Source organism: Amblyomma maculatum, chromosome 4 (assembly GCF_055883805.1).
Source record: "Amblyomma maculatum isolate TAMU_Amacu chromosome 4, ASM5588380v1, whole genome shotgun sequence".
NCBI classification, from domain to species: Eukaryota; Metazoa; Arthropoda; class Arachnida; order Ixodida; family Ixodidae; genus Amblyomma; species Amblyomma maculatum.
Genome location: NC_139347.1, coordinates 29489180 through 29633358, shown reverse-complemented (window position 1 = coordinate 29633358; position 144179 = coordinate 29489180). Strand labels below are relative to the sequence as shown.

The window sequence follows — 144179 nt, the reverse complement described above, 5'->3', positions numbered from 1 at the left end:
AAAGTGAGTAATGAATTGCGCGTTTTTACGATGCGCGATAAGAGTATTGCAGATGTATGAACCCTTAGTAGATCATATATACTAATGAATTCAGCCGACTGCGCTCAGCTAATATTTTTCTGAATAAATGCTTTTAATATCGTTTGATCGTGAGACTAACCACTTCAGAGGCTGTCCGGTAACCTGTACTGGCAGGAAAACTCCGTTTATCCAAACCTAAGGGGCTAAGTATACAGCATTTAACCTGTGATCTTACTGTTTACATTTGTCTTATCATTTATTTTGTGGTTCATTTTCACGGTATGGTGTTTCTTTCTTTTGTGTGCTTTTTACGTCTGCTCATTTCGGTGTATAGCCGATGTTGCATCGATGAGCCCATGGCTAATACTTGGATCCAAACATTTTCACAATTTTCCTTACAGCGTGCAGGATGAGTGAAATACAAATCCTTTCAAAACGGCGGAGAGAATTTTTCGCATGTACCGCATTATGGAGACATTCTTGTTATGCATTGCACGCAATGGCATTGCTTTAACGCGCAGAGTACAGGAATGTTGGAAACGCGCAATCAAGTAAATGGCTCTAAGTGTAGCGGTCGGTGTAGGTGCCTGTGAGCTTCACTGTTTCGTCTAAGTTCGTTATAGGGAAATAGGCATGCTTGTGTAGATATAACGAGAATAATGCACCCCTTGTTTGGCTGCCACCAGGCGATATTAGGGGAGGGGGGCAGTATTTGGATCGATGGGTTCGCATCGCAGCACTGCACGTGGGACATATGCCACTGAAAGGTAGCGTCAGTGTTCAAGCGGCGCTAATGCCATTGTGTTTTCAACCTGTAAACTTGGGAAAATCCTTACGAACAGTAGCGTGAAGCATAAAATACTACTATACTGCAAAGAAACAGCGGTTTCATTTATGCTGGTCGCACAGACCTTTTTTTCCTCTTTATACGTTTATGTGTGATTAATGAAAGAAAAGTTATTGCTCATCGTGACGTTGATAGGCCATTTGATTACACGTATATAAAACTGAACTTTCTTTAGAAACGGTAAACAAAGTGAATGTCTGGACATGCGCCACCTAACCAACAACTTCTACATCCATTTCTTTTTACCTCAGCTGGAGTTTCATGCAACCTCTATAAGCGCTTCAAAGGCAATATGTGATCCTCGTCATGTACAACCACTATTCCCTTTCCGCTTAACGTAATTTCCTTCCCATGCATTAGGCAACCATTACTTGTTTCCTGATATGCTATGAAGGAAGTGCGTGAAACAGTTGGTATTGTCATTAAATTTACTTCTTTAACAGCATTTTAGATAGCGATTTCCACAAGATCTGACTCAAAAGCAGAATAAACTTTCCTCCGTAAGATGGAACTGAATGAAAAGCGTGCTGCGGCTGAGAATTGCATTCGCGTGTACATTTCGTCTTGTTGCAAGCATTGGGCGTGCGAGTCTGCACATCGAATGGATAACGACTAATATAAACTCTTGAAGGTCGCTGCCATATCTGAAATGAGCGGCGTTCGTATACCTTTCTTTTCCACTGTTTTCACACCTTGCTCGGTAATTTTGAGGAGGCGACTTGCTGTCATGGTGGTTGTGAAGAGAGTGACTAACCTTATACGTGTTTGTTCTGTAGTTTTTCAAAGTTCAGGAAGCAGCAGCTGCATCAAATAGGAGTTTTTGCACTGTGCATTTTTTCTTCCTGATTTACGGTCGTTTGTTTGTTGCTGTTCTGCCCCAACTTTAACTTATCCTTAACAAAGTGAACACACCGACATGTTATCGTGTGTGTAGGAGTGTTCATTTTTGCGTACTTGGCTCACGAAAGCTGTTGAATGTTAGTTTCACTGGCCTCACTCCTCCGTCGTGTTGTTTGCCTCAGTATAGTGTCAAAGTACAACACTCTGCGCACTCCTGCTCAATGCGAGCAACTGTTTGTGATACCACGCTGCCATCACTTTGTGTACATGGCTTATTTGAATGGACATCCGCATGTGTCTTTATATGGTACATAGAAGTATTATTTGAACGCGTAGTTCAATTGTATGCGTCCTCTATTTGTAGCTAGTGATGGTATTTTTAACGGAGATAACTTTGGTGAACTTCAGTAAAAGGCAAAGTTTGAGATGAGGGTTCTCGGAAAAATACGCGCCTGTAATCATGGTTTGCAAAAGCGGAGTGCGTACTCTATCTCCTTGCATTCAAGCAAGTGCAATAGATTTTGTTTTATTGTACTGCACGAACTGTTTCTTGTATTGGTGGGTAAAGAAAACGGAATAGTTTCTGCAATATAAGCGGCAGCAGTGAAGCGACTATGCACACGAACCGTGCGAGCTATGGAGAGGGATAGTATTTGGGGTTGAGTGCGAGAGAAACTTTAAAGGTTACTGTAAAGAAATTTGAGCTTCCATTTCAAGCGAACAGTTGACGTAGATTAGTTTAATTATAGCATTTAGGCGACAGTACAAAGTTGAGGCAGTTGTGTACCTTATGATCACTGCGTCCGAAGCACGCGTTTTCGCTTAGCATGAATTAATGGATTGCGTGAAGACTGAATGGCTCGCATATCTTGCCGTGCAAGACTTAGCGAATCAGTGCTGTGTCTTGAACGAAATACTTAGTTTTTTTGGTGCGCGTGTGATGCGTGTTTTCACCATTAGGACGTTGTGTGTGGTTTGTGTTAATAAGTGCGAGAGCTCATCATTCTAGAAGTTGCATCGATTGTATGAGCAGGATCGAATGGATGTTTGCATTGCGCTTTTGCGGAGGCTTGTGTGTCCATTGCGCATTCATCACTTCCCGCCAGAGGGCACGACATGATGCTTCAAGTACAGGACTGTGAGGTGTGCGCAAATGAGTGTAAACACTTGTCTGTATTGATTTTTATTTTTTTGTGCATACTTGCGTACCCGGTATAATGAGTGCTAATGTGACGAGTTATTTGCGAGTGTTGTACAGTAACAGTAAAGTTTTGAAACCAGAATGCACGCCTCGAGACCGTTTGTATACACAATAAAACTTTTACCCACAGTGCGTTTTTTTTTATTTTATTTAGCCTGGCGCATTGTGCGTCGCCTTTAAGAGGTTGCAATTTAATTTACACAGAATCAACATAAAAGGAGACCGCTATCCCTCTTCAAGTGGCGGTGGGACAAGTTGAGTGAAATATTGTCGTTGGAAAGAAACTCGCAAGATACGATCAAACACGATCTGGGAGTATCCGCATTCTCATTAAAACACTTCGAACAGGGAGCTGTATAAGTTGTACCGAGCGAGCGAGTTGTACCGTAAGCCTCGCAAAGGTTTGTGGGACTGAACCTGCATCTACATAACTATTAGGCGGGGGATCTTGCAACGTATGAGAGTCAGCGTTACCTCACACTGCCGTGACTGACAGACTGACATGAACAAACTTTTCATGAATACTTGACATGTTGATAGTCTGCAGTAGATAACAAGGGATCATTGCTTGAGGCGGCTATGTATTGATTCCAAAAATTGTTACGGATGGTACATAGAACAGGTAGATCAAGAGCTGATTTAACCAAGAAGTCTACTTCATCTTGGAAAATACCGCAGTGATCTGGAACCCAGATGAAGCGTATTTCTTTCACCCATACCGGTATGAAATACTGCAGTGAGCGGCTCAGAAAGAGCATCCAGTGCCGACTCCAATGACAACAAAAAAGACAGTATGATGGTGAAATTATTTTTGACTGATTGCAGAGAACTTTTAAACGTGCAAGCCCAATTGCCATAAACTCTGCTAATACGATCGGTGTGTAATCCGGGACACACAGCGAAAATCTTCAGGAAAGAGATTGAAAAAAATCCAATCGCTACCTTCTGTACGGACACAGACGCATCAGTGGCGATTGCAGTGTGATCCGGGAACATTTAAAGGCGATCAGATAAGAGACTGGATATTAGACTTGAAAGTCAGTGCTTTACATTAGATGGAATAAAGAACCCTAGGTGGTCGAAATTTCCGGAGCCCTCCACTACGGCGTCTCATAGCCCGAGTCACTTTGGGACGTCCCCACAAACCAACCAAACCAACCAAGAATCAAAACCAATATCCACAATGGACGTTGTGTAACCAATAGGACATGTAGAACCGAGGTGCATACCAATCATCGCTAAAATGCTCTGTGTGAAAACAACCTGAGGCATGCAGAGCCTCGGCACTCGTGAGTGGGAAAGAGGGCCGTGTGGGACGCAAAAATAGGTATAGCCACCCCGGGAGTAGACTCAGATGACCGCAAGAATAATTTAACAGTAGGCCGAAGCGAGAGTTAAGGTCCGGAATACGAGCCTCCAAGTACGAAACAGTGGTGGATACTGATTGGGGGAGACCTAGGCAAAGGCGCAGTGCACGTTGCTCTAAAAGCAGCAAGAAATGCAGCTTATAGTTCGGAGAACCAGAAAAGAGAATACAGTCAAAATTCCAGAAATGGTCTCACATAGGCTTGTACAGAATTAGAAGAGTGTCTCAGCGCATTCTAAATTTCTGGTTACTTATGTGTGTGAGCCTACCAAATGCACGCTCACCTTTTTGAACCTTATTGTTGACGTGAGGCCACCACTCTATACTAGCATCATACGTAATGCCCAAATACCAGATTCCACTTTAGATAAGATGTTTTAGCGGTAGTTTAACCGAAGCATATAAGGGAGTCTTGGTTTTAAAAACTAGCGCACAACTTTTGCACACATTTAAAGCTTAAGTAGTAAACAATACGAGTCTCCACTGGGGACCATATGGACAAGTTGGGCTAGGGCTACCACAATAATACCCATGAGGGCCCGCTTTAGTAATAAAGCGGGCAAGCCCAATTTGGGCTTGCCCGTGTGTTTCCCATTTGACCATCATATTGGCAAGGCTTAACTGAGCACATATTCCCCCATCTGGGCTTTAAGGGTCCCTCGTGGGGAGTTTTAGGTCAGTTGCAAAGCTATATAGGGCTTTACGTAGAAAAGCCTGGGCTAACCTAAATGGGGCTCTCCAATCAAAAGGCCAATAGGTCCCGCATGGGTCGTGACAGGGATAAAAACGGGCATGCCCGCATGTTGCCTACGTGGGTTCCTTGAGGGGTACTCGAGATATGGTCCGACGGAACTGTAGGCTTTATGCATAAAACTCCTGGGGTACCCCAAATGAGGCTGCCCACAAAAAACTCTATATATAGTTTCCGCATGGGCTGTGGCGAGGCTGGAAATGATCATACCCGCTTCTGCCCACATCGGTCTTTTGTAATTCATTTTAGAGCAGATGCGACGTAAATGCAGGACTAAAGCAGATAGAAGATGGGCTACCACTAACGAGGCTGCCCACTCAAAAGCCAAATAGGTCCCGCATGGATCGCGGCTGGGCTGGAAAGCGGGCATGCTCCATACTGCCCAGGCGGGCCTGTTTTAGAGTACTTGCGGACATATGCAAGATATGTTCAGATTGTATGCGGTAAAGATAAAATGAGCCCTATTGCGATTGCCCATGGAGGGCCGCAGTAGGCCCTAAATTGGCCGTAGCTGGGGTTAATGCTATGAAACTTCTCCATCCTATCTTTAAGGGTGACATTTTATTTATGTAATTCATATAATACGCGTCTGTAATTGCCTCTTCTCTAGGTTTCACATAAATTTTTTTAAGTATATATATGTAGTTAATGAAGCTTATGCCTTTTTCTTTTCTCGGGAAACTGTACGTGTCACTTATGAATTATTGACAGAACATATGCAGCAGTAACTGTTCCATTTTTCGGTCAATACATTCTTTTCTTCCCCACGTCTGACTTTTTCTGAACAGATATATATATATATATATATATATATATATACTGACATCAGTATGAGCCAGTATATCACACATCAACATATTAAAATCAAGTGGCGAGAGCACGGAACCCTGCTGAGGCACACCTATTGTCCTTTCCGTCCTTTAAAAACTTCACCGATCCGTGCATAAATGTAGAACGGTGGACGTAATGACGACAACTTGTTAAGCAGAATCGAATGCTCAATACTGTCTCAGGCCTTGGAAATATCGCGCGCTACTAATTCTGATACTTCGTTGTTGCCCATAGCAAGGCGAATACTGCTTTCTAAATCTACATTGAGCCTCGGTGGCAGATGCCAATCTAGGCCAAGCACAAAACATTGATCTCTGAAATATGCTTTGAGAGGCGGCCATGCACAATGTTTTCTATTAGTTTTACCAGGTTCGAAGTCAAAGCTATCGGCCGAATGTTTTCGACATAAAGTCCTTTCCCAGAGTCTTTCAAGAGTAATATAATTTTCCCCACCTTCCAGTTGGGCAGCCAAGCAGTTTCTAATGATTCATTGACCAGATCCAAGAGGTTCTGAGCGTGTGCTAATTTTTTTAGTATACCTACCGTAACCCCGTCCCAAACCGGAGCCGATAATTGCATGGAAGAAATTATAGTTAGGAGTTCTAACCTTTCAGCCTCAACATAGTTGGAGCAGGGAATGGGGGCGTGCAGAGAAACTCTGCACTGCTCCTGGAAAAGTGATGCTAGCCCTTGTGCAATGGTTTCCAACTCATATTTTGCCTCTTGTGGAGACAACACTGCCGAAATTAATAATTGAGAAACTTCTCAGTTCCTATTTTGTTCCATAAAATGATACAAAGCCTTCCTGTGTTTTGGGTTTGACAAATACGTATTTAAACTTTGGTTATGCTCGTCCATTGCCTAAGCTATAGCTTGTTTAAATGACGGCGAACAAAATTTGTAGTTCATCTAATTTACTGGGCTCTGGTTATATGAAAGGCTCCTCTATGCTGCTTTCCTGCGGCAGAAGGCTGTCTCACACGCATCATTCCACCATGGGGATGGCGATATATTGCTTACAGCAGACCGCACAGTGAACTGGGAATTCTTCGTAGCGTTCACAATTCAGGAAAAGACCGGCGGTGCTCTGTCGGTCCTACATGAAAAAACGATTAGATGTGAAGGAGGAGCGCAGCGATGCTGCATAGGTGGCATTATCTACTAGTTTTTGTTGAAGTTTAAGTTGAAAGTTTATTTTCGAATAAAAAACAACGTACAAGAATATACAGCGAGAGGTCCCATGGTACAAGACCGCAGGTGGGACCTCCCATGGTAATATATTTCGATAGGCAACATAAAGAATAATATTATTGTAAGAAAATTTATGAAGCAACACTGAAAATAAATAACGAAATATATAGTAAAGAGGGCATTGCCGACAGAGTTAGATACAAAAATAGAACACAGAAAAAAGTACAAAAACACTTACGAATTCCGCGGCACAAAATCTAAGTAAAGAAATCACAAATTAAGAAGAAAAGTTTTTAATTTCAACTTGAACAAAGAAAGTGTATTAGTTTGCTTAATGTTGAAATTCAAAGAATTCCAAAATGATATGGATGAAAATTGGCCTTGTTTCCCGTAGTTAGTACTGACCTTAGGTAGTAGAAAATTATTACGTAGAGCGAACAGTGTAACGCTGTTGTTTTTGATCGTGCCGAGAGGAAAAATGCTAAATGGGAGCTGATGGTGAAGAATATTAAAGAATAGAATACCGATATTATAAAGATATTATAAAGCTGGTATCACGTATTGGGCTCACCATGATTGTAAAGGTTATTGTAAAGTGGTCGCTCAATGTACTACAGTCTACTGTTGACCATTTTCCTATACCTATCCCTCCTACTGCCCGGGATAAATCGATGACAGATCGTGAATTTCCATGCATGGAGGTTACAGCCCGAGAATTGCAGCAGCGCACAGCATTTGCTGACATCCACGTCCAAACAGCTGTCCACATGAATCAGACTAGTGACCCCGAAGAGTATGGTGTGAGTTGAATTCTCCTGCAATGGTGACCGTATTAGAGTTTATAAGTAATCTATCGAAACAGTCTGTACTACGTTCACGTATACGGGGATGACGTTAGCGACTGTGACAGGGGCACACTTCGGCAAAGTGATATCTAAATCTAAGAGCTCACAGTCGGGATTCATTAATTTTTTGCTTATTTTTGCCCGGTGGCATAATTTTGAAGATATCAAAGTCAATAAGCCACCGCCCCTACAATTTATGCGATCCGCGCGGAAAACAGGATTCTTTTTTCAAGGTAAGTGACTATGGGGGGCGGGGGGGGGAGCCAAGTTTGTTGTAAAAGCACTACGCCTGGTTTATGTGCATGTGGTTTATGTGCAAGTTTCTTGTAAAAGCAGTATGTCTGGCTTATGTGTATGCGTTTTGTTGACAGCCTCTTTCGTGCTCACCTGTCCTTCTTCCTCTTCCTTTTCAAAAACGCCCTCTGTCATTTTTCCTCCGCATGGCGCAGGGGCGGATCGTCTTCCTTCCGAAGTCGAGTCGTTCCTCTTCCCTTTCTACCCTACTTCCTATGGGCCCATAGTAATGAACTCTATACTCGACAAATTGTTGCAACGCTTACACGACCATCGTTGTTATTTTATGCACTCCAGGCTTCATTTCGCTCAGTACCGTGCCAGCCTTCACCTCGCCGAGAGCGGCTTAGGAATATTTCCGCGCATCACGCATATCTGTAGTTTTTATTTCCCTTCATTTTAAGCGTATTCAATAGCGTTTAGCACCCGCTTGTCCTTCGTTACTTTCGCTGCCGTGGCCTCCAGTCCAACCTGTATTACCTCTTGCCTCCCTTCCTTTCACAGCGCACGGGGGGTCTACCGCACGCGCATGGGTAAAGAGGTGTCTGCCAACCCTACTCTTGATTGCCCTTTATTGGTCCCTGTTTCCAGTTTGTTGTGGAATGTTGTTAACGTCGACCTTCTCGGGCATCCAATGCCCCCTTGGCGTTTTGCTACAGGCATGTGCTGGTGACACCATATTATTGATACCGGCCCGAAAGCGCCACGATTTCGAGCAGTTGTGTGTGGATGCCCTTAAGAGAATCGCCAGCTGAGCTTCGTACTCCTGGGCCACCATCTCATGGGAGAAATATTTTGCATGCTGTTTTCGCAAGGCGTGTGTAGAATGCAAAGGCGGAACCCCACCGTACACTTTGCGGGCCGACCACTCAATATTAAACAGAAACGTATAATTTTAGGCGTTGTATTCGAACGACAGCTTTAATTTCTACCTCATGCTAACTTTCTGCGAGACAAGGCGGAGGCCTTTGCGTCGCGACTTGTTTCATTTCTTTCACTGCATCGCTCCATGCCCCATCTTCTCTCCGCAAGCTTTATTTCCAGGTCATACAATCTGCCGTTATTTTCGTCGCGCCCGCTTGGTGTTCTCGCTTCGTTCATTCCCGTCTTCGGGAGAGGGTCATTTCTGTGCAGCGCGTCCCTCTCCTCGCCGTTACGGGAGCATTCCGCACAATGCGCACAACGCGTATGCGGCTACGCTTCAGGTGCTCCTCCGGGTAACTCCACTCCCCTTGGAGCTCGACCACCACCCCGTCGCGTTTGGAGGTCACACCTATATACCGTCTGATATATTCTTCCCCGTTTTGATCCATGGTGGGACCATCCATCTCTAGTCTCCTCCTTCCTTTTCACCCGCCTTTTTCATTCAAATTTTCCCTTTTGAGTCCCCCCTTCTCGGCCTTCGTATCTCCACGGACGTTTTCTATACCTCGCGATCTGTGGGGGCCGCTTATGTTCCATTCAGGTCGGGATGCGTTGCGGAACGTAGCCCGGTTTTCTTCTATAGAAACAGCCATCAGCGCCTTCTGTGCAGAGGCAGTTGAGTTTCACGAAGCCTGTTGTTATGTTCACCGAGCCTCCCTCTCCTTTGCCTTTGCATTTATATACCCTGATTGCCTTTCCCCCCTTCAAGCTATTTCCACCATAGACATCAATGGTCAAGATAATAAGCCGACCATTTCCGCTATCTCGCTCCATCTTCCTGCATTCTTATATCATATGTACTTGCCCATTGTGGTGTCTGGGGCAACAAGCACTGCAGATAGGGATTCGACGCGCAGCCTCCTGCTGCCGTCGTGGCTGTCACCTTTGTCTGTGCGCACAACCATCAACCATGCGCACTACTGCCCTCAGGCTCTGGGCATGCATCTGGACCACGGGTCACTCTGACACCTTCTTGCCTGTTTTTGTCCTTTCCATTTCCCGCCCCCTCTCTTTTCCTCCACCCCGTTCTCTTGTTCCTCTCCTAACAGGTCACGGCAGCTTTCCCTCATACATCGTTTCGCACTTCGCTCTTCACCTTCCTGTCCATGCGGTGACGCTGTGGGGACGTCCTCCATTATCTAAGCACAGCTGTCCACTCATCTCAGACATTTCTATCCGAACTTTGTTTCCCCGCAAGACTTACCTCTTTACTATCTTCCCCTCGCTCTCCTGTCCTGGTTATTCGCATTGCTGTTCACGTTTCATCTTTAGTCCCACCTGCCATTCGCGTCCAATTCCGCCCCTATGGTTCGTACGCCTGCGTGCCACTCTGCTACATCTCTTATGTTTCGGGTGCACCAAATGACCGATCTTGGACGGCCGCGGCCCTGCCGTTTACGTGTCGACATGGAGCCTTGCTGTTTGCACGCCCTGCGTATAACCGAAGGTGTTTTCTTTTCATTCTTGTTCATAATATGATTGTTGCTAATGACTGTTAGATGGATAGCTTTCTTTCATTTTTTCTCTTTGATAGTTTTGCTTTTGTCATGATACCTTTCCTTTTTTGTTTTATTTCGTTTCACTTGTTACGCATCATTTCCCTTCTGTCTACCTGTTACTTTTCCTGATTTACTTTTCTTTGCGGCATGTTTTTTCCCTTTATCTTTCCCAGGTTTTTGTTTTTACTCCGCTGGTCTTCTTTTCTTGGCTCCTTTTCCTTCCTACAGTTCGCCGCACCTTCCCTCCTCCGGGCCACCTGCGAGCACGCCTGAAGCTTTTGGGCTCATTGGATTCGGCCGCGTATGTGTGCGTTTTTCTACTCTTTTCCTTCGTAGTGATTAACATTTTAGGGCCTTTCCGCCTAATTTCACCACTTTTCATTTCTGTCGTTTTTACATGGTTTTTCTTGCATTTTCTCCTGGCCACGCGTCTGTCCCTCTTCTTTAATTTTTAATTGGTTTTTGCTTGCAATAACCTCTGGTTCGGAGGCATGATTCCGCTCTCTCAACGATAGGGTCCTCTGAGCAGAGTACTTGGCGACAAATAGCAGAAATATCGTTGATATGAAGAAGAGCGTAATTAAGGCCCGCACTTCCTTTTGCTTCTGTGGCGTAATGGATTAACGCTGCGTTTTCGTACGTCGAAGCAGTGGTTCGATTTTATTTTGAGCGGCATTTTTTTCTGCACTTTTTAACATTTTTTTTTTTACAATTGACAAATTATACGTATTTCAAGGTTGTGTGTTCCCTTTTAGATTGCATTATGTGATGTTACAGATTATAAGTAGCCGTAAAACCAGCCGGGCACGAGCCGGGAGGCAAAATCAAACGCTGTGGTACCGCAACATTCAAACTTTAATTCCGCAATTATTCCAGTAATTATTTCCCGCCTTCAGCGAGTGCGTGTTACCTTTATGTTGCATTCAAAAATACTTCTGCGTGGGAATAGCCGTTTAACTCGCTGACATACAACCACTGCGGAGGAAGAAGAAGTTCCGGAACCGTGCCGCTGAGAAATCGGAATTACCCTTTCTGTGCCTCTGTGCCTTAAGGCGGATCAAACTTATGGAAATATTGAGATTATGCAAGGCCATGATTATTCTCTGTTTAGACTTTATTTTTTCGCTAATTGGCTGCTTTGCAACGCGCGGGAGCATAGAAAAGGGGGCCATTGCGCAAGGTAGCTAAAGATTTTGGTGACAGTACGTGGTAGAATTTGATTATTAGACGATTATTTTAACAAAATGTTTCACTTTTTATTTTAAGGGGCAACATTACATTGCGAAATTGAGGTCCGGTAACATATAAGTTGAGCCCCGTTGATATATTGTCTTAATCGCCAAGTCTGGTTAAAAGTATCGAATGTCAAAATATGCATTTGTAAGCTCGTTACTCAGAAAAATGCCACCGAAGTCATGTTGCCATCTTCAGCATTTTTTAATACAAAAACAGAGTCTATACTTGATGCATAAGAAACGCGATACACGCCATTTTATGAATATGCAATTCCAAGAAGACAACTTAATATTCTTTCAAATGCGCGTTGTTGACTTTCTATATTTCGAACCACATAGCGGATTAAAATGATAAAAACGAGGCTCACCTTTGATGTTGACGGCCTTGAACTTTGCAATATTATAGTGTCCTACACAGAAGCGCCGTGCTTCCTCGTGCCCGCCCGTCTAAACCTATAGTCCCCCAGGCGAAATTTAGGAAAAAAAAGCACCTTAAATTTTCCCCCAGGCTGATATCCTCAGGGAGGCGATTTCTGCCTCTTTAATTGGGCAATAACCATGGCAGCTATGAAAGTCTTACAATGGAATTGCCGCTCAGCACTATCTTTTCTATCTGATCTAAAACTACTTATTCGCAAATATAACCATGATATTGTACTTTAACAAGAAACGTGGTTATTACCCTGTAAATTATTTTCTAGTGGACATTTCGAAGTCTTCAGAGCAGATCGAAATATTGGCAGAGAAGGCGGACTGGTAATCATGCTATCTAAAAATATATGCCATCAGACACCAATATCTAAGAAAATTGCGCTCCCTGCCCCCTGCAAGCTTTTAGCGATTCATATTTCACTTCCGCAGTCTATTGATACAACAGTAGCCAATTTCTATTTTATTTTAGGTGTACAGAGCGCGGACTGTTTAGATAGCTAGTCGCTGGCGCAAGAAATACAGCAATCGTAGGAGCTTTCAACTCCCTCCATAGCGATTGGGCAAGCTGTACTTATGGCTGTCCTCGTGGCTGTCGGATGTATGCTGCTGTAATTCCAGAGAAATTACCTTCATGAGAGGAGTTGCTCGGTCAGTCATTGGCCTACCATTAGCAGCAACTGTTTGGTCTAAAGATGATTCACGCACATCTAGTCACCACTTCCCTATAATATTCACTGTCCGGTTGTCCCCGCTCAGAAATAGTGGTATAACCCATAATTTTGTTAACCGCATTGTTTATCAAAATTAATGTCCACCTAAATTCCCTCCATAGCAAGTACAAACCGGGATGTAAGGGCTAAGCAGAAAGTTTTCGTTTTACAAAATGCAGTAGGCTACTCAAAATTCACAGTGCGCGCAGCAGCCTCTAATAAACGGTCGTCTCTTTGGTGGACAAAAGAATGTGAGAAGGCCTATCGTCTCAGAAAAACTGCCTGAAGAGGCTATACTACAACCAGAGTTGAACTAATTGGTTAAATTACAAACTGTTTTCGGCAACCAAAATTTAAATACATATCTTTCAAATCCTTGTAATCGGAATGCTCTGTATAGATTGAAGGAGCGTAACAAGATTTCTGCAGTCTCCAGCCTCACTAAATTCAAAGTGTTATCGCCGCAAAAGGCTAAGGAAACTTTAGAGAGTATTGCTTAGTAATTCGCGTTACGTTTTCAGACACACAGAAATGTCCCTTTGCATACTGTCTCACATTGTTTGGATAATACCGAGTTTGACATATCAGAGCTCTTATCAGTCCTGGCAATGATACATCCTGCAGCTCCAGGTCAAGATGGTGTCACAGTTGGTTTGATTAAAATTTTTGCGCAGACTTTTGCAAATGGCATCTTAGATATTGTCAACACTTCATTAGAAAATGCATGGATACCTATCATTTGGAAAATCGCAAAATTATTTTATTGCTGACAGATTTAGGGAAGCGCTTAGATAATATTCAGCCAATTGCATTAACTTCAAATTTAGTGAATTGACGCTTCGGGAAGGCATCTATCTCGGCACTGCAGGCATTGCGATGCCACTGGATGTGCCCCACTGCTGCATGTGTCATCATTCTCGGCCAGAAAAAGCGCGCAGTTAACACGTGAAGGGCTGGAAGCAGTGGCAATTAATGTTTATGGGGAATCCTGCATCAGCACCGCTTCTGTGGCGCTCACCAAAAAAGAGATAAAGTTTCTAGGAGTTTTCAGTGCCCTAGTTTTTTGTTATTTCATCGCCGTTGTTTTTTCCACTTTTCTTCACGCTTTGGTTTCACCTATTCCACCATGACTCTTTGTGCTTCGTGTTAACGCCCCTCGCCTTTTCTTTTATATTAATTGCACCGTTTATTAAAGATCAGTTGTTAGTTCAACCTCGTGTCGTCTTGTCTTCTCTTATGTGCGTTTTTACATGTTAGGCTGCAGTTACACACTATCATTATCCAACTAGCTCAGGTTTAGATCATCCTGCCGCTTCTTCTCTCCTTCGATGCGAGTGCAAGATGATTTGCGTTGCCTCAAATCCGTCAATATTTACATAATTACATCACAGCTACGGACAGATTTCCTTGCTAAATGTATTCGAAATTTACAAGCTTCCAAAACCGTTGCTCCGTACTTTTTTTTTTTCCTTTCATTCAATTCTGTGATCTCAGATCCAATGTAACTGTTTAGTCGGTAATTGACTGATTACACGGATTTAGTATTTGTAGTACATTTGGCAGCCCACATTGCACCCTGGCCAATCCCCCTTCGTGTGTACGTGCCATTTTTCAAAGAAGTAGAAGCCCACAGAAGAAGCCCGCAAAAGAAGAAGAAGAAGAAGAATAAGAAGAACGTGCCAGCTTGCGAACGGAACTCCGCTGCTCTCGACAAGCTTTCTTCCAAGCGCTCGCAGCCATCCTCATCCCGCCGTCCGACCAGGCGCAACGCAGACCAGAGGGTGTATGACTCGAGAGGACTGCCGCCACAAGCGCGCACTTGCTCCCGGAGGCTACTGCTTCGCTATTCTCGGCGTATCCTTATCAACGCGAACCAGTGTCAGCGGGGACCCTGCGGGCTGCCCTCTGCCAGCCAGCTTCGCCTTTGGGGCCTGCTGCCGTGTACGTATGACACACAATGCCAACAGCTTGGTTGCTTATGCGTATTTTACCGCGACAGCGCCGTTAACCGAAACTCCGGCGTCGACGTTGGCGCTGTGAGCGAAAAAATAAAATTAGCTGTGGTTTAGCTTGTGGTTAAACCTGGAGTTACGCGAGAGTTATCTGCTTGGCTAAGCTTAGGTTCGGCTTGAAAGTAAAAACATGGCTTTTGCATATTGTAGTGCACTCTATAGTTTCAGCTTTATTTATGCCATAGGGGGCACTCTTAACCACTAAAGTGCGATGAGGCGAAAGCGTCTGTTGCACGGTGGTCCGAAGCCCTCCACTACGGCACCCCTTTCTGTTTTCACTTCCACCTTCGGGATGACGCGATAGCGTAAGCTCCCAGCCAACACATAAGGCCCTGCTTTAACTAAGCCCTATGAACGTGCCTACGTGGCCTAGGGATAACATGAATGCGAAGGTTTTGGCAGGCGGCTGATTGTGATATCACCCTCTCATATGGAAGGGGAGACCTGAGTTGTCAGCTCCTGCCCAACGTATTATCAGGAAGCCCTACGTCCAGTTAGTGCTCGGCCATGTCAGCTGCCAGCTACCGCCTCCCACGACCTATTCTTTTTCTTCTTCTAGCGGTTGCTAGGCCACGGCTCAATGTCAGTGTAACCACGCCAAGGTGCGACTACGACGAAAGTGTTACCATGGCGAAGAGGCGAAGTTGCTGGCGTAGTGTAGCTCTCGCTGCAAAATTACGAGCATAACGCTGGCAGGCGGTAGTTGGCAGCTGACATGGCTGAAGCACTGACTGGCCGCAGGGTTGTCTGACATTACGTTTGGCAGGAGCTGCCAGCTGGGGCTTCTCCCTTCATATGGGAGGGTGATATCAGAATCAGCCTGCCAGGGCTCTTGCATTCGCGTTAGCGGTCACACAGGCGCGTTCATACTGTTTGGATAAAACGGGGATTTAGATGTGCGCTGGTAGGCAACACTTTCGCGTCATACCCTAAAAAGGGAGAGCTTGTGTCCTCCGTAATATTTTTTTTTTCATTTTTGCGATTACCCACATCCTCTTATTGGAGTGCCGAAATGTTGATTTAATTAAACAGCGTTTCGCTGAAAGGAAAAAAACAAAGAAACAAACTATGCGAGTAAAAGAAAACGATAGCGTATTTTTTAAAGGAATTGATAACGACAATTTTCAGTGAGGTTAGCCGAGAAGACACAGAGGGGAAAAAAACGTTGCTGGTTGCGCGGAGAGTTAAGTGATAACAGTGCAGTAAATGGTGCATGCAATTAAACATTAACAAATGCAAATCAATGAGGGTATCTCGAACTAATGTAACAAGTCCTATGTATATGCTTAATAACGTCCCATTAGAATCTGTAAAGTCATACCGCTACCTTGGTGTAATCGTTACTAGTGATCTAACCTGGAAATTGCATGTCAACTCCATCATCGCTAAAGCCAATCGTACTCTCGGATACATTCGTCGTAATTTCTCCCTTGCACCATCATCATTAAAGCTATTAATGTATACGACATACATTCGTCCACAACTGGAATACGCCTCATCTGTTTGGGACCCCGGTCAAGCAACACTCATACACCCCGTTGAGGCAGTACAAAATCGCTCAGCCCGGTTCATCTTAAATAACTATCAAAGGACAGCCAGCGTTACTAATATGAAAGCATACTTACATCTCCCGCTGTTATCTACTCGAAGAAAACTATCCCGCCTCTCACTTTTTCACAAAATATACTACCATAACTCCACCTTGCGTTCCTCATGGGTTCAGCCACCATCCTACATTTCGTTTCGCCGTAACCATAGTCAAAAGGTAAACATTCCGCACACAAACACAGTTGCCTATTTTAACTCCTTTCTTCCCCGCACCTGTAATGATTGGAATAACCTCTCTGCATCACTAACAAGTATAACTGAAGAACAAAAATTTAAATCCGCGCTGCAATCTTTCTTTTTTGCCTAGTTTTAAAGCTTACTGTATGGTTATTTACATAACATCATTGTATACTGTTGCTTATTATATTTTTATATTGTTGTTTTTAACGCCTATGCCGTTTTCCTAAATTTCCTAAATTGCACATGTACCTTGTTCTTTTTTGTTTGCTTTGTTTTTCAGATTTGTACGCTTTTGTTAACCTTCTGTTTTATATATATATATCCTGTATGCGCCCCTCCCCTCTGTAACGTACAACTGTACCCTGAGGGTATTATAAATAAATAAATAAATAAATAAATAAATAAATAAATAAATAAATAAATAAATAAATAAATAAATAAATAAATAAATAAATAAATAAATAAATAAATAAATAAATAAACACGGGATTTACAGATCTACTAATGTAGCATATTCTTGACTTGCATGGCACGGAATATGGCATGTTGAAGATCAGTGTTCCCAGCCACCATTGAGTGAATAAATCAAATCAGGCCTGCCCCGAAAAGATGGTCTTGCACGCGAATATACAAGAAAGGGCTTTATTACCAGAGTTCATTTAATCAGTTTAATGAGGGGCGGTATCATGGTTGCACATGCTGCAAGCGTTTCTTAATTTCAATCGAAGATCAGATAGCAGCAAGATGCCCTTGCTGAACACTCTGCTTGGATAACAGTGGATCAGCGTAGATGGTACACATTAAGGGGGTTGCGTTTCGGGCACGTGGGGTCAACTCTGCATTGTATATTGACAAGTGCCATTACTACGCTAGTTACCGCTGAATTTTGCAAGGAATTTGGACATGTCTCCCTCAACCATGGTAGGTTGTGGAACAGAAGGGACCTAGTTCCTTTTTCTTGAAGGCTACCTGCATGGAATGTATGGCCTATAACATATGATGTACCGGAGATATCGGTCCGGCCAACACTTGATAAACCGGAACGTATTTCAGCTTCCCTCGCGGCGGGTACTTCTGAAGAGCCATTGTTCTTTCACCTCTCAAGACTTTAACAAATACTCACAGCAACAATATGAGAGTGGGAAAGTTTAAGGGGTATATCTTCGGAACAAGTAGAGAAGTAGAAATCTAGAAACCAAGTTGGAGTATTATGACCGCCTTGAGCATCATGATCGCCTGCATGGTCAAAGGACTATATATTAGTTGAAGTAGGACTTTCATTCTTGGCAGGGCTCAAGGTTTCTAAAAATAGGTGTAATATGTTTTTTCGTTGAACACGTACATGCACAGTACATATGACGTAGCAACGTTTGTATGCATTTACGGAGGCGCAAATAAATAGGAGGCCGGCGTCTAGAAAATGTTGGGGAAGCGTCAAGTGACGTTTTCTTTTGACCTATAATACAACGATGAGCTCGTTTCGTTTCTAAAGCAGAACTTGCTGTTAAAGTACTGTGGCTTGGATTCCTGCTCTAAATCAGAAAACGCACTGGCGGTTCACAACTTCTGCACCTTCATAGCAAGTGTCCGAGAAGTAGTGACATGCAGCGCCGACAGTGCTACCGACATGCAATCTTCTTTCAACTTGCACAGACAGCGCTTATCATCTCAGTACTGGATATGTACAATACTGATAAAAAGCTTTCAAGCCGCCTTTTACTGCGACAGGAACGGCCATATTGCGACTATGGCTTGCTTGTTTTGCGACGAGAATGAAGTCTAATAGGAACGTTGCCTTTACACTCGGATATTTTAACAGCAGTGCTGATGAAAACCTAGTGCTGCGTTGGTTTCGCCTGCCGCTTGTGTGTGGTGGAGACGGTGGCCGCATGGCGAACTTAAATGCAGTGGCCATTGATAACCTGCCCAGGGCTGAAGATAATGCTTCACAACTGTGACTCTTCTTCCAAAGCGCTGTCATATATAGAACTGTGAACTGGTCACGTTTACTTTTTTTAACACTTCTTTCTTATACTCGCGCGTTCTCATTCACTCTGGCTTGCATATACCTGATATATTTGTTTTGGCGACATAATTCTAAATTCTTGTTTTCACAGAAGAATGTACAAATAGTCTTATGAAATGCATGTGTGAAGTGTAACTCTCCTCAGTGAACCAAAGTTGTCTCCCTAGCATGAAAAACACCATTCATTTTTTTTTTTTCGCTTCCTAGTCAATCCCAAGCCATTGCGAGTAATTAAGCTTGGTGGTGGCACAGAAGTAGCCGAAGACTTCGTGGTAACACTTCCCTGCTTTCACATGCAGCCTGATTTTACCATATTGCGCCGCAAGCATGCAGTCTCCGGAACAAGTGGCCAGCAAAACAGCCTCGTCTTTTCTCAAGCTTCACTTCTTATTGTTGTATGGCTGTAAGTATATTCTATTCAATTATGTAGGGGGTCTAAGAATCCAGGTGTGCGGGGAAGGAAAGGTATGCATGCTTACATGTGACCTGTACCATACAAGATAGCCCGTTATACTTTGTGGCCCGGGCAGAGGCTCTTTATTTTTCTTTCCTTTTGCATGCCTCAGCATAATATGTACCATACAAGGTAGTGGCACGGGCAGAGGTTCTTTATTTTTCTTTACTTTTGCATGCCTCAGCATAGAATATATATGTACCATACAAGGGAACTCTGTTCGTCGCTGTACATAAAATATAACGAGAACAGAGGCACCAGATGTCCCAATAAACATGAAATTGTGGTTGCATGGATATGCTGCATTAGAAATTGAAAATAATAATAATTCTTGACAGGAATCACAAAATCTTGCCAAAATGACCTTATCAAGTCTTTTCACCTTACCGTGATCTATCATACTCCGTGGTTATTCACTAGTTCTGTTTCTGCTCATATAATAGCGAGTTAAACTGAAGTGCTCTCTCTTTTCTGCCGCCGGCAGCGTTTGGCAGCGCGAAGCCATTCCGAGGCCCGTTCGCCGTCTGGTTAGGAGCCTCACCGGCTGTGATCGGACTCGTCAGCTTCGTGTCGTGTGTGGTGACGCTGCCGCTCAAGGCCGCCATTTGCCTGCTTTCCGACGCGCGCCATAACATCTGCCTGCTCGTTGCACTGGCCGCCTTTACGGAAGGCTCTTCGAACCTCTACATGAGCTTCATGGTGCCAGCGGGCGGGCGCGAGACGGACGTCATGGAGTTGGCCACCAACTACTCGGAAGTCGTGGGCTCGCGCCTCGTCTGCTTTCCGCTCGAGATGGACATGAACGGTGGTGCCGTCGTCGAGATGACGTGTAGGTTGCGCTGCGGCTGCACGTACAACGATGCGACCGGGCACGCCAACATTGACAGCGCGCTCAATGGCACCTTCTTGGACGACCATCGCGGCCTGTGCGTTCCGTCGCGAGATTTTGACGAGATGCACAAGGACTACTTCTGCGAGGTGTCCGACGACTACGCCTGCAAGATGAGGTGCGGACCAGCGAGGCGGCTTATGGCCAGCACCACCTTCTGGAGCTACGCAGCGACGTACGGCGTCTCCAACGCAGCCATGTCGACGTTGGCGCCTCTCTCTGAGGCCGTGACGTTCATGGTACTGGACAAGACAGGCGCCGAACTGCCGGCGATCTACAGCGAGCACCGTCTCTGGGGTGCCGTAGGCTCGGGCGTAGTAGCCGCGTTAAGCGGCCTTGCGAATGACTGGGCCAGCGAGTCGATCAATTCAGTGGACTTCACGTCGGGTTTCTACATCAACGCTAGCCTGGCTACGCTGCTCATGGTCACCATACTGCACGTAATAATGCCGTCTAAATCTAGAAGGCCGTACTGTAGCCAGGCCATACAGGCAGTCGTCACTCCGCGCACCGCGCTCCTGCTAGTCACGCTGTTCGTGGTCGGCTTCCTCTCGTCCGCCTTCTCGCTGCTGGGATTCGTTCACCTAGAGGGCCTCGGTGCCAGCAAGATGCTGATGGGCATCGTGGTAGCAGCCCAGTGTCTCACAGGGCAGCTGGTGTCGCTGTCGGCGGCCGAGTACTTCTTCAAGCGGCTCACCCAAAGCGTCATTCTGAACCTGACCCTTGGCGCAAGCGCGATCCGCTGCCTCGTGTTCGCATTGGCCGAGAGCACGTGGCATGTCATCCCCGCCGAGCTGACGTACGGCTTTTGGTACGGCCTCTTCTGCGCCTACTACACGTCGTACGGCTGCAACAGGGCCCAGCTTGTCGCACAAGCCACGGTGCAGTGCATTCTGAGCGTGGCCTTCGAAGAGTTCGGTACGTTTTTCTCATTGCTTTGGCGATCCGATGAGATGGATAATGAGGCAGAAAATACGCAGAGAATCATGCCACAATTTTAAACATGGCGTCACTCGTAATATTCTAACTGCTGGCGATATAAAACAATGGCTATTGTTAGCAGGAAGGAAGGATTTATATACCTTAATTACTTGAGTATCAGAAGCTTGATTTATAATTTACAAATAGATGTTTGTTAGTCGAGACGAGATGTCTATCGGTGCAAGGAGCATATAACCTCTAACTAAGCAATTATAAATGATAGTTTAATAGAATAAATGCAAACTTTGTACTACTCCGAACCATATTTTCCATAATCTAAGACCAACTGTGGTTTAGACGTCTAGTCTGATATGCAGTCAACTATAACTGTGAGTGTCGTGAATAACAAACTCATGTTCTTTTTCAGTGCTTAGACGAAGAAGCTGAAAGAAAAATAAGTATTCGAGAAGAGCCGAATGGTGTGGTATGGTTATGAACTTCCTCCGGCTCGCAAAAAATTATATAGTTTTTCAGACAATAAAACCGTGTTTCTTTACTAGAGAGAACGGAATCTCACTGCAAGAAAGAAACAGTTATATTTACTGAAAACAAATACTAGCAAAAATTCTCCTCTGCGTCCCTTTATAACCACTAGTGCAAAACTACAATACTTATGATACTTCTTAAGTTGCCTGTTTCCTTTCCCGATGTTTCCAGGAGTAGGAGTTGGCAGCCTCGTCGGTGGATTGTGTTTCACGCACGTTGGACGGAGAGAGACCTATATATGCTTCCTCGCGATATCACTGCTATACACGGTCCTTCACATTCCGCTGGAGATGTACATCACCCTGCTCGAGAAGCGAAGTAAGGGACAGTGCTTTCTCCCGCGTACCAGTTACCAGGACAAATTGGCTCTTATCTGTAAGGGAAGCGATTTCACTGCTCGGTGATCAATCAGTGAGAGCATTCTATCATTGCTACGGTTTAATTAGGCAGAGTCGGAGCTTGTCAATAATACAATATAGGGAATCGCAGGTGAGTAAATGTAAAATTTGTGAAGATATTACTCACTCGGCTGTTGCGAAAGCGGCTATTTTCCGTTTTTAATGTCTTATACCACGTTTTGTTTGCGAACTGGCTGCATTAATCATAAAGCCAAATATGAACCGAAAATTAAACCTAACTTAAGTTTCGAAAGGCTTTCGAAAGCACTGCTAATGTTGAAATGGCACAAAATCTCTTTACAAAGCGGGGTTCCTATCTGCAGTTTAAAAGATCTGACTTCATCGATGTCTAATAAAACTTAAACTGAAATGCAGTAGGAACAAGTGAGCTCAGCAGTGTTCATTCCACTTGCTCAGGATCTCGTCCTTTGCCTATTCTATCGCGTACCCTCTTGCAGGCGGAGGCGACCCGACCTACGGGGCTTCGTGGAAGAAACGCATCAACGCGGTGCGCTCGGCGGCCGTACCGTACACGCCGGAGCGGCTCACGATGGAGCCTTCGGAGCTGTTGCGGCTGCGCGACCGGGCAGAAATCATGGATGATGAGTCGCTCACGCACTCGCCTGAGCGCCGGTTTCGCCACGAGGCCACGACGGGCACTAGCGGCGCCGGCATCAGCGTACCGAGCGTGCTAACTCTGCAGCACGCGCCCATATCAGTAGAGCCGGAAATGGACGCTAGACGCAAGGACTACATGCGGGACATGCTTGGGAGAAGCGACACCCCGCCCGAGCGGAAGGTCGACGAAGATGTCGCGCACAAGCCTTCTAGCGAGGAACACAAAGGCGAGCAGCAGCGCACGGAAGGTGAGCTTGCTATTTTTCTTTGCATAGAACAGACAACTGATCGAGTAAGTCAGATTTAGCATGGCGTTCTATCGCCCACCACGTGCCTTTTCCGAAAAGCGCTTGTTGCGAGTAGGCGTCAATCATGGCACATCAGGTGCGCATTCTTGCATGAACGCCCGCCCCGTGTGTGCCTTGTGTGTGCCACCCGGAAGTATGCTACCGAGCGCTCCACCTCAGCAGCTTGTGCTGGGTTACGCGCACACGATCAGTCTTCGACGTGACGCTACATAGGCGCGGCTATGCATATAACAGCCTATTTTTACCACATTGTGTAAGTAATTATAGTGGTAGCTCGCCCTTAGTCGTTTTCTGGACAGTGCTCTGACACTTGCGCGGACAATGGGGTTCTGATCAGACATGGCTATTGCATATATACCGCTTTGTCGTATGCTCTTTTCTAGATTATGGTAGCATAGTGTATATGTCAGCAATACCTTCCTATCTGAAACGATTGTACCCAGTACATAATCCAGGTTTGAGTATTTCAACCGGTGCCTACAAGGCATCATCTATAAACAGTCATTATGTAGAAACAAACGAGCCTTCTCTTGAAAATAGAAGAATCATGCTCATATGTTCCTACATTCTAAAGATACGTTCGCTGCCAAAACACCTCTGCCACCCATAGTTACAACGTGCACTTCCAGAACACTGTTTAACAACAAACCACTAGCTCCTCCGCTTTGAATAGAAATGCCAGGAATTAAATTAATACTGGGCACACTTCCCGATGTAGCACGAAGTCCTGTCCTGACCCATTGCCAGCTTCTATGATTTCCGTTGTGTATGCGACCTTATACTAACACCGTTTCACAAAAAGCAAACTCCACACGAACACATATTACAAGGGTTCATGGGCTTAGAAGAAAAACGTAAAGATTACGGATCAATTCACACCAATGGCTTCAAGAAAGCTTTTTATGTTGGTAGTAATATAGTAGAAAACAATCGGGAGAAAACATTTGGCTGCCCAAATATGCATCAGTGTTCACTGCCTAATCTTATACCATCACCTCAGGTGTAAAAAAAGAAAGACCATACTGAAAAAAAAAAAAAAAAAAAAAAAATATATATATATATATATATATATATATATATATATATATATAATCTAAACCCACTCCCTTAGCGTAATCGCTGCACTACACTTCAAAAATGCAACAGAACAATTGGTAGGAAATATAATACATTGTATACCAACAGCAGAAGCACGAGGGCATGAAACAAATTCTGCTGGCTACCTAGCCATGGTGGAATAAAATACAACGAGACAGCTGATGGCAGCTGCCCGAAATGCAAAATTAGAGGAAATAAATGTACATAAAGATGTCTTGGAATTAATACAAAGAAAACTAAAAAAAAAAAAAAAGGCACGTTTCGTGGCACGATGAAATAACTAACTGCACCCCGTAAAAGCAATCATCAAAGATTGGAAATCATGCAGTAATCAGAAACGCTTCATCGAAGTAGTCTTGGGCACACATTTGTTACGCACAATTCCTAATAACAAAGAAAGATAAACATTTATGTGAATTCTGGGGTGATGAGGTCACTGGAACTCTCATTTTAATCACATGTACAAAACTGGGAGACCCTAGGAAGAAAATATCTCACTTCATTTTACAGTCCCATTTTATCTAGCAGTGCTTTTAGGAGAATATGCAATTACCCATGTTTCACATGTTTTAACGTTTCACAAGAAAGGCAGTTTTTTATGCAAGCTATAATTATGTACACATCTAACCTTGTGTTTGGCGCATGATAGTCATAGTTGCTTATGCGCCATAAAACCCCATATAGTTAACTGGCACGCTGCGACGCGAACTCGCTCCTTTTTTGTATTTTGTAAATATTGTACAAATCTCCCATGTCCTTTCTAGCTATCGCTAGGATTCGCTTCCTTTGTCCTTCTCTTCGCTATCCTTTCTATGTTCCCTTTCTTTCCCGCCGACTGCAACTCGGGGGCCAGTTGCCGGCAACATCCCTTTCCTTTCTTTTTGAATATAATGTTTTTTAAATAATTACCACTATCGCCTCTGGAGTCCTTCTGCCAAGTGACCTGCCATGCCAGTATAGAGTACTAGAGTAGCACACTATAGTACCAGCTCACCCTGCGGTGCTCGCCTTTCCTGACTGCGCCAGTCCACGCCGGAGAGAGACCCCGTTACAGGAGTTCCACGCAGTTACGTGTAGTGATTGATGTCGCTTGGATGCCTCAACGTGCGCTCTTCCCTCGCCGGGACGTTTTGTGGCTATGCACTCAAAGCTACCGAGCCGAAACGCTTCAGCTTACCGCGTAGCAGAATATAGTCCATAAATATATCTCGGGTCGTGCTCTGGAATATTATACAATTGCGAAAGCATTTACGTTAAATTGTCTGAACATTGGACTCCGCCGCGCAAACTAGGGTACCTCGATGGCCAGCGCCGCTTCCTTAGTCCAAACTAGTAACTCTATAGTGATGCCGATGATGAGTTGTGGCTGCGTCCTTTGTATCGAGTGGTCTCAGTAACATGCCCTAGCCGGATGAGAATAGAGAAACTAAAAGAGAAAGAGAAATGGAAAAGGATAGGGTAGAACTGCAACGAGCACTATCAGCGTCTTCGTCGTGCGGATTAAACTCATCAAATCAAATTTCATGTATAGTGTACGTACGCAAGTTGCTTCTGCCGCATCTACACACCGGTTTCTGTACGCTTTCACAACGCGCTTGTTTAGGCAGCTACGTACAGTAGAATATTAAGAGCGAAGTTCATTTAGGCCTTCATTATATGAAAGAAACATATTTCTGAGTCGTTGGCGGCTAGAAAATTTCTAGTAAAGGAGCTACTTAAACCGCAACTGTAACTGAGGCCAGACAGGCCAATCTGCATGGTGGAGTGACACCATGACGAAAGCTTCACTCCCGCAGCATTGCATGGTCTCAAAAAGTTGTCCGATGTCGCTTCGCAGCCGCCGAAGAGGAGTGCTTTTAGAAAAGGGCGCATGGTGGGCGAAACTCGTGGCGCCGCAAGGACGAGGAAAGTCGCGCTTTCGGACGTCAAAAAAAACAAAAAACAAAAAAAAAAACAAAAAAAAAAAACAATGATACCGGTATTGCAAGCAGCCGACTGTAAATCTCCGATTGCATTCATGTACATAAAAGTAACAAAGTTAAGTAAAAGTTTTTTAGTACATTTGTTAACCTGTTTGGTAGTTTGCATAATTCACCTGTTTTCTGATTCCAGACAGCACTGGTGCTGCAGTGCCGGTGCAGTGTTCTCGTTACCTCAAAAAGCCTATGTTTAAAAAACCTGGTTCACTTTCGCTAAAAGACACGGTACAGCGTAAGATGCCCTCGCAGCATTTCTTTTATTCACAACGTTGGATTGGGCCCCAATGGTGTTTGGAATAAGTTGACTCTAGGAAGGCAGACACTATACTGCGAAGCAGACGTTTACTTCGTCATTGATAAAAGACTTGGGATATTTCAGTGAGTGTAGAGCGCTATAATGCTGGGCGTGAAAACTGCCTCTGAATTGCAGGGAAATAAGTTTATAGCTATGAGGGGCGCTGTTGTAGTAGATATGACTAGGAAATTTCGACCATATGCGGTTCCTTAACTTGCTCTGCCATCGTACACCACACGGGCGCCTTACTTTTCTCACTAACCACTCAGCGCCTTAACTACTCATCCACTGCGGCAGGGAATTATTGGCTCGCTGACCACCTGTACAATGAATTTATTTTCCGCACATCACTTGTGCTTTCCTAGAAAATATATCTCAGCTTCTGTGTCTTTAACAAATTACATTCATCAAAGAATTCTGTGTATACGGTTTACTGCCGTCTATACAGGTCGACAGACTGACGGAGCAGTGGCATCATGCTCAGCTTATACGAGCGAAGGCACCGCAGGCAGAGGAATCAAAAGCGAATTGAGTCCGGAAAGCCAAAGCGGTCACGCCAGGAACGCGGACACGATGCTCTCTGGTCCGGTCAGCGGCGCTGATGCCATGCCCGAAGACAGCGTGCAGGAGGGTCAAGCTCTCCAGGGTGGGGTGAGCCGAACCTCGGCCGGACACTCCAAGCGGAAGCGGTCGAAGAAACGCAGGCACGGAGGCGGTGCCGAGAAGAAGCGGCGCAAAAGCAAGCTCACAAACGAAGAGAGCCGCGTCACCGCCGTCCGTCAGCTGCCCCTCTCACCCTCAAAGGACGAGAGAAACAACAAAGACTAGCGCGCGGTGTTTTTCTTGTTTTCCTGTGATGTTAGTGCATATTTTAATTTGCGGCTATCGTTTTTTCGCCTGTTACTCAACTCTGTGAGTGACATTTTAGGGATATTTATATCGGCGCCTGGATCAACGTCTACTGCACTTCCACGCAAATGACTTTTGAATGTTTGTGGTGTCAGTGCTGCAATGAAGGACTATACCTTGTTGTGCTTAAGTATTACTATTAGTACGATGCAGAAAAAAAAAAAGCGAAGCCACTTTGAATCTGCTGACCTGTCCGTACGTATATATCAGCATGGACAGATGAAGGTTGTGTCACCCCGGACAGAGCAGTGCGCACTGTGAGACAAGGGATTTCATTCTTGTTCTTTGCTCGCTTTATATACGAGTCATATGTGACGCATGTGACTCTTCGTAGGATATTGAAAAAAACTAAGCGCTTTGATAGTGTCGGACGCTTTTAAAGTATTCGGAGCATATTTGTTCGAATGTGCAAAGGTCGTGTAAAGCTGAGCGAGAACATTTGAAAAAGGCTAACCATCTTCTTGGTAGCCTTAGGAACGACGAAGTTCTTCATTCCAGAAGTGAACAGAGCTACCATAAACGTAAAATTAAGTTTTCTTTGCTCCCAGATGCAGTTATTCAGTGCTGTTCACAGCTGTTCGCAGCTGTTTCTTCCGTTTAGACTGCAAATGTTTCCGAGTATTTTTGCCCCCAAAAAGATAGATTTAGACTAATATTACCAGGCTTAAATCCTTCATGCAACAATGTTAAACGTTTTCCGCATGTCAGAATAACACCCCCGAGTACCAACATGAATTCCAATACTCACAATATTAATCGTGCTAGCAGTGGTCCTCGCTTGAGTAATGTTCAGTAATTGAGGCTGGAATAAATGCCTATTAACGAAAGAAGGGGATTAGGGACGAGAAGGCCACGTTTGCAAGTCGACGATAGTCTCACGTGCAAACATCGGGAACCACAGTCCTTGCTTAAAGCATAACTAATAAAAAAATCGATTTATTTTACCTCGCTGTCGATGTGCGGCTTGAATGTTCCCTGCCAATTTTCAACTTGGAGTTTTCAGTCTTGTCTGTCTTGTATTACGTCGAACTCACCGCCATGTAATATACGGCATCAAGCAGGCTTGCCATAGAAGTATATCTGGAAATTCAGCCCATGAGACATGACGGGCAAAAGTGTATTTGAGGCACGCATTTTGAATTTAACCGTTCTCCTTTCAGACATCAACACTGATGGAGGAAGGCGTGCATAAAATCTGTATTACCTTTATTTCACAGATAAATCAGCAGGCCAGTAATGTTCCAGGGGATGACCTGCATTCGTTTTAATACGCTGATATGCATCAATAGGGGCTGGAGGCAGGCACATACTCTTGCAGGCGGACAGGAGGCAGCTTTTATCGATAATCCATAGACCAATATAGCCCTCATTTCATCGACGTGTGCCCAGTACTCTTGCAGGTAGTTGTAAGGTGTAAGACGTCAAGAAAGAACGAGTCAAGAACAGGAAAATAATTTACTGACATATAAAATAGTTTGGCATTGGTCACTCCGGATATCGCCAAAGCATATGACGATGTAGAACACTAATTTTTCTCTTTAATAAAAATAAATAGAAATAAAAGAATCGGGTCACATATTTAGAGTTTTGCAAGGTTGAAAGCATTATTAAATGTTAGGAAATTGTTCTGTACTAGATGTTTTTTTACTTCGTAAACTTATCAAACCAGATGTGTGCCTCAGGGATCGATGCTGTCTCCATTACTTTTAATTATATTAATACGGGATATTCCTGTTCGTCCTGATATAAAAGTGTACGCGTATGCGGATTATATTGCCTTTTTCGCTTAAAAGCCTGCCCTTGAAGTTTGGCTGGGTAAGGTAAAATTAATTCTTAACGTGAAAAATACCTGAGTACTCTGTTTCCCCTCGGCATACCTTCTTTAAAATGTCGCTCTTGTGTATTACAATTAACAGATCCCACAGGTTGAATCCTTAAAATATCTGTGCATAATATACCTTTCCAAATTAGACTGGTGACCTCATATAAAAAACATACCTGAAATGCGAGCGAGCCCTTGGCCGCCTCATCAGAATTTCGGTATGTACAGCGACACTCTTTTGTTTCTCTATAAAACTTGACCGTTCACTTGAGAAGAAATCTGCAGTTCGGTTGTGTTCTTTTCTATGGCAGTCCTATATATCTACAAACTACGACCTTTGTTGCTTTTGGAGAGATGAGAGTTGCGGCTATGTCTGGGTTTGCTAAAATCAGTTGCAAATGTAGCCCTCTATGTAGAGGTCCGTGTACGAGACTTGAGCACTCGGTTTGATCTTTTCACTTTAAGAAACTTTTTGCGAGAATTTCAGCCTCTGCCTGGAGTGACTGTTCCCATTTTTATGATGCATCAAGCTCTGTTTCTTGATAACGATTGGCCGCAGTATAAGCCGCCACAACTGAGTCCTTGCTGTCGAAATTTGCAGTTTCGCTAAAATGTGCTAGTAATGTTCAAGCTAGTTCTGCACTGTTTTTCTGTTACCACCTAGAGGAAAGCACCTGACAACTACTGTAATAAATGGCCACCTGGAAGATTACCCACTACAGTATCCACGACACGTAGACACGTAGTTATTTTTACAGATGCCTCCCAACGCGACGATAAAGCAGCACTATATATTTATTCGCAGGAACTCGATTGGAGTTTTTCTGTAGGGATCCCAGATGACAAACCAATATTTACTGCTGAATCGCTTGCAACCGGTTAAGCCCTTCAAAAAGTTCCCTGTAATATTACTCACGTAAACATATTCTCTGACTCCGTGTTAGTCTTAGCAGCGCTGGAAGGCCCGAAGATGCGTCTTTTAAAGCGAGCTCATGTTTTTTCTTCCCTTGAATTTACAGGCAGTGCGTTTTCAGGGGGTTCCCCGTTTCATGGGGTTCCGGGGCACTGCGACATTGCTTCCTATATAATGACCGATTTCTCAGCTAATTCATCTCTCCATAGGCCTGTTGCCCACGTTGTAACATTATTTTGCTAAATATATCACGTTTTGAGCTCCTGGAGCCATGAACAACACCTTGTGACTGCGGATTTGGAGCATTTAAATTTTCACTGGAATGTCCGATATTGCAACTTGAGGCAACGTGAGGTCTTCATGACACTCTCTCGTTCTTCACGGCAGCACGGATTCGTACGTGCGTTTTAATGCGAGAATTTGGCACCTCAGCGCTTGCTTCCCTGGATGGTTTTCAGCACCTAATGTTCCTTTGGAGGAGTGAAGCCTGGCGGTCTGACAAATTTAAGATTTCCTTCACGCGACCTTGTTGACCTGTTCCACAGCTAAACTTTTGCCTTTGCAGGCCTGGTTTTGCAACCTCTCCTTCGTGCCAATATTGTGCCAAAAAACAACAGAACATATTTTTCTATTTTGTCGCCGATACACATTGTTCAGGAGGAGGTAGAAGAATGCCATTGCATAAACTTTGTTTGCGCTTGTCTTCAGCGGTTATTCAGTCTCTTGGTGCTTCTATTCTGGAACGTACCAATGGGAATATTTGCTCTGTCATTCAAAATTTTCTTCTAGAATCAAAATGCTTTCGGTCATAACCGGTTCTTATAATTATTCGTGCATTATTTTTGATGTTCTCATTTTGTGATTTCTAGCTGTGTTTCCTTTTTTTTTTTGCTCTTTATTCTCAAAAATTGAAGAAGCCTTAGGACCACCCTCAACCACCTCTGTCACTGAACCTGATTTGCTCAAATTTATAGTAGCTCATTTGCACAGTATAGAATCTAAGAAACTGTAATCACCGCCTGGTCATGGCCAATCCCCCTTCTGGGTATACGCCATTTTTATGAGAACAAGAACAACAACAGCAACGTCCTTGCACTGTAGAATTCCTTGTCTCAATTTTTATATGTGTCATTCTGGATTCATGCCGTCGAATATTTGTGCGTTATGCCATGACGCGGACACCATAGATTATTACTATATCCTCTCCTGCCGGAGGTATGCTCCTCAGAGAAGAAATGATTTGGAATTCCTCTAGCTTGCTTAGGGCTGCCGTATCCTGTCCTCCTCCCTTTTGGTGCACCCATCAAATGGCATGTCCTCTAACCGGTGTATGAATTAATTCATAACTATATGATTGCGACTGGAAGATTTGTTTGTTAGCGCTACTCTGTCTGGATTATATTTACAAATTTTATTTTCATTTTTTAAATATCCTTTTATTGATTACTATTCCTATCGCATCAAAAGTTCTCCAAGGTATTTTAGCCACACTAATTCTAAGCCGATATCATATATTCACTTGTTACGCATGCACTGAACTTTGGTCTATTCTCCGCTGTAGGTATGTGCCATATGCACAGAGGCGAAAAAGAAGGAATAATCTCTGTGAATGTGAAGCGTGGCTTGTGATTTCTGTGCTCCTTTCGTCCCGGGATTCTTTAATATTGTGTTTGTCTGTTCTGGACCGTTTCTTTCAAAATGAAATAAAAGAGAGAAAAAATGTTATATGTCCTGAAGGGTAGCTTTGTTCAGGCTAGCTGCACTTTCAGAACATGCTCTTTCTCTTCCCGCACAAGAGTTATCAGCTTGCCCTCGTGCATGCGGCGCGGCACGTGCAGGAGCCAGCACGCTCACCCGCATCACGCTGTGCGCTGAAGACGAAGACAGCGATCGAGGCCGCAGTGCCGTTTCCTGAATCTTTGTCTTGATCGGAGCTGGAAACATCCCATCGCTTTTGCTGACAGGTGAGGGTAGCAAAAGCCGTCGTGGTCTGAGCAGAGCACAGTGCGTACGTACTACATGGTGGAGCGAGCAGCCTGGACAATTATCTGCGATGACCTCAGAAGAGAAGCCCACAGAACAGGTGAGCCAATTACACCTTGAGCGAGAAGTTAGGTGAAATTACGCTTGGTCGTAACAAGACGACAAAGGCAACTGAATCCACTAAGTCGGACTCGTGGAAAACCACTGAAAAAGAAGGTACATTGAGCGGACAAGCTCATGCCTGGTTTTCTACATAACCAAGGCCTAAGACGAAAGACATAAGCCGTAAGAAAGTGGAGTACCTGACTCGAAAGCAAGCAATGCTGGACGGCAAGGCGCGTTCTTTGAAACAGACCGATTTCGCTCGCCTGCAGTGATGCCGTCCCCATGGTTTCTCTGCGCGGGCTTTACAGTGCCTCTTAACAATGCCCTCAAGAGTCTCCGTAACTGCTATCTCCTTGAGGGACGCCAAGTTTCTTCGGGAAACTGATGCCTTCATATCGTAGTAATGTTTGAGATACTATAATTTCTTACAGCTGAAGATCTTTGTTAAGACTGTAACGTTTTCCACTTTTCTTTCCAGAGTGACAGCACAAGTGAGGTCGAAGTGTCTTCTCGACTGCAGTACAGGAAAATTCTACCTTTAAAGTGTCACATATTTATGTTATATGGGTGTAAGTACTCACTTCTTCAATCTTCAGGAGAGGCTTGAAGCCTGCCTTGTTTCGCCGAAATGGTAGTTATTGGAGATGTGCGAAATGTCAGCGGGACGTAATATCTGAGGATATGTCTGCCATATACGTGCTTGTTGACTTTGTAGAGAGGGTAGTCTCGAGATCGTGTAGGCTTGAACAAGAACGGGTGGCGTAACGTATATGACGCACGATGTTTCCGCATCTACTCTATTGGTAACATATCGTTTGTGGCTCTTCTGTTCCCCTTTGTGTGATATCTTACAATTCATAAGGCGATATATTGATTACCGGTACAACCTTAAAAAAAAGTCAGGATAGGTAAAAACAGTTTTTTTATTTCAATTCTGTTCTGTTTGATCTTCATTTGCTGAAGCGCAGCCATTCAGTTTTTATACCCAGATAGGCCAGTCTAGGCGATGTACGATAAGAATGAATCGAGATTTTCTAAAATAAATTACAATTTTTCACCGGCTCTTACTGCCTTTTCGCTTTATAACCGTTTCTTTCAATGCCTTGACTTCCTTTATTGCCTTTCTCGCGGCATGGCTGGTTTGGCTCGGTTTATGAAGTTTACCGTCCGAGAGCGACACAGGCTATGAGGAACACCGTAGGGAGGACTCCGGAATTTTAGACCACCTGGGGTTCTTTAATGTATACTAAAATCACAGATCACGGGCGCTTTGCTTCTTGTTTTCATCCAAAAGCATCCGCTGTGGCAGGGATTTGACTCCACTTCCTTGGGCACAGAAATCGAGTGCCATAACCACTGCACCACCGTGATGAAGCTTTCTCGCGACATGGTTACAAGAGCTCACTAAGTCTACCGTGTACCGCTTTTTTGGTTTGCTGCACGAGGCCACAGCAGATCAACCTAGATTCGAAACTGAGCTTAGGACTTAACTTTGTTTAAAGTGAGCCAGAGCAAACACCCAATCGGCCAGCTGCCTGTGATATGTCAAAATAGGGCGGTGAGACTCCCAAATATGCATTTGAGACGGCGCTACCAACCCTGACGGTTATGTGCTGAGCACAAGAGAAGGGGTGCAACTATCTCACCATCTCATTCAGAAAAACGCAAGCAGGCGCACAAGTACTGCGGCATAACGAGCTTTTGAGCATAGTATATTAAGGTGAGAACAGCGGTAAAAGTGGTTGTAATAAGGTCACTTACAATTATTACCGCTTTTTACAAGTAATTTAAATCCCCAGCCACCATTTATTTGCTCTGGCTGTCGACGTTGGCTGTCAAGCTAAGCTTTAGGGTCAGGTGAAGACCCGAAGCCAAGCACCCAGCGGGCTCCTCATGTGAGCGCCAATAAACACATAACAGCCCTTGCTACAAAACAAGAGAAAGGCACAGTGTTAGGGAAACACTGGTGAAAGGGGACGACCTTTGCATGCATTTACTACGCCCAGACCTGCTCTTGTACCTAGTGGCAGGTCTGCAGTGCGTAGGTTGGGTATGAGTCTGATACGCGCGGAAGCGGTAGTTACAATGGAAGTTGCTTTTGGGATTGATTTGATGGAACCACTGTATATATATCAGCGAGGCGCACGTGGCCTCTTGCCTCAGAACTGCGCATGTGTTGTTCGGCAGCGTTCGCCGCCGTGCTGCCCAACACGTCCGTAGAAGCTGACCAGCTGGGCATCGCCCCGCCGCTGGTGGGGGCCATGATGGCGGCGGTGCCGTTGAGCACCGTGCTTGCTGCGGCCTCGCTGCCCTACTTCCGGTCGCGTGTCACTACCATCAAGCGTGCCATGATCCTGGTAGCAGTAGGGCAGTCCACTTGCCATCTGCTGGCGCTGCGGGTCACGCGCGGACACCGCAGGTGAGTGTGGCTTGCACACAGGCTCTTATGGGTTATTTTTATTAGCACTTTTTACAATAGGATGCAGAACACTATAGCAATATAATCACATGGAAAACAAAAGATTACACAGAACACAATGATCACGGAAGCCAGGGGTGAAATATCCGAACACACTGAACAGAACAAGCAGCTCCGTTGGTTTATTGACATGACCCACTTTGTGCACTTCCACGCGCTTATACGCGCAAAACTTCGTGCTTTGTAGTCGGCCGTATGACGCTGCCATGTCACCGACGCCAAAGAAAGTGCATCTTTGAGGGCACAAAGTAAGTGACCGGTTTCTCCTCCAACAAAATAAGCAACAATAGATAGAGCCATCCTTATTGCAGAACAGCCTGCTGAGTGAATGCACCTTTAGCACGCACCTTCTCGCGTACCGCTCGTAGGATTTATTGCCTCGTATAGGCATGGATGGCTAGATAAATGGTAGGAAAGCCTTCACTAAAATCGATTGATCGCGAGCGCTTCAGGCTGAGTGTGTAAGGAGCGTCGGCGTACACAACGACGTTCGGCAGCTGTCCTTTACATGCTAGCTAAGGTATCGCCGAATTGCGCCGTGAAAGTGACGTTGCGACGGAGACAGTGTGAGAGACATATTACAACACGCAGATCGCGACAACTATTATGAATACAGTTTATTCTGTGTCGTAAATTGTCGCTATGCAAAAAGGAATTTCGACTTCTATGTACCACAGAGTATACGACAATGAAATACTAGTGTAAGTGGCTCCCATTGAAAAGAGGGACAGTATCTTCATCTTGCCATTAGCACAAGGAACGCTGTAGAAAAAATGACTGTGAAGCTTCTGAGCTAAGTGAAGTGTTTTTTTTTCTCGCCGGTGAGTGCTGGAAAATTCGGCTTACACTTAATCCAAGATGCGACAACATTAATGGCTCCGTTTGGTGGGTTTAGTTGCGGATCATTCTTCGCGTGCATGGACATTGCTACTTTCCTGGTTACTGATCACGTAATTTGTGCCTATGTTGTCTACAACATACTCTTTGCATTGATGTGTGTGTGAAACGCAACCCGACATGCTAAAAAAACTCCACTTAAGCATCAACTGCAACGAAAATTTTCAGCTGCTAAAGAAGACCATATTCCTTTTAGTATACATCAAGATGGAGTGCTCAAAATGAAATTTGAGAGTACTTTTGAAATGAGTAGGTAAGAATCTGGCTTCTAAAATCTTCGTTTTGGAAACTAAAAGTGGAAAATAGGAGGCCATTACAGGTCGCCAGAAGTGACGTAGAACCGGGCGTACTTGAGTAATGTTTGCCTAGGCCGTCGCTGTAGCGGTCGAGAACTCGCCGTGGTTAACTGCGTAGAGATCGTTTGGAGTCCTTTTTTTTGTGCTGTTGTAATGTGGCAAGCCTGTATTTTGTAGTGTTCCATGTGAGCTACGCGTTCGCCGATGTAATGCACCGCCCGAATAACAGAGATGAGGCGCATGTCGAGCGGGCTCGGCATTCGAATTCATATGGCGGGATCCCGTCCAACTGATATCTGGAATTATTCGAAGCAAAAAGAGCTGTGTGTGGCGATGAAAACAATGAAAACCGGGTGTACATCAACGCTAATAAGGGTATTTCACGGTTTGCTGCACTATACAAGGAAGTGTGACTTTCGAACGAAAATTGTTTTCCGTGAAGTGAAGGCACTTGGCTCCTGTCATACGGAATTTTTGCAGGAGCACGTAGGCCTAGCTGCTTTGTGCTTGTAGGGTATTATCTCATCGGCTAAGTGTGCTGGCAAAGGCGATGCATTTGACTACTAACATGCGGGCGGAGAGCGGTGTCTAAGGCTATTCGTCCAGTTCACCATTGACCATGCTTACTCATCTAGCTTCACTCATCGAAATGCACGTACTTACAGGAAGAAATCCAAAAGCTGTAGCTAAAGGCAGCGGGGCGGCCCTGCGTAAGCCTTTAAAGGCCTCTTAAACGGTACAAATGGCAGACTTGCGGCCATGTTCGAGTCGTGCATGAAGTCCTTGCTTTTGAATGAGCTGAACACAGTGTGCTGTGCTTCGTTGCCTTCCATTTAACGCGTTTCATTGTGAACACCCACTGCTTTCTTAGCCATGCTGTTTCTCGGGAATTGATGCAGCCTTACTCTGTGTATGGCGCGTGTGTTTAGGTATATACCGAAGGCCGGAGAGCGGCTCGGCATGGTTATCGCACTTAGCGTACTCAGTATCGGTACGAGCGGATGAAACCTCGATAACCGCTGAATCCAAATTCCCCTTCTTGTATTTGGCACCTTCTTCTCATCGACTGCGATCGGCGCACGATCGTCGTCTGCTAGGGGTACGCGTCGTCTGCTACAGAGCTCTTAAATGCTTCTAAATCTGCTACACCTTTTCATGCAAGCCTAAAACTTCTTCACTACGCTTCGACTGACGTGTAGAAAAGATTTGCAGCCAATATGAGGGAAATAAGAATTCGTTTCAGTTGGCCTTTAACCAAACCGCATGAACGTGCTTACATGGCCTACGGGTAGCATGTATACCTCAGATTGCAAGGGTTCTGAAAGGCTGGATTCCGGCCTCATCCTAAATCCGAAAGTAAAGGCCCTATTGGCAACCCCTGCCAATTTGGTCATGTCATGTGGTCGCATGACCAATCCGTGCAAGCTATACCAGACACCAACTACGATCTGCCAGAGCCATACCTTTGATTTTTCGCTCAATACATCGATGCCATTAGCGACGAGGCCGAGTCTTCTGGAGAAAGAAACCTTTAGCTTGGTCGCGTTAAAAGGTATTATGATGGCACCAGAGGAAAATTGGGCCTTTAAGACTAATCTGTGTCGCACTAATATAGGTCAATATAACTACCTACAATGCAGGGCTTTGGTAGACCTTCCTGCTCGGCTCCAGTGCTCCGATGCGAACAATGACAGCACGACGCCGCTCACGGCCTGCCTAGAAAGCTCACTTAGCCGCCAACCAAGTCTATGCACTCAAGACTTGACCAGTGCCATCAGCGAGGCTCGAGAACTCGACGGCCATTCCTCGGAAACCCTAGCCTGCGCGTTGAAGTGTGCGTGCTTCTGCTACCCTGACGACCTCGGATCCGCCGAGGCTCCAGTCGGCAACTGCTTGGTGAGCGACCACAGACTCCTAAGATGCGGCGACAGCTACTGCGTCACGGTCTCCAAGGCGTCCCACCTGGCCATTCTGTGCGACGAACAATCGACTCCACCTTGCAGGCTTCGCTGCCACGAGACGCGGCTGGTCCCTGGAAAACCGTTTGCTCAAAGCAATGCGGACTGCCTGAGATCTCTCAGCAAGAGCGTCGTCTGGGGTTTCCTCCTCCTGCGCCTGCTCGCAATCGTCTTCAGTGGCGTTGGCGTTACCCTTACAGACGCTGTCATCCGCCTTGTGCAAGACGAGCCGCCTCTTGTCCCTACCTCGACGGACCAGCACCGCCTGTGGGGCTCCGCAGGTTGGGGCGCCGCTTCACTGCTCGTGGGCCAGCTGAATCACTGGAAGAGCTCCGATGGTGGCGCGTTTATCAACTTTGCGCCGGCTGTCTACCTGAGCACCAGCATGAACGTTCTGGACCTACTAGCCATAATGCTTCTGCAGATGCCTCTTAGAGAAACGCCTTCCCGACGCCTGTTTGAGAGCGAGCCAAGTTCCTACCGCAAGCGGCGCACCTACTTCTACATGGCGCTCACCTACGTGATGGGGTCGCTTAGCGGCGCCATCTGGGTGTTCGGACCGCTTAGGCTGCGCTCGCTGGGAGCCGCGCCACCACTAATAGCTGCAACATCAGCAGTTCAGGTTTGCACGTGCGCGTCACCTACGATGGTGTAGAATGACGGTGAAGTCGCACTGTTCTAGCCATCAAGCTCGTGCGCTTTCGTTTGTGATTTTGAGATCGATTTCAGTTCTGGGTTGGAAAGGACCCGCATGCAGGGCTTCAATATGCCTTGACATCGGCGTTGGAGGCCTTATGTGTGATATAACACTGTGGTTAAAAAGGATGCTCTGACCAGAATTAACACGAACAGTTCACATCTAATTTGTAAAACGTTGACCATTCTATTCACCATTTTCATGATTACTTCACCACTGCGCATGTGAAACTTTAATATAGCTCACCTACCCTTTACGCGCCTTCATCTCTTTCGAAGATACATCCACGAACTGCGCTAGAAGCAAAAAAGGGATATAAGAGAAAGAAAATTTCAGTTTATCAACCGTAGATCTGCACAAGATGCGTCTCGAACGATAAACGCCGCGGTATTCTGTCGCAGGTTTTCGGTGGTGAACTGGTACACACGTTCACCTCCGAACGGCTCGTACATCTTCTAGGCTTGGGAAACGCAGCGAGTGCCTCCATCCTGAGCCTGTTCGTGCGACTGCTGGCCTACGGCCTGATTCCCTTGCCCTGGGCGCTGATGCCCGTCGAGGCTGCACAGGGACTCACCGTAGGCCTTTTCTCTAAGGCCACTTTCGCGCTCGCCAGCGGAGCGCGTCGCCAGGACAGGGACTGGCACTTGCAGCAGGTTCTCTGCACCATCTATCACGGAATCGGTAGGCACCCTTGAGGAAGCCATTTTCGTTCTATTTGACTGCAGTTTGGAAGAACATTGCTTCAGTCATGAGGTAGCGATCTCGGGAGAGGAGATATATAGTTCATTTGCGGAAAAGGAGGTTTGAAATTTTTCGGGAATACGACGGACAATGAATTAAAGAGGATATGACAAAAAAAATCGGTCTCACACTACTTAGCAGGCTCTGGACGCTTATAAACAACTTACAATATCTGCAAGCAATTTAAGAGAAGGAATTTCGGGACGCCAACAATGTATGACTGGGTAAGTTGCTGATATCCATAACTTCTGCAATAACGCGTTAAAGGGACACTGGGGATCACTCTAAGTTGTTAGCACAAATCGATCGTATTGCCCTTCAGGTTGTGATGATGCTTATTTTGCAGACAATGAAATGTTTCTTTCTGAGAGAATTTCATTTAAGAATTTTCCCGCCGCACAATTCAAAATTTACCTCGTAGCTACAGTATGGAAGATAGTGTCTGTACATAGCACCCTATGGTATTCGCTCCAGAAATAGCTGTGCATACGCACTGAAGTGCGCCGATAAATGAGACATACTGTGCCTTCCTTTGTCCAAGGAACAAAACAAACTGAAGACGTTTCAAGATCTGCCAAACTCCATGCTCACCAACAACACTGATGTTTGGGCCCGTTGGGATTGATCCACCTTGTAAAGCGTTCGTAACAGAAAAAAACAAGGACACGTGTGTGTTTCTTCGTGTCTTCGGTTTTTCCTGCTTCGAACGCTTTACAAGATGGGTCTATTCTCAGAGAGGGCATAGTGCCAGCGCATTAGGTTGAAAGGTCCACGCCCGGTCTCCGTAAAGTCGGGCATCAGCGCTGGCGTTCTTCACTGGGGGTGAAAAATCATGGCCACGCTGTGGGAGATGGTAGAGGGCAGGTGACAATACCAGACACTGTCTTGTCGAAGGGTTGTCTGACGTCAAAGACCACATGACACAGCCTAGTTGTCAGGCCCTGCCTACTTGGGCTTCTCCTTTAGGTTTGGAGAGTGAGGTCAGAATCCATTCCTCCAGGACGCTTGGATGCCGAGTCACAGTACTCCCAGGACACGCAGGCAAGTTCATACTACTCGATTAAAGCGAGGCTTTGTATCTATGTGGAATAGCCTTTCACATGATGTATTATCTAACGACTACGCCGTAATGAGTATCTGTGAGATACTAGAGGCACAAATTAAAGAATTCGTAATTAGGTGCGTAGTAAAGTACCTGCACGTGAACGAGGAAGCGCTAGCTGAGCATCCAGATGGGAGCCGTAGCACTGTCGCGTCATACCATTAAAGGCAGAGCTTAAGTGCCTCGCAGATTTTCAATAGTTTTGTTTTGACGTCCTCAAGCGTTTCATGTGGCTATCGCACAGACTGTAGTGGATGGCTCCGGATTAATTTCGACCACCTGCGGTTCGTCAACATGCATTGAATCGCACAGCACATGTGCGTCTTTGTATTATTTCGCCATGATCGAAATGTGGTCGCCGTGGATAATGCTCTCGATTTCGCGTTTTCCAGTTCAGCAGCTGGACGCCATAACCACTTGCCGCCGAGGCCAGTGGTCTTTGAAATAAAAATATTAGAATTCAGAACCGCCTAAGAGTGTTTTTTCGTTGGTGCGATGCCAGGTCACAGTAACTGCGCCTTCTCGGGTGGAAAGAACTGTATATAGGTTATCGCGTAGAACTAGCCGGAGTTTATTTCCGCTTCACCCGATTAAGATGTGCGAAATCACATTTAAGCAATGTTTGGCATGGCTTTGCCTGGCAGAGAATTTGGCAAGGGTTAAAGGTCGTTCGATGGTTCCTTTTCGGTGAAAAGAAATGCGATGTATCTGTCTCACTTCTCGATGGAACATTACACTTCAATCAATGGCATACAATTCAACGTACCTATGCCGTGGTCCAAATCGCTATAGTAAATTTTCTTGCTACTTTATTAGCAGATGGAAACTAAATGCGAAGCAAAATGGTGTCACACCACCCTGAACTCAGCACAAAAAACGATTGTGTCACAGGTTTCATACGAGATCACGAGCATATTGTTTTTTCCCGACACGTTTCTGGCACCTTCCTCTCAAGACTAGGTCACAATGACGTCTTTTCGACCAAACGAGCTGTAATTGCTACCGTATAATAAACCACCTTCAAAATTTCTGAATAGTTTAAGCTGGAAAATTTGTTGCGTTCCTTTTCCCATACTTTCTTCTCCACATCACAAACTGCACTTGATTTATTTTTGCTGTGTGAAAAGCTTCTTCAGGGAGAGCTAGGGTGGGACGTAGTGGGAAGATATTTACTACGCTGGTGGTGGCGCCTCCCATATCACGACGCGGCTGTTGCCGCTGGCATTGAGCGCATGTAAAAAAAGAAGTCGTGTTAGGGTGACTTTGCTCTGCCCGACATCTGAAATGGACTTGCTGCCTTTAGACTTCCGTAAACGAAGCTAATGTATCCTCCCCTCTAGGGATCGGGGAAATTAGTTTCTGGAATTACGAAGGCATTCATGATTACAAATATGTTATTGTCGCGCATTCCGCAGCCCATTTTTGGCTATCAGTCACGCTACGCATTATGCTGACTTTGTGCGGTTGGAGTGTCTCTTTGAAATTGTGAGTCGCTAGTCCTTCAATATGGAGCGCTTCAGTTTCACAGAAAACGTGCGTGGTCCATATATTTCACATTTCTTTTTCCTATATCCCGTTTTGTGCATCTCGCTTACAAAATTTATGCCTGAAGTCAGATCTTCCTCCAGCGTATTGAAAATTTTTTGGTGAAAGCTGCGTGCTTAGTATACACCTCTTGCACGACTTGCAGGGGCCTGCTTCGGCGCTTTCTTGGCCGGCTGTCTGATACCGGTCATGGAGATAAACAGGACGTTCGTGCTATATAGCATCGTAGCCCTGGTGACTTTCTACGTCCACTTCAGCTTCGGCTACTGCTGCTCGAATAGGGACCCAGCTGACGGTTGGTGGCCCAATTCAAAGATTTTGCTGCAAGCATTGGAGGTCTTTTAAACAGCACGTCTCTGTTCCACGATAGCTTTGTTGGGCACAATTTTATAAATTTAGCTACAAATACTGCTTGAATGTAAGAGATCGAAAGCAGCATGACAAGTTTCTAGGTGGCTGACCATGGGCAGGTTGGGATAGCATGCTTTTTTTGTTGTTGATATTTGTTGCTATTCTGATCCTTTACTTCAAACGAGCTTTTTCTGTCTTTTGCAGGCAGCCGAAGGCGACCCATTATTGTCAAGTTCCTCACTAGACTATCAGCCAGCACAAGCGGATCAAATACGTCTACTCAAATATCATCGTCGTAACCACCTGTCGCAGAAGCAGCATAGGAACGTCACACATTTCTGAAGCTTACAATGCAAACTCACACGCCTACACACAGACATTCCTCACCAATGATCTTATGACTTGACACGCCTACACTCCAACTTTTTTTTTTTTTTTTCAACCGTTTACCGCCAAATGCCGACTTTACATTACGTCACAAAAATCAGAAATGTGTTGTCTTTTGAGGAAGCATATTTGCGTCCCATGCTCTCACGCATAAATTTATAGATGTTCAAGCTTGTCTGTTCACCGAATTCCGCCTCGTCCTGCAAAGAAGATAGCTTAAAACCACATGTTATAACCGCACACTAGCATCTGATATTCAACCTATTCATTGATAGTGCGGGGATTTATCAATAAAACACATATTAGTTACAAAGCGAAGGTGGTTTGCCTCATTGTGAGAAAAAGGAGAGGTAGACTGCCGGGAGACAAAGGTTGGGTTAAATCAATGCTGCTTTGCGGTGGTTAACTTGTGCCAGCCCAGTGGTTATTCTTCACTGACAAGCAAGCATCTACTCTTAAAAGCTTTCGCACCACGCAGAGCGGTTGCATACGTTTTCAGAGAAATTATTGCCGGTATTAACTTTCATACAATTTCTCGCTGAACTTCGCGCTGGAAACTGCGGAGCATTCTACTGAATAAAATCTAACACGCAGTTCGGATGTGAAGTTGAGGTTCTCTCGATCGGCCGTCCTCAGACAAATGAAAGCAGTATGGTGCGGCCATCGAGTAGTGTGGGCAGCTTAGCCGATTGATTGATTGATTGAAAACTTTATTGAGTGCATGGGAATTCTTGGAGTTGTGGGTGGTACGCCTATTCCGGCAGCCCAGTGGCCTGCGCCGCAGCGTGGGCCCTGCGAACCAGTCCTCGTTGTTGGTCGGGGTCCTCGCTGTGCAGAATGGCCTCCCACTGCTCCAAATTGGGATTAGGAAGATTAGGAAGCCGAGACATGGCACACACTGTTTCTAGATTATGCGCAGTGTCGCAGATACGGGAAGTGAGTATTAGAGATCTACTGTCATGAGCTTTTGCAGGGGCGAATACTCCCTCGACCAGTACGTATATACGCGGCCTGCCTGCAAAGCCTGCTTTTAGCAACACTCTGTGATCATTCTGTAGCATCAGAGGGCTGGCATGAATGGTTACCACGGTGAAACATAGGCCAATATTGATAAAGTGATGGCTTTTTGAGCTCTAAAGGAAGACGTTATACGGTTTAAGAGGACAGCTGGTATCTTTGACGCGCATGTTCGTGGTAGATGGAGTAAAGAGCTTTCTCGGTTGCTTCCGCGTCTTATAAAGAATCGCACACAAGTGCGATAGTTCGTCTTGAACACAGTTTAGTTGCCAGGGAAGGGCCTGTTCTTTAGGTGCATATCGCCACATGTCTTACACTGCGAACCTACAGCATACTGCCCGGTGAAACCATGAAACCACGAGAGCAGACCATGAATCTGTAGATAGTGGGCGGCTTGGGTAACGGCTGCATCCACGCACATTCCAAGCGTGACGTCACTCAGAGGCCACTTTACATGCTGCACTAAGATACGCTTTTGGCCACGTTGGTTGCATAACTTTTACGTAACTGCAGCGCAAAAAAACAAACAGGAAAAACAGTTGCATTGGTGAAATCAGTTTTGCGTGGCAGCGATTGTCCGCGTGCGTGACTGTCTTTTTCCTGGGTGTGTGTGGCTTTTTCTTTTTTTACACTGAAGTTACGTCGAACCCACGCTAAGCTTTGCGGTCTGTAGAAGCCATGTGTTTCTCAGGCTCATAAATCTCGTTTATTGTATGCTTCTAACTAGTGACGAGACTTACGTCCTTGTGATTCCCTTTTTATGCAGCTATACCTACTGAAAATCCAGTGCGCTCGTAACCAGGTTGGTTTTTAGGAACAAAGAGGTCCTAAAATCTACCTTATATTGGCGTGAACCTTTCTGCATAAACCTTACACAGTTTTGTACAGGCTCGGTGGAGCGCTCAAGCCGGCCAGACTATGCTCAGTTCGGAGCTCTAACCGGGCAGACCAGTTCCTTTCAGAGAAAGACATCAGGTCTTGGTCCAAAGACTTGTATATGCGGACAGTTTTGGAAGGGTTATATTAAAGGCACCTCGAATCTGTAAGGCCATCAAAGTGAGCCTATAGCTACCACATAAGCTCGTCACATCTCATGTTACGCATCGTTCCCCGCGAGCTTATGCGTTAATAACAAGCCACGTCGTAAAGGTTTGTTGCTACAATGCTCATGTGGCGCAATAACCGTTGAGTGGGCATTGAGGAACCCTACACTTGATACCAATATTGTGCGTATGCTGTGCGCATCTGGATACTGTATATTCCAGCCCAGTCGCCAGTAAACGCGTCACAAGCAAGTGGATGATACCGAAGGACGCTTGCTTGATATACACTAAAATATGCTTGGCTCTTTACCTTTCTACCTTTTCATCATTTTAGCGTTATAGCGTAAAGCTCGCCGGTGGTAGCGGCATCGTTGGACGTTAGCGCGATATCCTGATTGGCTGGTATGGGTCGTGACCTCGAGCCACATGACCATCGGCTGGAATTTCAAACACCACAAAGAATTCATTTTAAACGTGACGTCAGGAATGAAATGAAAGCTAATAAAGCATGGCCGGCCATGCGAATTAAAGGCCGCCGAAAGCCTTAAATAATTTTTCTCTATAAAGTAATTATTGTCGTTTAAAGAAACCGAGGAATTTTAGGCGGATTTTAACCCAGGGCCATTCGGTTGCGAGCCAGATACGCTACACTAGGGCACGCGAGGCAAGCTTGCACGGTTGAGATTAAAGGGAGGCTTATATGCATCTTACCTGGGCCCGTATTCCGAGTTTGCGTCGTTATCGAAAGTGTCGTTATGTCCCCGACCTCGAGTCATCTGATTGGTAGAAACGCCGGAACCTGATGTTGCCACCTCTTCCGGTTCCGTAGTGGCAACACCCGGTTACGGCGTTTCGACCAATCAGATGACTCGAGGACACGTGAGATAGCGACACTTCGATAACGACGCAAACTCGGAATACGGGCCCTGGTCTTTATCGTAAAGAGGCATCTTATGTTCTTAAGACAGAGCACGTGTCCGCATAATTTCTTTCTTTTTTTGCATGCCACTGGTCCTTCCTAGCGTTTCTGTTTTCTCGGTAGCTTTCTTTCTTCACTATTTGTAAGTCCATTTAGTGCAGATTATGAGCCTATTGCGGCAAGTATGAAATTATATGTGCAAATCGCCTAGAGTCCACGTCTAACTCTGTGAAACTCAAGTTGCAGGAAGGGATGTAGTTGGCCTGTACATCGATCTTATCTAGGATGACGCCACGGATCGTGAAGGATAGCTGACTTCAAAAGGTGCCGTCGTCCTCTGTTTTTCCTTCGATTTCAATGAATAAGTAGGGCTATGTGTTTGGTATGGCTTTGAACACCAAAGGAGCCTTAATAAGGCTGTTGTTACCTTCACATTTTGTAGCCTACCAGCAACTTTCAATGCAGCGGAGTTGTAATGTTGCAAAGAGGAGCAGCCGAACAATCATATTTAGTTTTTTTTTTCACCCTCTCATGGAGCCTAGGTCCCAAATCGAAATAATCCGAGGTTTCTGCCTCTTGACTTTTTTTTAAATTTTGGCAGTCGAGGTAAGCCGTTCGGTATAGTAATTATGTCGCGGCATCTTGAGCCCACATTTCCATAGAGACGCCTGGTGGCGATGGCGACGATGAATATGATGATAAAGTTGATGATGGTGATTACTGTGGGCTGCACAGTTGCATCCGGCTGGTCACGAGCCGCTGGGCCCTCTTCACCAGTCTATGATACTTCTGGGACTGCTCATGCGAAGGGGTTGTGCTCGGAATTATTATTCAATGTGGCTACGCATTGAAGGGATGCTGACGTCGAACCGAAGGTGGCACGTTGGTAAAGCGAAGTCAATAAATGCACTGAGAATGGCAGTTTATAAGCTGGTTATAGTCAAAGGGTAAATTACAGGTCTACCGCCACCAACGCCCATTTTGACGGGCTAACTGCCAGGCGCCAAGACAGCTCCTAGAGATTAGGTCTCAGAGACCATGCCACACAGCCATTCGGTTGCAAACAGTGGTCACGGTGTCATTTTCTCACTAAACGTCGCACATCTGAATCTACCAGGCTGGAAAGATATTAATTCTCCTCGTCAGTCATGCGCCTCACATTAGCGAATTAACATCACCATGGTCAGGAAAGGCAATAGAATTAACTTTTACAAAGATTGAAAAATATTGGACGACGTTCTCCTGAGTGCCCTTTCATATTCACCGGCATATATGCCTCATCGAGTCTCAGCGCGTTCTGTGCGTGTGAACGACAAAGAAGCCAGATAGCTCGTGGAAGAAGAAGAAGAGGTTGTACTAGTCTTCCGTTCAGCGTGCACAGGTTCGAGGACGCCCAAGAAGAACCAAAGAGATGCCGTCCAGGCTCCCACGCCTTGACAGTAAGCACGAAATGAGCTCACCGCGAAGTGTTTAAACTCTTTGTTCTTGACGTTAAATGGCATTGCTGATCTTTCAGGCACTACAAGCACGGCGAGGTAAGCACTGCGGAGAAAGGGGCCGAGCCACTTTCATAAATAGGCTCTATGAGGCGACAATCTGCCTGCTTCTTGTGTCTCAGGAGAAGTTGTCGCGTCAAGCGGAGATTTACGATTGTGCATGAGCCTGGCATTGTTCAGGATTCCCGGGCATCTCAGGTCGGCTGATTGTTGAATTTCTTTTTTGCGCCGGCGACTCATGCTCGCTCTTTGAGGAAGGAACTATAAAGGCATGCGTATTAGATGAACAAGCAATAGGGAGCGATGATATTGCCGAAAACGACGCCGATTATTAAGGGATGTATATATGAAGACTTTGTGAAAAAGGGACTGCTGCACGTTTCTTGTAAGCACCAATAGCGTGTATTTTTAACTCGGCAGCTTTAAAGACATCGTTCCTCCGAAAGGCGGTAGCTGGCAGCTGACAGTGTCGGACAGTGCTTGTCATAGGGTCGTGCAACGTCATGCGACCACGTGACATGGCCGATCTGGTAAGAGCTGCCAAATAAGGCTTCTCAATTCTGATGGGAGGATGACGGGAATCGAACTTGGCAGGAAACCTGCATTCCGAGGCAGACATGCTATCACGAGACCAGGCAGGAATTTTCGTATACGGCTTGGTTAAAGCGAATATTATGTACCTCTGGTAGTATTTCATTATATATGGGATACAAGATGCACAGATTAAGGGATTATCGATTAAGTGAGTGTGAAAAATGCATGTACAATAGCGAGAATCTGCAAAGGGAGCCGTGTATGGAAGCATTTTAAATGCTTCCCTTTGCAGATACGGCTTCCTTTGCAGATCCTCGCCATACCCTTAAAGAAAGAGGTTAAGCGTTTCGCCGCCAATTTCTTGGTCCTCGTTTCGTTACGTTAGATTAAAACATACGAACTGCGCGTCAGATACATTATAGGATATGTTATATTTTACGCAGATGTTAGCGGTGAGACATTACGTGAACGACTGCTGCCTGGGAACGCCAATTGCTTTGTATGTATGAACTCGACAGAATGCGGACAGAGTTAATTATTGGAGTGGAAAATCTAGGTTTAAGAAGGAAACGTGTTACTACCCGGACAGCACAATTAATTGGCCCAATATTGATGCTGTGTTGGTATGCCCGACCCAACATACGACCATTGCATTACCAACATAGTATAATAATATTGGACCGAGGGTTTGGGCCGCGTGGGTAGTTCTTTTGCATTCTTCCTCGGTGTTTTTACACTTTCTCACTAAAAGAGGGCCGGACTCTACTTTTGACGATATCGTGTAAACCTAGCTAATGGTCTCTCTCCAATAACGGAAACTCTCACCGTCGTCTTGTAGTGATTAATCTGTCGTGCTTCCGTCTGTTCAGCGTCGTGCCCGGTTCTGGGGACACGAGGACCATAATCGTACTCACCTGGTCGGCGTTCATACTCTCGTCCCTCATCTTCGTCCTGGTTTACACTGGAAGCGCCCTCAAACACGGTATGCACAAGGGGAAGGTCCCAAAGTAGACCACATACCTTTCCAATATACTTACCTTTATCTCAAGGTTTCTCAAACTTAACCTGTATTGAAAAGAGGTGCTATCTTGTACGATAGTTTCCGAAATAGCACTGCATACGCCGCTGGAACGCCGCTGGAACGCCGATGAGAGTAATGTATTTGTCTTAGTTATATTGTTTAGCTGAAAACATGAAATTTGCTTCAGAATGTTTTCGGCACGATGATGTTTTCCTTTGTCCACACATTAAATTATATTAAATAATTTTAAAGTCAACTCATACGAGCATTTTATCGTTGCACAGGAATTTATAGGACCTTCGGAGTGTTAGTCTATCCCATGTAGGGCAATTGGGGCGTTGCTATTTGGTCGACTTCGAGTTGCGAGTATGATCTTAGAGGTTCAGCAAAGCCTGATTCGCTATCGGGAACTATTTGCTCGAGGCACCAGCTGCGCATGCGCAGATTTACTGAAGGAAATCCTCGCACTGCACAGGTGCAGGCAGGACTGCGCGGAAGCGGGTCACGACAGTGGATCACGGCGCTCGCTATGCCGAACTACTTTTATACTCTATGAACGAAGGGGCGCAGAACTCTGTCGAGGTTTCGAAGGCCTTCGAGCGGCTGCAGCGTGCACTCTCGAACTTCTAATAATTTGACAATCCAATCATGTATTGGATATTTGAGTACGTAAGCGTCCTGCGACTGAATCCACATTTTCTTAGCAGCAATAATCAAGCCATATACAAAGCCTCTACTTTTGGGCTCTCCACTCCCTCTTCTCTGGGGAGGAAATACCATAGCGCCCTTTTCCTTTCCATTCCCTCAAAGTTATTTTGAACCTCGATGATGGTTACACGAAAAGATGACAGTGGTTGGACATTGAAAATTTATCTGGATGGGTATGAGAGGAGACACGATCTATGAACTTAGCGTGGCTCATTACAATCAAGTCTTCAGCGAGAGATGTATATTTTGCATATTTGGAATCAACGAACATTGCCCTTGCAATTGGTGTACTTTGCTGCACAAAAAGTGTTCAGCACTCAGTGCTGTGCAAGCGAGTGCAGTGCACGTTCATGCCGTCTTCTGAATGCGTTCACAGGCTTTGAAGCGCGACCTATTACGAAATGAAGAACAAGGGAAGGGGAGGGTGATTGGCTCTTTTCTGTACATTAAACAACATCGACATCGCCAAACCTCATAAAATTGGACAATGCCACCCTGCTTTTGACAAGAAAGGAGCACCTCTGGCGCCGTACACGTGCTCTTATACCTCCGTGTACGGTAAGCCTCCCCCGCGGTCTAACCCGTGCAGAGGAGGTGGCGCTTCGGAGGATTAGAGTTGGGGTGGCCCTAACACCAGCAGTGATCCGAAAGTGGCCACAATTTCGGTATTTATATCCACACCCTAGGTGCCCCATCTGCAAGTCTAGAAATATAGAAGCTGACATCCATCACCTACTGTGGGATTGTCCAGCGTTGAAGCCAACGCGGATCCGGCACCTGGTGGCAGCTGGCCTCTCCCCCCATAATCCGCAGTCATATGCTGTTTGGACACTGGGACCGCATCATCGTTCACTCCTCGGTTTCATTGCATCAGCCAACCTTTGTTCATTTATTTGACCACACCCTTGATCCATCATAACATTTCTTTTATGCCCTGAGGCAATAAACTTCGCAAAAAATAAAATAAAATAAACCATTTTAAGGTTTCTGTAACAAGAAATGGTTTCCTTCTATTCTGGAAACACTGCTGCGTAGTTTTCGTTTGTCTGGAGGAAAGAGGTTGGGCGCGAGGGGAAAATGTAACACCATCACACAGAGGCAGAGCGGCCGATGAAGGGGCTTGCCCTGGCCGCACGTGGTGGCGCCATATGGAAGCTTCCTGCACTGTATTTTTATATAATGTGGGGAAACATGCATTTCCGGTGAACATATGTGACTAACAAACTAAGAGCTGCGAATGTTAGAAACATCTGGGACATTACCTAGCAGTGCTATAGAACGAGGTTTCTACTCCTGTATGTTCTGTCGCTGCGTGTAAAGGCGAATATGGTCAAATAGCGAAAGACCGGACAAAGACGAGCACAATTGAGGCAACCACATTTCTAGTGGCAGTGCAGTGCCGTGTATTATTCAGTCGTCAGGAGAATTTAGCTTTTGCTGCAAACGGATGCTGAACAGAGTGCGACTATCGTTTTTCGTTCCGAGAATTTGATAGGTCTTTCTCACGTTGACTATACATATAGTCAAGGAATGCAAGTTCAATCGAATCTGTCAGGTGTAACGTTTGCCGGTTATAATGCTTAAAAAAACAAAAAAAAAACAAAAAAAAATGTAGTGTGTGCAGGAGCAAGCGCCTTCAGGGAGTAGAATCGTACGTATTGGGGTGTGACGTTAATACTATAGACTTTTTCTGTCCTGCATGTAGTGATGCTCCATTGATGTTTTTTTCAGACATAATGAATGCACAAAGTAAGTATTGTAAATTCTCTGGTATAAATTTTTGATGGCGAATTTCTCCGGCAACACAGTGACTTCAAATTTGTGAAATGAAAAGAAGTAATAAAATGCATGCTGATGCTGTCATTGTGAGTATAATGGAGGTACTGGTCAGGCAAGGGTAGGGATATATGAGGGTCTCGTTGTCACATGTATTTGCAGGAAGCCTCAGTCGCCGAAGCTATAAGGAAAGCACATAGAAATGCGTTTTAAATTTCTCCGTCAGCAATAGGAAATAGTATAGTGCAATCGTCTTTTACCCTAGAATTTTTGGTTGGACGTGTGCTTGGAGCAAACACAGCTGTCTGTGTGATTGGAACAACCACACGTCGCGATTCGAACTTAAGATCACCGTAGGGCACTTAAAGGAGGATTACACAACTGAGTGTGCGACCACAGATCAACACCACACTTTCCATATACTTTCCTTGAATTACGTGACTAACTTCGAATATAATGTTAGTATTGTTAGCTTTGGCATTGTTAACGACTTGTTACATAAGTAATTGAGAACTCATTATTTGATGATTTTCTGCATACGATTGTAGTGCTATATATGTTTCGGGTTTATTTTCTTCTGGATAATAAAATGCCATTTTTACTGTGGTCAGTTAGGGCAACTAATTCCTTCAGAATTGTAATTATGTGGTCTTGCCTGACTTCGTAAAAAAAAAAAAAAAAAAAAAAAAAAAAAAAAAAAAAAACCTCACCTGAATTATTGACCTCTGGAAGTTTGTTGACCTTACTTCAAACCTAACTCGGTGACTGAGGGAATGAAACATTCCGATCCTGAGCACCACATTGCGGTCTGCATATTTGGCCACAGTAGTAGTATCCAAGTAAGACAACAAAAGCATATAATGTATACGGAGTTTGGTTCACCCCGGCTTCTCTTTAGCTCATAGTTTCCCATAGCTGTCACAAGAGTTTCGGATGCGAGTGTATCATTCCGTGTGAGCTTTCGCACTTTTGTTAAGCGTTGCTCGTGTGCTGCGGCCTCCTCTCTCTTCTCCTCTCCTCATCAGCGTTTACTTCGCCACTTTTATTTTACGTGCAGCAATTAACGAGACACCCGTTTACGAGCTGTACGCGGCCTACTCGGGAGGTAAGTGGCTGGCATGTTTATGCACCGATCATTTACCATGAATATAGGACAACCTTCGACTGAATGTGGGCTTTGTTTCCCACTCGATCCCCCCTTCACGTTTTGGGCAGCCGGGGCCATGAGCAGCCGGAAGCGCGAGCTGGAGACGGGACCCTGCACCGACATCAACGAGCAGAAGTTTCTGGCGTACTTCGACTACGAGCTCAACCTGTGCTCGCGCTTCCTGGGCGACCTGCGCTACTGCCTCGTCGGCGACAACCGCTTCGAGACCAGGGACGACTGCCGGCGGGCCTGCATTGCGCCAGGTGAGACGCCGAGCCGACTCCTCCGCCCACGGTGTTCATATTTATAGATAGCTCGCAGTTGCTCAACATTGCATAGCTCGTTGCCGAAGTTGCCGCAGGCGGAGCGCACTGGGAGAAAATGTTGGACGTGAACAAGATTTTGGTTTATGTGAGCACTAACGGCAAACTATACCACGCGCATGAGTGAGCCACTTTCTCCGTACCAAGAGAATGAAATGAAATAAAAAGCTATGCAGATTTAACTGTAGCATTTGATTAAAAATTTCGCTAGATAAATTTACCATTTCCAAAGGCGATTTCAGGTGTTATACGTACCCTTGCCTTATAGTTTAAAAACGATAGTTTTAAAGGCTCCATTCTCCAGAATATCTGGCGTCGGCATAGGTGCATGATAGTTGGTAGGGACGTGCACTGATTGGTCGTAGGGCTGCATGACGTCACGCGACTACGGGACATAGCCGATTTGGCAGGAGCTGCCAACTCGGGTTTCTCAATTTAGATGGGAAGGCCCGGAGAACCGTGCCTCCCAGGACTATTGCATTCCAAGACAGACATGCCCTTGGGACACGCAGGCACGTTCGTTCGGCTTGGTTACTTGGTTAAGCAAGGCATCATATTCATGTCGGGTGCTGTTTCACACGCAGTTAAGGCATGTTCAAGAGTGTGTGTGAGGCACAAAGGCAAAACTTAATATATTAATGATTAAGCTTATTGAATAAGTGCGTATACGTGAATGAGGATCTGCAAGGGGAGCCGCGAATGGGAGTCGTTTAACGGTGTCGTGTCATACCCTAAACACGAAGCTTAAGTGCCGCCCCCCCCCCCCCCCCCTTGTAATTTTTGTGACACAGATTTGTCTTTTAAAAAGTGTAAAATGTAACTCGATGCTGTTTATGCAACCGAATCAGTGGTTTCATTAAATAAAGTTACCTAATCGATTTTACTAAATATTATTTATAATGAAATATAAGAGTGCGAAATTGAAGGCTGTCCAAAATAAACGGGAGTTCCCTATTTTTATGCTCTCCTAATTGAAAACATGAATCGAAATATCGATCGTCAGAAAAGAGTGTACGCATCTGAAAGCTCGTTGCGTTGGCTTTCGCGCATTTGCACATTTATAAAACGGAGCTGCTGCGAGTGGTACTGGCGCCAATATCATGTTGCCTTCATTTATTTCATGGAGCACACAAACAGCGTCAGTATTTAATGCATAAAAAATGCGAGCGAAGCCGTTTTATTATTGTATTATGCGTGAAAGCCAACTCAACGAGCTTTGAGATGCGTATTTTTCGTTTTCGATATTTGGAGCGGCTTTGCCGGTGTAGAATTATGAAGAGGGGGCTCAACTTTGATTTCGAACACCTTCAGGGCTGATACATATACATGGCCTCTTAAATTAGAGATCATTCGTCAATTTTTCTGAAATATTCGTCTAATCGCAAACTCCTTCAATGTCATTTAGGCACTCGCTTAATCGCAGAAATTCAGGCATTTTACTTAATGACTATCAGAACCTCTGGAATCTCTTAAGACTTGCCATTATCATTACTTATCTATATATTAGTACTTTGCTCGCGCAAACACAAAATTTATAATTTCCCCCGAGTGGTTTCAAAGTGAAATAACTTACCAGAGGGTGTTCTGCAGAGTGAAAACAATGAAAAGGTATTTTTGGAATATTTAAAATGACTGCGAATTCTTTTTGCTAATATTTTTTTTTGTTTACCTGCGTTTATTGTTTTTTTTTTGTGTGTGTGTGCAAATCATTTTTACTTCTGTTCTAATTTAGTCCCTACCATGTGAACTCCCCCCCCCCCCCCCCCCTATTTCGAACAATGATCTTAAGCGATGAAATTTATATGTATTATTTACTTTGTCATCTTCTTGTACCGAGCATTTATATCTGCAGGCTGCAGTATTATATAAATATATATAAAAAAGACAGAATGCTCACCTTGTACAATGCACCTGCACATCTGAATTTGCAAACAGTAACAAAAATTCTACATGCCCTCGCTACAACGAGCCAGACACAGATATAGAGTCCTGCGAGGCATTACTGGTCAGCCAGAAAGAAGAAGACTAGAAAAAAGTTATCCATCTGGCCCTGGACTCCGCTGAATCCCAAGGGAATCCAGCCTTCTGAAACGGGAGAAAGATGATGGCGGTCAAGGCTCAAGTCATCATCGCCCTAAGATTCCTTGACTGGTGCAGTTATTCCATCTATCTACCATTAAACATCGATGTTTACAGCAGGCCACCAGTTCAATGAAATTATTACTTTTTCCCAACTGCATTTCAAGTTTGCGAATCCCGTGAAGCACCGATATGTCGTTTTTAATGGGTGCTTTGAGGCGAGCCTCCCCGCCCATCGGGCCCAAGCCGTTGGGTCTTTTACGCACTGTGTATATGCTTGTACTTATTTATTCCCGAATTCACCCGGTGTTCACACGTACCGCTTTTAATTTGTGTGGGAACACGAACCAGGTAAATCAAATGACGCGCGCTAACTTACCACCAGACGTGTCCTCTAGCGGAGATTACTCTCACAGCCATAAGGCAAAGCTTCTGCTGGGTTTCTTTAGGTGGCGCTACCACTCACGTTTGTCGACAGTGTGGTAAACAGCTTTCAGTGTGAGTGGGGTAGAGTGCGGTGGGAGCCTTAGAAAGGATATTCGCGTAGTTTTGACAATACCATTCGACTTTCAAGTTCAGGCTACTAAGCGAGTTGACCATTTGTTAAGTTCGATATTTATGCAGGCCTTCTGTAGAGTAAATACACTAGGGAGCTTAGCAAGAGAAGAAATATATTTACTCGAATATTTAGCTTAGAACTTTGAGGATCGCCTAGAAAAACCTCAAATGACACTTCTGCCGTAATATTGGAAGGCAGACTTTCGGGTTGATCTATGCGATCAGAAAACACCAAATCTATCCCGTTTAGTGAATAAAATGCTATGGATTGCAGAGATTAGGCGAGGTTTTTTTTTAGCGACCTTTAGATGTTTGGAAGTTATGCTGAGTGATGTGCGTTCAGATGTTATTTCCACGCCCAATAAGAGTAGCTGAAGCTTCATTCATACAAGCACTAAGATTCAGGATGATTACTCGGAGTTAGCGGGAGATGATATTGCACATCTTGGAAGAAAGGTATTGCAGGTGAAGGAAGACGGAGGCAAAATAATCGCGAAAGTAAGTGGTCTTTGAGCCTATTAGAGTATTCGTGAGTCGTTGCAGTTCTAGGCTTGGAAATTATGCATTTTTAACGCGGTACCATTGAATGTTCCATTTTGTACAAAATACAGCATCAGCGTTGGCGCTGGCGTTGTGTAAAAGCACTGTCGTGGGTCCGGCTGACAGGTGACATGGCTGTGCATTGAGTAGGCCGTCGGTTTGTGTGACGTCATGAGACGTCATGGCATCGACGAGTTAGCAGACGCTGCCTGCTCGGGCAGCATTCATACGGCTTTTTAAAGCGGGAATTTATATCTGTTTAGAATAGTCTTTCACACAATGTGGCTTCTTAATTACGCCTGTATGCTAATAAACATGTGTAGAATGATATAAAAAATGACTGATTTAGGGAGCAGCAAATTGATTGGATCGATCCGCAAGGGGAGTAGGCAAACGGAAGCCGAAAACTCTCACGCCACCCCCTAAAGGCGCAACTAAAGTGTCCCCCGAATTGTTTTCAATTTCTACTAGTGCCTGGCCGATTTCATGTTTACCGCCCGCAGTTCAGCTGCACGACGACATCCCTTAAAGAGAACTTAACGGTAAAATATCTAAAGACGAAGAGAAGTAACGACACGAATAGGATTTCAACAGTTCAGCTGGATTATAACTACGTAGAACCACTTACCAGAATGTGAACTGGCCGATTTGCTTCTATATATGCTGCAGACTGAAGGGTGGTGCATTTCTGTGCAGTTAAGAAATTGTGAACGCGAACAAACGCAAAATTTCTTTGGCGTCGTTCACCTCGAGACGGACAGCTTTATAGGCCAATAAACTTGTTTCATCAATCGACGACATATACGGCGGTTCTTTCTGGGCCCAGCATTCCAGAAGCATCGGTGCAAGGATGTGCGCTTCGGCTTCTGCTTGGGCTCCTCCGACCGGCTGTACAACGTGGTCTTCAGCAATGGCCAGTGCCGACTCACAAAGTCCATCCTCTGCCTCCAAGGGGACAACAAATTTCTGAACCTCGAGGAGTGCCAGAAGTTCTGCTGCAAAACCTGTTGAGTGCATTCACCATTTGGCTAGAAACAGTGCACAAATATCATTTCCTGTTTGCTGGCATTTTTCTCGGAACAAAAATAGACAGTCACTTCTTCACCCTTCTGCTGCGGCATTCTTGGACTGCATGCTATTCAAGGTCGATTCAGTGGCAGCACACCATCTAACTCCATTCCTCTCCCTACAGAAGATGTCAAAACTATCGAACTCGTATAAACAATCGTTTTTTACGCATTTAATTTACTTCTTATTATTCTACATAGATCCATAGTCTCTTATTTTTTCTCCAGCAATCCCTCATAGTATTGAAAGCCTGGCTAAAAGTGTATCAATCGCAATTTTCACATCACCATCAACAACGTACTTCCTAACACCATGTCGCGTTTCTCTTCGACACTGGAAACAGGCCTTTTAGCTCGCACTGCGTGATGTTATTGAAAAATGGCTAAGAAAAATTAAGAGAAATTTTGTATTTGCTGTTTCAGCAAAAGGATCAGCACGTGAAGCCGGTTAGCCTTTGCTTGGAGTTAAAGCACGGACAGACGCGGACAGAGAGACGCTGGAAACAGGATTACAGTTCTTTGCATTCAATTTGCTTGAAGCAAAACATCCAGATCGTGAAATGATAGCATAAAGACGTAAGACCGAAAGAAAACGTCAGAGCTTATTATTAGCATAACGTACAGAATGTTCAACCTGAAGTCCTTCAGAGCTAGTCGAATGGCTGGTAAAAAAATCTCTAAGCTGTGTCATTGAAAGCCTGAGGGTTCTGAAAGTGTACCCGTCCTCGTGAATATTTGTTACGCCCTCATTCGCAAATCATCAAGCTGTCGTTTATTTTTGAAGATTACGAAATAAGTAAACGTACTAAGAAATTCTTAGTACGTTTTTCGTTGATTTTCTGACATATTCTGAGTTCGGCATGTATATCATTGCATTTTTATTTCGTTAGGCATTTAAATCTGTGCTCATCCTTCACTTTTCGCATATTCACTTTTACCACACAACAGGCCCGTCTGGTTCGTATTGCTTGTTTGTATTGTGCCTGCTCGTGTGGAAAAATTTCGCCTTGAACCGCTGTCGGCCACCTGAACAATACGCCGTTGTAAAGCCGGCCTCTTCAAAAGTTCTGAAAAGCTAACGCAATTCCCTTACTATGGCCGCTTGCGCAAGTGATTCTTGGTGCGAATTAAGCTTTGCTGATACGCTCTCACTGGAAGCTTGTAAATTTAGTTTTTCACTGCAGAGCCCATGATTTAGCAGTGAACTTTCTCACAAACACAATAAATGAATTTCGCAAACGTGGAACTTTTCAGACCAAACTTTCGCGTTTAGATCAAGCCGTGTTTTAAAGAGGAAATCACGAAATATGCAGAAAGCTTCATCACATTTGTGAATATAACAAAGGACGAATTTTAAGAAGGAAGACAGGAACGTAAAATCGCGCGGAGGGACAAATTAGACTCTATTATTGTGTGAATCTTGTCTTACAAATTGATGTCAGTGATGATAACAGCGATGCTTGTATACCATTATGTTCGATTCAACCCCGCACTCAACCCTGTTCGCACTGAACAACGTGACAAGTGCTCTTTTGTCAACTGTGCACAAAGGCCGGTGTGACTCAGCGACGCATAAGCTGGATGAGCTGTGCTTCTGGCTATTACTCGCATTTGAACTATCGCTAGTATTTACATGAGAAACAAGAGGAATTAATGACGAAAGCTTCAGGTACAACTGTGGCGAATAGAAAACTACAGATAATGGCGCTATTTGTGCAGTGTTACTTCTGCTAACCGCCTTTTTTTTTAAAGCATGGCAAAGAACTGGTCTACGGCGAGGATCAGTTTAATCGCCTTATTGCTGAAACATTCCCTCCCAGCAAGTCGTAAACGCTGTACAGGAAAGACAGTCTGGCGGGACATGCTGACCATGAAGTCATGTTTGTATTGCACACGTGGCGTACGCTTCGAACTGGACGCTTATGTGCTTTGCAGGCAACAGCGAGCATTGCCTCACGCCTCCGAGGGAAGGGCAGTGCCTGTCGGCCGACCTTCGCTACCGGTTCTACTTCGACAACAGAACCAACCAGTGCCTCGCTCACCGCGGCGTCTGTCTCAAGGGCCGCAACCGATACAGGACGCTCGAGACCTGCGCCACTCACTTTCCCCTCAAGAGTGAGCTGCCCTCTCTTCTCGCAGCAATGATGCACTCATGCGAATCGTCGGTAGCTGTTATCCTGTAGTGCAGTCACTTGTACTGCCTGCTCACCCGTAGTAACAGATGACAGACGTATCAAAACACGTTGAGCGCTTGAGAGTTCAGCATGGCTTCAACAGAAAACGAAATCTTTGACTTTTTGAGAGACGACCACCTGACACACATTAACATGGTCAAAGAAGTAGGTGCACTCGTCATTTAACGTAGTTAGGCTCAGTGCCCGCCCCATAGCATGTGCCCCACTTTTGTCCTTAAGAAATAAGCACGCAATGTCTTTTCTTCGCAACCACGTTACCGCCGTCACACACGCTGTGAGGGGCAGCTGAATGTCAAAGATTTTGAGGTGAAAATAGATGAGGTGCCCATTGACGTCGTACATTGCTTAAGAACAACTCGAACACTACCTTCCCCTTCGGAGAATTCGCTAGCAATGGCATGTCTAGCACTACTTCTTGGCAACGCACATAAGGAGCCCGGAACATAAAAAAAGGCGAATCTTCATTACTGGCCTTTTGACAACGTGCATTACACGTGGGCAAGCGAGTGAGTGCTAGTGTGGCAGTAGATTTTTAGTCTGGAAAGCAAGCTGGGACCTTGATCCTCGCAGGAACTGTCTGAGGTTTATTTATGTGTCTGTATTTAGCGAATGTGCGTTTAGTGAGCCCAGTGGAAGATAAGCACATTATATATATATATATATATATATATATATATATATATATATATATATATATATATATATATATATATATATATATATATATATATATATATATATATATATATATACATATATATATATATATAAGAACGATGATATATTTTTGTTATAATACTGACTTCGGCGCTTTATGGACACCGAATTCAGGCTCAAGTTTTCATGCCAGTGCGGGGTCAAAAAAGTGAAGTTCTCGGTACAAAACAGTTAAGTCGCAGGTGTTGCGTGGGCCCCTGTAATTGAAAGTTTCTTTTAATTACCATCCACTCTAATTCCTTTACTGTGCCTACACACACTTTTCACAACTGCAGCGGCGAGAGTGCTATGGAGGCTGGAACGATGGACGGAAACGACGACTTGTAATGATAGTTGACTATCACGAAGATGTTCATAACTTTCAGTCCTTCCACATTACCAGGTTCGGAAGAACCGCGGCCTGTGTTACGTTGCTGTTAATGATTATTCCAGCTGTGCAGAAAGAAGAGGGACACCCTTTATTTGATCAAAACTAATAGGGTAATTGCTCGCCATACTCATCGTGTCCGCTGTTGTGGCTCAATGGTACCGGCGCTCAACTGCTGAACCCGAAGACGTGAGTTTAATATACCGGCCACGAAGGTCCTTTTTCGATGCAGATGAAAGCAATATGCCGTGCACTGTGCGATGTCAGTGCATGCAAAGAAACCGAGAGAGTCGAGATCTCGGAGCACTCCACTATGGCGTTCCTCATAGTCTGAGTCAAGTTAGGGCCTTAAATCCTATAAATAAAACTAAGCAATCCAGTTCCTGCAATGTCCTTCAGCGGCCATTGAACTTGCATGCTCGCCTCGCGTTGCTGGCGCAGTACAGTGGAATGGGTCGTGCACAGTACGCTAAACAGGTCGCTGAAACGAACTTCATATATATTTTTTGGTTTTGTTGAGAAGACGAGACTAAACAAAACCAAACACGTGAAAGCTTCTTCATGCAGTCTTTTCCTCTTGTGAAATTACTTCGGGTTTCCCAGTATTTTGTGGAATCTGTGACTTGGTAGATGAAGTCAGAAAACTGGATTTTTGAAACTCAGCCACTCAGTCTAACTTAAAAATGCACCGCGCGTCAGCAGGCTGCACCAACGTATCATCCGTTACGTGCACACCGCCCGTGCGCACCGTGTCCTTGTCCCTGGTCTCGTCGCTCTGCTATCCTCGGCGCACTTCTTTTCTTTTTCTTTTTTTTTTTTTTTTGTCCTTCGGCAAACACGTGGAGCCTCCCGTGTTAAGCGTGAAACCCATGACTTCGGTGCCTGGGAGTATCGCGTTGTGATCTAGACACGGGGAAATCTGAAAGTGCGCGTTGGCTCCTGCGGCGTTTTTCTTTTCTTTTTTGATTGTAACCTTCGTTCCACCGTACCGATAGTGATTGCGTTCGAGTTTGGCGTTATGCAGTGGGAAGCTAGTATTGCCTGAGGGCTGCGTGGTGCTACATGCAAATTTAAAGATATGTCCGCATCATTACACGTCGCCATGCAGGGTAACTTGGTGGCCAGCTGATAAGGCATTTCTTGGTGCAGTATTTTTCCATCCAGCGTTCTGTGCAGCTGTAACTGGATGGGAGAGTCTCTCTCCAAGTAGATGCCACCAGCATCACTATCGTTCTACTCGATGGCAGAAATCCATGCTGTTTTCCTGATCATTTTAATTTTAAAGGCGGGAAACACACACGCACGCACGCACGCACACACACACACACGTACACGCGCGCGCGCGCACACACACACACACACACACACACACACACACACACACACACACACACACACACACACACACACACACACACACACACACACACACACACACACACACACACACACACACACACACACACACACACACACACACACACACACACACACACACACACACACACACACACACACACACACACACACACACACACACACACACACACACACACACACACACACACACACACACACACACACACACACACACACACACACACACACACACACACACACACACACACACACACACACACACACACACACACACACACACACACACACACACACACACACACACACACACACACACACACACACACACACACACACACACACACACACACACACACACACACACACACACACACACACACACACACACACACACACACACACACACACACACACACACACACACACACACACACACACACACACACACACACACACACACACACACACACACACACACACACACACACACACACACACACACACACACACACACACACACACACACACACACACACACACACACACACACACACACACACACACACACACACACACACACACACACACACACACACACACACACACACACACACACACACACACACACACACACACACACACACACATGAGCGAAGAAAACGGGATGGAGCGCCTTTTTATATATATAAAAATTTGTCTATGGTGTGAGCAAAGTTAGCGCTTTCGTCCTTGGTTAAAAGAATTAAAAAATCGTCCACGCATTACAACTTTCAAAACATTGTTAGCTGGTGCTGCTGAAGCATTTGATCTGCTGAAGCACTGCTGAAGCATACTGCTGAAATACTGCTGAAGCATTTGATCCATTTGTGAAATAAAAAAAATGTAACATAAAACCGATGCGACACACGAACCAATGCAAATACCGGCATTCTGCGGATAGAATCGCTGGTCAAAAGAAATAAAAATGAATTCTAAGTAAAACTTTAACATATTTATAGAATTACTAGTAACAATACGGGTAGAGTTCTGAAAAGAAACAGGATCATTTATTTCAATACAGTCCCGAACAGCAATAAATACGGCATCACGGGGCACGGAATAAAATAAATCCACAACATCCACATAAAATGCACGCCCAATCTCAGTATCAGTTTTCAGGATTTCAGAAACCTCTTCTGATCTTTTTGTTCAGCTACCAACTAGCCTCACAGGGCTTGAGCCAGGGCCTTAGACAGGACTCTTCAACTATATGATTTAGCCATGGTCACATATTTAGGGGAAACCCCTAAGGTGGAGTAGAATTCTAATAGGGAAGTAATTACTCATTGTCACCCAGCCGATCAATGTGTCAAAATCCTGCGCTTTGAGTGGACAAAATTTCCGAAGGTATACTAGAAATGTTCGCCACATTCTGTATTGAGACAAAGTGCTCAATGTTGTTTACATACACGGGTATAGGCGATGGGACCATGGTGGCTGACCTGCTCATATAGGTGGCGCTACAACTTATTAACTTTCAGTGGGCTGATGATTGCACATATGAGAAACTATCTCTGGAGACAGCTCTCATTTTAAGAGTGAGAAAAAAAAAATGCCGGGGGGGTTTTACACACTGCTCTGGGAGTATTACGAAAAGTGCGCGAAGGCTCTTTATGAAAGTGTATGCAGGCGTTTACGGTTATATAGGCGCAAGCTGGCTGTGCAGCTTAGTTCTTACGGAGTTTCAATGCTCTTCGAGATGAATCGGCTCCAGGCGCTGTTCTTTTAAACCTCTGTGGCGTTGGAGGTGGTAGAACAATGGATATAGCTAATTTCAGAAATGATATCCTTTCTGTTTTCCCCATTTTCATTGTTTCTAAAGCTACCTTAACCACGTCCTTAGCCACTGGCGGAACGTTTGACTGAGTTTTACTACTGCCTATCTCATTATTGTCCTGAATACTTCGCCTACTGTAAATATCAGTATAGAAATCGTCGGCTACTTTGACTATCCTGTCCATACTCGTTATGTCATTGCCCGCCTTGCACCTTAGCGCACTCATCTGATTTTTGCCTATGCCCAATTTCTTGTTGACCGCTTTAAGGCTTCCTCCGTTCTTTACAGCATGCTCAATTTTCTCCATGTTTTACATTCCTATTTTGGTCACTTTACGCTTGTTGATTACATTTGGTATCTCTGCCAGTTATATCCTGTATGCTGGGTAGAACCTTGCACACTTTGGCGGTTTCTTAATCGAATCTTTCGTCTCCTTAAATAGTTTATCGGTATCTTCTCTGACTATCCTACAGCCTACTTCTACCACGCATTCAGTAATGATATATCTGAAATTATTGTTCATTGCTTCTAGGCTAAGGTCGTCATCCTCGGTTAAAGCTGAAATCTATTCTGTAGCGAGATCATGAATTCTCCTGCCCTCCCCCTCACCAGTAACTCATTGATGGTCTTCTTTCTTGCTAAAATGTTTCGTTCCCTCTTCAGATCTAGACTAATTCGAGACCTTACCATCCTGTGGTCACTGCAACCCACATTTCCGATTACCTCTACACCCTGCATAATGCCAGGATTAGAACACAGTATGAAGCCAATTTCATTTGTAGTCCCCCCATTAGGCATTTTACATGTCCAATTCTAGCTGTTCCATTTGCTGTAGATGGCGCGAAAGTTCAGTTCAGTTGAGTCGTTCAGTCGTGTCCGACTCTTCGTGACCCTATGGACCATGTCACGCCACGCTTTCCGGTCTCTCACTATATTCCTAACATCACATAACTTCATCTGCAGTGCGTCGAGGATGCCATCTAACCATCGCGTTCGCTGCCTACCCCTTCTCCGGCGACCCTCAACCTTTCCCAACATCAAATCTTTCTCCAGTGACTCCTCTCTTCTCATCAGATGACCAAAGTAGCTGAGCTTTAACTTTAGAATTTGACCCTCCAATGAGCAGTCAAGGCTTATGGTCGACAATATCGACTGATTTGATCTTCTGGCAGTCCAAGGAACTCTCAAGAGTCTTCGCCGGCACCACAATTCAAACGCGTCAATTCTTCGGCGGTCAGCCTTTTTCACAGTCCAACTCTCGCATCTATACATCACAACTGGAAAGACCATAGCACGAGTTATACGGATCTTGGTTGGCAGACTAATGTCTCTGCTCTTTACTAGGCGGTCAAGGCTAACCATAGCTCTCTTTCCCAGAAGCAGGCGTCTCCTAATTTCATGGCTGCAGTCTCCTTCCGGGGTAATCTTGGAGCCCAAGAAGAGAAAATCTGTCACAACTTCCACTTCTTGTCCCTTGATGCTCCAGGACTTGATAGGGCAAGACGCCATGATCTTTGTCTTTTTAATGTTTAGTTTAAGCCCAAACTTCTCACTCTCTTCTTGTACGCGCATCAGAAGAATCTTGAGTTCAACTTCACTTTCTGCATTAAAGTGGTATCATCCGCCCAACCTGGGGGGCTCATCTTCCGGCGCCATATCATTAATGGTATTGTGACTGGCCATAGGGTTTTCTTGGCAGGAAATACTGGAGTGGGTTGCCATTACCTTCTCCAGTGAATCACATTTTGTCAGAGCTCTCTGCCGTGACCTGTCTATCTTGGGTGGCCCTACACAGCAGAGCTCACGACTTCATCGAGTTTCGCAAGCCCCTCCGCCACGACAAGGCAGTGATCCATAAAGGGGGCGCGAAAGTTACAAATGTGTTAATTGGCAAAAATGCGTACCATTTTACATCCAAACCTCTTGCTTGATCAAACGCGCATTATGATCCCCAAAGTCATTGCAGCGTTAATGTGCCGGCGGGATATCATTGCCGATCGGTGTCCCATAGCAAGCAGCTTTTATTTTCTCGAACGATAAAGTCACAGATTGGTGGCTAACAGACTCACAATTCCTCATTATGCTAAACGTCCCTGCTTCTTCGATTTAGTAAATGACCTTTATAGTAAACAGTAATAGGCTGGTCGGTTTACATTAACTCTAGACTTATTCTGTGTCGTCATTTTTATATCTTTGTTTGTGGCACAGCGCGCGGTGGAACAATTCTGCACTGTACCTTTCGTTGTGATTTCATTGTATGAAAATTCTACTCACACGTAAATTTTTTTCATCCAGGTTAATTGATTTTTTTTAAGTGATCAATATGCTCATGAGCCTTAAGGTAAATATGCCGACCTCTCTGGTATATTACGGAGACCACACAATAAAAGAAACTAATAAAAATTACTCCAACTTTACAGAACAAACTTAGTTCATGCTGTTCATTGCAAGCGTTCTTTTTTTATCCTACAACATTTCTTCGAACAGCCACTCTTACATTGCCTACGTCATTTGGAACTGAGAAAAGAAAATTTACGTGATTTCTTTCCTGGCCATCACTCTCTTCAACCACATTTACCATCAACGATAAAATACTGTGGTCTTAAGTTTCGTATACTGATCCGAGCAGTTCTGGCAGAATGCACTGCTACTTCATATAAACAGAAGTGGTAAATGGCGTAATTTTAATGTCTTTTCAGGCATGGACAGGCTCCGATGTACACGGACGACATGACGTGAAGGACGCATATTTTTAACGTCCATAGCATTTCCAGAATTATCTTCAGCGAATAAAATTACCGATGCCACCTGCGGCGAATGATTGTGCTAATAACATCCTAGTATGAGTATTATAATAAACCAATAAAATATTTGAGGACTGTTCTGGTTTTCCGATGCAAACGTACTGGCGGCTAACAAGCGGGCGGTGACCGTTGCAACGCTGTTTCTTGAAATAATCTGCACAATCAGTTAGCGATCCAGTCTCCTGTTTCTCAGTGGTAACGTACCGCGAAGCGCACTGCTCCGAAAATGGTGGCGGCTCACTTGCCGATACCGTTTCATTTGTCATATCACACAGGTAGTCATATGAAGCTGGAAAAGCTTCCGCCTATTGCGCTTGTAGCTGAAATCGCGCAGTGGTAAGAAGCCAAGGAAGACACACATATTATGGCTCGAAATTATGTGATTCAAAATGAATGAGCATTCGCATTTAACGTCAAAATTGTGCAATATCCCCGTTAATTTAAAATGACAGGTAATAATCATCTTCGTTCTTGACATCACATTCTGCCTGGTTGTTTTCACCGTGAGACAAATGACTACCTCACTGACTTCCAGTTAGCTTTATATTAATGTATATATATCCCCAAATATGTTTAAAACTGACACGGTTAAACTCTGTAAACTCTGATATGGTTAAACACTGTGACCATCTCTATGTTTATTTTTTATTGCACTGGCACCCACCTTACGAATGGAACCAACATACGCCGACCAAGCTCATCGCACAAGTAGGCGAAAGCCTTAAATGGCTCATGAGGTAAGAAACTACGCTTCGTGCTCGAAGGAAGGTACCAGTACCTAAGACTGATGAAGCAGAGCTATGAAGTCATCACACAGGAAATCAATCAGAAAGTAGCGTCAAATTAAAAAAAAAAAAAGCGCCCCTCTTGGTAAGGGTTTGGTAAATTAGAGTGCATTGCAGTGGAATAAGAGTGAATTACTTAGGTTTAAATTAAATGGAATGTATTCTGGTGAAGTGAGGTGATTTGAGAGCGGATTACATTAGATTAGGTTGCAGTAGAGCTCATTATGGTGATTTAAGTTGGATTAATGTAGATTGTACTATATTAGGGCTTGATTGGGGGGCCGCAATGGAATAAAAGTATATAGCGTGTTGGGGGGACGAACTCAAAGGACCGGTGCTGTATCATGCACGCGTGTGATAAGCTCCTCTGCGTCCCTCCCCCCGCCGGGCCGCTGCCTCTCCGAACCTGGGAGGACTGGGAGACCTCACTGCGATCAGCGGACCCGGCCAGGCAGAAGATCGTCGTCAGCCGGGCCGCATACGTCATGGATAAACATAATATGAACGTTTAGATCGTGAGTGGGGTCGTGCGGAGACCCAGGAGGCCTGCGTGCCTCGAATTCTTCTGCAAATAAAGTTTTTTCCTCCTCCTCCTCCTCCTCTGCGTCGTCCGAGGACGATGAAAAGTGCCAGCGAATGTGATAGACTGCTTTGATTTAATTGCAATTAATGTGGTTTGTGATGGGTTAAGGGAGATCATTTTTGATTAGATGGGATTAAGGATAGAATAAATTAGTTTGAAGCAAGGTGGATGAAAAGTGAATTGCAGTGAATCTGTGGGTGGATTGAAAAGTGGTTAATACTTTTGCCTTTAGAGCACTCGGGAAATCTTGTGTGCCCCTCGTGACGTTTTGTATTTTAGTTGGGACATTGTAAACTCGTTTTTGCCGCGACCGGCTTTTTGTCCCTTTCTGTGCCTTAACTTTGTTTTGATAATTTTTTTTTCAAGCAGGGCACAGCCGTTATGTACACTTTTGTAAGGTATACTCGGGGTTGAAATATGGGGACAAACAAGAGCTTCTCCTTTAGCCGTGCCGCTTCAAAGCACCAGTGACTATGCGGTGCTTGTTAGCGACTGACGGTCCAAACTGCCAACCCCACACAGGGGTCTCGCGCGCTAGCGAGTGCACACCGACCACGGTGGGCCGTGCTGTTGAAAACAAACAGCAACACGTGCAGACACAAATAAGATATTTATTGCTGCAATAACGGCAGCTAGCAATAAAATAAGCTAATAAATCTAGGTAATCCGACTCACCAAGGTTAAGGGCAAATGTTCGCCCAATCTAGGGCAGGGTATTTATTCCGAAGTCGGAGGGAACGAGAATTTCGCGCGAGGTCGTCTTCTCCCTGCGTGCGCAGTGACGAAGCCGCACGGGGCGCTCGTGCCGGCGCGACGCTAACTCCACCTTGTGATAGAGTAACTAGCAGCAGCATTTCATAATCTGAGGGTAAGTGCATTCTAAGTATCTTGTTCTCCAAATGATTTATTTTTCATTGTGGTTTAAATTACCTGGACCCGTGGACTACGGCTTACCTGGTATCATCAGCCGCTTTGAGAGTTAAATCTCACAGACCATAACGCATTGTTTATGGTTTGTGCAATTAATCTAGATGTGCTCACATATTTCAACAGCTGCATTTCTTATCGTAAATTTGGGCGCCTTTTCTAAAATATTTAAGGTGTCATTATTCTAAAATATCTGACTGTTTCATTCATATAATTTTGGAGCCTGTGGTCGCACACTCTGCGTTTAAGGTTTTGTATGAATTAAGGACACATAATCTCTCCGGTTCCTTGGACAAAAACTAACAGGAAGTCAGAGGCTACTGAGGCATGTCACGCCTGCTTCCTCTTTAGCTCTTACCATTCCTCGCTTACATCTGATAAGCATGCCGTGATTAACAGCGGTGAAGTAGCATTAGTCGGTTTCACACATATTGCGTGGTTAACTTGAAGCACTGCGACTGCTGCGCTGTTCCTGTAAATTGCAAAGAGATAATAAAGGGGGGTGTTTTAGAATACGGTTTTAACGCGCCGAACAGAACACTCGGAAGGTCGATCCCTTGTCAGGAAAGGGGCGCTTACAAGTGGCGCCTTGCGCATTCGTTCGTGCAGGCCTGGATTCCCGGAGCTCATTTTTCGCGACTCACCTTGACCAATCATGCATTTTGGTCGGCGTCTCGGACACGCAATTTTTAATATCCGTAGCGTCCATGCATAAGTAATTTCGAGTACTGATATCTCAATTAAAATGGAAACTATAAATGACCGCTTGTTCGGCCATACATTTTCCGCGGGGCCATCAAAACCCGCCGGAGGCTGTACTAAAGGATAGTACATGATCTGACCAGACAAAACGTAAAATAAGAAAGTAGGCGGAATTGTTGGCAATTTATTAGCAGAAAATGAATGAGAAATTTGTCACCAAGGGTGTTTCTGTGAACCAAGTTGCTATGCTCTTAGTTGGTTTGTTTTCAGGAAAATGTTTTTTCTGTTTCTGAAGACCACGATATCCGATGTTTCCCCGAATAAAGAGTGGCGAGAGAGTAAAGAGGTACTGAGTGCGTTCTTACCAATTCACATTCGTACAGATGAGGGTTATACCTTTCAGACACGAAAACGTGCCGCTTATTTCCTTGTAATGGCTGCAAGAGAAAAGGTTGGTTGGTTTGTGGGGTTTAACGTCCCAAAGCAACTCAGGCTATGAGAGACGCCGTAGTGGAGGACTCCGAAAATTTCGACCACCTGGGGTTCTTTAACGTGCACTGACATCGCACAGCACACGGGCGCTTTGCTTTTTGCCTCCAAGAGAAAAGCTTCGCGCTGGCATATGCTTTCTTTCAATGCGCTATTTCTTTAGGACATGAAGTAAATATTTATGTATAGGGCGACATGTTAGAAAAATATGAAGACCTGAAGAAACATGCTGCATACTCATGGTGAAGTTCTGCGCTGCCCAACGAAAGGCATTTTGCCGCATACCTTGCCGATGTTGGCTGGGCGTATAGTTAGAGGCGAAGCCAGAACAGGTCGACGTTCTCTTCCTCCGCGCATGGACTTGCGCGCGAATATGGGATCAAGAGCACGACTACCTTCTTTCGAGAGCGATTCCATTCCGGGCATGCACTTGCTCTCAGAGGTGGATAGGGAGAGTCCTCCTCCTTTCAAGAGCCTGCTGTCATGTCGGTCATTGGACCACGGCGTGGCTGGCTTGACAGAGGAGCGGCAGACAGCGGAAGTCCGCCGACGCCACCTCCACCGCCGCCCAGGGGGCGAAAAAAGTGAGTGCGCTTAGGCGTCGACGTCGAAAGAAGGTCGCGGCGAACCGGTTTATCGTAAGCTCGACCGGTCTCGTTCCTTGACGGCGGCGGTCACACACGAGGCGGCGCAGCCGCCTCCGAGCTGGCCGCAGCAGTTTCGGGATGCCAGCTTTCTCCGACTACACCTGTTCGCGGCTGAGAGAAGACCAAGCCTCTTCGTGTGTGCGCACTCTTGTTGTGTACGAATTTCGGCAACTGAATCGACATGAAGCGCCCTCAGTAGCAACGTTTTGCAACTTCCTCATTTCGATGAGACAGCTAAAGACGACAGAGAAATGAATGCCTCCTGCAATAAGATGTGCGATAGTTTTGTGAACCAGTTCGTCAAAGTGCAAAGTGTTTCGTTTCGGCGGAAAATGTGTGCCAGCGAACAATCAAGGTTTATCAGTTTGGAATGACTCTTGTGACAAGCAGCGGGATTTAGATCAACTGCCTTTTCCACTGGAAATACAAAACAACGTTCCTCGATAAATGACTTAACTAAGGCACCCATGTACCATCGCAAGCTGCGCAGTGTAAAGTAGTGGCTATACTATGCAGGTCGACAACCTGTGAGTCATGTGCTAAGAAGAAGGCGCAGGTAATTTGTCTTCAGCAGTAGACTTTTTTGTGCCTATGTAAAAGCGGTCTCCTGTGGTGTTTACGATCGACTAGTCCTTCATGCACTTTCACCGTACAGACCAAAGATGCACTCGATAGCAGCACGCCTGGCCATCTACTCCTTGTTTGTAGTCGGTGTGTTTCTGATAATATGGTGCAATCTCTCTGGGCCTCTTCCTTCGAAATATCAACACCAGCTGTCGGACTTGCCGCCGCTGTCTACAGCTTCTCCTTTAGCCGTGCCGTTTCAAAGCACCAGCGACGATGCGGCGAACTCGAATGTTTGTGTGGCCGCGCGGACTCCAGACGTGCGGCAGATAGTGGACGTGGTATTCGTGGCCAAGTGGGCGTACCGTAACATGAAGGTCACCAGGATCATGACCCACTGTCTCAGGAGCATGTTGGCCCACACCAAAAACCAGGTGCGCTTCCATGTGCTCGCCGATCCTCAAAGCTACATGAGGCTGAGCCGCACTCTTGGAGGCGTGCAAGTGGGGTCCAAGAAGAAATTCCAGGTGTGTATTTGCATTTCTATCTCTGAAGAAGTGGGCGGCACCTACTTTAGAGACGGTTGGGCAGACGCCGCCACTCCATCGCGGCTAAACCACGCTGCTTTACTCCCTCGACCGCATGATTTGGTGTATTGGTTGGCCCAGGCTACCACGATAGTTTCGGACTGCCACCTCAGGCAGCGCCCATTAACTGCCTCTCGTTCAACTCGCATTGGGAATTTTAGTCTGAGATCTGAAACCTTAGGGAAACCAGCATCCTCTACCGAGCAAATATTGAGATGCAGCATGCAATGTGGAATGCTAATGGCTCCGAGACCATGACATTGGTTGGTTGGTTGGTTTGTGGGGTTTAACGTCCCAAAGCAACTCAGGGTATGATAGACGCCGTAGTGGAGGACTCCGGAAATTGAATTAGGAAGGCTGATGACTGATGACTAAGCGTAACTTATACAACTTTATTTGAATATTTGGCGAGCATATTTAGGCTAATAGCTGACTTTAGTACTCAATTTCTTATCATGCACGCAGTTCTACCTTTGCGACATAATTCCTCAGTTCATAAGTGCCGATAACGTAGCATGTATTGAAACAGCCATCTCAGCACCACGCATTCAATTAGCAAAATTAATTGTAGGCTGAACCAAAGTAAACTTTGAACCAGTGAATCCGAATGGCCAATGAAGGAGTAGAGACATCAAATTTTAATAGTGGATTCTGTCTTTGTAACCACACATAGCACATTACTAAACACAAACAGCCCCGTGTAGTGGGCTAATAAGCGGTAAAATGATTTTCTCTCATAAAATTGCGGTTCCAGTTTCAACCACTGAACCCTAGCTTTGAGGTTACGGACAAGTTTTGGTCACGTGAGGCATCAAAAACAGTATATTTCACTGCTTCGTTCATTTGAATTCGCGCAGGCTTTTACGCAAGGCTGTTCAAGAGCTGGAATCATGAAAAATAAAACAAAATAGGGATTGCATCGCAGTTACTTTAAGATTCTGGTGACGTCAAAGCTATTGTTTTTTGATTGAAATCGAAATATAAACTCCAAGAGAGAAAATGTAATAATTTGGTGTGTTTGGTTTGTAGGGTTTAACGTCCCAAAGCTACTCGGGCTATAAGAGAGGCCATAGTGGAGGACTTTGGAAATTTCGACCACCTGAGGTTCTTTAACCTGCACTGACATCGCAGAGCACACGGAACAAATGCAATAATAAATAATTAAGCTGGAGCATGTGAATTCTACGTCGCGAAATGTGTATCGTACACCGCTGTCTTTATCAATACAGGAAGGCAAAAAACACACATCTAAAATAGTGGTGTCGCTACTCCTTTGAACAGTATGCTAATATGCAAGTAAAACCATTTTCAAATTTCTACAGTTTGTAAAACCAGCATGTTATATAATAACACGCTGGTTTCGGATTTAGCCTCAAGTTTCAGTTTCTGAGTTTAGTCTCAAATTAACAATGCGAGTTTAATGTCACGTACTCGTATTTAATAAGCGCAGGCTGAGACATGACTAATGCCATGAATTTGGTTGGACAGATGCACTGATTGTTAACTGTGTAAAAGCAGCGGGCCTACGTTGTTATGTAATAATAAGAAATATAGCGTGCTTTACGCATAGACCAGCCACGGAGAGAAGTTTCTTGAACGTAAATGCTCTCTTTATCTTCTCCAATCAGACTACTTGTATTCTCAAAACTCGGAGCGCGCATGATTCCCTGCGCTTAAAAATTCTGTATCGAACTGCTTTGTGCTACCGCTCAATAAAAATATTTTTTTCGTGAACTCACACCCCACAAACTTTCGTCCTTGATTGTATATATAGTACCAGCTGTACTTAAGGGTAGCAAAAGAATAGCATTGTGGATGGTACGCATATGTTACCGCCACGCACACACGCAGAAAGAAGCCATGGCGCCTGATATCGGTGCTCCTGATTGTCAGGATCACCCAACTTCAGACATTGGTACACCTCTCAAGTTAACTTGACCATACTCTTGAAAACAATGCCTCAAAAAATCGTTTTGATTATAATGGTACCGTAACAACATAATCAACACGCAGTTAGATTGCCCGCTAAGTGTTCGCGAAGACAATACACAATATACTGGGTGTCATCAGCCAAAAGGTCGATAGTAATAAACCCTTACTCTAATGGTAGCAATAACAGCAGGAAACGCAATCTGTTCGCTTTTGAAGCTATGTGCAGTGTAAATATGTGCCGCGTATTAAGGAAAGCGGTCAGTGTATAGAAGGTCAGGTGCTGTGTTTTTGTGAGTTAAAGTCAATGTGCTGCAGAGAATTGCGAGATTTGGTTTACTTTACAATCTACTTCTTTTTTTTTTTTCTGCCCACAGTTCTATCTCTACAACATAACTGCGGTTGAAGAAGGGAACCGAGGAGCCATCGACCTAATGCGCCTGCTGTTCTTCACCAAAGACGTCGGCCGCTACAACGACGACATGTTCTTTATCACCGAGATTTTTCATCGTGTGTTCGAACTACAGCGAATTATATTCATCGACCTCGACCTTGAGTTCAAAGAAGATATTGCTAAGCTCTACAGGCATTTCGACTGCTTTACCACCGAGAATTTGATCGGAATCGGATTTGATTTGCAGCCTCAGTATCGCCTTGATTTTCAGACATACATTGATGCCAATCCCGGAACGGACGTCGGAATGGCTAGGCCCGGTAGACAGGGCTTCAACACGGGTGTCATGCTCATGAACCTGGCTGCCATGCGATCCTCGAAGCTCTATAACGATTTGCTCACTTATGACAAGCTGGCGCCGATCTGCGACAAGTACTGCTTCAACGGGTCGTTGGGACACCAGGACTTCTTCACTCTGATAGGAATGGAGCACCCCGAGCTGTTCTTTGTGCTGGACTGCACGTGGAACCGGCAACTGGACACTGGATGGTCGCATGCTGTCAACGAAACACTGTTCGCCGCGTATCACGACTGCCCGGGAAAAGTACGCATCTACCACGCTAACGGCGGGGCCAGGATGCCAGACCCTGGGTCAGAAGACTCGGAGGGAAAGAAGAGGGTCACCAAGAAGAAGATTCCGCTCCACCTGTATCCGAGTTTCCCGAGCTACACAACTCGGAAAAGCCGTGGATGACCCCATGGTTCAATCTGAAAGCTCGAATACGTTTTGCAACGACATCTTTCGGCTCCTTCAGATTAGCAAAGGATGATACCTGCATTGAAGCTTCGCGGGAGCATAAGCTTGTGTCGAAAGTGTTCCCCTAGTTGGTTCCAGTAGTGCTGAATGAGAAGCGAGGAACTTTGTTATCGTACGTGCCCCTTCGTGGAAATAGTGCGTTATCACAAGCTCGCATTGCCATCTAGGCATCGATATCAGTCAGAGGTTGCTGTTTTTTGCCCCTCCACACACTACTGTGGGCTGAAGAAAAATACTGTTCGTGGTTGTGATCCTTTGAGAATTGGGAAGAAGGAAATGTTGTTATAGGCACCTTTGATACCTAGCTAAACTGGATCCTTAACTAAGTTGCACACGATCGACGAACTTGGCATAACTCGTGCATCCTGTGGGCGCCTCTTACGTCCTTACAGGGTGTGACGATCACCGTACTTATGCTCTTATGCTTCCAAGTCTTCATGCTGCCTTCGTGATAAAGTTTTTCTGTGAACACGGTACTAAGCACTTATGAGATTTTGCGCGAAACCGTTCGTAGTGTCTCAAGCGAGTACGCACTGAAAGATGATCTCCAAGCGTGTTGCATGCGCTGCTGTGTGTTCATATTTGGAAATAAGGAACTTCTATAATATGTGCTGCTTCAATGTCTAGACTCTGAATGAGACAGCAGCTACGCAAGGCCACAGAAAGAATAAAGAGATCTTTTGACATGTTCCCTATCTATACCTTATGTTTATTACTTTTTTGTTGTGTGAAGCCATAGATAATGCCGTATTTTCTTTGCGCCATTAACGAGAAGGCGTGCTTTGTTATCGGTAGATTTCTTTATTAGACATTTGAGAACAGTCAAAAATTCTGTACAAGGTGTAGAAGCAAACAGACAAAATTGAAAACCATCAGTCGGAGTGATGTTCTGAAACGCTGGTCGATGTGTTCACCCTTTTTCATCATATAAGCAACGGCATAGAGTCTCAAGATAAAATATTGTCCCTCTCAAACTAACTTGTGCTAAGAGCGCACGTAGCGAAAACTCCTCCGCGCTAAATAATGCTATGAGAAAGCCGGACATACAGCCGCACCATTCTGAGGATAAAATCACGCATCTGTTTCAATTTTCAAGCGCCAGTACATCACGCTCGCAGGCTCATTAATCAACACCAGCGGTGCAGTGGGCGGAATTCGACGTCAGGATTTCAACATTATCAACTGTTTTATTTTTTTATTCTGCAAAAATAAGATCATGGCACCCTCTAGCGCCCCCAAACTGCTCTCCTGCCCAGTAGCTGTAAAGAAAGGGAAGGAGCCGTAGACCCCTAGCAAACTGCACTTAAACAATTACAGCGGTAAAACATGACAGAAAAGTTAGAAACTTGTCCTCCTGGAAATTTGTAAATGATGTCAACACTAGCAGAACTCTCACAGCTGCTTATCCTGCTTATTCCTTTCAAGAGAAATGTGTGTAATGAAAATCGTGGGAGGCGATATTTCCTTTCTTCTGGGGAAAGAGGGATGGGGGGGGGGGAGAGGAGTTCAACACTGAATAACACTAAAATCTAATCCAGATAACTCCTTACACTTCTCTGAGAGAAAATAAAAGGTAGAGAGAACGCGGATCGCGAACTGTAAAGTGCGCCACTACAACAGCATCTATAGTACGAGGGGCACAAAGGTTGTGATTTTCATCGCCGTTTCTTTTAGATAACTGAGCCGTTTCAGAGCGACTTGAAACCAGATTAACTACGTTATCGAACAGCTCAATCGATACCAAGTGAGGAAAAGTGAGGAAGGGGCTGCTTGAATCACCCGCTTCGACAGCAGCAGACTGTACTGCGATTCAAGCCACATTGTGGGGCACGTGCATAGCGGTACGTCCTATACGCAGAGCACAAAGAAAGGCGAAGCGCGTATCATCACTAGCAGTTCAGCACAGCCGTGTAGGATGTGCTCTAACTTGTGTGTTTGCTTACCGCTTGCAGCCATTCGCACAGAGCAGAGATTACATGACTGTTAAGCGGTTCGGAGGCTCCCTTTAAGTGCACAAGTTCCTAAGATGAGCCTCACTATAGAGTCCACGTTTTCAGCTGACGATATTGAACGTCGAACGCACCCGCCTGCGAGCAAGTAATAACAGAAAATGATTCCTTAAAAGCTTCAATAAACGCATACTCATACAGCGAGTCACGCATTCACACTATGCCGACGAGCTATGCACGCAAATCGGTGCTATCACTTGTCGGCAAAACCAAGATGGCTTCTGCTGTGTTCCCTTGCTACTGGTTCCAAGCGAGTGGCTGTGCTTTCAGCGCGAGGACAGTCCACTGGCCCTCTACGACAATGCCTATTGGTCACGTGACACCGTTGTACTATGTCAGATGCAGAAGACGTACGAACACGCGGGAGGTTGGACAAGTACTCTGATGATCCCTAAACAGAAGAAAGGATCGAAAGGAAGAAAGATAGCGAAACATGCTAAGCAATGCTGACGTTCAAGCAGCGATTCAATAAATAAGCAGCTTTTACTTCATTGCAACGCTAATGTCACATCTTGGCTTCTTTTGCATAGAAGGAAAGTCTTGCGTTCAATAAAAAATAGCGAGTAATCACTCTTCGAACGCTCTTGCATTACAAGAAGTAAAATTATGAAGATAAACGACGATGGGAAGGAGGAAAACTTACTTAGACATTGCAATCGAAGGGTACTGGTTAGACGCGTGACGAGATAGAATTAAAGACAGCGCTCTGTCTTCCTTGGCAAACGGCCATCCAAGACTAGGTTTTGATACGTGCTAATAATAACGAGTGATTTTAATTCCCCGAAAGCCTCGTCTGTGCTAAAGAGAGGCATCGCGTCACGTGGTCATTAAACTTCAAGGGCGTCTTAACCGAGTGGTCATTTACTAAGACGGGTCTCTCTCTAAGCGATTGATAAAAATACCTGTTCTACGCAGAGCGTTATATGTCTGCAGGTGTGCTTGCTGGCTTACCGCCAGTTATAGTTTCCCAGTGGCTTAGACTCTCAGCTGCTTGGTGGGTGTAACCGAACTGACGTATTAATCCGACTGAAATCCCTAGACGTAGTTCACCAGTGTGAAAGAGCGCATACGCAAAGATGCACTGGTTTCAGGGATGACACTACAATTCTAGCACTATGCGTCAATGGAACATGCTCACCCGCACTCAGGTGCAATATTTTATACGTTCATAAGCACGTAAGCTAATTAACGCAAGTTAAAGAAAAAAAAAAGAGACCAGCATGTTTCATAAACCTAACCGAGAGGAATGTGCAAGGAGTGGTATGATACTTGAGTGTGCAAATTCAAGCGGACGTCTCAAGGCAGTTTTCTATGTAGGAAGTGTGGTACAAGTGTTTTTTTTTTTTTTTTGCCTCACGATCATACGGCGACACGTTTTATCTTATTCTTGTAATAGAATGAGAAGAATAAGATTTGAATACTTATGAGGAAGCTGCTTTTCATCTTTTTAGAAAGATTGACTTGCGATTGGCCGGCGTTCATGCACTGAGCGAACCCATCAATCCATGTACAATGATGCGAAGGCAGATTGGGATTCTTAGACTGTTTCTTGTTGTGAACCTTTCCCTAGTTCATTCTTTTCCACTGAAACATTTGTAGCACCTAAATGTGGCGTAACGGCCGGTAGCCAGCAGGATATAATGCTGTTTGCTAATTTTGCTTGATTTTACTAAGGTAGAGAAGAATGGTTTGTGGAAAGGTATGGAGAAGACAAGATCCCTAGTCCAACGCACTCGGAACAGTGGTAGTCATGAGCAGTAAGTTACATGCTGGAGTTTGAATTGTAATACTTTAGCATTAGTAGCTACTGCTTAACAATACGAGGCCGTGTATATAGAAAATATAGTCGTCCAGATCTAAGCTCGTATTAGGCCAAACTCGGCATTCTATAGTCTCCCTATCAAAGAAGCTTAAGTTTATAATAATCGCTGCGCTCGTACTCGTAGGTTCACGATGATTTCGAGCGCTAATGCTGCCTGGTAATAAAAGGCTGAGGAATTCGGAGTTCGTCCGCTCATGCGTTGAAGCTATTTCAATAGTAAAAATCAAGCTGCATTCTCAGTAGCAGGGTCACAGTTATGCAGTGTCTTTTCGGTGTTCGCCTCATATAGCTACAACTACGGCTTGCTAACTTAATGATTTTATTAGAGGAAACTAGAAAGTTGATTAAGAATCGGGTGTTTTAACTCTCTGTACAGAGCCGAATAAAACGGCGCTACATATAAGCTATGTGCCCAGTAATCCACGTTGCTTCTCCTGAAGAAACTCTAGCGCCCGAGTTCCTTCAGTGCGATTCGTGACTCGTTGGTCTAAAAGTTCAGCTATGCGATTGCAGGGCTAGATCTGTGTACAAAAAGGCTCAAACGTATCTGATATCGGTCGACACCCATGCCTCGGCTGGGGGTGCTGGTGTTACAAGAACGTTTCAAATTCCTTCGCCGTATTACGTTTTCCAGGGCAGTGGGCAGTTGGTAAGAACTCTTTACCCTCGTTTGGTAGATAATACTACGCTTGTAGCAAAATTGACGTCCATTTATATTGTTATATATGCCTAAAACGCATATGAAGACATAAAATATGATTCATATAGAGTCCTTTATGACTAGGATATGTCTTTACGACCGAACAAGACACAAAGGTCAGGAGCTCTTTGAAAACAATCGCTCGACTCTAATATTTCTCTGACAGCGCAACAAGCTACAAAAAGAAATGACCTTTCAAAGCGAAACAATCGGAATATACATTTCTAGACGAGCCGAGTGGCTGAGGGCGCGTTCAACAGCTCGAATTCATTAGTTCTGACACCACCGTGAGGCGTTACAGTGGCACCACAACAGAACTGAAGAGGTGCCCGGTGGATGCAGGAGTGAGGGGCCCAGCACGATCATGAAAGGAGCGAGCAATAAAATAATGCAATAAATATTATACGCATGGAAGGAATATTCAGTGCGCCGTTGATGATAATCTAAAAAACATTTTGGCAACTTGGAGGCAGTGGTGCACAGCTTCTAAACTTATGTGCCCTCTTACGGCTCAAACAAACCAACCAACCAAAAAACCAACATAGTTTGTAAGTGTACACAAACACAACAAATAAACGAGTAAAGGAATAAATATATTAGCAAACAACAATTACTAAATAAATTAAAGCAAATATTCCGCATTCGTATTAAACGTTTAACTAAGAGGAGAGTGTGCAGGTCTTAGCCTAGTTTGAACGGACGCCACAACGCTGTCAAGAATAAATAAATAAATAAATAAATAAATAAATAAATAAATAAATAAATAAATAAATAAATAAATAAATAAATAAATAAATAAATAAATAAATAAATAAATAAATAAATAAATCGTGAGATGGAGGAATGCGAAACAAATCAGGGCTCATGCGCTGAATTTCTCTGGATCAACCTGAATTCTGAAAGAACCCTTCGCGACCAAACCTTCTTACTGGGAGCAATAGGGACATTATTGTCTTTCCAATACTGTGGCGTATTTTTGGGCTTTAGTTCCTTCAATCAGGAATCGCGTCGGCTGATTGGGGGATGCGCGGGTACCAGAGTGTGTATAGCGGAAGGTGTTGATAATTTTTTCCAGGCGCGCGACTATGTTTTGCGCGAATATTATATCTTTACGTCGTGCTTTTGCCATATGCTCTTAACTTCATTCACTTGCGCGCTGCTTATAGTGGCCATACCATTATCAAGGTCTGTTACGGAATTTAGACAGAATATGTGGTGTTAAAATATGGCGAACTTCGCCGCTGCAAGAGATTTCTATGTCTATTCAAGTGAAGAACAGACGCTTGTTATGCGTCGCCTTCGAAAAACCGCATTCTAGTTTGAGAAGAATCAGGGAGAGCAGGGGGTAGGGGGGGGGGGGGGGGGTTCACTCGCATTACGCATGCGCGCTGGAAAAAGAAGCTCACAGTTTGTTAACCAAATGCAAAAATATAATGATCCTGATCACCCGTATTTAAAGTCGCAAATAAAAGTAACAAATAATTTTTGTCGCACAGGCTTGTTTCAGTCACTTTTCTCCGCAGTATGTGTCTCTAGTTTTGCAGTGTTATTCTGAGTTTCTTGGCAGAGAGAGTTGAAGGTTGTTAGAGCACTTTCCTGATTTTATTAATTAGAAAGGTGCTCATTCATTTGATCGCGCATTTCAGATTTTTACCTTACGTCACTGCGGTTTTAGGTTGGAAATTACCGATTCGGCGAAGAAGAACCAGAATTACCAGAAAAGGAAGAACTATATTCAACGTTGTGTCTTATGTGTCTTAAAATAATATTTAAGGAGCTTGCTGTGTGAAAACCTTCGAGGTCAGAACGCGTGCGCATAGGTCGACACACAAATGTGTAAGTTGACATTAGCTAACGTTAGTGAACAGCATCTACTCTGCAAAAACAAACATTAGTAAACAGCATCACCCTCTTCGGCGGACTAACCATACAACTCAAAAACAATCAGCAAATTGAAAGTCACTAAACGCTAAGCGAAAACAAAATCAAGGAGAAGAACAAATTAAAGATTCCACGCAGTTCTGCTTGCTGTGTCACTGACTTGTTAACCCCTACGCGCTTAGACCAAAAAGTCTTAAGAAGACAGGACCATACATAGCACACTTGAACATCGCACACACAGACTAGGAAATGCATCAAGCTCGCTTTTGGACTCTCCTGGAGTCCAGTGTGTGATTCAGACAGCAAATAAATCAAACAGCTCTCCACGTTACAGCACAGCGCACCGCAAAATTAAGTTAACTTTAAATGTCATACTAATGCAGGCGCATAACTCATTGATCACGAATTATAGGCGCAACCAATTCGGTAAAGAGCCCATGTCGAGAGAACCGGGAAAATGCCGAGTCGTAAAGTCTTTCTCTCTGTTTTCTCTTTCGCTCATTCGATTTCGGTTGGTCCGTGCAGGAAAAAGTTCAACGGTGCGGTGGTTTGGCACAAAGTTCACGAGTCGTCGCATATTTACACACAGTTCCGTGGTGGCCTGTCAATTTGTCAAGGAGTGACAGGCTTCCACCGAAGACCACCGCTCCAGCGCACACAGCGCGGCCAGGCCTAAGTGTCCGCGGCTCCGCGGGCGCAGTGACAACCGCTGCCGTGCGCGCAGTCCGGGCGCGTTTCATTTGCGGCGCCCACTCAACCATTTCGCTTTCCTTCGCGAGCCGCTGTCGGAATTTAATGAAGCCAGAAGGGACGACCTACGCTCGGCTACACGTGAGCGAAAGTACATCGCGGTTTCAGCACTCGCTAAGTACCTGAGAATAGTGAGGGAAGCCTAGGAGCCTGAAATTATACCTGAAATAGAAGTTAACAAAACACCAATAGGGCGCAAATGTGACTACAGAAAAATAAAAGCAATAAAATTGAGCAGAGAATAGCGAAATAAGCAATAACTGTCTTCGCTGTAGCTTACTGGTCTTTTGCTGCCATTTCATTACTACGCCTTTTCTCAGTTCGCACACAACGAAATGCGCTAACCAAATCAATCGAGTGTTTCGTTTAAGTGAACTAAACAGACTCGTGGACGAGCTTTCCTTGGGAAACAGACATTCTCGGCGTTGCTTAAAGCTGTCAGTCTTGAATCAGCATAGTTTTCTGCGCGCCTGATATCAGAGTGCGAAGCCATTGTATAAGCTGTAAAAGCGGTACGCAATAATAATGAATTCGGCCATCTTTGAGCAGTCCATAAGAAACTTGAACAAGTGCACGCACAACGGACGCCCAGGTTTGCTTCCTGCTCAAAGACGTTCACAGTTCGCGTATCTTCAGCATCATAAGTTTAGAGCCATTTCCTCCATCCGTTGTACTCGGAATTAATACCGCTATAGCAGCATATTGAACTCTGATAATATGGTGAATATGTTTCTACTCACGTTTGCAAGTTTGTCCCTAGGAGACAAGTGTAAATTGTTATGACCCCTGACGTACGTCAACACTAAGATAATTCATCATCCTCGGAACAGATAGGTTGAGAAGGCCTCCAAACCTATAATTCTTTTCGTTTTCGGTGCTTCTCTGGAAACAAATGTCTAAAATATTCAGTTACTTTCTGTTTACAGTCATTTAAATTACGCTAATATTGTACCGTGAAATTTAGCGTGCACACAATGTGCACCTAAATACACCTAATATACGAAGATGGCGTACGCGATACCCAACAAGGGCTTCTTGCATGTTTAGCAAATTCCAAGAATGGATTTGAATTTACGACGGCTGCGTTGCATTCTTCATTTACAATTGACAGCAAATCGAAAGTCTGACTGCGCTTCTCCGCAAGTAAGCACTCTGTGACAAATAGGTTGATCTTCTTAAAGATTTGTTCTTTAAGGCCCAGGAGTCGATAACCGCAGATAAAAAAAATATGTCACTGGCCCGACGAAAGCTCGCCCGCTCTGTGTGCGTGTGTAAGGCCTGGCCGAAGCTGTGCGCCCATCCTCATTACAGCCACCCCGGTCTGGACGGCGGGGGAGGGACGTCGTCGTCACTCGAGACAGATGGTGCGCATCGACAGGAGACGGCACTTCGGGGGTTCTGCAAAGCTCGTCGGTAGTGGTCGTCATATCCAGCCCATATTGGCCGGCTTGCTGACGGGTTCGATCCCGTACACCCTGGTGAGCAGCGGTATGGACCCGTTGGCAGGCGACTCGTCCGAGTCCTTGAGCGCGTCCTCCTGCTCCGACGACGGCTGCACCACCACCGTGGGCAGGCCTCCAGCGCAGAGCTCCAGGGGCGGCGCCGACGGTGCAGCATCGTGGCATGCCATGGCGAGCGCCGCGGCCGCCGCGTAGTCGCCGCTGGCGGCGTTCGACGCCGCGTCCGGTTCGAGGGTGCCGTTGATGGAGTTGCGCGGCGTTGGCACTTTCGAACTGGCACAGCTCGGGATTGGCGACAGCTTGCACTCGGCGGCCAGCACGTTGCAGGAGCCGCTCGCACCATTGGCTGCGGCGGCCTGGCGCTCCGCCTGCGTGGCGCCACGTTGTGGCCAAAAATATCAACACGTTCTTATGTCTTCATGAGGAGCTACAGCAGCAGTGACAAGGCTATTTTTATAGCAGGTAGTGATATTATGCCCACTCTTAAAAGAAAAAAAAAAAACTGCCCTGACCATCCTCAACTGCCCATAATCCACCTTATCCTGCACTCGTTATCCCTGGCTGTTTTCATTCAAGGGGTGTTATTCCTATTTTATCAATGTCAATTGGCTACTACTAACGACTTGGACTTTTCCTCATTTTTTGAAGTATCGTGGACGAGATGCTAGGTGAGATGACATCTTAATGGTTGCGATTCGAAAATATGTGCAATCTGTTCCACATGTTACGATACACTTAACGGTGTATTAAGTATTTCAAGTGCGTATTTTTTACAGTTGGATGTCGGCCTACGCTTTCCGAGTATTCTTATAAACCTCAAGTTATTATCCCATGTGTCCGAATTCCCCATTAAAATTGAATAGAACATCCTGGCTCGCACATGTTTTTTTTTTTTTTTTTTTTTTTTTTTTCGAACGGTTTCAAGTAATCGCGTGGCGGCTTGCCACACTGCCGCCGGCGGAGTAATGCGCGAAGTGATGTTGTGAACATACGCCGTTTACTTCGCTCATGTTTTTGAAACACGAAAACTTTATAAGCAAATAATATTTGGGACACGAAGTAAATAATATTTTGTAGAATTGCTAGACATTTGCGGTTCGGCAAACATAAGCGAAACAAAGAAAACATTATAAACGGTTACTTCGGGTGTTTTCACGGATTACGGTATATTGAATGGTCCCTGCAGAGTGGTGATGTTTAGTCTCGCGAAAGTAATAAGTACGGTCGCATTTTTATAGCAATGGGCTTACTTTACGAATCTGTTGTCTGCGACTAAAACGATGTATTCAAGAGAAGCTGAGAAAAAATAAAAAAAGCGAGCACAAAGTTTTTCAGAACGCACTTTAGTGCGCTTTTAAAAGATGGCGGGAACAGCAGTCTGCTGCCTGCTGTTCTCCAGGTTTTATTTTAATTTTTTTTTCAGGAAGAAAGAAGGCTGCCATTTTCACCAGCGTCTAAAGTGGAGCACCACCCGAGTGTAATCTCGTGGCGGCGTTAACTGCTACCGTCATATGCGGAGCCGGAAGCGTCATTTTGAAAGCTGGTGGCGGGTTTTCGCAGCGTTGTGTCGTTGTCTCATTCGGTGAGGTGGCGCATTTTGGGGGCAGATTGCAGGGTCCCTTAATTATAGCACAAATGCATGACAGATTGTGTTCAAATTGGCTTGACATCAAGCACAGAACTGCTAGTCGCAACGTTCACCAGCCGCTGGCTGGGAGTCGACTCGCCAACTCTCACACGCAAGGTCTCTATGGGAGAGGTTCACACTTTGTGTATCTTTGGAGAGCGGCTATTCTGTCTCACTGTCGCAAGTAATCAACGAATAATTCTCCCCCTTTCTGAGGAATTTTTTTAAATGAAACTGGACAGTGCCCTGCAAATTCTTGTTGCAGTTTTGTTAAAAATGGCTTTCATTTGAGATTTGTTATAAACTTTCTAAAGGAGAATTTGCGAAGTCGCCGCGACCGAGAAAAGTTGCCAAAATAGAAAAATTCTTAAATGGAACGAATGTTGGAATGTTTAAAGTAAAGTAAATGGCATGTGTTTCACTTCTGTACAGACTCTCACATTTTCTTTGTTGTTATTCCTCAATAGTGTCAGTAACTAAATTTTGTACGCGGGTACTTTTGCGTGTTCCTTTAGGCTACCAGTAAACTTCCTCAGTGCGTCCCTCGCGTTGATAGCCTAAATAAGCTTTGGAAGACACATCGGGAGCGCTCAGATTGCCACCTGACTCCTTTTCGTCGCTGGAGGTCGTTAGGGCGTCTTCAACGTCGGTAATTGTCTTACTCCGCGTCTTTTCCGAATCAGGTGTCGTCTCTTACAAAGAAGATTTTGCCTAAGGGCACGCCTGGCGGGTCTCATAAAAATCGCAGTATTGTTATTCGGCAATGGGAGTGTATTTGTTGAGAATGTATACAAGATTTTCAAATCCGAAGCAGAGTGTGCATATGGGTATCAGGTCGCTTTCGTCATTCAATACTTTTACTGCGAAAGCAGTGCTACTTAACTCACAAAACCCAAGCATTAGGTTAACTGATGAATCGTCAATATAAGCATTTTCTCAGGATTTCACACCCCGCGGAAAACACTACCGCCATCAGCAAGCCATATCTGTGTGATCCCCTTGAAAAGCAGCCAAAGACTAGACTATCAAAAAGTGACAGTGATGAGTTTACAGAGCACTGGGTAGCGAGCAGAAAAACCGAAAATATAGGAGTTCCTGCTAGAACAAGGCGTTGAAAGCGGGTCGATAGATTACCACGCTCTCGTAGCAAAGAGGCTAGTTGCAGTGAAATTGGAGGTCCTGTCAGACTCAAATGATCGAACATAAAACTATCAAACCCATAACCAGGGTTAGCAAACAAAGTAGCAAACTGTGATGACGTCAAGTTCTCATTTTTTTTTCTTGAAGCGAATGTATTTAGGCTAGCCTTCATCGCCACTCACCGCAAGTGGGATCATGCAGTCGTTTTCGGTTTTGCCGTCACGAATTTCAGTTGAGTGACGGGAAAAATGAGGTCCATTTTAAATTTGAATTTCTTATTATCAAATGCGCCTTTCGCTGCCGAACAAACATAATCCTGCCATGAAGTTGTCCATGTTGACTGGTGCGACGGGACAACCCACAAGGGCCAGAAGTAAAGAACGGAACGAACAGGCGCCTGCTGCGGCAACTTCACTGGCAGCATATAGGCGGTCATTAAAAGGCGGCCATCTTCACACCACAGCTGAACAAACAGGATGCGAGGAGAACGTGCGCATGTTTATTGCGTTTTCCCCACAGAGCGACAACGGCGTGGTGATATTAGGTTAGCCAAATTTAGGTAAAACCGGATTAGGTAAAAGGTAAAAAAAGAAACAGCAGACCGAGAGAAGGCATGGTGCCAAGGATCGGGTTAGCTTATGCAGTCAGAATTATCGCAAGCAGTCATTTGGACTGGTTATTCTAAGGCAAGTTTTTGCACCCTGCCTTCGCCCGGCAATTTTTTCTGGCTATGATTGTTTCCTTGTTTTTCCTTGATTTCGTTTCTAGGCTGTATCCAATCTCAATATAATTTCCATCATGCTTCTTTTTTTTGTAATGAATAAAAAAGACAGACCGTTCTGTCTTTTAATGACTCTAGTACTCATGGGTTATGAGGACTAGCTCTATATCACGACCATGACAGTGCAGTGTTGCGGCGCTGTGAAAGAAGAAATGCGAAGGCGGACCACAGGACAAGCTAAATGCCGACAACTCGGGCTTGCGCGCCATCCAAAATTACAATCGATTGACATTTTCCCTGGCTAAAACTTGTGAATTCGCTCTACGCGATTGTCGAACTTGCCTACGCCGGTTCTGCTGAATCGCTGGGTCTGGTAATTAAAGGAAATACTGTCATCGACCAAAAATTAGTAACTTTGCGAAAGTTCATGGCTGGTGGGTGTTGCACTTTGGATACGAAAAAATTGTAGCCGTTCTTCAACTTTCTCCTGATGGTGTGCAAAATATTTTTTTTTTCCGATCCCAATCAAGCACAGAATAGCTTCGCTCCTTAATCAAATTCGCTACTAATATTCGCTACTCGCACGCATAGCGAACATTCGTTCTAACGACGCATTCATGCAAAAACTGAACAGTCAGCAAAGGCGCTGTAGTATGCTGATATAATTCATTGTGTTAATGCCAGGACTTTTAAAAGACAGCATCTCTAATCCGCATTAGGGGTCGCACACGGAGTCACTATATTACCTCTAAAACCGTCAGGTCATGCGAGTAGAAAAATGCGTGCCTTTTGCTTTAATGAAGAAAATGAAAATTACAGGATTGCACTTAGCTTCGATTAAGAGATTAATGGCGAAAGCCTGGCCTCCTCTTTTTCTTCTCCCGTTTCCCTTTACCTTTTCTGTCTACCGCTTCTCTTTCACCTCTATCTTGCGTGTTCGTGTACTTGTTATAATTTAATTTCTTTTTCTCTTTACTTTCTTTGGCTTCGCCTTCGGCGACGTCAGCATCTCAGGACTCCTCTCCTCGACATTCGAAAATGAAGGCCTCCCCCCCCCCCCCCCCCCCACACACACACACACACACACTACCCGAAAGAGGAAATTATGCCGACGCCAGTGCCTATTGCGACGTCTCGCGGACGCATCTCGCGGAATCTCGCGAACACGTCTCTCGAACGTGAGATTTTCACTTTGAGCCTGGAAAGGATTTCGCATCAAAAATTAGAGTCACCCCTCTGCACATGAGATGGGTGACTGCACATACGAGATATGGCCTCCGATATTGAGCAGTAAGGCAGGGTTTGCAGAACTTTCCAGCGCGCTGCCGCGTTGTCCCATTCCTAGAGGCTACGTAAGCATTATAAACATCGCCACAAGAATGAACTACGTCGCAATGCTGAAGCGCTCAGCTCGCACATGCTGATCGCGGTAGGATGATATGCGGCGTCGGTGTAGGTCTTCTTCTAGAACGATAGCTCTATGACTCCCGGCACAAACCCAGAAAGCGCATTGTACGGTTAATTTGCCCTTGAAGCTCAACGAAGCTTAAAGTGGGATTTAGCCTGGCTGGTGACCTGTATCGCTCAGTGTAGTGTGCTATGGTGCACTAGCGGATGACCGCATGGCGTAAGACCGTTTATGAGCACATGATTAACTGATCGGTCTGCTAATTACGGGTTCTATAAAAAAATGAATTTTATGCTACAACGTCATTATATATCGTCGGACAATTTATGCCCCGTACGATTAAGCTACACTAATTGCAGGTCTTATTATTTTCCGCTCATTATTTAATCACTATCAAAAGTTGGTCTTAACCCTACAACGTGAACTCGTAAATTAGTGAAAAGGCTTCGAAGAGTAGAATGCAAAAAATATATCACCAAAGAGATAGAAAGAACTCTTTCTTCGGTGTAACAAGGGCCAAACCTCTATGATTCTTGCAGCCATCCAAGAGAAATACCATAGGTCTTATTCGATCCTCGGGCCAGCTATTCAATGAGCATTCGATTTGTTTTGAACTGAGCATGCAGTATTTGATTCGCTAGAAAATCGAGTAGGAGGATATTCGGTTCGGTAGTCGAAATTCTTGAATATGCGCACATCCCTTCTTATTTGTAATACGAACAAGATAAAAAGTGAATGTTCAGGCCTCGTTTTATTGATGTGAAGTTTTCTTTTAGCTCAAAATCTGCCGACGAGTGATCGGACGGCCTACCGCCGACCAACGTCGTCGGCATTGCTGCCCTAAAAACTGCCAGAATGCCACAATACGTGGTCCTTGGTCGTAGTGGCGTCGTTGTGAGCATAGTGTGACATACCACTGTGTCAACAACGAGATCTCTCAGCCAGCCGTGCAGTAACACCAGCCTTCATACCATCTATGTCGTATCGGTACCGGCTATCTGTAAGACATCTTACGTGACCGGTCTTTAACTATTCGATTTAAAACGAACGTAACCATTTTAACTTTTGTGCAGTGACAAGTAAAAAAGAAAGTGGACACACTACAAGCTCAAACTTCAAACTTAATTTGTCTTTGTTTATGTTTTTGATATTTATAAGATCTGTTGATCGCAAGCAACGTCATGCGTGCAATCGAGCGGTTTGATCTTACTGTTTCCTTGCCGCTCTGATGCGATCATTTCCACCTTCCTTTCCCTGTAACTGATAGATCGCTTAGGCTCGTTTCAGCCCCTGATTTTGCGAACCAAAATGCTTTCACATCTCCTCTTTCTATTCTCTATCTTTCAGTGCCTGCTATTTCTGTTTTTCTTTTTCAAGCAGCGGTATGCATTTTTCTTTGTAGCATTTGCAATTGGATGCTAGCATCTTGGAGTGAATAATTTTACTGCATTCCTTTTTGCGTTCTTATGAGCTCGTGGGGATGCATCTGCCATAACATCCGATATATTGCCTGCTGCACTGTATTGGAATGCTATATATAGCAGCTATCTATATTTTTTCGTTCAGTGATCCTTGTATTGCAAGGCTGGAAGAACATAAAATAACAATGATAAAATTTCTCAGCCGGAAATTAAGCGCAGAATAAGTAATCGCTGCAAAGCAAATTGCAACCGTTTGAAAAAGATAACTACAAATAGTATAAGCAATGAACGAGAGAGGGCCCTTCGATCGCAACACCAGATGAAAGAATTTGTGTAAGCGATCCATCCGTTGCACTTAAGAAAAGCGAGATATGAATAATCGCACTAGACCGGCGAGGAAAGGCAAGATCAAACTCTACTTAAAATCTGGACCAACTGCGCGAATGACATTGATCGCGATCAAAGTATCCTGTACATAAAAAATGTGCGCGCAATCAAAGAGCAATAAACAGTACGTTCGCGCTTGAGGTGTGCATGCTTTCATCCTTTTACGTTTTAACTTCGAAGCACTGCATGGATTTCAATCGTAATGAACCAATACGTACATTTAGTTTCTTTATTAAGAACAGGCGTCTGGCCTTCCGTGTATGTGCACGCGTTTGAATGCGTTTGACTGCACTTGTTTGAGAGAGGCTATGGTTTAGCTGCCCACCTATACTATCAGTACTGTAACGATGTGATAGCAAGAAGCATCCTTTGAGCGTCATTATAATACCGTCTTTGCCAAGTGTAACCATACAGATTTTAATGCCAAAGCATTATATATCTAGTTGCCAGAAAAATGCGGCGTTGCCTAAAACAGAAGTAACACTGATAACCACACATTATACATTGTGCAACTGTGACATCATCACTCTGGGTACCATATAGAGAACCAGTGCCTAATTCGAAAAGGTCCTTTGAGCACCCGAAAATTTTGGATGTCTTATTGCACCAGTCGGGGGTTTAACCAGAAATTTAGAGATTCTCTTACGAAACATTGTGTTGCCCCGGACGAACACCAACATTTAAAGCCCACCTGAAAAATTTTGAAATTGAACTTGTGTTATATATTCCCAAAATATAGGGGTCAAACCAGAAAGTTTGGATTGGCCGGGACCATTCCCGATAACTTAATTTACTCTTGACACATTTGAAATTGTTTATCAGACCTAACTATTCCTCGTCTTGCTTTCGATTTTACAGTACATAAGTAAACCATCAGCTGCAATGTTATTTTGGTATAGTGGAGTCATTATTGCTTTATTGCAAATCAAAAGGCCTTGAAAGGAGACTACCAGGGCTCTATTCCTCTTGCACAGATTTAGAGCTTTAAGAACGGCACAAGCGCTGAGCCATACAACTGAGAAGCAGAACCTGCAACTTTGAACATGCAACTGGATCTGGTCATGAGAGCTGCGGGAGCAGCTTTTATCCGGGGAACAATTCAGAAATGGCTGGAAAATAAAATTGAATTGAATTGGCTGCTTTTGGCAATACGATACGCCCGTTCATACGACCATGCTCGAGAGCAGGTGTGGCTGCTGGCTGCGCCCTCATTCGCCGCGGGGTCGCCCACCGATGCCAACGTTGGTTGTGGCATTAGCCTTTGTGCCACTTCTTCTGGAAAGCCGTGCGCGCCCACAGGCCACAGAGGGAAGAAGACGTTTTGTGTTTGGCTTGGCTAGTTATGGGTCAAAAACATGAATTCTCCCTCAAAACCGGTATCATGAACTGTCATGATCTCCTCTTGTGCACAAATGAAGTTATTGCGATAGCAATTTTAACTTTTCTATAAATTTAATGCAAGTTTAGGCTGACTTTGGTAGCACGTTTTCAAGGTTTGCCTCGTGAGAGTCGTATTGTTATGCTGAATATACGCTTTATGTCCGACGGTAGCCGGACCATATCTCAAGGCATTCCTACGCCTCTTCACGGTGGATGAAGTGAAACACTGCCAGCTTTCCCTCTGGGCAATATTAATAAACTCTTTGCCTACCAGCTGCGCTGCTCTGCGGGTCGCGTGGTAAGTCGTCCCGCTCTGCATGGGCCAAGGAAGAAGCAGAAACACAGGAAGAAAACATGGAGGAAGAAAAATATAATGACGAGTAGGAAAAGACAGCGTAGCGGATGGAGGGAGGAGGAGGGGTCTCCAACTGTACTGGGAAACGTTGCCTGTTTCGGCTCGCTTTCAAGAGAGTGCGATGTAGCGCCGCTAGAAACCAGTGGATTACGGTGGCATTTGCCTGGTCGCACTTTTTCGATAGTATACACTGTCGGAATATGGTATACACAACCGAAAATATATATTTCGTTGTTTTATGCACCAGGCATGCGCAGAAATGCAAGTTATCAACTCTGTTCGTAGACGAACTCGGCAGTGTAGCAATTCGTTCAAGAGTGAGCGACAGCAGCGCCACCACTTCATTCGCTATTTACGAGGACAAGCGCCTCACGTGTAGTCTTTCGAGTCCGCTGCACACAGTTAACTCTAGCAGGGACTTCTTTCTACGAATGCGAACGCATTCACACGATCATCTGTGCCTCGCTGATTTTCATAGCAAATGTGACGCCTCTACCAAGCCTAACCTATTCGTGTGTGATTCGATGCCAAGTCACAACCTCTAGCCTTGTAACATTGGGTACTAAATTACAGCATGTCCCTATGGATGTTCAATTAACCATTTAGCTTTTACACTTGACACTTGAATTTTCACCTGTCGCATGTCTTAAACGGTTAAAACGGAGTTAAACCTGACTAACTTTTCTTCGTGCATGGCACCAGCAATTCGCCGATTTGTATGACGTCAAACGGTGAACGTCAGGTTGCCGTTCCAAAGAGGCTTCTAAGATTCGCATAATACAAGACCCAGAAATGTGTCGCCAGCAGCGAAACCAAGCGGGGCCTCCACTGACGTACCTGCGTCGCTGCCCTGGGCAGAACGGAGGAAGGCGGCGCGCTGACGGTGCGGTGCGCGCGGCGCTTCTCCGAGGACGAGTGGCGCAACGAGTCGTGCTCGGAGAAGAATGCCAGCCGCGATCGGCTGAAGGTGAGCGTGCCGAACTTGCGCGAGATGCGACCCCGCATGGAGAGCGACGTCTCCGAGTTGCAGACCGAGTCGCCACCCTTGGCGCCCGATGAGCCGGAGGAACTGGAGCTCATCGTCTCTTCGCTGCGACTCCGCGAGAAGGCCGCGCGGGCGCTTCGCGTGGCCTCCACCAAATGGCCCCAGCGGCCGCGCTTCATCTTGTTCTTGCTGGCGAGGCGCGCCAGGCGGGCCAACCGAGAGACGGGTGACTTCCGTGACGTCACTTCCTCGATGTTGATCTCGGGCGGGCTCGGCACGGAGCCCTCGATGAGGCCGATGTTGAAGCCCTTCATGAGGCGGCGCTCTCGTTGGCGGCCCTTCTTGCCCCCGATGCCTGCGACAGCACGTAAATGAGGACATTACCGTAATTACCGAAGAAAGTAAACTTAGAGATTTCAACAGTGCCCCTCTTTCCTTTGATCAAGAAAGAACGTGATGAATGGAATTAAGGTTATCCAAGCGTTTTTCTTTCGCCTTCTGTCAATCTAATGAAAGGGGTTGAGAGCCAAGAGCAAGCTCATTTGACAAAAGGTTACGCTTCCAATGTGCCGCGTGCTGTCCTCCAATGAAAAAAAAAAATAAAAGCGCTTTTACATGGGTTGCAGGATGTAAGGAGTTCGGGCTGTCTGCGCGTTAATCTTAGAATGAATGTTCTATGCCGTAACGTGGAATCCCTTCGTTTGCTCCAGAAATCGCTATATGTGGCCTCTTATGACTATTATGCTCCTTTACCTTTTAAGCTAAACTGTCCTTTTTTCCTGTCGCTCACCTCTTTGATTTCTCCTACCTATCTCCTTGCTATCTCTTTATTTCCGCCGCACCAGTTCAGATGCTTCAGCTCTTTTCGATAGCAAATACCGTGGCAGCCAAAAAGTTTCCTTTCTTTATTATTTTTAATTTATTCTACAATGATAAAACCACTTACTACTACTACTTAAGACCGCAGTACTTTGGAAAACGTTCAACCTCCCTAAACGTTCATCTGTTATCTTTAAATCTTACTTCTGAAATTGCACGAAATGAGAACTTCGCCGAATAAAACCTAGCGCAAGCAGATGAACTTCGGTCTTCGGACACACACACACACACACACACACACACACACACACACACACACACACACACACACACACACACACACACACACACACACACACACACACACACACACACACACACACACACACACACACACACACACACACACACACACACACACACACACACACACACACACACACACACACACACACACACACACACACACACACACACACACACACACACACACACACACACACACACACACACACACACACACACACACACACACACACACACACACACACACACACACACACACACACACACACACACACACACACACACACACACACACACACACACACACACACACACACACACACACACACACACACACACACACACACACACACACACACACACACACACACACACACACACACACACACACACACACACACACACACACACACACACACACACACACACACACACACACACACACACACACACACACACACACACACACACACACACACACACACACACACACACACACACACACACACACACACACACACACACACACACACACACACACACACACACACACACACACACACACACACACACACACACACACACACACACACACACACACACACACACACACACACACACACACACACACACACACACACACACACACACACACACACACACACACACACACACACACACACACACACACACACACACACACACACACACACACACACACACACACACACACACACACACACACACACACACACACACACACACACACACACACACACACACACACACACACACACACACACACACACACACACACACACACACACACACACACACACACACACACACACACACACACACACACACACACACACACACACACACACACACACACACACACACACACACACACACACACACACACACACACACACACACACACACACACACACACACACACACACACACACACACACACACACACACACACACAAGGTGCACACGAGGCACACATATACACACAAAAATACACAAGCGGTTTTGGCTTTCCTGGAAGGAACAGTGCACTGAATTTTGTCGACCATGATTTATCTGCAGTAATGTATAGACCCCTGCCTGAATAAAAACACACTTTGAGGTCCTGAAACGCAAGAGGAAAATTTAAAGCCCTTCTTTCTTGACATGACAATTTCGCTTTCCGTTTGGCAGACTGTTTTAGAAATCAATCATATAAAGACGCCCGAATCAATACTCACCGCCAAGGAGAGAGCGTGACAGTAAATAGGTTGCGTGGGTTTTCTAGAAAATTCAGTCTAAAAATAAACGAATGATCAATAATAATGCACTGTTGAAGTCTACAGCTGACACCAGTGAACGTAAGTATTTTGCTGGCAATAGCGTTGGCATCACCTCTTTTAGCACAGTGACAGTCTGGATTAGCGAATCATTTTGAAATATGAAGCTAGAGCAACCCTGAACTATGCAAATAAAGTAATCTAGATGGAAGCGAAAGAAAAAACATACGCTAGGGACTTCTCGGAAAAAAAATGTCTCCTATTTTATGCTCATATGCATGAACATTAGCATATCCCATTTCGACGAGTGGCGGTGCTATCAGAAGAGCGACAGCGTTTGAACACAGCACAGGAGCACGGTGTCACTGTCTTGTCCACCCTCAATTTTTCTGCAGACTTCTAATATAAATAACGTACAAAATCGTAAGTAAAATGCTAACTTAGGTTAGCATTTTTCTAAAACTCTTTCATCTCCTGTGTTTGAAGAGTACTGTATGTCCTAAGCTCCTTCTTCATTTGCATTTTTTCTCCAGATTTAAAGAAAATGGTTTGCTTCTATAGATGCCTGGAGAAAGGTGTCGTTAGGATTATTTGTGATAACCATACGAAACTAAATAATCAAATGTATGGGATATTCGCCACTTCAAATTCTCGGTTAAAAGCGAGGTGCGAGATCGGCTATTGTGGATATCCTGGCAAGCTTTACATTAAAATTAAGAATCTTTAGTCTCGCATACAAGTTTCCTTTGAGTATAAGCGATTTACACCTCATGCCCTAACTTTCCAGGTAACGATAACACATGCACCTGTACTCATCATTAACTGTACGTGGTAATGCTTACCAGAATTTTGCACTAATCCTATTTTAGGCGATGTGCATATTGTTCAGAATGAAAGTGTGTTACAAACTGTAAGCAATATTCGTGCTTTGAGACATTGGACATAAAAGTGTCATATGTTTGTCCGTGTGGGGCTTAGGAATTTCAATGGCGAGCAAGATTTTAGATGCGCACGTTTAGAATGTGTGCGGATGGTACGCTTTGCAGTTTGATGTACTTGAAGATCTTATTTTTTTTGTTTTTCGGGAAGTAGGTGATATAAAATCGACTCTGTGAGCAGCTTGGAGCAGACGGAAGTGTCAGAGCGAACTGACGGCTTGTTCCCATCCATCTACATTCTAGGTTACACCCACTGTTTTTTTTTTTTCAGCAACTGCAGCAGGAGCTAAGGCCAGACAGCGCCAGAGAGCGAATGCCCAATATATTCATGCGCTGATATGTGAGACGGGTGCGTCTTGAAGGGTACGAAATATTACAAGAATATTGACAGGTGGAGGACGCTTCTTTCGTTGCTACCATTCTAAAGGTTGTTTCACTGAGATATGTGCGCAAGGAATATGAAAACAAATAAACAAACAAACAAGTACAAACTAACGACACGATGACGCTGATTTACTAAGCAGCATCAACAGTAGAAAAACGAAAAAAAACAAAACGCGCTGATCTGTCAGCTGCTTTATCGCCCCGAGTGTTGCGCAGAATTTCTCTTAGGAAACACTTAAAAACTTGCCACAATATATGCCTTAACTACAGAACTTATTTCAGTGTTTTTCCCTTCTCAAACACGGAATGCTACTCTCGCAGAAGTGAAAAAAAAAAGAAAGTTGTTGACAATGCTGAATAGTTGCTTCAATAGCGGATCTGTTGTGCGGAAGACAACATATTTTGTAAAAACAAATATAGGAGAACAAGGTTTACGTTGCCACAATGTCAATATTTTTGCCAATAGAAATTCTTCACGAAGTAAAGCCTTAGTGGACGTGCTACACCAGATGCCTGAAGCAATGTGTAAAACCTCGAAGAAAATAAAAATAACTGAAAGCGTAGAACAAGAGAACATGTCTAAATGTTTATAGGTGTTTCCTGCTAGCAGCTTCAACGCAGTGGAACACGAAAGAAGAAATACGAATCGTAAACTAAAAATGCTCCAATCTTCAAGGTGATCAAGCGCAGACTCGTCGTATCTAAATATATACGCTAGACGTTTTGAGCCTCACGCTGCTATATTTTTCTCTCTCTATCACCCCGCCTAGGGGGCAGCTCATTTCTGCCTGCGCATAACCGCCAGGCACTGAAATATGCATCATATATTCACCCATGCGCGCTACCCCGATTTGTGATATACCTCACTGAAACGAAGTTAAGCTGTTATTTAGATGAGGACGGATGCTGATTTCAAACAAGTCAGCCATGATGCTGCACGGCTGGCTTGCTTCTGCACACAAGCCATTTTATTTATGCGAGGATCGCGCATCATTGTCGGAGAAAGAGCGCATGAGTTCCTTTCGATATTGCTGTTGAGAGAAATATCTCGCTACCAGTCGCTGGAAAACACGAAAAGAATGAGAATACGAGAAAAAAAAAAGCCTGACTTAGAGCTTCTTGTCTTCTGCCGTTGCTCCTTGAGAACAACTCACCCAGATGTCATTTTTGCTCAAGTTCACACAAATTTGTCGCTGTCGACTCACGACAGCGACTACGATAGCGAAGCCGGCGTGTCTGTGTGACAGGGTTCGCACGACAGACCGAAATCGAACTCAGTGACTTGAAATCGCGTCCACCGACCCTTACATTAGGTGAAGTGCTTGTAACGCCATCTGTTGTTATAGTCATGGATACGTGGTTCGCGAGACTGGGTCGCGATTCACTGCTTCGCGATGACCCACATTTGCTGCTTGATGTTCTATGGAATGTTTACTGGGTGATTTTACCTATCACGAGCAGTGTTACCAAGCTAGTGGATCTCCCTTTTTGTGCAGACCGATAAGCTCCATTCTCTTGTCATCAGAGAAATCTTTTTGAGTGTTATACGACTATTTTCGCTTTCTTTTGAATTGCATGTTTCATACTGACAGAGCCTCTAACAGTCTATATGTAACGCACGCTGACTCATTTAATTCCTGTTCAAGGATAAATCACAGAAAATGAAAGGGAGTTGTGTTCTATAACCAGCTGGTGACTGCACCGGTGAGTGATGACAGAAATTTAGCTGGAATGGCGTTAGCTGATGTTGAAGCGTACCCTTCGTGTTAGCCGAGAACAGAGGACATGATAAGAGAAGCACAAGACACGAGCTTAACAGATGTGCTTCATTTTCAGTGACGTTGTCTAGTTTTGAATGATATCGATACTGTGCATCGGGGGAGAGGAAGGCGCACCTTGGCTTTGTCCGCTGGCTCCGGAGGTGTTGAAACCGCCAATCTTGAGCACCTCGAGCAACTCGTACCGAAAAGACGAGATCTCTTGCTTGATTTCGTTGACGTCATCTTCCGTCACCCCCTGGTTGTCCGCCTTGCGCTGCTCGCTGGTGATGTAGCGTCGCACCAGGTTCCGCATGATGGTCTGCAGGAAAGGATGGTAGTGAGCAATATTTCACGATGGGATAGGTATGGACGAGGCGAAAATATGATATGTTCGCGTCGAGGAATGTAAGACAAGGGACAGTATATTGGAATAATGGTAAAATACGCACTCTAAATCGAATTGTCGATTTTTTGTGGATCATACAGGCAGACCGCGAGCAGAATAAGGTACTTTGCAGATTCCTACTCAATTAATTGAATAGAGCTCAGAAACTGAACCAAGCTATATTTCTTTAATAGGTCTGGTCTGCAAGTTGAAATACACAGGAATAAGCAAACAGAAACTTTGAAGCATCACTTAAGCAAAGTGAAAAGAGGCAAAACTAAATACAAAAAAATAAAGGGTGAGCAATAGCTGCAGGCATATTGCCGAGATTTTGTTTTTATCTAGGAGATATCAATAAAACTAAGCTCACCTGGTACTTCATATCTCGCTCGCTGGCTTGTCTGGCTTTTCGCTGTTGGCAGAAACACAAACATAATGACAAAATGTTGGCAGAGAATCTTTGACAATTTTCAAGAACGAGAAACTCAAATGTCGCCCGGCACAGGCAAGCACCCGGCGACTATGGCACAAGATGACTTCCGTACCCTAATTGTCTTGAGGTGTTCCTTCTTGGCCGACCGGGAGTTGCCGCAAAGCTTGCGGTAGCACCATCGGAGGAAGTAACTTACGGTCTTGGGAGTCGGGATTACGTTGAAGGGCGGAGGGACCGTACCGCCGTCCTCGAAGTTGCTCATCCAGAGCTTGCACCGGGCGAATTTCCACTCCACGTCGGCGTGCTCCTGAGTGAGGGAGAAGGAGAGACGTGCCGTGTAGAAACACTGCGCGGGCCCTGTCTAATGGCAATGCGCTCACCGATATCATCTGGTAGGAGTGGTTCATCATGGCGATGAGAAGATTGAGGAGCACGACCACGTTGATGACACAGTAGGAGCCAAACATCAGCAGTCCCCAGAAGCGAGTGTAGCTCTGGATCCCCGACAGTTCGAAGTTGTCCAAATCGATCAGACCGAAGCTCGCCCAGAACAGAGTCTGCGATGACTCGAAGAGGCTGCGTCGGGGAAGAAACCAAACAAGGAAGAATTCCTATACTGGGTACGCAGTGTTTGAGACTGAAGCCCCCACTTTCTACTAACGGACTCTGCTTGATACGTGGGCTGTAGTTTCGCTAACAATAAGTCGATGGTCAGGAAAGGCTATCTGGTCGGTGCGCTACACCTGTTGAAATAATGGGCTTCCAGTACCATGACTAAGACACAAATGCTTCTTCAACAGGATTTGACACCTTAACATGATTAACAAGGGGTTATAGGATGAGGCCACGTAGACGTGAGAGACGGACTAACGCAGTCGTGACCTGCATGCAAATAAATTTAATCGACATACTGGAGTGAATAGCAACAATTTCCATGCGAACCGAATATGCTTGAACTCGGTGGCTGTTCCTGGCCCTTCGGGGCTGGAATGGTGGGTCAACGCTGCTTGTGGCGGGAGCTAGCCAGCCTCCGAATATTTGTCTGTTGTAGGCCGTCATTGCACCCGCCACCACTTAGGTGGTGGACAACGGCTGTTGCGGCGCGCGTCTTTCTCTACCGCTTCTTTTTCTTTCTTCTCTACTTTCTCTCTCCGCACGAGGCACCGGCGGTGGCTCAGCTACAGAGCCAGTAGCAGACCCGCGCATTTTCTTTTCCTTGTTCCTACAGCCACAACAACAACGAATATGCTTGTTATTCGATTCGTATCAGTATTCGAAAAACTGTGATTCGAATTTTTCTGAGCATTCAATATTATCGAATACACCGAAAATTCCCGAATTACCAGCCCGTTCACCGCATTGAACCCTTCACCACGAGGCCTCCCCTTGTAGACTGTGCAGTGAAGCGTCCTCAAAACGCGACGGGGCTGTTTTGTCAACAAGGACCTTTCCTTCTGTAGAGAGGGCATTCTCAGCAGTGTGCGTAAAGCGAAACATTTACCAAAATTGATAAAAAAGCATTATTCTTAATTCGGTTTCATCTCAAATTCAGACAACCAGAGTGCAGGTGTTATTAAAAAAAAAAAGAAGAAATACTGTGATGCAAACGGTTTTCTGCAGTTTTGCCCAATTGCTATTCGAGCTTTCGGTTAACTCAGACATTGTTTCCTGGCCCATTGAAGGTCAAATGACCGACAGTTTACTGCATTCAGCAGCAACACGAGAGCTCCACCGGGCTCCAGGCAGGTCCTTCCTGTGCAATAAACCGTTTGCGGAATCGTGCATAAAATTCATACGAATTTTCAGCAGGGTATGCGCTCCTGTGCTATTTTAGTTTAATTTTTTTTCGCAAATATTATGCGCAGTCTAAAATAAACGAGACGAACAATATTTGCTATTTTTCAACTTGCCGTTTTTTTCTTTTCCTGATCAGATATTCGATACTGGATTCGATATTCGAAAAAATTTGTTTCCCACATGCGCATTCGATTCGTATTCGAAATTTTCAATAACCGCACACCCCTAGTGTCAAAGTTAACGGCGATACTTCCTGCATTGCATAGTTCTGAATATATGCGCCCAGGGCCGTAAAAAAAATAAAAAAATTAGAGGGCCCCTTAGATGTGTTTTAAGACGAGAATGGCGAGAGCCCACCATTTCTCTCATAATTTGCCTCTCATCGTTTGCCTCTTACCAGCATTCATAGCAGAGATACATTGAAATATAATTGGTTTACAGGCAAGGAAAGGCGCAGTATCTATCACTCTTTCTTAGGCAAGTGTGAGTTTGGACGGTACACCATCGCTCCTGTCGCGCGGCGTTCCTCGGCGCGCGTTCAGGTGTGGCATTGCAGATGACAGAAACGCTAGACAAGAACATATCTCACGCAATCTCGCGGAATGTGACAGATCTTGCGCACACCTTTCGTGCACAGCTGTCGCGCACGGGATTTTGTTACATGAGCATAGAAAGTCTTTCGCATTAAAAATTAGTTCAATACTGGAGCGATCTCTTTGTCCCATTATCAAGCCAGTTTCGACAAGAGCTACAGAACCTTATTGATAGGTACAAACAACGGACCATTTAATAATCTCTTTAATGATAATTATTTTTAATAATTTAATAAGCAACATTAGCGTTGCTCTTAAGCTCACCCCAGCGGGGTTAGGAAGACCTACTGGAGTGGCGTGAAAAAACGACACTACAGTTTGACCATGTAGAAGCGGCTTCCGTCGCTAGAGGACACTAATATCTCAAGTATGGCTAGGCGGCACGAGAGGAGCGTCCTTTACTGACTTTGCGAATCGCCTCCAGGTGAAGCAGACGCTGTGGTCGCTCTTGAGGGGCGTACCGCCAGCGGCGCCTCCCGCCGCGTAGCCGCCGGCGTCGCGATTGAGTTTGTGGCAGAGCTGGCGCTCGCTGTCCGCGTAGTACCAGAGGAGCTGGTTCATGCCGCACGCGAATGCGAACAACACCAGGGTGTACACGAAGAAAAACTTGACGATGTCGATGACCATGCGGCCCAGGGAGATCTGCAGGGGTCCCAGGTGAGGGTTCACCGAGAAGATGTACACCAGTTTCAAGGAGCTGCGAATGCAGGGACAGGCAGAAGAAGAAGAAAAGGCAACAAGAGATTGTTAAAAACCAGGTTCGCAAGAAAATGGGCGAATAATACGATCGATATCGGAAGACAAAGAAGGTTTTGGAGAAAACCCCTACGGGGGAAAAAAAAAATCAAAAGGGCAATGAAGACTTTACCGGCCTTAAGCTTTTCCACGCATTTCTTAGGACCTATTTCTACTTAATCTTGCAAATATGCTAAAGGAGCCCACAGACCCGTATGCGATGATTCGATCAAAGAAATTGGGCTGGAAAACGAGATCAAAATGCAGAAATCTCTCGAAAACGGAAAAAAAAAAAAAGGTGAAGTGCTGTTGGTTTACGAGTTGCGAAGAGATTGGCTATAATGTTAAATACAGTGCCTACATTTTTAAAAGATGAGTTTAGCGTGACTTGGGGTGCAAACCGCGAAACGTGCAAACCGCGAAACGTGCAAGACTTGAAAAAGCGGCCGAGTCATTAATTCAAACTTATGTTACCTTTGTTTCTGGCCTTCCTCGGCAGTCTCAGCGTTGCGCCAAGTAATTGGATTGAACATCTATTGCCTTCTCAATGAATAAGATACACTCAGGTATGGGCGTATAAAGGCAATAAGCTCTCACGATAGCGAACGAAACGACTCTCAATCTCGGCGTTCCTTCGGAGCCGGGTATCGTCTTATAGTATAGGCTAGACAAGGAGCGCATTTCTCCCGAGCAATATGTTTCTCGCTGCCAGAACATGTGGGTCCAAAAATAGCAGTCATGCCTGAAGATATTGGCTGTGGCGAAAAGGCCTTCGGCGATCAGGATTGGGTCCCAGGCATCCCATTTTTCTCGGGGAAGGTACGCGGTCCCAGTGTTCTGAGCAATCTCTTTTTGAACCTACGCCGGGAAAAAAAAAAAAAAAAAAGAGGGAAGTAAGTGAAAGGTATGACCACGTTATCGCATCATCACACAACGATTCCTCGTAGCGGAATCAGTTGGAAGTTTGAGTCAGAAAGGAGTCTTACCTGCAAATAAGCTATCACTCGTAAAGCCACTGTGGCTACGTACAAAGAATTCGTTATGAAATCTATGATGTTCCACATGTCACCGACGTATTCTATCAGACCCAGGTCCCATAGTTGCTTCATTTCACTCCATATTAAACCTGAAACAAAAAATGAAGCATCAATAAAAGAAATGAACACTGGGTTATGAATGGAGCTAGGGTGCTATCCAGTACAGTGTTGAGTGCTATAGAGTAGCAGATCTAGCGAACACAATTATGTTGCAAACATTTCTCCGGAATATTCCACCATCACTGTATTGCTTCAGTATTTGTATAGTACACAGGAATCAAGGCCTGCAATGTCAAAATATATTTTTCGAGGAAAAAGCTTGATCGGCTAAGATACTGCTTAGCGCGAATTATTCCGTCATTAGATGTTTCCTGGGCAGTGTTTCCTCAGCTGTTTGACTGTGCGAGCAGGCGCCGACTCCACAGAAATTCTAGGCATTACCGAGGAAGAAGCTATGCCTAATTTCTCCCTCTTAACGCTTGCCATACTTCCAAACACACGATATGTTGAGCTAGCGAACATGTTAGGCTTGGAATGCTGAGACTGGCGGCTTCGCGTTTGGACTCACGTACGGCTGGATTATTGAGCTTTTGCGTCTGTTCCCACGAGTACGTCCAATCTCGGCCGCGGACTGTGACTGGTGGGACGGTGGCGACCTTAACTACGGCCCCGTGTCTGCAATGACTAAAGGGCTGTACTTAGCCGTAAATGAGACGAAGCCGCCCCTTGTGAACGAGGAACTCTCGTGCAGCCTTGGCTGTGTGGTGACGGCAGACGTGATGAACATCGAGGTTGGGCTCTCTATGAACTAACTCTCTATGGAGGCTGTTCGCAGTAAAGCATTTACTACTAGCTTGACAACGTCTCTTTTTATATGCGCTGCCTTTAACGAAACACTTAACGCGTTCTCAGAAAGATGTTATAAAAAGGCATACAGCGACGACTTAGACCTTTTAGTGAACGGTATGACATATATGTATAAATGTAAACGGTGCGTTTCAGTGCAATTTCAGAATTCATACAGATAGGGAGTTTGAAAAAGGAAACAAATGCTTTCAGCAACGAGCTCTTACTGCGGTGGATTTAATCTACTAAAGCTAACTAATTAACTACAAAATCATATCGTTTGTGTCTAGTGTCAATGGGGAGTTCGAAGTTGTGAGTGAAACGATGTCTCATCAGCTTTTGAAATGAAAAAAAAAAAAACAAAACAAAAAAAAAAACAACGTAACTCATCTTCTAAAGACCCGCTACGCGATGAAATCCGCCGCAAATTCCGCACGAAACCGAAACTGAGCAGATTCGGATTGTAGGAAGCTGGGTGGAAAGCTATCACGTGATTTTTGTCGTGCACTTGCATGTGTAAAACAACAAATGTTTAATTTCTGTAAAAACACCAGTGGGCCTGCTTTTTCGTGGGTTTTATAAACATACCATTCGAAGCCATCTTTTCCAAGACAACAATTCACTACATGATCACAATTACACATCACTGTGGTCTTTCTTTATAAGCACGCAATTAGCCAGTATTGACCCAATTCTGGCCAAATTTCACTCTCATAAGGCTAGCTGTGACACTCGGTACATTGGAACTTCCCAAATGTATTTAAAAATAATAAGCCTCAGCGTTCGCCTCTTACACTAGCGTAACAAGCTCACCAGGGGTTTCCAGAGACAGGTTATATCAAGGTAACCTTACCACAATTTCTAACCCTAGGAGAAAGTTCAAGCCAATTGTCACCATGGCTTAGGCACTGACATTCCTGTAAATATTCTCAACCAATATTCTGACTCATCATCTGAAGTAGTTGAATGTAATTAATACATCTGCACTCGCAAGAAAGGGTTTGCTTTGGCTAAGTTTTGTAACAGGTTGTAAATAAATTCAACTGCGTAGCCGCTATACAAGAACCCTATCGAAGACTGTAAGAGAGTAGACGTCCGTACTCACCAATCACCCAAGCCAAGATGATCCACTCTACAATGCTTGGGGACGCTCCTCTCTTGGTCGTAATATCACTACGCACTTTGAGCTTCATTTCGTCTGTGCCGAACCACTCCACCACCACGGTCTCGATACGTTGCGACGCCAGCATCAGCAAAACTGAAGGGAGGAGAAACGAAGAGATTCACGTCAGCTGGGAGAATTTTCCCTTCCCTATTCTCTGCGTTCGTGCTAAAATTTGCTTGAACGTGTCGTTAAGATTGTACATATAAATAGCTCTATGGAGCTTTTGTGCAACAAGAATAAAGAGTGAATTATATTCGACACTACATGAATGATGTATTGCTTGCGGTTGTAATGGGGAGGCTCTCTCTCTCTCGAGGCAACTATCATCGTAATCATTACTCGCACCCTAACGACGTCCACTGAATCACAGAGGCGTCTCCTATATTAATCTTGTCCTGTACCAGGTGCGGCCACCTTAGTTCCGCAATATGGCTAATCTGATTTGCGCAAATGACCCAACTACGCTTACCTTATCTTGAAACCCACACCGTTAAATTAAGCATTTCTCGGTTATTTTGCATTCTCATTGCATGTATATCCCCAAGGACATTATGACAATATGCACCACCGTCCGAACTGCGGTCCACAGCGCTTGTCAAAGACTGATGCGACAATGGTAAGCGCGGTGGTCCCAACGTTTATGGTCAAGGGAGCCAGTCCTACTTAGAGCAAAGCACGGACAGATACCGCTATCGTAGAATAGCAATGACATGGAAGTGGCATCAAAAGAAAATGAGTGCAACAGCATTACTTCTTAAATTTGCAGTTTTAACGTTTTTCCTGCCTTGATGTTTAAAAAAAAAATAGTTTCGAAGTATTTGAGCTCAGGCTTCATGTCTTCAATTTGTTAAGGTGCGTTTTATCTGACATGAGGGGCATTATCCGTCCAACTTGCTGAATTGTAATGACGTCATCGAACGTGCTACACTTGTCAGATCAGGTGACACCATAGCCATTCTCGCTTTCAATGCCTCACGCAAATGTCTTTTCGTCAACAGTTGAAGTACAACGAATATAATGCGTTTCACATTCGGAAAAGGGCTGAACTCTGGTAAACCAAGCTCAAGTTAAAGGCATTTTGAAGCTCATATGGCAGTCCCGTAGTACTTAGCACGCTTTGACAATACACATATATTCCAAAACAATCGATAGTTTGTCTGTCTCCCTACATGCCCCACCCGTCGGATGATGGAAGAGCGACAGTCTTTGCCTATGCCTACCCTACCATTCCATTCCTAACTCCATCTTCCACCCCATCCACACCTGGATCTTTGTAGCTGTTTGGGGGAGTTGCAGTTCAAATATTGGTATAGGGAAGACAGGTTGCTCATAAAATATGTGCCGTTCTTCGTTTTCTTTCCTATTGCCAAGCTATACAGTGCTTATTACGAGCGATGGCTTGAGATGATGCCACCCCGAAAGCGCTTATTTTTCGGTGTAATAGTTTATTGAGTCCTAGTTATAGATGAACGTAGGTATAAACTTATGCCATATAGATATATACCTAAGATGGCGGCCTTATGTCGTCCCCTGGAAAACACACTGATTGAGAAGAAATTCTAAGCACGAGTGCGATGAAAGACAAAGCCTCGAGAAAGAAGATGGCTCACAGAGGAAGGTGACGTAAGAGGCCGAGTGGCAGATGAACTTTATGAAGGGCTTGCGCAGCGTTCGGCCGAAGTTCGAGTGGGGCGCCACGATGTAGGCCACCGAGTAGACGGGAAAGAGAAGGCCGATCTTGAGGATCTGCAGAGACTGCAGAATGATGTTCTTTCGCCGGAAGCCCGGCAAGCCCTCGTACCAGATGGATGCCAGCAGCTGCTGCACATTCGGATGGGCACAGAACTGCAGAGAAAATAGATTGCGAAATCGATAAATAAGGTGCCGTGAGGAGGGTGAAAACCATCTAAAGCTGCGAAAGCCAAGCACGAAAGACTAGAACATTGGTTTATTACTGAAGCGGCTGACGGCTGGAGGTGAAGATTGGTTCTTCAAGCACTTGAAAAGCGCCTGTATTTTTTTCTGAACTGAAATAAGAAACAGTAGGAACATAGGGAAAAACAAGTGCTCGTTGTTTATTCTTTTAAAGGTACATCACTTTTTCATGGGTCGAAACTTTCACTTCCGTGAAGCTTAACCGACAACGACGGGTTTTATAGAACTTTGCCCTATATCGACGAGATTCTTCCGATAAAGTTTTTTTCAAATCCGTCTCTGTCAAAGCATGCCAGAAATGCTGAGGTTTACGCTCGCATTTTACGAGTTAGCCCCTACGCTTTAGTTGCTCCGCATTTTTCAGTGTTTGAGTTAGTCGACAAGTTCACAGCGGAGCGCTAAAGCGTCAAGGATTATGTGGTGCTTTATCTCGGGTGGCCGTAACGATGAGCGTCGTTTCACGCTTCTTTTTTCTCCTTTGTTTATGAAAACAAAAGCCTAAATCTGCGATCTCCTAAATATAAGGTCATCGTGAATTACGTGACTCAGAAAAGAAGCAATGGGCTTGTGCTTCGTTCTATAAACTGTCACGAAAAAAAAGCGATATACCAGTAGTGCCGCTCACAGTAGCGAATAAATCTTGAAGAATGTAGGCTCATGCCTATAAGTTGCACTGCCTGTCTTGTTTTATTGACCTATGGCGAGTTGACTTGTTGCGTAGTTGCGCATATATACGGTTTAATATAATGATCCTACCTACTTGCAAAAAGCGCGACGACGCTAAGCATGCAGAGGGAGCAACATATGGAGCTTTAAATAAAAGGTGAAAGGAAGGAATGTTAATCAAAGTTCTCATCAGAGTGAAGAAGCGTCTTAGAAAAATACCTATCGAAACAAGATATATGAGCAAGGGTAACAGAAATGGTATTTCAGGAGAAGTGATGTGATGAGGATCGCTGTTCTATGCCTAAGGCTGCACAGCCTTCACTATGTTACAGCGCTTTTGAATCTATGAATGAGAAATGGCTACCGGGGCTAGGCTTATATGGACTATCGATTGTGGTGTAAAGAGAAAACTCCGATATATTATAACGATCTGAAATGCCTATGTTTGTTCTTGAGCTTACAGACGGCGCTTTCGTGGCAGCCGTTAAACTGCGTGCGCTGTGCCACAGTTGACCTGGTTCGCAATCAATGGTTTTCATTGTCGGTCAGTTGACCAACAATGAAAAACATTGACGCCTTCGTTACATGTGTTGCGTAAACAATTAGGTGCAACGCTGCATATATGGTCGGTTAGGTATGAGGCTACATCAATGACAAGTGCAGCTTTGATGAAGGAGAAGATAGAAACAGACAAAGAATCAAGAGCAAGGAGACAACCTTGCTCAAAACACGACGTTACGGCAGCAGTAGAGGAAGAAACGCTGTAATTCATCCCCAGTAGCAAGGACGCTTTACGGGGATGAATTCTGCAGCACTCGCACCTTGAGTTCATCGCCGGCACATCCAGATGCTCATCACCCTCACCTTTTTCTGTTTGAAGCGGATGGCCATCTTGAGGCGGCTGAGGTGCATACGGTCTCCGTGCTCGAAGGCTGGCCCCGTCGGGTCGTAGTTGAGCAGCACCTCCAGCTCGTATGAGGTGCGCGTGTGGTCCAACAGCGCCGTGGCAAAGTCCTGGCACTTGCGACGAAGTTCCTGCGCTCATTCAAACAGGCAGGTGATTCGCCGTCGAAGACAGAGAGCCATTGAAAGGAACCGCATAGTTACGTGTTAAGCTGGACAGCCTTTCAAGAGGGAGATAGTAAAGCAACAGGTGACTCTTAAGAGATTCGTGACGAACCACCGAACTAGTTAAAACCCTTATTATAGCAGCTGCGTGCCATCTATCTGGTACTTACTCATAGACATTGCAATACAGAATCTCCCGCCCAGATTTTCAGCAGTTAGGCAGGGGAGATGCGGAACGCACCAGGTACTCGCTCTTGAACTCGTGCTCCAGGTAGGCGAGACGGCGAAGCTCTCCGCTCAACTCGAACGCAGTCAGGATGGGGTCCTTGCTGGAAAGTGCGATGAGCGACGGAGACGCCAGCGCCCGGTAGGAGTCGATGCGCGACCTCGAGTGCCGCAGCGAGTCCTCTGAGCGGGCGCGCACGCAGTCGGCACAGCTGCAGCGCACGCCGTGCGGCGCTGGGAAGCTGTAGCCGCGGTCCAGCAGGATCTTGAGGATCTCGTAGTTGTCCCGGTGCGCCGCCAGGATAAGCGGCGTCATGTCCGGAGTGAAGGCGGCCGTCTCGTGGTCGATGTCTTCCCAGCTCTGCGGAGGCATGCAGCGAGTCTCTTGTTAGGCGCTTAATCTTGCGCAGCCCTCGACGCATTCGACATAGAAACCGCGGACAAACGAATTAAAAGACGCAGACATATCTGAACGGTTACTGCAGCAAGCTGCAACCAACTATCTGTAGTATAGGCGCCTCTATCCATGTCTTCTGCATGTGTTGAAGTTCAGTATGTCAGTGTGACGTGAACAAGCTTGTATGGTTTAAGTGTCAGATGGTATATGTTTGTCACAACTATGCGAGCTGCACACTGCAGAGAAGAGTGAGATGTTGCCATAGGTGTGGTCCTAACTCTCTCCTAAATTACAAAACTTAGTATGGGCTTGGGTAATTCGAGGAATATGAGAGAGGCCTTCGCCCTGCAGTGAGTATAGTCTGACTGATGACGATGATTATGGGAGCTTATAAAACGGCATGGTGCTTCTGTTACACACAGTGTGGTGGGAAAGGTACATAAAGATGGCATTCTAAATAGATTTTATTAATTTTTTTGCACTTGCTAGTTTCATGCCCGCGCGATCACTGGAATCAATCACACAGGAAGACAGACGGATTTGAAGAGCCGCTAGAACAGTGAGAAAAGAATTGTATTTAGGGACATTGCATTTGAGCAAGTCGGTGAAGTGCCATTCAGAATGCATAGCTACCATCTTGTAGTCTTTTTAATCACTGTCTTTTGCGCTGTAGATTCAACATGACAGTTTGTAGTCAGTTTTCTGCAAATAAGCACGAAAATTGGCAATGGCTGAGTAAAGTTTACCGAACGTGCTGGTTTATCTGTGCACCCGTCATAGAAGAGTCTTCATTTATGATTTTATAGATTTTATATTCTATCGACCACCTACAAATCCATTTTCGCACCCATCGTTTCCAAATGCCAGAGAGGAATTTAAGTTTTGTCTCGTTTATTTCTTACACGCCCACAAGAACAGAGACTATTTGGCTTGCAAGAGGTTGCCATAGTTGAGAAAGAAGAGCCATTTAATCGTAAAAGTTTATAATAGCTCGATTCTATATAGGTCGCTCACTGAAGGAACATTCCGTAAGGCCGACATTTTAGGTCACTGAAATGGTAAATAACCTGCTCCGGGGCGAGAAGATGTATGCTTAGAAAGACCCCGGCTGATGGAATGCTGTGCGAAATTGACAAGAACAATTAGACGAGCGCTGACACACGCAAGCGAACACAGGGCGGAGCTCAAAAGCTAAATACCTCGGCAGCGCCGCAGGGATGACAGGAGAAAGAAAGGAGGTAAAGAATGGGCCTGCTTACAAATTTTCCTCCCAGTTGAGTGCTTTACAGCGCAATCTTGGGGTGGTGATTAAAAAGAGACGATGGAGAGCGAGGCAAAAGCGGACCGGGCCTCCCGCGGTGCACGACTAAAGGTCAGCAGAGAAAACGTAATTAGAAAGCCGTTCTTTGAGCTGGCAGGATAGAGAAGGGCTGCCTCAACACATTCCTCATTTCTTTCCCTTCGTTCTTGGTGCTTACCCATCCGCCCCTGCATAGCTCACCCGTGCACGTTCCCCGCGCATATCGACGTCATTATAGTCAATATATATATCCTCTGACGAGAGTGCTCTTATGAATTCAGAACAGCACGTGCGTAGCGCGAAAAACGCTTCGCTCAGCCGTTCCAGACGGATCGAAAGAGAAAGACAGCAGAGCGCATAGTCGATCGCCGCACGCGGAGGAGTGGAATGGAGGGATACAGCGACCGACAAAAGCATCTGCAGAGGACAGCTGCGGTCGCGCAGCAGAAGTCGGCACGGCGGCACGCGGGGCAGCATAATGAGCTCCATTGTTGTCAGGCGTGCTTCGACGCCTTTCTTTTGGTGTCCGAGCGTCAGACGCGGACGAGACGTGGTCATCTCGCGGCGTCGAATGGGGCCTGCAGTGCTCTCGAGAACCACGAGTCATATCATATTACGCTCAGCCTTGCACCCCTGGTACATGGCCCTGACGCTGCTCTAGAGAGTGCCCGAAGAAAAGAGGGGAGGGCATATCATACCATAAGAGCTACAGGACAGGACTCGTAAGCATTGTCCAGAGCCATGTAGTAGAGGTCTGTAAAGCGGATAAAGCGATCTTTAACAGCACTTTTTTTTTAGGAGCTGTGCTTTCGCATTACATGGTCTGCTTTGCTGTGTGGCAGCAAAAGAGCGGGCACTGTCGCAGTAGGCAGTAGCTGCGGTGATAGTATATCTAGTGTAACACTATTTGAATGGAGCTGGCGGTTGTGGCATTTGCAATGTTCTGTGCGTTTGCGTAACTTCAGAGGATGCCATGAAGAAGGTATAGCACTAACGTGCTTGCAGGTTTTGAGTTCACAATTATTTGCTTCAACAAGCCCCCGTCAGCGACAATTAATCTATTTGCGTGTTTACAAAAACCGCGCGAAGAACTGAAGCGTCCTGAAAAGCCTCACTCACGTGCTTTAGATAAGCATGCAGAATCTTTCACGTACTCTTATGCTGACACACTGTTTCCATGTAGATTCTTCGCTGATGTGTTTGACTTTGTCGCTTATCGTTGCAAATATCCCCAGTATAGAAGCAGTAATTTTGCCTGCGTCATTCTGATTGGCCTGTAAAACAAATTTAAGCGATAGCCTATATAGCTCGTTCGGTCGAAAAGCCGCCGGTGTAGCAGTCGGCACCGCGTGTCGGAAATAATCGGGGGCTGCGTAAAAAATTCCTACCATGGTAATTTGCGAGTTTAGCGATTGATGATTCGTTGATGTGTGATATGCGATGACGAATTTAAGAAAGTTATTGTAAATAATTATTGAAATGATGAAGTAACTAATGAAGAAAGGAAAAAAATGAAAAGGAGGTTCAAACGCTTCAAAATGCTCAGAATGAAAAGCCAATGCTTGATGATGCTAATTAAGAAAATTTAGAGTGTGTAATTAATCAGTTAATTTAGATATGAAACGGGCGTTAAATGGTGTTAAACTGTTCAGTTTGCTGATGATAGGTAGCGGTGTATAGAAAAAATTAAAAACTTAAAAAATTAGAAAATAAAAAAAGTGAAAAATAAAATAAAATAAAATAAAAATCATCCACGTGTGTGAAGCGCTGTCGCGTCATACCTTCACGACGGAACTTAGGTGTCCTCGTATCTTTTCTTTTGTAGTACTGCAAACAACTTTTGAAATGCATTACAGAGCTGTCATAAGTTTGCAGGGGTCAAGTGGATGCAGCTAGCACAGAACCGGGTTAAGTGGAGAAATATGGGAGAGGCCTTCGCCCTGCAGTGGGTATAATCAGGCTGATGATGATGATGATGATGATGATGATGATGATGACAGAGCTGTCTTTCTTAGCAGTGCCTCAGCTACCGCTGTCTTCCGCTTCTGAGTTTGGGACAGCGACTCTACGCTGCTTTACCTTCTCGCATTCCAGTGTCCCATTATGCAGCGCCTTTATTCGCTGCCGAGGCTTTCTTTCTAAAGGCGCGCGAACGAGCTGACGTACTGTGCATGCTGAGTGATACACGCAACAGGCATGATGAATTACCGCTTCGGCCTGCTCTATAAATAAGCAGCAAAACGTGCCCAAACGTGAAACAATAAAACGGCATTCTCCGAGAATGCTGAGACAGCCCATGGATGGCTTGATCAAGCGCTGTGCGTTTGATCCATTTGACCGTGGACAGCCTCCCAAATACAGGAGCCTACACAAGGTGTCGCTCGCATACACAGGGACGCACCATTACAGCGTCATAGACTTCAGTGAATCTCTGTGCATGGTACGGTAGTAGCAGCATTTGAAGGCTTTGTCCACGACATGTGGCTATTGTCTGACCATTAGCACCGCAAGTCCTATGGTACGGGTGAAGGGCTGGGAGTGTTCATCTCAGTTAACAACTTTTGCGGTACACCTATATGCTTATATACTCCCTTATGCCAGCCGCAACCCTATAAGAGTAGGGACCTGTGAATAGTGCCTTTTCGAAATCGATTGAAATGCGAATTTGCGCGGTGAAAAAGCGAATTGAGACTGAATCGAATACTGAAAAGATGAAATCGGTTACGAATTTAATGATTGCGAAATTATTCGCTAGCTATGTGAATAGGTTTGGTTTAGTTTGAAAATAAATAAAAATAAATTTCGTTTATGGTGTTCAACGTCCCTAAACAACTCAGGCTATGAGAGACGCCGTAGTGAAGAGCTCGGGACATATCGATGACCTGCGGTTCTTTAAAGTGCATTGACATCGCACACCACATGGACACCTTTGTTTTCGCTTCCATTGAAAAGCTGCCGCTGCGGCAGGGATTTGATCCCGCACCCTTATGTACAGCATTCGAACGCCATAACCACTGCGCCACCGCAGTGGGGTACTTGTGCGAATACTGGTACAAAACGAATTTTAAAAAGGGACAAAAGGCCTCTCGCGCCGACGCTATAGGCAATGTAATTGCAGTCTTTGTTGTTTAAAGAAGCGAAACTTATGTCGCCTATAGAAAACACGGAGTGCAAACACTGTATGTTAACGACAAAATGTATTAGTCCAGTGCAACCGACTGAGGACTGTTGAGAGTTATGTGGTCTAGTCTGCAGTATTTTTCATCGTTATTTCTAATTAATTAGTAAAGGCTAATTTACCTACTAAGCATTGCCTTGAGGAGTAAAGGTTCTGTCCAGACGTTCCAGACTGTCCTAAAAAAACGCTAGATGAAATGTTTGCATAATTTAGTGGCCTTCGAAGAAAATTTCACGAGTCTAAGTGCTGGATCATATGTTTCGTTAAGCGTTCAAGGGGAAGACCGAATTTAGCTCTATAAGACTTGTCATTGTCGGTGAAGTAGCATGACTGTCACGCGGAAGCTTGTTTTTGCGCGAGTTACTTTTTACAGCCAGTGGGAAAAAAAAAAATTACTTCATGTTAACGGTAGCTTGCTGTAATAATTTCAGTCAGGTGTGTTTCGAAACAATATAAACTTCTGCATTGATACTTTGTTCTTAGAAGCAATAAATAAAGAGTTATCATTAGCCTTTAGTAACTAATAAAAAAAAGTACTGCATACCCGGCCAGAAGACCCGCTCACTTTAGTTAGGACATATATGAGCATTATGTGTTCCAACACAAGATGGCCTACGTCGCAACTATGAGCTCTTTCCGCAGAGATCGGGCGCGGCCGTATACAAGACGGCGCTGGAGCTTGGGCGCTGTTTTCCAAGCAGTTATTGAACATAATACAACGTGTTATTTCGAAATTAGTGCCGATTATTACGAAACAGTTCGAAAACTACAGATGAATTTGATGTGGTTTGAAGTATGTTCACTATGGGATTCGTTTACCGAAGTGAAAAAAAGAGTATTCGATTGATACCGAGAAATTTTGAACATTCGAACAATCTCAGAGAAAAGGGTAAACGTTTTACTTCCGATTGGAATACCTTTAACGAAATCGCTTTCTGCTCTACAAGTTACTATGCGCAGGAAAACGGCTTCATCATGTCGTGCAACAAAGCCAACATGCATTTTGGTGGTAGGCAACCATCAGGAAATTTGGACCTGAATGCAGCTCAGGCTACAAGGGTTGAGCCATATATTGTCATGTGTCTCAGATTTCTAAGCGAGCAAGACTTTAATGTTCAAGAAAGGTTGAATAAATTGAAATGTCTGGATTTGAACGAAAACTTGCGTAGTTTGATGCATTACGTAGGAGCGTTGTTGCTGCGTGGCTTTCCAAAGAGGATGACGTATTCAGACTAGCGATGGCGATGAGTTGGGGGAGCACCGCACGTGGATGCAATCCGGCCCTGCACTAATTATATTTCGTAATAGGAGAGCATGATTTTTCAGGAGCTCTGAAAGGCTTCATTAACGCTGACTACGATGCAGTGACAACGTGTACGTCAGTCGTGTTGAAAGCGCATAGCGTGGCAGAAAAATTACAAGGCATGCGTTTTCATTTTTAACTCTATCCAGACGTACCTTGCAATAAGAGGTCGGAAAATAATAAAAAGATAAAAATGCATCGAATACCATTTTATAGACAGTTTTGACGGGAACGGCCGGTACCTATGACATTAACAAAGTAAAAAAGGCGCGAAATTAGTCGCATGGATGTGCACCGCTGGAATAATTAACACATTCATGCATTGTGAGACATTGCTCCTGCTGCGCCTCAACATTTCTGCGGGCTCAGTATGCTTGACTCCTGTAGTTTGCTATCGTAAAGCTTTTCACTGCCATCGCGCGGCTTTGGGAGCTGAATGGTTAAATAGGTATTTCCGTCGCGCGCAAGAACTACTACAAATGCGAAACAGTTCACAAATCTAACGACAAGAATGCCATGCTGCGTCCTCCACGATGGTTAAGTGGCAATTATCTCGCCGCCGACAAGACACAGACCTCGTGATGACGAGTCCTACCAATAAACCAAATAAAGAGCTCAACGAAACCCCAAACAACATTTAAATGCGATACTCATGGCCTATATAGTTTTCTTTTTGAAGCTCTGCACCTGCCCAATCAGAACAGCTCGTCATGCCAAGAAATTTTAACATTAATCACTATTACTTAATATAATACGTTGTAGTTAAGTAAACGATGGATGACCACTAACAAATGCCGTGAAATCTAATTCTTTAAAGTCTAGCTAGAGTTGATTGGCACATCTTGCATTGCCTTCTCATTCGTGTTTGTGTGCGTTCTGTCCCGGGCTCTCAAAAGATTTCGCGATGAAATTTTCCACCACAAACGCTCAATCCCATAAAATAGGCTGAGAGTTAGTGAAAGAGAGTCCGCTTGAGTAGTAATTAAGCGTTACGAAACAGGGTTATAGTGCAGGGGAGTTCTGAGAAAGCAGTCGCAACTCAATCTCAAAGCCCTACAGAGCTGCTGGCCAGGATTGCCACGAGGCCCAGAATCTCTCTTTATTGCCGATGCCCACACCACGTGTAGCGTTGCTAAGTGTGCAGTGATCAATTCTATTACGCATTCCTCTCTGCTAGAGCTTCTTCTTTTATATATTATCACCGACTCTTTACGTAAGCCTTTGCCATGCGTGCAATGTGCAACGCTCTTATGACTGCCATATGAGAGCATTTTCTGTGTAAGAAGTTGCATGGTATAAAGCTATCATATAACCCTCATCATTTACCTTTTTCCCCCTTGGAAATGACTATGGCTACATATCTCCAAGTTCTAGATATCAAATCTTGTACACACACGAGGAATCGGCTAATGTCTAAAGAAAAAAGAGCTACAGTGCACCTGAATACTCTTCAGAAAGTTGCGCAATAAATATTCGCCAGTAGGTTGCTAGTGAGGGTTGCACTAATTATGGTCTTCCTCGGTCGTGTCCCGTAGAATGCAGCAACAGCGTCTATCACAACATATACCAAACATGTACGTCGTTTTTTTTTTTTTTTTTTTTTTTTTTTGTAAGCACAGATACCCTTGTACCGGCAGCATTTTCTCATTACTGATTCTTGCTTCTGTCGTAGAAAAAGTTCGACCTTAAGCAGAGACAGCTTGTTCTAAAAGACACATGATGGTGCTCCTCTTGAGGCCATATTTTGAAGCATGCAGTGGCTACGAGGTCAACTTTTGTAATTATGAGATATTTCTGTCCCAAATGGAATAAATGAAAGGGCAAGGAAGTGAACCGTGATTTCAACTTTGCACATGGTGATGGAAATAAAGGGAGAAAAAAAGAGGAGAGAGATGGAAGGGTGATGGTTGACTTATTGTTTTTTTTTTTTTTTTTTATGACGCATAAGGCAGATTAGGGTGCATAGTGTAAAGTGGGGAGGGGGTGTTCGCAATACACAGGATTGGAGTGATCTGACTCTTCTTTTGGGGATTGCTAGTTTTAAATTGTCATACTTTTACATGTTATATCCTTTTTTAGGAGTCTAGCAGCTCGCGATAATTCTACTATTGCATTCCATTACTACTGCAGAGTAAGTTGGGAAGGGGGGGGGGGGGGGGGGAAGGATCCTGTTTCTAATTAAATAGTGCGAAATGCTTCTTAGGTTCTCGAGGGAAAATTCAGCTTGCTCAGTAAGCGTAATATGTCCCTTATCATTGTTCAGTTGTTCTAAAAAAGGATTGTTACATAGTGTAGCTCTAAAGATCTCAAAGGGCCGTTTCCATTTCTTATAGTGTGATATTTAGTGGCAGTTACCTGAAGATTTTCATTCCGCGATGCATGAAGCGAACATATTTGAGAGCGAAATAAACATAAACACATGTATAGAAGGCCCTTTTAATTTTCCCAGACGTAACAGTTCTTCAAGTAGCATCGAGTGCTTGATATTCATGACAGAAGCTTCGTGATATCGAAAAAGGCAGGAGACGCGTTAGAGGTGGCCGACCAACGCCCGGTTTCGAAAGACGATGTCTAAGTACGAGTCTCCCCCGAGGTCGCCAGAGCTGCGGGAGAAGTTACGAGATAGATAAACTGCATGAGCTGTCACTGTTGACTTTCGCTCGAGAACAAAAAACGCAGCGTTAACCCGGTATTACGTTCATAATTTACAATCACAGGCTACGAGATTTGGTCAGCGCTTCACTTGGCGAAGCGCGACTCGTTCCCATGGTTGGCTAGACTCTTGGCACGCTGGAGTCCGAGCTCTCCCAAAGTACACCTTAATTAGCAACTTCGGAGCCACGACGCAATCAGGGAGTTGAGCTCGTCCGGACTGCGAAACCCGAGAAGCGTGTGGGGAAGCGGGTGCCGCATGTTCAAAGATAGCAGTCGCGTCGAAATCCTCGACCTTCTTTGATTGCATCACGTTTCGCTGCCCTCTGACCGCGCGCCTGTTCCTTTGTTTGAGCCCGACACGGTCAAACAACTATTCTTCATTAAGGAAAGGTCAGCCCTTTAATTGCGCCCCTTCTCTGCTGACTGTGCTTGAATATTTGCTTGGTAACACATTCCAACGAACCCAAAATGATTTGGACTTCCCCGAGTCTATAAAACGTCTGTTGGCAACAAGTCCCCAAATGAAATTATGTTTTCTTCTCGACTTAAGTTCGTGGAAAGATTTAGATTATCAGTAGGAAAATGAAAAGGTTCATGGGACCGCAATATAAAAAGAAATTATGGGGGATACTTAAAAAATCCGCCTTTAAGGGTATGACGCGATAGCGATAGCCTACACCCTGCCTTCGCTCACAGCGCCGCCGGTGGCGGATTATCTGGGTAGCGAGGCATTTAACGCTATCGCGTTAGTCAGGCAATGGGTAGTTACCCCCCCAGCCCATATCAGTAAAGTTAGGGCTACACCACTGAGGAACGGTGTTATCGCCTAACATTGAGAAAAAATCACCCTTTTTATTACTTATTGATGAGAACGGTAATGGAAAACCTATGTAATATGGAACGGTAAATATGCAGAAGTGGAGTAACTGCCTAGTTTCCACTCCATAGGTCTCTGGAGACTGTTCGTCTGTGGATGTTATGGCTGAATCATGTGTCTCGATGGACAAAAAGAAAAGGATACGAAATGGATAAGAGTATATATGACAAAGGGCTCTCTAATGAAATAGTGCAAATAGGAGGCACTCCTAAGTACGCTCTCCTGTTGCTGTTATTAGCACATTTATTGAAGACTTAATCCTTCACCCACTAGTTCACGTGTTGTGAAACCGTTGTTAACTGTAGTGTGATGTAGGCACTGGAACGTAATAATTCTTGACTACAGGCCTGGTACAGCCCATTTGTTAACATGACGTGTTAATTTAGGACCTTTCTAGTAGTCCACAAACAATAATAAACGCTTCTGTGCTACCGTGCAGGAAGGCAGCAATCATGGCTTGCGAAGTTTTGCCTGCAGAGTGGGCTTGCAGCCTGGCAAGTGCGCTCAAAAACCAGGGGTATGACTCGGCGCTCTCTCACTTAAATCCAAGTGCGTTACATTTGTATAGGCGTTGAGAACGATAGTCCCACTTCGTTCAGATAAGTGCCGACGACGGGGCAGCGAGAAGATTAGATTAAACGAGTGGCCCTCGGAAGCTTTCAACGCGCGCTCCGAGTTGCAGGAGTTGGCCGGCTCTCTTTAAGTGCACGTCTGAAGGAGGGATCAGGCAGCGCGGCTGTAAATGGCTGCGTACGAGAAACAACATGTTGCTGGGGTTGAGAAAAGGCGCGATCGATGTGGCTTAAGGGTGCTTTGCGCTCCCGATCACGTGCTCGCTTTCAGCCTGGCGGCGCCGAGCGGACGTCAAAGGGAGGAGCCGAGGCGAGACAAGTCGCCTTTACAGAGTGTTGGGAAGACTCAGGTGAATTAGCTAGGTGCCTAGACGAGTTCGCCTCGTTCTGCGCTCGTTAAACTACTTCTAGAGCTTATCTCAAGGTCGCACCGACTGGCGCCTCAGGTCATAACGACCTCGTTAAAACGAGAGCTGACTAGTCTTTGGCGTAATGTTCAAACTAGTCCCCTGAATGCAAGTGTTTGGACGGATAAAAAGTGAAAAAGAGAGAGATAAAAAGGAAAAAAAGGCTCAAATGATTGGTGACAGCTGGTGCTTTAAAAGTGGTGCGCTTGAGCGCAATACCGAATTTTGTGAGTTTCTTTTTTTTTTACTAGCTGTACCAATGGGAAGCCCACTAACTGCAAAAACGCAATTTCTTTATCCAAAATTAGTAAGAATAAAGTCTCGGACGCACAGCTGCGTGCTTTATTTGAACTTTGTGGAATTCGCGCTATTCGCACTACTTCACTGGTTCACCTCGATGAGCCCCAGACTAGGCCATAGCCGACTAACTAGTATTTCTTCAATGAGGATTGCTCTTACTCTGTATGGAATACCCTTTAATCTCAAGTACTCCGACGTGGGCTAACAGGCAGATGAAGAAATGGACATGGGTAGGACATGTAGTGCGAAGAGAGGATAACCGATGGTCGCTTAGGGTAACAAACTGGATTCCAATGGAAAGAAAGCGTAGCAGGGGGCGGCAGAAAGTTAGGTGGGCGGATGAGATTAAGAAGTTCGCAGGGGTCAAGTGGATGCAGCTAGCACAGAACCGGGTTAAGTGGAGAAATATGGGAGAGGCCTTCGCCCTGCAGTGGGTATAATCAGGCTGATGATGATGATTAGTATAAGCTACTACAGTGCAGTGGAACAAGCTTGCTGACTGGTTACGTGAGCGACTGCCTCACGTAACCAGTTTGCGTATGCCGGGTGTCATAGCTAAACGTAACAAAAGTTTTGAAAGATCGAGCGGTCAAGCCAGAGGAAACTGAGGTTGGTAAGTGTCGAGTGGTCGACTTTGCAGTATGTTTTGTTCACTAAAGTTAATTGCTTAGTAAATACTCTAACAGCGATTTTATTAAGCATTAGAACCAGAGATAACTGAATTCAGATGTTGTAGGTCACGTTGAAAAACAGCCGGCTGATACTTCTGCAACAAGTTACAGCTTGAGTGGCTTTATTTTCCTTAGAAAATAAATAGGTGGAATAGAAAAGTTACCACGTGTTAAGCATGTTACATTCTCTTTCGCCTAGTGCTCACACAAATCCTTGTTGTGGAGAGAGCTCTTGAGGCAATGAGGATTTTCTTTGCTAAGACTCGTTTCAGGACGAGGATATTGCACCGCTGTCGGGCACTAGCTGTTGCATTCGGAAAGTTTTATTTTACTGTCTGTTAAAAAAGAAAGCTATGTAAATGGTACCTTGGTACACACATATAAGCCGCATGTTTCTCAAGGAGATACACACTGACATTATACTGCTTTCACTAATAGATTAAAGCTCCACTGTGGTCTTTCCGAATGAACTTTCAAAATGAAAGAAATTGGAAAGGAGGAGGACGCTTAAGCTCCGTTATTAAAGGGTTACATTTTCGGGCATGCGGGTCATCCTGTGGATCCTCGTTAACATATACGCACTATTGCCACTCGCATCTATTCTCTAACCCCTCATATTTGCCTCTATTATATCACCCGTATTCTAGCGGGCTGCTGCCGTAAGCTATCCAGTAATGTGAAATATCATACGGCATAGATGCCTACAAAGCCTCGCTGTAATCAAGCCGCCAGTAATTGCCTGAGCGTGCTAGGAGTATAGCTTGTCTTACTCGTCGTTCAAGATTCCTGAACGGTTTAAATCCCATATGACCCTCCAATCACAAAGGAGTAGCCTGTGTTGGAAGCACCTGCCTGATCATGTGGTATCGTGACATTATAAAAGCCGCCGATAGTATCCGGCCATGTCACATGCAAGCTACAACCTGCCGGAGCCATGCGATCCTCACTCACAACTCTGACAATGTCGAGATTACTGCAAAATGAGTCCTCCAATGCTTTCATGTTTGTTAAAACAAATATACTACCGCTTAAGCCACGCGCTTTGAGGCGGCCCTCATTCGGTGCACTTGCCTAGAATTCTACTTGCTTGATCGATAGACGGACACTTGGCATTTTTTTTTTTTCAAGTGGCAAGCGCGCGAAGCTATAGCGTCAGAAATTGAGGAAGAGCGAGCTGTCCGGATCGCAAAACGCCGGCAGCGGGACCACAACTGTAGACAAACAATGCGTGTGCACCTAAGTGTAATAATTACAGCTAAATCAAAGGTTAATAGAATCAAATCAAGACTTCACAAGGCTAAAGCAAGCATTCACTTTGCATATTCACGGTTAGCTGAGCAAAGTTGTAGCCAATTTTTTAAAGCACATTGAGAGTGGGTTATTGACAAACTGGCTAGTAAAAACATGACAAAACCAGTTTTCTAAGACGAAGGGCAGTGATGGGGGCTCAAGAGCAGCACGTCTAGGTGTAACAGGCACGATGTCCATGTGGAAACATGAACTCCGTAGGTGCCCCAAGTGGATGAATGCAGACACATGCAGACAATGTGTGCTCTGATTTGTACTGCAAGTGCTCACGCTCTTCTCAGGCCTCACGTCGGTACGACCACGTTGCATTTTCCCGCGTGCACGACGTAGGCTAAAGCACGCCAGGGCGTGCGTGGCAAGCGATACTCACGTTTGGCTGCCCTGGTTTGCGGGTGGCTTCTTCGCGCTCGAGCAGGAGCTCGACGGCCTCGACGTACTCCTCGCTGATGGCGTGCAGCAGGGCATCGCGGGTGTCCACGTTGTGCAGCAGCAGCAGCTCGATCATCTCCAGGTTCTCGTTGTCGATGGCCATAAGCAGCGCCGACCGGCCCAGCGGGTCGGTGCAGTTGCAGTTCAGCGTGCTCAGGCCGGCATCGGCGCTCTGCAGGTACCTGCGCATCCACCGCCGGAGGAGGCACTGGTCGGCACGTATGCGCATGCGTGAAACTGGACCCTTGCGAATCAGATTTGCCTTGAGGTCTACGATCAACTCAAATGTCAACTCCGTGCGTCTAGGGGAACGCGTACCGGCACACGCACGTGTACCAAAATAATTTGAGAGTGGTCAACTGAAGTGATGGGGGTGATTTTCTCTCACTGACTAATTTGTGCCTATTTTGGACTCTATTCGCACCTGATTCTATTCCTGTTCGGATTCTGGTCCTATTCCGGTTCCATTCTTATACAGTTTGTTTTCGCAAATAGCTTCTTTTATTCGTTTTGCTGGGTCATTCATTTTTATTTCTGAGTCATTCTTAGTTCCACCTCACCTTAGCCTCCTTTACCAGCGGAGAGGAGAATTGCGCTCTTTTCATGTGCTCCCTTTCGTACGCGGCAGATAGCAGGCGGAGAAAGAGAAGGCCCTCTAAACATCACCTTCCTCCTGCCACCTGTGAAGGTTGGCAGGTGGGGATTCGCGCAGAAGCCGATGCTGCAGATTATTTCTTTTTTTGCCGTAGCGACACTGATGATTCTCTCATTAAAATATGAAAGTATACTCTCATTCACATTGTGAAGTAATTCCTTGTAGCACATGGTTCTGATCGCTTTCCTGCAGCTTTGACCGACCTGCATACAGAACATACTTACTGCATCTTTGCTATTCATTTTGTTGTGGCACCACAGGGACGAGGACAGATACGGAGAAAGACAGACCAAGTGCTCTTTTTTCTTTTAATCGAGGTACTTTCGTGATCATCCCTTCTAAATCATGCTCCAGCCACATATCACCGTATCTGTCCTCGTCCCTGTGGTGCCACAACAAAATAAATCCGTACCGACTTGCCCAGTTTTCTATTCTCGTTAAAATCTTTGCGATGCCGCCGAAAAAAAAAAAAAAAAGAAACCTACAGCCACTCTGATGTGGAGCTTAGTTACAAGAGGAATGAATAACTATATACGTGCCAATGTCGTTGCCAATGTATGTGGCTTCGTCAGTACTGTAAAAGACAGGTATTCATGTCGAAACGTCTGCACTCGGCGAGACACAACTAACCGACCATGTTTACCTCTAGCTGCGCCGAGTCTATGAACTGCGTACTTCCCAATACCATTCAAATGTGAAAATAAGTGGTCGATAGGGTCGTCCGTGGTCATCAAAAGATTCAGTTCAGTTCAGTCGTTCAGTCGTGTCCGACTCTTCGTGACCCTATGGACCATGTCACGCCACGCTTTCCGGTCTCTCACTATCTTCCTAACATCACATAACTTCATCTGCAGTGCCTCGAGGATGCCATCTAACCATCGCGTTAGCTGCCTACCCCTTCTCCGGCGACCCTCAACCTTTCCCAACATCAAATCTTTCTCCAGCGACTCCTCTCTTCTTATCAGATGACCAAAGTAGCTGAGCTTTAACTTTAGAATTTGACCCTCCAATGAGTAGTCAGGGTTTATGGTCGACAATATCGACTGATTTGATCTTCTGGCAGTCCAAGGAACTCTCAAGAGTCTTCGCCAGCACCACAATTCAAACGCGCCAATTCTTCGGCGGTCAGCCTTTTTCACAGTCCAACTCTCGCATTCATACATCACAACTGGAAAGACCATAGCACGAGTTATACGGACCTTGGTTGGCAGACTAATGTCTCTGCTCTTTACTAGGCGGTCAAGGCTAACCATTGCTTTGCTTTCAAAAGATTAAGCCACTACAAACTTGAGTATAACTTCGAATATCCTCAACACGTCTGCTTTGGGTTAACAAGGCGGTTTCGCTTCGGGCAGGAGCAATAAGCCTAGGCAATCGCCAACACCTCCTCCGTGGCTGCGTTATGAAGGCGCTTAGCATCCGAGTTTTCACATCATGCCTGGCTGCTTCTAGGGCGCGAGGTATATGTGGTTCCTACCTCCGTGCCGTGGCTAGGTCTCCCCTTTCGACGGCCAGGAGAAACTTTTTCTCGTCCAGCGTGAGTTGTCCCTCCGGCTTGGCTTCGCCTCCGCCGATGGGGCGCGGCGGCCGCTGCTGTTGTGAGGGGGGTTCCGGAGGCTCGTCGTCGGTCGCGTCGCCGAAGAAGCGGGCGGCTGCCCCGAGCGGCGAGCAGTTTCCCCGGTCGCAGCATAGCCCGCCGCCTTCACCGGCCTCCAGATCCATGCCGCCGCCACTCAGCGACGCCGCTCAGAGGCGGGGCACTGCCAGAGTGCTGAGGAGGAAACAGAGCGTACCTTATCTGACAACAGCATATGCACTGCGCGAATAGGACAGTACCGGTTGTCTGTGGCACCCCGGAAATTGGCGGTAGAATTGCTAAGATATTTAGTTTTCATATTGATAGTTGGTTTATGGGGTCTAACGTCCCAAAGCGACTCACGCTACGAGAAACGCCGTAGTGGAGGGCTCCGGTAGATTTCCAGCGCCTGGGGTTCTTTAACATGCACTGACATCGCACAGCACGCAGGCGCTTGACTTTTCGCCGCTACTGAAAAGTTACCGCCTCGGCTGGGATTCAATAGCACTGGCAGCGTGTAAGAAATAGATTGTTCTGAGTAATATGCTCTAGGTGTAGGAACCAATCACATTTATTTCTTTCTGGTTTTTGGCATATGGTTGTTTTTTGCAAGTTCTGCCAAATTACCAACATAATTTTCATGGCTCCGTGAAGCACTTTTTAAGCTCATTAAAAGTCTGTATTCTTGTAAAGCGAAGACTCGCAGGATTTCGTATTTTAAAAAGAGGTCACTCGTAGGGAAACAGTAAGGAACACCAGCAATGCATCACACAGCTCTTTTTTGGAGAAGATGCAACTTGGTCATGTTCGTGATACCAGTGGTACTCTAAACGATATTACACTATTGTAAGATATATAGAACTAAACCGTTATACGCCAACAGCCTAACTTTGACAGGAAGAATGTTGCGCAAGCGAGATATAACTCCGACAGCTGAGGATATTTTAGATCTATTATAATAAACATGATAATTCCAAGTCAAGCGCTTTGAAAACATGACACCAAGGATTTTGACAGAATCCACTATCTGCACAGGCTCATGGTTTAAACATACATTGAGTGGCTTAAACAATATCTTTCCTTTCGGCAAGTACGAAACTATTTCAGTCTTTTTAGGATTAATATTCAGAAAATTTGCTTTTGCACAAGCATTTAATGCACCATTTGTTCTACTTGCTTTTTCTTCAATATCATCTTCTGATTTCCCGGAGATGAACACGGAAGTATCATAGGCGTAGGATACAAATGCCCTATTAGGTTCACAATGAACAATATCATTTAGATAAATTAAAAATAAAAGCGGACCCAATATGCTTCCCTGGGGAACTCCTGTGCAGATATTCTGTATTGAAGACAAGGAACTTTTAAAGTCTACATACTGTGTTCTATGGGAGAGGTATGATTCCATTAAGTCTAGTGCTTTTCCGCGGATACCGTAGGTTTTCATTTTATATAAGAGAATTTTGTGACTTAATATATCAAACGCTTTTGAGATTTGCCGAGTAATATGTGATTGTAGTACATGTATTAGACGCATGGGGCTCCTGTGAACTCGCAAAATGAGATTGATAACACATGGGCTAGGAGTGTTTTATTAACGAAGAAGGTGTTGACACATATTCTCCGACATCAAGGCACAGCCCACTCCCTCTTTTCCGGTTTTCTTTTTCCTTCTAGGTCAAGAAAGGACCAAGATTAGGTAAGTAGCCTTTACGGTATGAGAAGTGATGCTCTTTGCGGTCCAGTGTGCCTACCACCTCTGACGACTGCAAGAAAAATAAATGAGCCACGATTTATCGTGTTTAGGCGAAAGGCGAAATAGGTGCGCCATCGTTTCGGGCTGCAAATTCATTGTGTTGGGCGAGAATTGGTTTGTCTGTGACACAAATGTTGATATTTTTTCCGAAAGTTTTAGTGACATGTTTGGCTTCGAAAAAGAAAATGATGCATCGGTGTCCGGACTTCTAGTTTCCCATATCATGGTTGGATATTAGATTTAGCGAATATTTCAACAGTTTCTAAAAAATATCGCACAAGCGTATATAAAAATAAGCATTCGTGCATTCTACAGTAGCAAAAGCGAACTGTCTTTCTCGAAGCTTGGGTATATTGTTTGGGCGTAAAAATAGATTCAGTCGAAATGATCAACGGGGCCTGAAAAGGTTAAGGACAGACCTCTTTTATGTGCACTACACGCCATACGGGAAGTCGGGAAGTACGAATTTGATTCTTTATTCGGATGCTGCCAGTGAACGACATTACAAGTTCAATGTCTCCCGCTAGTTTAGCTCATCGAAGTGATGAAAATTTAATCTGTAGTTGAGTAGCTTGGGACGAAGAAAGGCGCCTTTTAAGCCCAGACTTTCATTACGTGCAACAAAACAACAGCAATATCAGTTCCTGCGTAATATTATTTTGCGAATGCCATATTTGGAAAAGCCCTGACCTAGATTTTTCCAGGGATCCCCGGATGCAGAGACGCGTCGTGTTACATTTGTTACATCGTGATCCCAGACTGAAGCCAAGCAATACGGCAAGGGACTTAGCGCTGCCACTCCGAGTTGAGTCGAACGGCTGGAACTGACGTTCAATCCTCGAAAGTGTTTCTTTTGCCCGAGGAAAAATGGCATGCCTCAAGCGATGTCCTGTCAGGAGCTGACAAGAGAGCGCTCAGCCGAGCTCAGATGTATATGACAACCCGGTTTCCAAGCTTTTACGACGTAGCATGCAAGCTGTGCTCGACCAAGCCGCTGACCGCGATTGACTACTTGAGACTATAGGTGATGAATACCTGTCCTTAATTCACTTCTAAGCAACAAACGCCAGCGCATTGAGAACATTTTAATGTCCCATATTTCTACCACAGTTTACTGAAAGCGTTCCTATAAGCACTCAGAGGCAAGATAAAGAAGTGTTTACCGCTTGTTGTCTTGGGCACTTGTTTTGGAGCTTAAGCATAAGGGTGAAAAGAGTAGTGCCAACTTTCTTTAAATCTTTCCGAACGTACATCTTGCCCGAAAAATAATTGCACAAGCCGAGGGAGCAAATTGCTTTGAACATTTGAAATGCTCAAAGCATTTCATTATTGAATTAACGAAGCAATAAGCGAAATTGGGGGTGCGTGCTTGTACGTGTGCATGCACGAGTTTGCGCGTGCGCACGTGCGAAAATAAGAGAGTTGTTGTTAAATACGAGTGGCCGATGCGCAGATGTCGGTCGTAGTTAAGGATGCGACAAGGCGCTTCTCTCTAGTTTCTGAGCAGGGACGAAAAGCGTTCAATGAACTCTGCATGAACTGTATTAGGCGATAACCAAGGAAACAGAAAACAGATCTGTGAAACTTTCGCCTGCTGCAACAAGCTGCTTCACATATAGATCGAAAGTTACGGGATTTCCCCGCTCCTCCGAGCATGCTTCGACATGACTCTCCGGGGCAATGACCGGCCGGCGCGTGTCCTTGACGATGGACCACAGCGCAAGCAGCTGAGAGTTTACAGAGGCCGACCGGCAGACCACAGCACGCCCGCGGCACTGAGGAGATGTAGTCTCTCGAGCAACTCACGCGGCCGCTCGCTCTGGGAAAGTGTTATTTTTGTTTTTCCACAGATAGCAGGATCAACTAATAGCTTCTTCCTCATCTAGTACGGCTGCCGCCAGCGATTAAATCTGTGACTACGACGCTTCATCGAACAAGAAAGCCGTGAGAATTCCTTTTTGGTACAGACTAACGGTTAATTGAGTATTGTTTTCGCCTTTGTTTAAACCTGAATCTGGCTTAGTATTTTACTCTGTGTTTGTTTTTCTGTGTAACACTTGCCCCTACTTACTATATCTGGAATACTTGCTTTGTTATATTTATAGTCTTCTTTTATTGCAGTGTTTGTTCATTATCTGTTTGCTTCCTCCTGTCATTTACCGAGTCGTCTTGTACCACTATCGTGTCGTGGCGTTTGGTTCTTTCTTTTTTTTTGGTTCTATTATTATGCAGTGTATTCTTGACTACTAGCTATACATATCCAATTGTTTGTAAAAAAAAAAAAAGTGACTTTCTTGAACTTATTCCTCAATCACACACCGACACACGTACTTCACGGGTTGACAAACCTAATTTTTAACCAGGTCCTCAAACCTCATAGAGGGACGAAGGGTAACCGTAAAGGAGATCCAGCGCCTCTCTTGACCGTAAAGGCGCGAATTTGTGACACCTGCGCTCTAATTTTTGCACTAACTTAGGAGACAGCTTGTCGTACCATGACCACCATCGCTAGCCAAATGCTCATGATTGTGGTCCCTCTCACGTTTATTTATTATTAAATTTTTTCGCTTCCCAAGACAGGCCCCAATGTTTAGGTAATCGGTATGACTGCACGATTCTGCGCGGTCCATGGAGCAGACATATGCAGCGGCGAGAAAAGCCGCTTTTATTTTTGTTGCTCGAATTTGCGCATGCGCCCTGGCAACCACGATAGATATCGCACGCTGTCACGTGGTTTGATTACCTGCGGGGCATACTCGCTCCTTTTTACTTTGTATGGCAAGGCTGTTGCCGGACGCGCATTTCTAGTTTCACTTTTTCTCCATGGTCGTGTCCCCCTTCAAACAGAATAGATGCTTGCATTCAAGTTCCGCTGTGCAACTAATTGAAACACAAGTGCAATTTACAAGCGTTCTGAAACAGCGCGAATACGCATAAAAAATGAAAAAAATATATGACATTAGCCCAACAAAATGACATGCGAGAAGTGCAATTACAAACGTTATGCTGGTCACATTGCGCGGGTTGCGAATCATCGCCACCAGCAACACTAAGTATTTTTAGCAAGGGAGTAATTACTCATTGTCATCCATTCAAGCGCAGCCATACGGCCACAAAGCAAAGCAGAAACTTCGTAGCTAAAGAAAAATTATCCCTGATCCGGGGATCGAACCCGGTACCATCGCATTTCCGAGGCAGTCGCTCCATCAACTGAGCTAACCAGGACGGTCGGCAGAGCAGATGGTAGGGCGAGAGCGAGTTGATCTATAACTCGCCCTACCATCTGCTCTGCCGACCGTCCTGGCTAGCTCAGTTGGTAGAGCGACTGCCCTGAAAAGTCGGTGGCCCCGGGTTCGATCCCCGGATCAGGACGAATTTTTCTTTAACTACAAAGTTTCTGAGAAAGCTGTATAGCCTTACTCTGTGGCCATATGGCTGCGCTTTGGTGGATGACAATGAGTAATTACTCCTTTATTACAAATCTACTCCACCTTGGGGGATTCCCCTAAATATTTGATCAACTAAGCATTTTTGTAAGGTGACGTCTGTGCCTCAGCAGAAATCCCTAGGAAGTGTTTAAAAAAGACACACTGCTCGCAATCTCAGCGGACCGATATCGATAACAATGGCTTGTTACAGCGCAGACCGATCTGGTCGCTATTCCTGTTGATGGCGCAAAAAAAAAATGGCGCTTCCTATAAACGTTGCATGGTTGCAATATCTTTGCTTCTTTTTATTCGCATATGCCACAGCGGATGACGGCGGAAAAAGGGAAGCAAACAAAAACGTGTAATCGAGTCTCCTCTTGAATCCCAGCCGTCGTCCTTCAATCTCAAGAACGCTATTCCCGAAAGAAGCTCTCGCGAACTAAAGGGGAGGGGGGTCGACGTTGATTTCCGAGCCGTTCGCCTCAACATGCCAGCCTTCGCTCGAACCGACAAGCTGCAGCAGCGAGGAAGGTCGAACGGCCGTCACGTTCATCTAGTAACGTCGCTGGGACGTGATGAGAGCCGAGAACACAAGCCGTGTGCTTGGCAGAAAGGCGCACCCGTGTCACGTCTGCACGCTGCTGTAGGCGCTGTGGCGTTTTGCATACTGGCCTGCTGTTTTCAAACGACGCGCATTGCTCGCTTGATTGTCTCTGCGATCACTTTTATGGTGTGCGAAGCGGACGAGGCGTTTCATAAACCAGCCTTCTTTTTCTTTTGTTCATGTAAGGGGCTCAACGTGCCATCGTCATTGCTCTGCATAGGCGCTACCCATTGGAGGGTAATATCGCGCACATAAGACTTCACATTGTATGGCATGTTACAGTATGCCAAGGTAATGGTATCATATGACATGGTACGTTAGGTTTAACTTGCGGAAGTGCACATGGGCTATGAAGTATGGTGCAGTGGAGGGTTCTGAATTGATTTATACCATATGATCTTTAAAGCACGCTGACATTAGAGGCCTGCATCGAAATGCGAGGCGAAATTAGAATACCGCCTCCAATAAGATACGACCGCCAAGGCCGGGCTGTACCCGTTACCTTGGGATCAGGCGTCGAACTACAAGGCCACTTAGCCACTGCGGCGATTTGAACACCGCGGTTATTTAACCGGGAATAAGTTTTACTACTCAAGCTCCTCACGTGTTCACGCATCACACAGCTTACACACTGCTTGACGTCCTGTTTTCTTCACCGAAATGCTACAACCGAAGAGGAGAAAAATGGCAGCGATTTAATTATATTTGAACAGAGATAGACGACCTCGCTTTTGCATATTTTTAAGCGGCGTAGTTTTAATTTTGGCTTATTTTCTACATCCAGTCCAAATAAGCTGATTAGCGTAAAAGGCTAGGACCTGTAATTGAGTAATTAAATCTTACTTGATATAAGCTATCCGATACATGATGATGCTGTAGATTGAAGTTAAATTTTTAATCAAAGTTAACTGACTCTAATGATTAGGACTTACTATTGGTCCAGTGCAATTACACTGACAGAAGCTATCCAGCAATATGACTTGGTGCTGTAGTGCGAAGTACAATGCTTAATCACGAATAGCTAATTGATGATAATTAGGATTTCAACTTAGTCGAGTGCAATTATACTCAACATAAGCTATCCAACAGTATACGAGGATGTTGGTGCGTAAAAATTCAAATGAATTGCAATTAACTAATTAAGGTAATTAATCGGGACCTGCTGTTAGGTCAGTGAAATTATGCTCGACCTAAACCATTCAACGATATATGATGATGCTTTAGTGTAAAATTCAAATTGTAATCATGCATAACTAACTTACTCTGGTTATTATGACGCGTAATTAGTAAAGAGGTCAGTTAGTCATGTGGTCATATGCGGTCAGTAAGCCATATGGTCATGAACCGGTTCTCCATAGGGCACCATACAAAGCGAGACGTCACATAGGAAGGTCAGGTTGATGGAACGTGGCGTTGTCTGGCTCAGTACATGGCATGGTAGCGCTATCGCTATATAGGTTTAGGTTTATGGGGTTAACGTCCAAATGCGACTCAAGCTATGAGAGACACTGCAGTGGAGTGCTCTAGAAATTGCGACCACCTGGGTTCTTTAACGTGCACTGACATCGCACACAGCACACGGGCACCTCGCTTTTCGTCTCGATCGAAAAGCGGCTGACGCGGCCAGGATTCGATCCCGCATCTGGGGCACGGAAGTCGAGTGCTCTAACCACTGCGCCACTACGGCGGGGTGCTATCGCTGTGATACTGGGCTCTAGAATAGAACACTCATTCCATCAGCCGGCCACTACGGTAGGTCCAGTGAGTGTGGGCGCAAACGTGCTCGATTATCTTTGTTCGTCAATGTTGCGGAGGCTTGGCACAATTTTGAACACCGTACAGGTGAGAAAGAACTTAAATAAAGTGTCTGGCGTTGTCACGCTCCACATTGCACCGATTACGTCCAGCGCCACGTATTTTAAGCTTAGTTCGTGGTGTTTTCGATGCCTTTGCTCCTGGAATAAAATTTGCATTTCAACATTTCGATACATCTAGTGTTTGCCCATTACGTGCGGGACTATTCATAAAAACGCCTTCCTTCGCAGCGCACCTACGATGAAGAAATCGAGACAAAACGAAACGTTGCTTGTAAATTTTCTTTAGCCACATGAACAATTCGACGCACTGCAGATTTTGTTGCTTTCCTAGAGAAATGTTATGTGTTTCGAAAAGTTATTACACACTGCAGTTTAGACAAATAACAGAAATTAAAATAAAAACATGCAGCGAGTCTTATAGTGGCAAGATTAACACTCGATTTTTGTGAACACGTGGCCTGAACGCATGCAATACTTTTACTGCGAAATTAAGGAAAGCACGAATACAAAGTTTGCCTTCAGCCTAGTGAATTGCCCTAAAACTTCTCTGCTTAAATTTTGATTTTAAAGTGACATTCAGCTACACCGCCGGAATATAGAAAGCAGCTTATTAAACGGTATACGTATTACATGACCTTTAGATAGTAGGTATAAAACATGCGCTCACAAAACACTAAATTCCTGCACAACGCCGCGAATTGAAACCGGATAAAATATTAGCATAAAAAGAGTGCCAAAAACGTAAATACGGAAAAAAGAAATAGTATCGGACTCCATACATTATGAAAGGGAGGACTACATTCAGTTATTAACATTATTTTCTTACTACGATGGCGCTGTTAGAATGAAATCATTAAAACGAACGAAACTAAGAATTGTTTATATTTGTTCCTTAACATTATTTAGGGCGCGTTACAGAACGTGGAGCCCAGTTATTATTTCCCACTTCTGCCCATATGGTTCTGCACTTTGCCCACTTAGCTGTTTAATAAGAATAACTTTTATTATGTTTGTCAATGTTATCAATGATAAAGGCACTTGCTGCTGGGCTAGTTGGTTTTGGTGCATATTTAAAATAGTTTAAGGCGCAAAAAACAGACAAACACAAAGGTAAGTGACAGGACGAAGCGCCAACTCCCAACTGATTTTATTGCATGCAAGAAAACGTACTTAAATAGTTTTGTAGTCACATGCGTAGGTGTCACTTAAAGCTCAGGAACGACCTGATAAGGCGCGCTCCAGGAATATCTTTTCACAGTTATATAAAACGATTGATGTGTCGCTTACGCACATGTCACCTTTCTTTTTGATATAAAACGCTTCTATCAATTCCCTGGCATACTTATCTTTGCTTTTGCCCAGAATGCGCACATCAGTGAAGCATGGCTCACAATTGCGGGACTGGCATTCATTAATGTGCTTAGTTATATGGGTGCCTTCCTTGTTCTGTTGTACGTTTCTCTCATGTTCCCTCGTTCGCTCATTCAGGCACCTGCCTGTCTGACCTAGGTAGGAGTGGCCGCAAGACAGGGGGATTTCGTAGACAACCCCTACAGTACATTTCATGAACGGTCTCCTGTGGTTCGTTCCGCAGCCTCGTTCTGAAGGGGTTGTCTACGAAATCCCCCTGTCTTCCGGCCACTCCTACATAGGTCAGACAGGCAGGTGCCTGAATGAGCGGACGAGGGAACATGAGAGAAACGTACAACAGAACAAGGAAGGCACCCATATAACTAAGCACATTAATGAATGCCAGTCCCGCAATTGTGAGCCATGCTTCACTGATGTGCGCATTCTGGGCAAAAGCAAAGATAAGTATGCCAGGGAATTGATAGAAGCGTTTTATATCAAAAAGAAAGGTGACATGTGCGTAAGCGACACATCAATCGTTTTATATAACTGTGAAAAGATATTCCTGGAGCGCGCCTTATCAGGTCGTTCCTGAGCTTTAAGTGACACCTACGCATGTGACTACAAAACTATTTAAGTACGTTTTCTTGCATGCAATAAAATCAGTTGGGAGTTGGCGCTTCGTCCTTCACTTACCTTTGTGTTTGTCTGTTTTTTGCGCCTTAAACTATTTTAAATATGTAATTATCAATGATAGGCGTCAAACGGACAAGGACTTGCAAGAGGAACTATTCTGAAGATTTTTGTCAGAACTAAAGATGCCCACTCACTTGAAATGTGGAAGAGGAAGAAGAGGTATAAGCAGGGAATACTATTGCATAGAGTGAGCTCACAACCGCAAGCCTGTTGGCAGCCGCAAAGCGTCTAAAACCCGAGGAAAGCACAAACCTTAAGCCTCAAATCGGTACATCCGGAAGACCATAGTGAGGCGTTTGTTGCGTTACGTAAAGCTGCCACGACGGAACAGAAAGGATCAAAAATGGAAGTCGAACCAGAGCAAAGCTCCTACGCGATTCCTTTTGTTCCGCCCATTGCCAAGTCACGCAGAGGCGATTGTAGAAACTCCCGCCGAGCCCCGGCGAATGCCGAGACGCGGAAAAATAAACGCGCGAAAGCCGTACGCCGAGCACGTGGTCTTAGGCGAAGGCGCCTTCGGCCTGCCGTGTTATTTCTTCGGACGGGCAACCGTACGGCCGGAACCATCGGCAAGGGCTCAGCCTTCGCCCTGGAGGTCAGTGCGGCCAAGAATAACAGGCCGCTGGAACGCGCCGGAACGAATTGGGGCCAGTGGAAAACAAGCTTGGCGAAATGCAAGAGACAAAACACGGTCCAAGCAGGCAGCACTGGAGCAGGATGTTTAGCTAGCAGCTCGGCTATAGTGTTACGGTTGCTTCTCGGAGGGAAGATGTAGTCGTAAAGCCGCGGGAAAGCGCCGTGTAAATGGGTGTGAAAGAGGTGTGCAAAGAGCAACTGGTGATGTAAGAATGGGTGCCCTTTGTGGGGGGCCGGAATGAAAGATGAAGCGGAAAGAATTCCCGGAAGAAGTGCCATTGAAATAAAACCGCCTAAGCTAGTTTATGGCCCGGAGACGTAATCTGATGGGGACCCAGTTTTTTTATGCGAATAGGGAGCTCCTCATTGGGTCGTTTACACGCCGATCTGAACGACACGCGGATATGGGTTGAAACTTATCTTTGGGAGAGCCTGTTCAGCTAGGGTTTCTACGATGAGGAAGCGTTTTGATTAAACTTTCCTTTTAGCTGCACTGTGTTGCATCTAGGACTACGCTATGTCTTTCGTGCCGTGGCCGCTGTAGTGAGCCGAACAGTGCACACGAAATATGTGGCTTCGTGTCAGAGATACGCGGTGTGGAGCATTCACTATGAGACTGTTTAAAAGGCAATGCAGTGTGCGTCCTTAACTAGTGCTGTTTCAAAACCTAATGAAGAGAATAGTATCGAGTCATTTTGTCCGGTAAACATCGATTCTCTTCTCCGGAAATGTTAATTTTTGTCGGTTGGCAAAAAGCAATTTCTACCCGTTTGAATTAAGTATATATGTTTATCAGAAGATTGAAGCTCGTGACATCTTTATTGGAACGGAAATGTTGTTACCATGCCCATCAGCAGCGCGAACACAGTCAGGAAAAGAAAAAATGAAGGTAGGACAGAGCGCTCTGTACTAATCGACACCTTTTTTCCTGATTGTGTTTGCCCTGCTGACATAAATGGATAGCAGCCAACTAACCCGACAAATCGTGTTATTCGTGTTGTTGTCGTTTTGAAGGGAAAGGTAGTGCAGCCTAGCATTCATATCGCTCTAAAGTTCAGTTCCCCGATAACGAAATAAAATATTAAAACAGGTACATGACCATTTTTCATGGAATGTTGTTTATGAACATTTTTTTTTATAGTCCACTCTGACAATCAATAGATGTGTATATCTACCTTCGAGAGTCTCGCAGTGTCTCGCTATTATCGGTTTTGTTATCATAAAGAAAAAAAAGAAACTGCTGGAGGTTAATTATTCTAAACCTAGTTATACAAAGCGAAAGCATTTCGTTTGTTGACGACGTTGCAAGGTCCTCTGCGTAACGTTCCGAGATGGCTCAGCATCGCTCGGATCCATGGCGAAGCGCGCACTGCCTGGACGAGCGGTGCGCTCATCTTTAAACCGCGGCCAACCGCTCGACGAGTCACGTGGTCAGGCAACGGGAGAGTTTTTGCGGAGCGGTTACAGCTGCGGCGGTACAGCCACCGCGGCGAGTGACATGACTACACATATGGTCGAGCCAGCGCAGCTCCATAACGGCTGGAGGTCACTGAAGGTCCAAGCGACTGAGCCAGCGAAACTCGCTGAACATAGCGTACGTAGTAAAGCGTTCGCTTTACAACGCTTCTACGACAGCCTTAACTACCAAGCACGAGCAAAGGACAAGCTTTGAAGGAAACATTTTGCTGCACATCGGTATCAATCCCATGAATGTGTTCATGACCGTATCTTAAAATAGCAAACAGTTGCCTCAGAGCTAAAATTGACGACCATGAAAGCGGATCTTGACCTCGCGTTGCCCTGCGGCAGTCGTTTAGCGAGTTTTGTTTTTCTTGTTGTTCTCACTAGCTTACAGACAGATTCATTTGTGGTGAGAGCGCTCTCTTATGTTAATAAAACGTGGTACTCTGTCGGTACGAGCGAACTTCTGCTTGTCTTCCGTATAGTTTCGAAGAAATTGAAGACAGGATCAAAGGCGTAGTGAGAAAGAACGATAGGTTTGAAAATTATGCTACAACTGCAACATTTAGCACTTTAGATGACGATGAATAACTTTATTAACACCCGTCAAAGAAAAGATTCCTTCCCTTTGAGCAGGCTGGAATCCCTTGGGATTCAGCGGTGTGCAGGGCCAGATATTGGAAAAATGTCAGATGAAAAAACGAGAAATTCTGAATGAATCTTCAACAATTCTTGATTATTTTCAGATTCGTACGAAAGCGTAATATGTCATCGTGTGGTGCACCTCTACTGCGTTAAGGTTTGGGTGGGCTGGTGTTACAGCAATTAGTACGGTCTGTGTTTACGAATACACTATACCTAGGTACCATCGGAGATGTAATGTCTCATTGAAACCTTCTTGTTTCGTAGATTTTCGTTAGTAAGGAACAAAATTTAATGACTTTGAATTGAAGTGAAATCATGAAACATTGACACTGTCAAGAGGGCACGGTTTAGTCGTCATTTTTCCAGCCAGTGTTGACGAACATCGGCCAATGATGTAGCCTGCATGCCTTCAAAGAATATGCCTGCACAAGAGGCAAAAATTAGATTTAAAGAAAATGCAGGCATCACCGATAGGCATTGAAATGCAAGTGCGTAAGCTATTATGATTGAATAATTAAAGCTTGTTTTCTACATATTACATCGTGTTAGTTTTGTCATATTCTTTATTCATTTTTGCATCATGTTTAAACACACTCATACAACATCTTCTTCAAATAGTAACATTCTTCATCGATAATATTCAGGTACTTTTTTTTTTTTTTTTTAGTGAAACATAAATTTTTTCTTCGGCGATTTTAACATCTTCATCAACAACAGACCTTTTGAAAACATCAAACAGTGTGTGGTGGTCGCTGAAATAGTTTGCGATAGACCAAATTTGGTCTGCTTTCAGATTTTCCCCACGATTAGCAAAATTAGCGTTAGCTGTCCAAAGCAGTTCCCCCCTGAGTGGTAGGCACGTTGGAAGTTTACACCTAGGTTCTAAATTTTGGTACCAACGTGTTGACAACATAACGGCGATTAGTTTTTTACCACCCGCATCCTCCTGCTAGTATTGGTTCGCCCGCCATAACCGCAACGGTGGCTCCAGAGTCCTCCACTGCGGCACCTCTTTCCCTCTTTTTTTGACTCCCACCTCCCTCACTTCTCACTACGGTGCGGTACAGGTGTCCACCAGAAGTGTTACGGATAAATATGTCTTTCCTTTTCTCTAAACCCATTTAATCCACATTAACTCCCACCTTCCTCCCTTCCCTTACGGCGCGGTTCAGGTGTCCACAGACACAAGTGTGACAGATACTGCGCCTTTCCCTTCCTGTGAACCAATTTAATTTAATTTAATTTATTGCCCCGGCCCCCGGAAGTTACACCCCCGGTATAGATTCAATGACCGGAGGTCGTCGGTACGACTCTTGGACACATTTTAAAGCTCGACTCGACTTGTAATTATGTGTGCAGTAACCCAATGAACCATTTTACACCGGTCAGAACCTCGGGTGACCAGCGATTCGACAACAAATGAGAAACAAAATGTCAGACGATATATATATATATATATATATATATATATATATATATATATATGACATAGTTTGCTTATGACTAATGGGCCAGGGAAATTCAAACAGGATGTTACACGACTTTCCCGATTATCTATTTTATTCTAACAACAGTTCCAGACGGGATATATATATATATATATATATATATATATATATATATATATATATATATATATATATATATATATATATATATATATATATATATATATATATATATATATATATATATATATATATACATATATATATATATATATATATATATATATATATATATATATATATATATATATATATATATATATAGCCACATGATACATCTGCCATCCTGAATTTAAAGCCGCCGACTGAAATCGCCAAACGTGAAGCAAGTGCTGACGCTCAGAAATCCCTCGCAGTGTAATGCAATCCTTTCTTTTTACCGCTGCACTGCTACGCGAACAGCCGCGTGAGGAGCGTAAAGTGATGATACAACTCACGGCAACGTGTTGAGCGGCAGGAAGACCTCTTGACACGCTGAAAAAAGGTTTCAACTATATAATATTTTAATGAATAGCTTAGGAGGAACACTGCTTTGTTCTTACTACATTTTTTTACCAAGATTATATCAATAACGAGCGATTACGATGACAGGCTTCAATGTGTGCTTTTCTTTTTTCAGGAAACAACCCTGGTGGATCAAGGGTGTGAACATTAGAGGGGGTTGAAGGAAAATTACAGCGAATAATAGCTAATTATCTGAGGCGCACCGCTTTTAACAAACTTTGAGGTCTTGCCCCGCTGTAATGTGTAGCGCAGAATTTATTGCCGCTTGTCTGATGCAATGCCAATGTAAAAAAGGGGGCAGGACCTCTGTCAAGCTTCCGAGCTTTTAGTCCTGTCTCCTTCTCTAATATAGAGAAAATAAAAGGCTGATTGATTGATCTGATGTAAGCTGGCCTAAGCGACCTCCTCTGGAAACGTTGTGCGTCCTCGCATGTTCCGACGTTGTCCATATTTGCCCGTTAATTTTTTCCAGGGCATTATCGCCATTTTCCCTGAGGATGCTTAGAAAAGAGGCTTGCCTTACTTTTAAATTCCCCTCTATTTATTTGGAAGCCAAGCAGCCTCTTAACTGTTGAAGTGAAATCAGAAAACAGCTCCAAAGAAAACAGCCATAATGATGTCGCGGGAAACTCGCTAATTGTTCTCGCGTTATTAACTGTGCGAACCAGGCAAGTTAAGCGAGCCGTTACTGGAGCAACGTTTTTAGCCGGCCTAGCTGATTCTGGTTTTTTCCTCAGTGCGTGTAGCTGTGAAGCTTCTCACATCTTTAGCTCGTTACATTACCCCGTGTTAGAAACAAAACGCCGTACTGCGTATTACTTCATTGTTTCGCCGGCAAGAACGAAGATTGAGCTGCGAATTGTTTAGCGAGTGCAACGTCCCGTAACACTCGTCGTTACAGCGGTACAAAGCGGTTTTATCTTTCGTGAGAAAGAAATAAAGACAGTAAAAATATTGCTCTGATAATCGGTCATTTGCTGTTAAACGATCCCTTTTGTAAACATGCCCGTGATATCATTGTTATGCGAGTAAAGCAACTCTTACTAAATAAAGTTAAAAGATGTGCTGATTGCTGCCCTGCGCTAGACAGAGTGCACCTAAATGTTTCATGCAAGTACAGATCTCGTCATCCATGAAATGGTCTTCGGGCGCCAGCAAATGGGTTCGCGGGATTCGCACAGCCCACTTCAGCAAAGATAAAAAAAAAGCCGAAAGCGGGAGACACAGACAGAACGAAAGAGACGCTTAAGTTGAGGCGTGTTTAGGAAAGCATAAACGGAGGATTGGGCTCCGCGTAATGAATTTCACCCTGCAGTACACGCACACCTTTAATTAGGAGTCGCGCTTTGGCTGAAATCGGGTGCCCAAGAACGGCATTAATTGAGGCCCAGACAGGCATTTATGGAGGGCGTGAATTCCCTCTTGGCCTTCTCTCCTCGGCTAAGCCATCACGTGCTGACAGTTTAATCAGTTCTGCATAAGACAGGTTGTAGGACGGTAGTAATTTGTGTGCCTTTATTCGACCGTCTCGCGGGACAGTGACACTGATTTGTCCGGGCTCAGATAATACATCGCGCAATATTGCTCGATTAAAACGGCTAAGTGGAAAATTAAATGCTAACCTTTCAGACAAAATGCAGTGTTTTTTATTGATGGGTTCTATTTTGCTCATAGTCCCTCATCGTTACTTTGGCGTGTTGAAATTCATTACCAAACTTTGCTCACAATGCGTAGCTGACATATCTGGAGAATTTATTATGCGTCTCATTAAACCGGAGAATTGTTCCGTTTGAGGTATAGCTCAATGTTGATGGCGCTCCGGTGCTGAGCACATGGTCCCGCGATCGACTCATTCATTTGCTGGCTGTGATGGTTCGCATTTAGATAAATTGTGCAAGACTGAAAAAACGCCCGTTGGATGCGGTCTCGATTCGCGTTAAAGACGGAGACATGCGATGAACTTAACCCGAGGCCCTTTTCTACGTGTACACCTCCTACAGCTAAAGCTTTGCTTCCTCTCTTCAAAAATATGCAAATTAAGTAAATTAAGCAACAAAACATAGAATGCATTGTTGTCAAAATAGAGGTGTGGGTCTGATTCTTGAAAGCGTGGTGTCAGCACAAAATGTTCGCTGAACTCGGAACGCTTTACGCGGCCTGACAAAGCAAACTACTCGCCTCCGTAAGCTGCTTAGGGACGGTGATGCTCCTGATATAACTGGGAAGATCAGGAGCGGAACGTTGAGCACCTCTCTTGTGGGTTCGCGTTCAGGCCGCCCAGAAATTTAATATCACGAGAGAAGTGTGCGTGCGACGCGAGTGAAAAAAAAAAAACACAAACAAACGCAGCGACATCGGTTACGTAAAGGGGCGTGTATTCTTTGCTTCAATCTCTGGTTGCTACTACGTAAGGGGAGTATCACTTTTCTTGCGTAACAGAAGATTGCTTCTTCGCACATTATGTAATCACAACAATATGCTTCCTTCGAACACTAGCGATGCTAAGCAAATATATTTCGGTAACGTTTTAATACCTTGTGTACGCTCGGGGCTTTATCATAATCTATAACTGCCGGATATTTTGCACTACAATCCCCACACAGAGAAGTTTTGTGGAGAAAAAGCTGCTTTTATATAGAGTATAGACAGACATGCCCCCATTTCCTGAATAGAAAAGGAGAGTAGGCCTTTTCAGAAAATGTGTAGGGGGCAGTTCCTCATATTAGCAAGTGCGTCACCCCTCCCACTCCACTCTTCTCTTCTCCTCCCTTCCCACTCACTCCTCTATTTTTTCCTTGCACGCACCTATTTTTCCGCAGCTCTTTGTGAATTCTCTGGCGAGCTTATATCACGCAAAATGCGGCGGCGACTTCTAAGCCTGTGAATAAGCCTTGCGTAGATAAGAAATGAATAGAACAAATCCGCGCAACTTTAGCAACGTCTGCATGAAGCAATCTGAACCAAAGGGCCATACTACAATTCTTTGCACCATTCATGGCTAACATACCCTATCCGCTCTTTCGCGAACTTGTGTATTTAGCGGTTCACACTTGTCTGTGGCGACTCGGTTGTATAGTGTCTAGTGAAACAAGCCCTATCCAACCGCAGCTGGTTGTTTCCAGGAGCCGTTCTCGCAGCGGCCTTGCACAGCATGTATTAAAACAATATACAGTGTTTTCTTTGGAAGCCGCATACTTGATTTTCGATGATACAGCGCTTCTCCCACAAAGGGCAGAGTTCATGCGTTCTAGACAAGCTTTATCAGCCCCTAGTGCGAAAAGTGGAGAGTCCATCCGCAGGCATGCACTCTACGTCAGTTAGTAAATATTTATGTTTGTTAAACGCAGCCTCCCGGCGTGAACACGCGCGAATTTTGTGTGATTTCACGTAACGATGTGTATACAATTGCACACGGAAATATGTCATCGACAGGCCTTTAATAAGATGAATCAGTGCTCTATTGTACTGATGCGGAATGCAACATGCAACAATTCTTGAAGTTGAAAGAAATTTTTATAATCGTGGCTGCTACATGCCTAATCGATTTGAACACGGCCATTCCCGTGTTCGGGAATGGCCGGGAATGAAAACAATAGTGTGTTCGCAGGATCAAATTTGTCTGCGGTCTGGAAGTTTAAAAATTGGCTAGTTTTCCTAAATTAGTACCGAAAATATCCTGGCCCAACAACATCCTCGTTACGGGCAGCCGAACTATGCTCCGTTTAACAAGCAAGACTAGGTCAAGCAGGATGAGGTACGCGGCTACGCTGTGAACCCCACGGTCTAAGAACGTGGTACGGGCGCAATCGTGCTATGCTCGTGATCCTCATCAGCACAAGCCAGCCATGCCTTACGTAGGGCTCTTACCAGCTTGTGAAGCAGATTATAGTCCTGAATAACGGCACGTATTCAGTGATTAACCTTGGTACATGCACAACTGGCAACAGGTCTTTGTTCAGTTTGAGCAGATAGATAACGAAATCTATGCCAACTGATGTTGGATGAGACGCTTGATTGTATTTTGATTTCCATTTGAATGCTCGGTTACCTTGGCGGCAGTGGTAGCGCAGTGGAGGCGCCGGGTCGCGGCGACGCGCTGCCCGTCTGGGCGCGGCGCTCCGGGCTGCGCTGGCAGCGTTCACCGCGTGGGCAGCCTCGTCAGCGCGGTCCATGTGGGGCAACAACGCTGCGCCCGCACGACTCTCCTCCGATGCTCTGGCCCTGCCAGAAAGCCTGCGAAGCATGGAAGGAATGGCGTCCTGCAGCTGGCGGCAACACGAACATGCTGTGCTTAAAGGGAGAGTAAGGACGACCCAGTATGACATATTTGAAAGAAATAACAAGAAACAAATGATTTTTTATTTGGTGGTCATGTTGATCATTGCGTCTGCAAGAAAGATCGGGTTGTTGCTGAGAAAATTGGATTTAAATGCAACGTCTTTTCTTCTCGTCACTCGATTCAAACTGATGATATAACTACAGAAAACGACCGCGAGATTACCGGATGGAAGTCGATAGCATTCACCTTTTCACCTCCTCAAAAGATTGAGGGGAGGTATATTACGTCAGCGCAGCTTTTTTAAGTGGCCTGTGGCCACTGGAATATCCGCACCTCATTTTAACGTGACAATGTGACAGCATATACTCTCGGAGAACACGACGATGCCAGCCCTTGTACCGTGTAGCAAAAATACGCACTGGTCGAAAAGGTTTGACGTCGCATCTGCCGCTCTATAATGGAAGAGTGAAAAAGCATCGCATACATCGTGATTTCATGGCCGCAACATGACCCCGACATCAATAGGCATTGTAAGTATGAGAACTGAACGAAATGGTCAACAAAAAAAATCTACTGTAAGATCAGAATCATACATGGGCGTCCGTAGTTGCTAAGTCGGACACGATATTAATAGGTTACTCAGGAACCTTTGCACGCCTTGGTTAAAGCGGAACTTTATGTCTGGTTGTCTTCGACATAGTTTGGTAGCTTGCGAATCTATGCTGATGAATGTGATGAACGTGGCGAAAGCGTTTAGATGGAGGTGAAACGGAGAGGCTTCGTTGTTCTGTGTGATGTCAGTGCATGTTAAATTCCTAGGTGTTGAAATTAGTCCCTAGCCCTCCACTATGGCACCTTTTTCCCTCTTTCCGCTTTCACTCCCACATACTTTCCTTCCCTTATTGCTCGGTTCAGGTGTTCAGGGAGAAAGTGTGGCAAATGCTGCGCCTTTAGTTTCCTTAAGCCAATTTAATTTTACAGACACATTAAATATACCCC

At 44.9% G+C, this 144179-nt stretch overlaps 5 protein-coding genes and 1 non-coding gene across 7 annotated transcripts in view; 5 read left to right on the top strand and 1 right to left on the bottom strand.

Moving 5' to 3' along the window:
* The window catches only part of LOC146190566 (major facilitator superfamily domain-containing protein 6-like), a 19810-nt gene extending 16777 nt beyond the window's left edge, over window positions 1–3033 (top strand). For both annotated transcript variants that reach the window (XM_084600962.1, XM_084600963.1), the window contains exon 5: window positions 1–3033. This exon is cut by the window's left edge and continues 826 nt beyond it. The gene's annotated coding sequence lies outside the window, so the exon portion shown is untranslated.
* A 19726-nt stretch (window positions 3034–22759) lies between these two features.
* Window positions 22760–29305, top strand: LOC146190565 (uncharacterized). Its single transcript, XM_084599810.1, has 2 exons — window positions 22760–22887; window positions 26768–29305. Exons 1-2 carry the CDS (start codon window positions 22776–22778, stop codon window positions 27145–27147), a joined length of 492 nt encoding a protein of 163 aa, XP_084455936.1. The 5' UTR covers window positions 22760–22775; the 3' UTR covers window positions 27148–29305.
* Window positions 29306–52186: 22881 nt separating this feature from the next.
* LOC146190564 (uncharacterized) lies at window positions 52187–65941 on the top strand. The gene is made up of 4 exons (XM_084600195.1): window positions 52187–52428; window positions 56492–56676; window positions 58668–58847; window positions 65907–65941. Exons 1-4 carry the CDS (start codon window positions 52187–52189, stop codon window positions 65939–65941), a joined length of 642 nt encoding a protein of 213 aa, XP_084456321.1.
* A 4253-nt stretch (window positions 65942–70194) lies between these two features.
* On the top strand, window positions 70195–75123 carry LOC146190563 (xyloside xylosyltransferase 1-like). The gene is made up of 2 exons (XM_084599809.1): window positions 70195–71235; window positions 73602–75123. The coding sequence occupies exons 1-2, from the start codon at window positions 70807–70809 to the stop codon at window positions 74370–74372; spliced, it is 1200 nt and encodes a 399-aa protein (XP_084455935.1). The 5' UTR covers window positions 70195–70806; the 3' UTR covers window positions 74373–75123.
* A 7265-nt stretch (window positions 75124–82388) lies between these two features.
* On the bottom strand, window positions 82389–124642 carry LOC146190562 (transient receptor potential-gamma protein-like). The gene is made up of 15 exons (XM_084599808.1): window positions 124398–124642; window positions 122207–122447; window positions 108885–109229; window positions 108440–108610; window positions 106585–106819; window positions 104915–105067; window positions 102913–103052; window positions 102669–102784; window positions 101598–101888; window positions 99182–99377; window positions 98914–99108; window positions 98739–98780; window positions 98119–98302; window positions 92334–92836; window positions 82389–83425 (listed from the first exon to the last, which is right to left on the bottom strand). The coding sequence occupies exons 1-15, from the start codon at window positions 124640–124642 to the stop codon at window positions 83021–83023; spliced, it is 3462 nt and encodes a 1153-aa protein (XP_084455934.1). The 3' UTR covers window positions 82389–83020.
* A 4908-nt stretch (window positions 124643–129550) lies between these two features.
* On the top strand, window positions 129551–129624 carry TRNAF-GAA (transfer RNA phenylalanine (anticodon GAA)). Its single transcript has one exon. It is a non-coding gene; the product is annotated as a tRNA-Phe (tRNA).
* Window positions 129625–144179: the final 14555 nt, after the last annotated feature.

Coding starts and splice junctions, on each gene's coding strand:
- LOC146190563 (XM_084599809.1), top strand. CDS start 70,807: ATGCACTCGATAGCAGCACGCCTGGCCATCTACTCCTTGTTTGTAGTC. Junction 71,236..73,601: donor GGTCCAAGAAGAAATTCCAG/GTGTGTATTTGC, acceptor TTCTGCCCACAG/TTCTATCTCTACAACATAAC.
- LOC146190562 (XM_084599808.1), bottom strand. CDS start 124,642: ATGGATCTGGAGGCCGGTGAAGGCGGCGGGCTATGCTGCGACCGGGGA. Junction 105,068..106,584: donor CTCTTACGTCACCTTCCTCT/GTGAGCCATCTT, acceptor TCCTCCCTTCAG/TTTTGCTGATGCTGGCGTCG. Junction 98,781..98,913: donor AACACCTCAAGACAATTAGG/GTACGGAAGTCA, acceptor TTCTGCCAACAG/CGAAAAGCCAGACAAGCCAG.
- LOC146190564 (XM_084600195.1), top strand. CDS start 52,187: ATGTGGGCTTTGTTTCCCACTCGATCCCCCCTTCACGTTTTGGGCAGC. Junction 56,677..58,667: donor TCTGCTGCAAAACCTGTTGA/GTGCATTCACCA, acceptor TGTGCTTTGCAG/GCAACAGCGAGCATTGCCTC. Junction 58,848..65,906: donor CACTCACTTTCCCCTCAAGA/GTGAGCTGCCCT, acceptor ATGTCTTTTCAG/GCATGGACAGGCTCCGATGT.
- LOC146190565 (XM_084599810.1), top strand. CDS start 22,776: ATGCGGGACATGCTTGGGAGAAGCGACACCCCGCCCGAGCGGAAGGTC. Junction 22,888..26,767: donor CGAGCAGCAGCGCACGGAAG/GTGAGCTTGCTA, acceptor CCGTCTATACAG/GTCGACAGACTGACGGAGCA.